The sequence below is a fragment of the Lutra lutra genome, chromosome 2 (assembly GCF_902655055.1).
Source record: "Lutra lutra chromosome 2, mLutLut1.2, whole genome shotgun sequence".
Lineage (NCBI taxonomy): Eukaryota > Metazoa > Chordata > Mammalia > Carnivora > Mustelidae > Lutra > Lutra lutra.
Window position 1 is genome coordinate 168,746,581 of NC_062279.1, and position 144,179 is coordinate 168,890,759.

The following is a 144,179-nucleotide window of genomic DNA, read 5'->3' on the forward strand; positions in this document are numbered from 1 at the left end:
CCCATTCTAACCCACTACGACCTCCTCTTCATTTGATTACTTCCATAAAGACAGTATTTCTACATAATGTCACACTCACACATTCTGAGTAGATATGAATGTTTGCAGGATACTGTTCAACCCACCATAATTACACAAAAATCTTTTGAGCTATTAGAAGTGAAAGTGACCCTCTTTAAATCACCATGACTTACTTTGGTACCTCCTGAACAGGTATGGGCCTGAAGGGTGGATATTTTTCCAATTAACACAATATGTTTGGACCAATATGGAACTAACACAGTGTGATTTTAAGAATCCATCATCAAAATTGTACAAGCAAGAGGATGCGCTTTTACAAGGCTTCACAGATAATGTTGTTGTTGGAGAGAAGACAAAGGAAGGTAAAATGCTTACGTCTGTGTGTAGCTAAGAATACCTATCTAAGAAATAGCCTCTAGAAGCTTACAGAAAGAGTTGAGAAAATTCTGGGAAGAAGTGAAGTATGACATGTAGTCTATCGGTAGAAGGTGGACAGAGTGAAGTGATGACAGACAGAAATAGCTATTGCAATAAGGATGGATGATCCACCTTCTTCTGAAGCACAAACAAAATCCTGGAAATGACACCACAAACAAGAACACTCTGAAAAGCGGAAAGAAGGCACACTGCCAGGGCACCTGGGTGGCTCAGTTGGTTGAGCTTCTGACTCTCAATTTTAGCTCAGGTCATGATCTCAGGGTCCTGAAATTGAGCCCCGCATCAGGCTCCAGGGCTGTGCATGGAGCCTGTTTGGAATTCTTTCTCTTTTTCTCCTCCCTTGCCCACCGCCCCCAACTCTCGCTCTCAAAATTAACAAATAAAATACTTTTTAAAAAAAAAGGCACACTGTCTGAGGTTTTCCATAGTTGCTGATGAATTCCCTTAATTTCTTATCCCTTCGTATATCCTGGAGAGAGTGCTCTAGAAGTCCCTAACCTGGAATTACCAATAAGCATTGGCAAATCAAAAGAAAGTAACAACAACAACAACAACAAACCTTTTAACTCTTTTCCCCTAGTCAAAATATCTGGAAAAATGTGCCTCACAACAGAAAACCTTTTTAGCAACACTTAACTTATTTCAGCTAAACATAATGGAAAAATCACCACACTCTGCTTCTGTAGTTTTAACTGAGCTGAATGCAGAGCTGATCTTCCACTCTCCCCACCCAGCTTGCACAGAAACAGGCAGAGGTATTTCTATCTTCCATCCTGTATTCATTGGAAGTAGATGATGCTTCTCTCTCTTTTTCAGGGTAGTGTCAGTCCCCTAAGTGAAACAAGCAGTCATGCCCTAGAGGCTAAGCTTCTGCCTCACCCTGCAGTAAAAAGGAGTGTGAGTCACTCCTATGCTTCTCTCTGCCCTGGTGTCAGCTCACAGGGAAGCTGAGTTTATGTACCGCCCTGCCTCGGGAGCAGCAGGTCAGTGTTGTTGGATCCTCACTTTCACCAGAAAATGCCCACCTGAACTTTTACCCCAGGGCAGTCTGAGTCAGCTCTCACCACTTTTCCTGAGGTAGCATTGGTAAGATCCAGGAGAAAGCTGAACACACACCCAAATCTGGCTTGCTACACCTCAGCACAAAGAATGCCTGCCAAAAGAGAAAACTGAGTAGCATCCAAAGTCTCATAATATAATACCCATTGCTGAATGGCCTGATAGTAGAGATAAGAGAGTATAGAATCAGTGAGCTTGAGGACTTGTTCAGATTTGAACAATCTGAACAACAGAGAGAAAATAGAGCCCTCGCCTGAAAAAAGCCCCACAAAACCATATCAAGGACAATGACAAATGAGATAAGTCTCTATCATTGAACGGCAAGAATGAGAGAAGAGAGTGAATAGGACTAAAAGAACATTCAAAGAAATAGTGGCCGAGAATTTACCCTACCTGCAGAAGAATAAAACCTACAGATTTAATAAGCCAAGTAAACTCCAAAAAGGATAAATACAAATAAATTCAAGCTAGAACCCATCATATTAAACTTCTAAAAATTGAAGACAATGAAAATATCTTGAAAACAGCTAGAGAATAGTTTTACATTACTTGTAAGAGAACACCAAATCAAATGACAGCAGATTTTTCACCTTCTTCCAGAAAGAAGTAGCAAAATGTTTTTCATGTACTAAAAGGAAAGAACTGTTAACAATAATATTGTAGAAATACTTCTTAATTCCTAAAAAAAAAAAAAAGAAATTAAGAATGAAGAGGACATAAAGGTGTTGTCAGACAAACTAATAAGATAATTTGTTGTTAGCAGATCTACCCTTAAAGAATGATTAAAAAAAATTCTCTCAACAGAAAGGAAATAATAACAGAAGTAACCCTGAAACTTCTAGTAAACTGGGTAAAAATGGGGGTAAATATTGTGAATTTATTGAGTAAGGAATTTACAAATGCCACATTCTTTGTTAATACCAAGGATATAATTTTCCACATTAATAATAATATCTATATTATATATGTGTGTATATATGTTTGTGTTTACTTCTTGTTGCAAGTTGTTGTATAGGCAAAGGAAAACTTAATCCAAATCACCCAGATTCCATGCAAAAATTCAACACAAATAACCTCATTTATCTGGATATAAGTTCTCTTAGTTTCCAAGCCTGTAGAACACAATCCCAAATAAGAACAGAATGTAAACGCCTCTGAATATAACAGATAGCTTTTCCTTCCCTTGTATATTTAAGTCTTGATCATTGCACATATACCTTTTTTAAAAAAAAGACTCTTATTTAAATTAGCTCTTACCAAACTCCAGCAATCTTATTTTCAATATCCTGTCATACTCTAAGAAAATTAATGGGGACTGGATGATAAAGGAGGGTTGGAAATTTCTAAGACTAGTCATTCCATTCCAGGCAAGAAGAAGAAAAACAGTTCAAATGAAGATGCAAAGTATTATTACACTTGTAAACTATTAAAAGAGACAGAAATGCTTAAATATTTTTTAAAATTTCTATTAACAATATCTTATATAGGTTTATTCAATTCTAGGTATATGTTCCCAAAAAGAAAAGATTTGGGGTATTATCTTTGAGAAAAATATTTAAGGATTTTTAGGCCAAGTCATGCTAGCTCAATTATTATGAAATATCTAAAAAACAGAATATGAATATTAAATGACATCAAAACACACACAGGTATAAAATTGCAATTCATAGATAACACACAATAGTGGGATGGACTAACACAGAATAAAAACCACTACAGCCCAAAGACAAATTTTATATCCTTTTGTCATAGTTAAAAGTCATGTTAATCAAGCCAAAAATAATACATACCATGTATTATTGTATGTGCTTCAAGAGGGTTTTGCATATCTCAATGTTTTTTTGTTTGTTTTGTTTTGTTTTGTTTTTATAAAAATATACAATCCCTCATTATTGATTCTCAGGCTTTTAATATAAAACATATGAAGGGATCATATGAAGAAGTAGAAGTTTATTTTCTATTGATTGTAAAAATACATATCATCAATAAAAACCTGTTATTTCAGCAACACTTTGAAATAATTTTCATTTTATTAAATATTATCTTATCCATAACTTCCATAACTTTAAAAAATAACTTTAAATATACCAAAAACATATAAAGCTTCATTGACAACATCCTTTTTCTTAAGAGACTCCAAAATATTAGGTAGAAATTTTTAGGTAAGTCAAACTCAGTAAAGTATTATATATACAATAATGCAAATATTAACTGAAAGAAAGAGAGGATGGAGAGATACATTTCACATGGAAAAGAGACAAAGTAGGTGACGTTTGGGTTGAGTCTTAAAAGATGATCATGTGAAAAAAGGAAGGCTGGGGAATCTAGATAGAAAAATTATGCAGTGCAGAGTGAACTGAGATTATCCATCTATCATCCAATCTATCTATCTATCTATCTATCTATCTATCTATCTGGTTTCTTGTTTTGTTTTGTTTTACTTCCACGTTAAAAGCTCTCTATATGGGGTTGTGAAGTTAGAAGTCTGAGCTCCTGGTAAATGTTTACAGTATACTTATACGTTGGTGGTGGTTGAAACCTTGGGTAAGAATGAACTTTCCAGGAGACACTAGGACTTCTTTCCTAAAATAGAAAATCCAAAGAATATGTAACATTTTAAGAACAAGCAAAAGAAGAAAAGAAACTTGCAGAAGAGATTATTTCCTATAGGTAAAAAGACATGATTTTGGAATCTAATGATACAAAATGCTGTCAGGGGAGTGTGGAAGCCTAAATAGTGAATTAAATGGTAGTTTACAAAATTCTAGCCATTTTCATTCAGCTTTAAATATTACACAACTGCTAGGTAAACCTTTTAAGGCAAGATAATAATTAGTAACCAATTTGAGGACCAGCATTCCAAGTTTTGTAGTGGAGGTGATTTTTCTCTTTCTTTTGAGGTGCACAGCCAAAGAACAATAAGGAAAATATAAAAGCATCAGACATGCTTTGAAGGAGAGTTGGAGAAGCCACTTGAGGGCTCATTCTTTATGAAGTGGGTGCATAATATATTGTTTGCACAAGAGCAATAAATGACTGATTTTAGCTCAGTTCAGCATCAACATTCGTGTCATAAAAACCAAACCAAAAACTTGTATGTACCATGCCTTATTCTAGACAGACTCACAATCTTTACTACAAAAAAGTAATATTAAAAGAAATTTGATGTATTTGCCTATGAAAGATATATGTAAATTCTGATTGTGACACAATAAAAGGGCATTTTAAAGTTTTATCAAGCCTAATAGTCTCAAAAATGTTATTTATAATATACTAAGATTTCATGTAAACTCCCTTTGAGCATAGTTAACAGAAACTGCTAAATCTGGGATATGAAAATTTTAAAACTATTTTTCACACTTTATTTGGTATCTTATTTCTTGCTCTGCTAGACTGCTAACAAATAGCTGTGATATTCATTTCATGAGGAACTTTAGAAACCAGTTGCTTTTTGATTTTTCTCTTTGAATATGGCCCAGAGCTTAGAAGATCTATTTTTCTGGTCAGAACAATCCCTTTGGGTAGGATTTGATTGGAGGGATAGTGAAAGATCTTTACACTGATTATGCAGCATGCATAAAATCCTTACTATGAGAGTCTGTTGCCTGGAAAGAGACACGATCTTGAGGAAATGGTCCTGAAATTCACAAATATGGGAGAAACATGAATGTATTAATTCTGAAGCAAGAATACTTTTATTTACATGGACAAATTATATCATTTTCTAGCTAAAAGCTTTGATCATCTAAAGAACCAAAAAGTAAGATTTTGAGGAAGAGTGGAGGCATGAATAGTCAAGAACCTGGGACACTGCAGAGCTGAGAGTGGAAGTCCAGAATTCCAAGAGAAGTCTATAGTATCCTTATGCAGGGTTTCACTTTCCTTGGTTTTAGTTACTCGGGTCAATCACAGTCCAAAAGCAGATGATCTTCCTTCTGACATATTGCCAGAAGGTCAATGTCAGTAATAGCTTAACACTATGTCACAATGCCTACGTCATTCATCTTGCTTCATCTCTCCATGCAGGCATTTTATCATTTCACAACATCATAAGAGAAGAGTGAGTATACTACAATAAGATATTTTGAGAGGGTGAGAGGAAAGATCACATTCATTTAACTTTTATTATAATATATTAATTATTCTATTCTTAGTTGTTATTGGTAATGTCCTACTGTGCCTAATTTATATATTAAATTTTATCATAGGTATATATGTATAGGAAAAAGAACCTAGTATATATGAATTTGGTACTATCTGTGGTTTCAGATATCCACTGGGGTCTTAAAACATATCCCCTGCAGATCAGCAGGGACTGCTATATTTTGGGGGCTGGAAAACAGGGAATTGAAATAGCATCCAAGTACTTGGAAAATGTGAGAGATCTTCCCCAATGTTGATGTTTCCTTCCATATAGAGTACTTCATCAAAAGTCTTTATATTTCTTAACTTCTCCCCACCACTCATTCAGTGCCTCCACCCACTAGGGGGAAGAAATGGTTTGCCAGACATGCTAGATGAAAGGAAGAACTAATCCTACATACCCAACCCCCACTTCTTTATCTTTTTGTTTTTCTCTTGGGGAGAAGCTGCCTGATGTGGCAGTTTTCAGAGGCAGGATGGACCTCCCATATAAAATTTGATTTGAATGTTAAGACTAGTGCTATCTCTCTCTCTCTCTCTCACACACACACACACACACACATACACACACACACATGAACATGCAGAGTATTAAAAAATCACACAATGAAGTTTTCTAGTACTAGAAGTTCCTAAGCAGTATCTTCAATGATTTGAGGGAGCCAGGATGTGTGACTACCTTCAGCTTTTACTGAGGTCAGGAGCGGAGTAGGAGTGAGATTCCCTCTGTGCATGCACAGGCCACGGCAGGTATGGTTCTGCCAGTGCCAAAGGGAGGGCAGCATCTGGGCTTCCACAATAACTTGCTCAGACATGATGCGAGAGTGGCAAAGGGATGGGTAGAGCATGAAAGCTTTCAGCAAACATAAAACCTGAAGTAAGATTTTTTTTTTATTTTTTTTCCACAGAAGTGTGTGCTTACATATTCTCCATTTATTCAATTTCACAGGGACTGGTCTTTCTGGTAAGAAGCCTACCTTGGCCGAACATCATTTGTAGGTGGATTGAAAAGGCTTCCTGATTCTGCATTCAGAACAGGTGCATATGGAAGTCAGAGAAATCATCCAACCTTCCTTTGTCAGAGATTGGGTGTTAATCCCTTTGTCTTATTTCTTAATTGTTTCATATTATGTGCATAAAGGAGAAGGCTACTCATTGCAGCCACCTCAAGGAAGAAAATAAAAGACTCAATCTTAAAAAAAAATTGTAAAGACATATGATCAAATAAAATTTAAAATCCTAAATTTTCTCAAATTTTATAATAAATATGATATTGCAAATATTTATACATCTTATATTAGATCAGTAATTGTGGAAATAAGTATCCCACAAATTTAATCTCAATAGACACTCATTAGCTATTTCTCACATCATTTTAGACTTGGAGATCTTTATTCCATATAATAAAATAACATAATCTCTAAGAAAAAGACAAATGCCATATTTGTCAATAGTTGGAGTCTGGAATATAGGGATAGCACACACTTAATAACTATTTTACCCCCATAAGATCCAGAGGACAGAATTTCTGTTTTACGCATTCAAAACTACATTTCTTATACTTAGCATAATTTTTGAAACATAGTAGGTATTTAATAAAACTTGGTTAAATTATCAGGATAGGTATCAGGTGGTGTCAGGATGTGGGTCATTGCCCACTATCATACCCACCATTGGAAGACAGTCTTTTTAAAAGATTGAAGGAAAAGGATCCCTAAAGATATCACTTGAACCCTGAATCCAGCCATATCTTGTACAAAAACATCCTGGATTTTTCAGTGACTTAAACTAACGAATTTATTTTTGTGTGTAAGATAACTTGAATTTTAATGCTATATTAACACCACTAAGAAACACAAACTTAATAGAGATGCAAGATGGTGGAGGAGTAACAGACTAAAATGACATCAGGTAGCAGGACTTCAGCAAGATAGTTATCAAAGCATTCCAACACCTATAAACTCTACTGGCGATCAAAGAGAAGAAGAGTAGCAATTCTAGGAACAGAAAATTGACCACTTTCTGAAAGGTAGGATATACAGAGAAGTGAATCTGAAATGATGGGAAGAAAGACCCCGGAGGAAGGGCCTGCTTCCGGCAAGTGGTAGAACAGCAGAGCACAAAAATCAGAACTTTTAGAAATCTGCTCTACTGAGGGACATCACTCCAGAGCTAAGGGGGGGTTGGAGCCCTCATGGGAACAGTGTGGTCTCAGGTCCCCTGGGGTCACAGAAATATTGGGGATGTATGAGTGTGGCAGAGCTCCCAGGTATCAGAGTGGAGAAACTGACTGCAGAGACGGAGCCGAGGAGTGAGCTTTCAGATTGGGGTTACCTTAAACCATGATCCAAGGCACAATTGGGCCACTGCTCTTTGAGCACGGACTCCACTAGTGACAGATCCAGAAAGACCCCTCCTTCCTCCTCCAGGAGGAGAGGTGCAGGAACACACAGCAGAAATCTGCTGGGTTTGGAGACTTCAAATGGGGGCTGTGCACCAGATATAGAAACAATTGGTCATAGGGCAGGTGAGCTCGAAGTGCGGCCGGAGACCAGGGAGACAGGAGTGGTTGACTGTTTTCTTCTGAGGCACACTGAGGAGTGGGGCCCCAAGCTCTTGGCTCCTCTGGGCTAGAGATTGGGAGGCTACCATTTTCATTCCCGGCCTCCAGAGCTCTATGGAAGGTGTTCAGGGAACAAAAGCTTCTGAGAGCAAACCAGAGCAGATTGCTTAGGCTGGCCCCTGGCAAGAGTGGTGCAATTCCATCTCAGGCAAAATCATTCGATACTTCCTCCAACAGACCCCTATGCCATAAGATCAGCAAGAACATCCAGCCAAGACCAAGCTCACCAATCAAGGAGAACAGTGGAACTGCAGAGCTAGGAGAAAGCAACACAAAGAATTCATGGCTTTTTCCCCATGATCCTCTAGTCTTGAAAAGGTTTTTTTTTTAATTTTATTTTTTCTTATTCTATTTTTTTAACTTTAACTCTTTCCTCTTTTAACGTTTTTTAACTAGTTTATCTTAACAATACCTTTCTAAAATATATATATATATGTATTTTTTAAACCTTCATTCTTATAGTCATATTTTATCCTTTCATTGTATTTAACCTTATTTTTTGTATAAATATAGTATTTTTTTCTTTAAAATTTTGGAATACAATTTCTTCCAATAGATCAAAATAAAACCTAAATCTAGCACATGACTTTGATCTAGTCTCCACCCTAAGCACATTGTCTCCTCTTTTTTTTTTCTTTTTCTAGCCAACTTATCTTATGAAATACATTTATGCATTTTTTTCTAAATTTTCATCTTTACAGTCATATTCCATCCTTTCATTGTGTTTACCCTTATTGTTGTATGTGTGTGTGTGTGTGTGTTTGTGTGTATACACTTTTTTTTTTTCTTTAAAATTTTGGGAGGTAGTTTCTTCTAAGAGGCCAGAATTCACCCAAAATCAAGTGGGTGGCTGTGTTCTATTCACCAGTCTAATATCTATATATAAATATGTAGATGTAGATAGATATAGATATAGACATATAGATAGTTTTTTTTAAATCTTCTTTTCCCCCTTTCTTCTCCCCATGATTTTGGGTCTCTTCTGATTTGGTTAGCATACATTTTCCTGGGGTCTTTGCCACCCTTTTACTATTTTATTTTCTTGTTCATATATTCTTATCTGGATAAAATGGCAAGTCTGGAAAAACTCACCACAAAAAAAAAAAAAAAGAACAAGAGATAGTCTGTACAGCTAGGGACATAATCAATAAAGACATTGGTAATATGTCAGAACTAGAGTTCAGAATGACGATTCTCAAAGTGCTAGCTGGGCTTGAAAAAAGGCATGGAAGATATTAAGGAAAGCCTTTCTAGAAAAAAAAATCCCTTTCTGGAGAAATAAAAGAACTAAAATCTAACCAAGTTGAAATCAAAAAAGTTATTAATGAGGTGCAATAAAAAATGGAGGCTCTCTTATGGACACTGGGGAGGATATGTGCTATGGTGAGTGCTATGTAGTGTGTAAGCCTGACGATTCACAGACCTGTACCCCTGAGGCTAATAATAAATATATGTTAATTTTTAAAAATTGGAGGCTCTTACTGCTAGGATAAATGAGGCAGAAGAGAGAGTTAGTGATATAGAAGACCAAGAGAATAAAGAAGTGGAGCAAAAGAGAGCAAACAACTATCAGAGCATGAGGGGATAATTTGAGAGAAAAGTGATACCATAAAACAAAACAATATTAAAATAATTGGGATTCCAGAAGAAGAGAGAGAGGGGCAGAAGGTGTATTGGAGCGAATTATGTTAGAGAATTCCCCTAATATGGCAAAGGCAACAAACATCAAAACCCAGGAGGCACAGAGAATCCCCCTCAAAATCAGTAAGAATAGGTCCACCCCCCATCATCTAATAGTAAAACTTACAAATCTTAGTGACAAAGAGAAACTCTTGAAAGCAGCTTGGACAAGAAGTCTGTGACATACAATGGTAAAAATATTAGATTGGCAGCAGACTTATCCACAGAGACCTGGCAGAACAGAAAGAACTGGCATGATATATTCAGAGCACCAAAGGAGAAAAACATGCAGCCAAGAATACTATATCCAGCTAGGCTGTTATTGAAAATAGAAGGAGAGATAATCCAGGAGAAACAAAAACTAAAAGAATTTGAAAACTCCAAACCAGCTCTCCAGGAAATATTGAAAGGGGTCCTCTAAGCAGAGAGAGAGCCTGAAAGTAGTAGACCAGAAAGCAACAGAGAAAATATACAGTAATAGTCATCTTTCAGGCAAAACCATGGCACTAAATTCATATCTCTCAATAGTTACCCTGGATGTAAATGGGCTAAATGCCCCAATCAGAAGACACAGGGTTTCAGAATGGATAAAAAAGCAAAAACCATCAACATGCTGCCTACAAGAAACTCATTTTAGACCACAGACACCTCCAGATTGAAAGTGAGGGGGTCAAAAATAATGTACCATGTTAATGGACATCAAAAGAAAGCTGGGGTGGCAATCCTTATATCAGATCAATTAGATTTTAAGCCAAAGCCTATAATAAGAGATGAGGAAGGACACCACATCATACTTAAAGGGTCTGTCCAACAAGAAGATTTAACAATTTAAAATATCTATTCCCCTAACATAGGAGCAGCCAACTATATAAACAAATTAATAACAAAATCAAAGAAACACATCAACAATAATACAATAATAGTAGGGGACTTTGACACTCCCCTCACTGAAATGGACAGATCATCCAAGCAAAAGATCAACAAGGAAATAAAGGTCTTAAATGACACACTGGACCAGACAGACATCACAGATATATTCAGAACATTCCATCCCAAAGCAACAGAATACACATTCTTCTCTAGTGCACATGGACCATTCGCCAGAATAGATTCTATCCTGGGACACAAATCAGGTCTCAATTGGTACCAAAAGATAGGAATCATCCCCTGCTTATTTTCAGACCACAATTCTCTGAAGCTAGAACTCAATCACAAGAGGAAAGTTGGAAAGAACTCAAATATTGGAGGCTAAAGAGCATCCTACTATAGAATGAGTGGATCAACCAGGAAATTAAAGAAGAATTGAAAAAATTCATGGAAACAAATGAAAATGAAAACACAACCATTCAAAATCTGTGAGGCACAGCAAAGGCAGTTCTGAGAGGAAAATGTATAGCTATACAAGCCTTTCTTAAGAAACAAGAAAGGTCTCAAGTACACAACTTAACCCTACACCTAAAGGAGCTGGATAAAGAACAGAAAAGAAAGCTTAAACCCAGAAGAAGAGAAATAATAAGGATCGGAGCAGAAATCAATGGAATAGAAACCAAAAATAAATAATATAATATAATATAATATAATATAATATAATATAATATAACAAATCAATGAAACTAGCAGCTGGTTCTTTGAAAGAATTGAAAATATTGATAAACCCCTGGCCAGACATATCAAAAAGAAAAGAGAAAAGATGCAAACGAATAAAATCAAGAATGAAAGTGGAGAGATCACAACCAACACCAAAGAAATACAAACAATTATAAGAACACATTATGAGTAATTATACGCCAGCAAATTTGGCAATATGGAAGAAATGGAAGCATTCCTAGAGACATAAAAACTACCACAACTGAACCAGGATGGAATAGAAAACCTGAACAGACCCATAACCAGTAAGGAGATTGAAGCAGTCATCAAAAATCTCCCAACAAACAAGAGTCCATGGCCAGATGGCTTCCCACGGGAATTCTATCAACATTTAAAGAATTAATACCTATTCTCCTGAAACTGTTCCAGAAAATAGAAATGGAAGGAAAACTTCCAAACCCATTTTATGAGGCCAGCATTACCTTGATCCCAAAACCAGACAAGGACCCCATCAAAAAGGAGAATTACAGACCAATATCCTTGATGAGCACAGATGTGAAAATTCTCACCAAAATACTAGCCAATAGGATCCAACAGTACATTAAAAGGATCATTCACCAAGACCAAGTGGGATTTATTCCAGGGCTGCAAGGTTGGTTCAGTATCCACAAATCAATCAATGTGATACAATACATTAATAAAAGAAAGAACAAGAAACATATGATACTCTCAGTAGATGCTGAAAAAGCATTTGACAAAGTACAGCATCCTTTCTTGATCAAAACTCTTCAAAGTGTAGGGGTAGAGTGTACATACCTCAATATCATCAAAGCCATCTATGAAAACCCCACAGTGAATATCATTCTCAATGGGGAAAAACTGAGAACTTTTCCCTAAGGTCAGGAACAGGGGAGGGATGTCCATTATTACCACTGCTATTCAACATAGTACTGGAAGTCCTGGCCTCAGCAATCAGACAACAAAAAGAAACAAAAGCATCTGAATCAGCAAAGAAGATGACAAACTCTCAGTCTTTGCAAATGATATGATACTTCATGCAGAAAACCCAAAAGACTTTACTCCAAATCTGCTAGAACTCATGCAGGATTTAAGAAAAGTGTCAGGATATACGATCAATGCACAGAAGTCAGTTGCATTTCTATACACCAACAGCAAGACAGAAGAAAGAGAAATTAAGGAATCAGTCCCATTTATAGTTGCACCCAGAACCAGATGATACCTAGGAATAAACCCCACCAAAGAGGCAAAGAATCTGTACTCAGAAAATTATGAAGTACTCATGAAAGAAATTGAAGAAGATACAAAGAAATGGAAAAACTATGGATTGGAATAACAATTATTGTAAAATGTCTATGCTACCTAAAGAAATATACATATTTAACAGAATCCCTATCAAAATACCATCATTTTTTTTTTCAATGAAATTGAACAAATAGTCCTAAAATTTGTATGGAACCAGAAAAGTCCCCAAATAGAGGAATGTTGAAAAAGAAAGCCAAATTTGGTGGCATCACAATTCCAGACTTCAAGTTGTACTACAAAGCAGTAATCATCAAGACAGTGTGTTACTGGCCACAAAAATAGACACATAGACCAATGGAAAAGAATAAAGAGCCTAGAAATAGACCCTCAATTCTATGGCCAACTAATCATCTACAAATCAGGAAAGAATATCCAGTGGAAAAAAGACAGTCTCTTCAACAAATGGTGTTGGGAAAATTGGACAGCCACATGCAGAAGAATTAAATTGGACCATTTCCTTCCACCACACATGGAAATAGACTCAAGATGGATGAAAGACCTCAATGTGAGACAGCAATCCATCAAAATCCCTGAGAGGAACACAGGCAGCAACCTCTTCAACATCAGCCATAGCAACTTCTTCCTAGAAACATCGCCAAAGGCAAGGGAATCAAGGGCAAAAATGAACTATTGGGACCTCATCAAGGTCAAAAGCTTTTGCACAGCAATGGAAACAGTCAACAAAACCAAAAGACAACCCACAGAATGGGAGAAGGTATTCTCAATTGACATATCAGGTTAAAGGGCAGTATCCAAAATATATAGAGAACTTATCAAACTCAATACCCAAAGAACAAATAATCCAATCAAGAAATGGGCAGAAGACATGGACAGACATTTCTCCAAAGAAGACATCCAGATGGCCAAGAGACACAAGAAAAAGTGCTCAACATCACTGGGGATCAGGGAAATACAAATCAAAACCACAATGAGATACCACCTCACACCAGTCAGAATGGCTAAAATTAACCAGTTAGGAAATGACAGGTGCTGGCGAGGATATGGAGAAAGGGGAACCCTCCTACACTGTTGGTGGGAATGCAAGCTGTTGCAGCCACTTTGGAGAACAGTATGGAGGTTACTCAAAAAGTTGAAAATAGAACTACCCTGTGACCCAGCAGTCACACTACTGGGTATTTACCCCAAAGATACAAATGCAGTGATCTGAAGAAGCACGTGCACCAGAATGTTTATAGCAGCAATGTCCACAATAGCCAAACTATATAAAGAAGTTAGATGTCCATCAATAGATGAATGGATAAAGAAGATGTGTGTATACATACACACACACACACACACACACACACACACACACAATGGAATACTACGCAGCCATCTAAAGAAATGAAATCTTGCCATTTCCAACAAAATGGATGGAACTAGAAGGTATTATGCTGAGCGAAATAAGTCAACCAGAGAAAGACAATTATCATATGATCTCCCTTATATGAGAAATTTGAGAGGCAGGGTAGGGGGTTTGGAGGGTAGGGAGGGAAAAAATGAAAGAAGATGGGTTTGGGAGGGAGACAAACCATAAGAGATTCTTTTTTTTTTTTTTTAATTTTTTTTTTAAGATTTTATTTATTTATTTGACAGAGAGAAATCACAAGTAGGCAGAGAGGCAGGCAGAGAGAGAGGAAGAAGCAGGCTCCCCGCTGAGCAGAAAGCCCGATGCAGGGCCTGAACCCAGGACCTGGGATCATGACCCGAGCCGAAGGCAGCAGCTTAACCCACTGAGCCACCCAGGCGCCCCCCATAAGAGATTCTTAATATCACAAAACAAACTGAGGGTTGCTGGGGGGGTATGGAGAGGGTAGCTGGTTTATGGACTTTGGGGAGGGTATGTGATCTGGTGATTGCTGTGAAATGAGTAAGCCTGATGATTCACAGACCTATACCTCTGGGGCAAATAATACAATATATGTTAATAAAAATAATTAATAAAAAAATACAACTTCACATCTTGTCACATTGACAAATGCTCATTTATTGCCTCATAAATAGAAAAACTAAAATATATATATATATATATGTGTGTGTGTGTGTATATATATATATATATATATATATATATATATATTAGTTTCCCCACGCTGAATACAGCTCTGAAAAAATTTCTAAAGTAGTGTTTAAAAAAAATAGTGTTTTAAAATGTTCAGAAGAATAAAGGATATAGTATAACCTTTTTATCCCTACGGATCCTCTTGATTTCTTCCAATGCTTGTCATGCCAAGGGTAAATGTGCTACTTTTACATGAAGGAAAGTAGTTTGTATGGAGCCGTGTCAGGCCTGGACCTTCCCTTGTCACATATTTCACTGTTTCTTGCTGAAAATTATTGAGTGAATAAGGTATATTCACAACCACAAAAAGAGTTCATCTGGCTGTGAATCATGTTTCTTCAGTGTTTTATGGTAGTGAAAACAATTTTCAGAGTCCTAGCATGTGTGAGATGGCTGGGAGTCTACATCAGAGAGGCTGTGAAAAGGAGTGTAAAAGGGAGAAATAAAAACTAAATATATCAGCCCCACACTTGTCTTTTTTTTTTTCCCCTTCTTTCTTTCATTTGATGGTGGTTTGCAGGGGGGTAATGTGCATGAGGACACAATGCACTTTTTAAGTGCTATATTTCTTGAAATACATCAAAGAGTCTGAGAGAAAGCAGAAAACTCCAAATAGACTTCAAGAGAATCTTTTTTTTTTTCCTATTAAAAACATCGGCATCTATAAAGGAAATAAAAGAACTGCATTAGACCTAAATGATCTCAGAAAAGTGTCAGAAGAACTGACAGGTAAATGAATGGTCTATTATTATTTTATTTTATTATTCCCCTCTTGGAAAACAAAACATAGAAATGGCTGACTTTAAGCTCATTGCCGAAGAGTTATAAAATTGCATTTTCCTCTGTTTATCGTGTGTAGAGAGCATCTTTTATGCAATCAGTTCTGTGAGTGTAAATCAATAACCCAGCAGATGAGTCCATCCAAATGGCATTCACTGAAGACTAGGCTATGCTCTGCATGGTACATAGGCACTGGGCTAGGCTTTGCATGAAACATAAACTATAGCATGGCCCCCAATCTCAGGAAGCTCAAGTTTAAATCTAGATAATCTGGGAAAAGTAAAACTAGATAATCTGGGAAAAGAAAATAATTATTCAAGCAACAAGCTCAGTTCCAGATGTGTATTTCTCTATTATTTATTTAGGTTATACCATGGAGGACTAGACTATACAACTAGAAGTTTATAAATATTTAGTATTCCAAATGTATTCATTATTTTTACCATTTTAACAGGACAGGAGATCTAGAAAGTAATTTGGCAATTTATATACATTTTAAAAGATTTTGCTTGATCCTATTCTTTATGCTAGGGAAACTACTAGAATAACACTGTCATGGACACCCAGAGAAAAAGAAGTTCCTAAAACCTGCTCCAGATCTCTAAATTTACTCTGCCCAGAAGGGAGAAGGAATGACTGTAAGTAGAAAAAGATTAAAAAAAAAAAATGGATTACTGACCTGCTTTCTTCCTACCTGAATGCACTGTGGTTCTAGTCATATAAAGAGGGGTCCCTACTGTCTACCTAGTATAAGCACTTGTTGTAGGAATTGAATGAAGATTGGCCTGTATCAATACCAGTTCCAGGAAGCTGAGCTGAATATAGCATTTTAATACAAAATGCTCTGGGGAAATTCTGTGGCCTCTGGTTCTTTCTTTGTGCCTACAAAATTCAGCAGGATTAGGGGCCACTTTTTCTATTTAAGAGTGATTTCAAAGTATGCAAGTGATAGGAGATTTTTCTTTTACCCCAAAGAAAATTGTAATTGTGTGACCAGTATCTTACCCTCTACAGCTTTCAATACCTTCTTCTGTATCAAGCACATGTTATAGTTATTTTCATTTTATTTTATATCCTGTATACAGAATGCAAGTTGAGGGCATATCTCTGCTCCTTGTTTGACACAACAAAGATAATCAAAATTAACAAATATTTTATCATAAATGAGAGAATTGTTGGGTTTGCTGTTCCTAAAATGTCACTTATCAGATGCAAAAGAAAAGAAAACAATCTTTTTTTTCTTTTACTGTTACTGTAGTGAGAAATATGCATCAAATTAGATTTGGCTGGTTTCTAGAAAATTTTCAGACCATACAAATTCCTTTTATATGCAATTTTGTAAAGATTTTAAACTTCAGTTTTTGTATTTATATTATGTACTTGCACCCATGCTAGAATTGCAAAAAGTCTCCTGTTTTTCTTCAGTGCTTCAATCTAATAGTAAAACACTAGTGTAGAATCTTATCTCATATATAAATTTATTTAATGATTTATATGGTTATATACATTTAAAATTGTGTGTGTGTGTGCATGTGTGTGTGAAGGCAAAGGGTATGTTAAATTGTCTACCATTCCTTCCATCCATTCTCAGAGAATAAACTGTAACAATACAGTTTATTTGATCAAGGGTGAGTCCCTAACTGAACAAACTGATCGGATTCTCTCACCTGGAAAATTGGAAAAGAGATAGAGTGATGTCAGTAAGTCTTCAGTTTGCAGTTGAAATGGGAAACACATAGGTCTTTTTCCTGTTTCTTCCCATTCAAAGGAAAGACAGGACTTCTGTTTGTAAAGTGCATGCAGTCCCACATCAGTCAACACAGAAGAAGTTTCCTTATTTCAGAAAGATTTTCTGGTTCTTGATCCTGGACCCTCATAAAGCCTGGTTTCCTCCCTCCCCTTGATTTTCTTGGACATTCTGTATCTTGCCAATACTCAAAATGTTTTATTAAATTCATCTCAGTTGTCTTCAATTGTTTTATAACTCTGATGACAATCTTTCAAGTTTAATTCAATAATTTGGGAAATATTGATTGAGGAGTTACTCTGTATTCTGTATTGTGGAATGGCATAGATATGTAGAAAATAAATTTCCCTCAAAGAATTTATTTTGTAGTGGAGAAAGTAGACATTCAAATAGGTAACTTAATTATATGTGTCATGTTACAATAAATGACAGAAAATCTCCTATAAGCAAATAGAGAAGAGCTTAAAAAGATTAAGTTGCAGGGAGAAAGTCATGGAATTTCAAGGAGAGTATGGTAGCTACATTAAGTGTAGAAATACAGCCTGACTTAATTAGACAAGGAAAGAAAGAAGAATATTATAGACAGAGGGAAGAACAGGGGGAGGGGAATGGAGATGTGAAGTCCTCCATTTACTCATTCATTTGGCAATATTTGTGAAACACATCCTGTAGGTCAGCAGGTTAGAAGCAGCAGTTAATAAAAATAAATTCTTCCCTCATGATACTTTCGTGATCTTTATCCTTTGGGGAAAGAGAAATATTATGTCTTACATATATAGTATTTAAAATAATATGTACAACACAATAAATGAAGAAAGCATATAAGATTGCTCTCAAATTAGCCTGCATCAGAACCACCTGAAAGGCTTGTCAAAACTTAAATTGCTGGTCTCCCTTCTTCACATTTCTGACTCAGTAGGCATGGACTGAGGACTGAGCACTTTCGCTTCTAAGAAGCTCTCAGGTGAGGATGTTACAGTTAGTCTGGCCATCACACTTTGAGAACCACTGATATGGTATATTAGATAGCAGTAAGTGTTGTAAAGATAAAAAAGTCAGGAGTCTTGGAGAGGGTTGTCATATTAAATTGATGCTCAGGCAAAGTTTCTCTGAGAAGCCTGAAGAGAGGAGGGACCCTGCTGTGTGAATATGTGGGGAAAGATCACTCTAGGCATTTACTTAGTGTGATATGGGAATTCATTGTTGAGTTTTAAGCAGACATGTGACATGATCTGGCATGATCTCTCCATTAAAACACTTACTCTAGCTTCCCCATTGAGAATAGAGGGAAATGGAAGGAGGCAGAGAAATGAGACCAGTAAGGAATCTACTGCAGTAATAAACATTATCAAGAGTGATGGAAATTTGACACAGATTGGCAGTTACATTACTAATGAAAACATGGCTAGAATAGAGGTGAAAAAATATATTTTGAAGATAGAGCCTTCAGATGAACTAGTGAATTGGATGTGGGATGTGAAAGAAAGAAAAATAGTCAAAAATGATTGCTAGAATTTTGGTCTTAAAAAGATGGACTTGCCATAAACTGTGACTGGAAAATCCATGAGAGGAGAGGGCTTAAGGAGAAAGATCACAAGCTCAGTTTCCGACATGCTCCTTTTGAGTCACCTACTAAAAACTCATGCAGGCATGGGGCGCCTGGTTGGCTCAGTGGGTTGGGCCTCTGCCTTCAACCCAGGTCATGGTCTCAGGGTTCTGGGATCAAGCCCTGCATAGGGCTCTCTGCTCGGTGGAGACCCCGCTTCCCCCTCTCTCTCTGCCTGCCTCTCTGCCTGCTTGTGATCTCTCTGTCAAATAAATAAATAAAATATTAAAAAAATGAAACAAAACAAAACAGAAAACTCATGCAGGCATATAGAGTAGCAATTTGTACTTAAGTATCTGGAGCTCAGGGTAGAAAACTGAGTTCATAAACTTGAGTGCCATGCATGTTTATGATTGTTTATAAAGGGATTGAGGGCAGATAGAAAAAAGATACTATCTAAGGCCTAAGCCCCAGGGAAATATGAGGGTAAATAGCTGAGAGGAATAAAGACAAAAGAGGGAGAGTCAGCGATAAAACAGAGCCTGAAAGTAGATGTTGCCTAGAAGCCAAAGAAAGGATTTCAAAGTAAAGAAGCTGAATAGCAAAAATAGGCAGAAATATGCAGAGTTTAAGGAAATTTTTAAAACAAAGATTACGATTGGCAGAATTTGGTTTGGAGTTGATAAGGGAAAAGAAGAAGAAAATGCTCTGGGTCATCTTATTTTTTTGGACATAAGCAGTACAAAGTGTTGCCCCCTGAAGAGAAGACAGTCATTGTTTTGGAGATGAAACTAAAGAGTTGCACTGTTTTTCCCCTAAAAACCATCATTTCTGATGAGGTTTAAACTCTTTAGCTCTATGAATATAATTTAATGTCTGGAAAGAATTCAATGCTTTGAATACAGGTGCTAAACACAACTAGAGGAAGCAGTTTATTTTTCAAGATAAGTAAAATAATTATGAGCATTTTTCCCCCACATCTAAAAAGCAGGTTCCATCAATGATTCTTGAGAACAACAATGTAGTTAGCTTTTAAAAAATGAAAGTAATGATGCACTTTGAAGCAGACCTCAAAATTATCTATCTTTAATAGAAAGTCATTATGCATTTGCACATAATACAAGAGCAAGTGCTGGCTGACATTTCCAGCTGGGAAAAGTTAAATAGTATTCTGTCAACTGGCAAATAGCTAGTGATTCTTGGTGATGAAAACAATTATGACATATTATCTATAATGTTTGTATCTTTGAGAGGATGGTGATTTACTTGGGATCCATAACAGGAGAATAACATTTGGGGATGCAAATAGTTCTCTTCAAGATGACTGCTTATGCTTGACTATTAAGTTTCCATTTGTGGTAAATGGGAAAGCAGATGGCTAAAGAAAAATATTTTGTCAAGTTTGTAACATAAACCACCTAGTTGTAGAAAAAACATCTTTCTCATCATTGAAAGGAATAGAAAGTGAAATGTAAACATAAATAGACTAATTTTTCAAGGATAGAGTTTCCCTTTGGGCTTTGAACACCCACTAATTTAAAGGTTTCTACACAGTTAACCATTTAGTCAACCATGTATATGGTCCACAGATATTTCTTGAGCTTCTACTACATTCAGCACTTTTTGTGTTCCTTTGGGCTTTAGAAAGCAATGAGACAGAAATTCTGACATCCAGGCTCTAATTATGATAGTAAAATTAAGGCATATACTCTCAACAACAAATATTTATTAATTGCTTACTCTGTCTGCTGGAAATACTAGTGTAAATAATATATGGGGATGTAAATATGAATTACATACTTCTAAATTAAAATGTAAATGATAGCTAATATTAATATTTTATGATAGTTTCTGCTACTGAATGAAATGGTGGAACAATTTAAAAGCCATTGCTTTTATTTAAACACTTCTGTGTTGTTTAATATTTAATAGTGTATGAATTATGTTATTTTTATTATTATCATTAATAATGGCAAAGGCCATTATATGTTCAGTACTTTCTGTGTCAGTCTTTTCATGCATTATCTCATTTAATTGTCAAATAAATTCTTGATGGACAGACTTATAGTACACCAAACTTATAAACAAGACAACTGAAACTTAAGGAAGCTAATTGATAACTTTGCCAAAGATCATATTAAGGGGCAGAATCACATTTTAACCCAGTCTATTTAACTTCAATATTCAATGTTTTGTATTCTACTTCAAACACACACACACACCACACACACAATCACACACACATAATAAATGTAGAGTAGAGAGAGAGAGAAGAGTTTAAGTAAAAAGAAAATGGAAGGTTTTGTGGAGGAGGTTGGACTTCTGTTTGTTTGCCTTAGGTGGTGCATACTATTTTAACAGGAAGATTCAGGACATGGATGGCACTAACTAGTGAATAGGATTTGGCTGGAATGTACAATTTTTGAATGAAATACTTAGGAAATTGTATTCTAAACTTATTTAGAGTTTTGATCATGAAAAGCTTTAAAAACCAGGAAGAGGAAACAATTTCAATTTTATTCTTTAGGAAATGTTCAGTTACTAGTGGATTAATCTGGCTGCAGTCTGTCAAATGGACTATAAATGTTGGAGATTGGATAGGGGAAAAGAACTTATAAGTCTATTAGCATGTTATAGATCATTGTATCTCAAACTTTAACATGCATATGAATTCTGTGGGGTATCTTGTTAAAATTCATATTCTGATACAGTGCATTGGAATAGAATCTTAGAGACTCCATTTGCATCAAGCATCTAGGTGATCCCTTTGCTAAGGGCCCATAATAGTGGTTCTCAAACCTGGGTATTTTGCCCCTTAAAGGATATTAAGCAATATCAGGAAATCCTTTTTCATTTTCACAAACTTGGCAGGTGGGAGGAGAGGAAAAAGGGAAGTGTAGTTACTAGTGGTATCCTGTAAATGGAAGCCAGGGTTGCTGCCAGAAGCCCAAAAATGGTATAAAATATGTTGTAATGCACAGGACAATCCCTACTACAAAGAATTATCCAACCAAAAGGTCAGTATTATGAAGGTTAAAAAACCTTGTACTAGAATCATAACATTTACAGAAAATCAATGGTATATTATTTTCAAGGAAATGATGGAAATCTTTGCAGAATTAAGAAATCATATGTTTTCTCACATGGGTGGAGAGGGTGTTGTAGAGCTGGAAGAGGCAAAAATTTGTCAACTCAATGGGGAGGAGTCAAGATGATGGAGAAGTAGCAGTCTGAGACTACTTCAGGTATCAGGAGATCAGCTAGATAGCTTATCTAAAGATTGCAAACACCCACAAATCCGACGAGATCGGGCGTGTTCAGGGTAGTATGGCCATAGACAAACACCCACAAATCCAATGGGAGATCGAAGAGAAGAAGAACAGCAATTCTAGAAACAGAAAATCAACCACTTTCTGAAAGGTAGGACTGGTGGAGAAGTGAATGCAAAACGATGGGTAGATAGACTACTGGGAAAGGGGCCGGCTCCCGGCAAGCGGTGGAGCAACAGAGCACAAAATCAGGACTTTTAAAAGTCTGTTCCGCTGAGGGACATCACTCCAGAGGCTAAACCGGGGTGAAGCCCACATGGGGTCAGAGTGGCCTCAGGTCCCGCAGGGTCACAGAAAGATCACGGGTGTCTGAGTATCACAGAGTTTGCAGGTATTAGAACAGGGAAGCTGGCTACAGAGACAGAGACGAGGAGTGAGCTCTCAGCTCAAGGTTAGCTTGTACCGGTCACAGGCTCTGTGAGCTCTGAGCGAAGCCAGAGGCCAGGGAGACGGGAGTAATTGGGCGTTATTCTCTGAGGGTACACTGAGGAGTAGGGTCCCGAGCTCTTGGCTCCTCTGGGCCGGAGACTGGGAGGCTGCCATTTTCATTCCCGTCCTCCGGAACGCTACGGAAAGCATTCAGGGAACAAAAGCTCGTAAAAGCAAACCTGAGCGGATTACTCAGCCTGGCCCCTGGTAAGGGTGGGCAATTCCGCCTGGGGCAAAGACACTTGAGAATCACTACAACAGGCCCCTCCCCCAGAAGATCAACAAGTAATCCAGCCAGGACCAAGTTCACCTACCAAGGAGTGCAGGTTCAATACCAGGGAAAGCAGCAGAATTCCAGGAGAAAGCAAAGCATGGAACTCATGGCTTTCTCCCCATGATTCTTTAGCCTTGCAGTTAATTTAATTTTTTTCTTCTTTTTCAATTTTTTTTCCTCTTCTGCTAAATTTTTTTTAACTTTTACCCTTTTCTTTTTTAAAGTATGTTAACTAGTTTATCTAATATATATATTTTTTCTTTTTTATTTTTTTTCTTTATTCGTTTTCTTTTTTTAATTGTTTTTGTATTCTTTTTATTCTGAAATTCTTTTTATCCCCTTTCTCCCCTCCACGATTTAGGATCTCTTCTGATTTGGTTAAAGCATATTTTCCTGGGGTTGTTGCCACCCTTTTAGTATTTTACTTGCTCCTTCATATACTCTTATCTGGACAAAATGACAAGGTGGAAAAATTCACCACAAAAAAAAGAACAAGAGGCAGTACTGAAGGCTAGGGACCTAATCAATACAGACATTAGTAATATGTCAGATCTAGATTTCAGAATGATGATTCTCAAGGTTCTAGTCGGGATCGAAAAAGACATGGAAGATATTAGAGAAACACTCTCAGGAGATATAAAAGCCCTTTCAGGAGAAATAAAAGAACTAAAATCTAACCAAGTTGAAATCAAAAAAGCTATTAATGAGGTGCAATCAAAAATGGAGGCTCTGAATGCTAGGATAAAGGAGGCAGAAGAAAGAATTAATGGTATAGAAGACCAAATGACAGAGAATAAAGAAGCTGAGCAAAAGAGGAACAAACAGCTACTGGACCAGGAGGGGAGAATTCGAGAGATAAGTGACACCATAAGATGAAACAACATTAGAATAATTGGAATTCCAGAAGAAGAAAGAGAGAGGGGAGCAGAAGGTATATTGGAGAGAATTATTGGAGAGAATTTCCCCAATATGGCAAAGGGAACAAGCATCAAAATCCAGGAGGTGCAGAGAACCCCACTCAAAATCAATAAGAATAGGTCCACACCCCGTCATCTAATAGTAAAATTTACAAGTCTTAGTGACAAAGAGAAAGTCCTGAAAGCAGCCCGAGAAAAGAAGTCTGTAACATACAATGGTAAAAATATTAGATTGGCAGCAGACTTATCCACAGAGACCTGGCAGGCCAGAAAGAGCTGGCATGATATATTCAGAGCACTAAACGAGAAAAAATGCAGCCAAGAATACTATATCAAGCTAGGCTGTTATTGAAAATAGAAGGAGAGATAAAAAGCTTCCAGGACAAACAAAAACTGAAAGAATTTGCAAACACCAAACAAGCTCTACAGGAAATATTGAAAGGGGTCCTCTAAGCAAAGAGAGAGCCTGAAAGTAGTAGATCAGAAAGGAACAGAGACAATATACAGTAACAGTCACCTTACAGGCAATACAACGGCACTAAATTCATATCTCTCAATAGTTACCCTGAATGTTAATGGGCTAAATGCCCCAATCAAAAGACACAGGGTTTCAGAATGGATAAAAAAACAAAACCCTTGGGCGTCTGGGTGGCTCAGTGGGTTTAGCTGCTGCCTTCGGCTCAGGTCATGATCTCAGGGTCCTGGGATCGAGGCCCGCATCGGGCTCTCTGTTCAGCAGGGATCCTGCTTCCCTCTCTCTCTCTCTCTCTGCCTGCCTCTCCATCTACTGTGATCTCTCTCTGTCAAATAAATAAAATAAAATCTTTAAAAAAAAAAATCTATATGTTGCCTACAAGAAACTCATTTTAGACCCGAAGACATCTTCAGATTTAAAGTGAGGGGGTGGAAAACAATTTACCATGCTAATGGACGTCAGAAGAAAGCAGGAGTGGCAATTCTTATATCAGATCAATTAGATTTTAAGCCAAAGACTATAATAAGAGATGAGGAAGGACACTATATCATACTCAAAGGATCTGTCCAACAAGAAGATCTAACAATTTTAAATATCTATGCCCCTAACGTGGGAGCAGCCAACTATATAAACCAATTAATAACAAAATCAAAGAAACACATCGACAATAATACAATAATAGTAGGGGACTTTAACACTCCCCTCACTAAAATGGACAGATCATCCAAGCAAAAGATCAACAAGGAAATAAAGGTCTTAAATGACACACTGGACCAGATGGACATCACAGATATATTCAGAACATTTCATACCAAAGCAACAGAATACACATTCTTCTATAGTGCACATGGAATATTTTCCAGAATAGATCACATCCTCAGTCCTAAGTCAGGTCTCAACCAGTATCAAAAGTTTGGGATCATTCCCTGCATATTTTCAGACCACAATGTTCTGAAGCTAGAACTCAACCACAAAAGGAAATTTGAAAAGAACCCAAATACATGGAGACTAAACAGCATCCTTCTAAAGAATGAATGGGTCAACCAGGAAATTAAAGAAGAATTAAAAAATTCATGGAAACAAATGATAATGAAAACAAAACGGTTCAGAATCTGTGGGACACAACAAAGGCAGTCCTGAGAGGAAAATATATAGTGCTACAAGCCTTTCTCAAGAAACAAAGAAAGGTCTTAAGTACACAACCTAACCCTACACCTAAAGGAGCTGGAGAAAGAACAAGAAAGAAACCCTAAACCCAGCAGGAGAAGAGAAATCATAAAGATCAGAGCAGAAATCAATGAAATAGAAACAAAACAAAAAAAAACAATAGAACAAATCAACCAAACTAGGAGCTGGTTCTTTGAAAGAATTAATAAGATTGATAAACCCCTGGCCAGACTTATCAAAAAGAAAAGAGAAAGGACCCAAATAAATAAAATCATGGATGAAAGAGGAGAGATCACAACGAACACCAAAGAAATACAGACAATTATAAGAACATACTATGAGGAACTCTATGCCAACCAATTTGACAATCTGGAAGAAATGGATGCATTCCTAGAGACATATAAACTGCCACAACTGAACCAGGAAGAAATAGAAAACCTAAACAGACCCATAACCCATAAGGAGATCGAAACAGTCATCAAAAATCTCCAAACAAGCAAAAGCCCAGGGCCAGACGGCTTCCTGCGGGAATTCTACCAAACATTTAAAGAAGAACTAATTCCTATTCTCCTGAAACTGTTCCAAAAAATAGAAATGGAAGGAAAACTTCCAAACCCATTTTATGGGCCAGCATCACCTTGATCCCAAAACCAGACAAGGATCCCATCAAAAAAGAGAACTACAGACCAATATCCTTGATGAACACAGATGCAAAAATTCTCACCAAAATACTAGCCAATAGGATTCAACAGTACATTAAAAGGATTATTCACCCCAACCAAGTGGGATTTATTCCAGGGCTGCGAGGTTGGTTCAACATCTGCAAATCAATCAAGGTTATACAACACATTAATAAAAGAAAGAACAAGAACCATATGATACTCTCCATAGATGCTGAAAAAGCATTTCACAAAGTACAGCATCCCTTCCTGATCAAAACTCTTCAAAGTGTAGGGATAGAGGGCACATACCTCAATATTATCAAAGCCATCTATGAAAAACCCACCGCAAATATCATTCTCAATGGAGAAAAACTGAAAGCTTTTCCACTAAGGTCAGGAACACGGCAGGGATGTCCGTTATCACCACTGCTATTCAACATATTACGAGAAGTCCTAGCTTCAGCAATCAGACAAAAAAAGGAAATTAAAGGCATCAGAATTGGCAAAGAAGAAGTCAAACTATCAGTCTTCACAGATGATATTATACTATATGTGGAAAACCCAAAAGACTCCACTCCAAAACTGCTAGAACTTGTACAGGAATTCAATAAAGTGTCAGGATATAAAATCAATGCATAGAAATCCATTGCATTTCTCTACACCAACAACAAGACAGAAGAAAGAGAAATTAAGGAGCCAATCCCATTTACAATTTCACCCAAAACCATAAGATACCTAGGAATAAACTTAACCAAAGAGGCTAAGAATCTATACTCAGAAAACTATAAAGTACTCATGAAAGAAATTGAGGAAGCCACAAGGAAATGGAAAAATGTTCCATGCTCCTGGATTGGAAGAATAAACATTTTGAAAATGTCTAAGCTACCTAAAGCAATCTACATATTTATTGCAATTCCTGTCAAAATAGCATCCATTTTCTTCAATGAAATGGAACAAAAAATCCTAAAATTTATATGGAACCAGAAAAGACCTCGAATAGCTAAAGGAATATTGAAAAAGAAAGCCAAATTGGTGGCATCACAATTCTGACTTCAAGCTCTATTACAAAGCTGTCATCATCAAGTCAGCATGGTATTGGCACAAAAACAGACACATAGATCAATGGAACAGAATAGAGAGCCCAGAAATAGACCCTCAACTCTATGGTCAACTAATCTTCGACAAAGCAGGAAGGAATGTCCAATGGAAAAAAGACAGCCTCTTCAACAAATGGTGCTGGGAAAATTGGACAGCCACATGCAGAAAATGTAATTGGACCATTTCCTTACACCACACATGAAAATAGACTCAAAATGGATGAAGGACCTCAATGTGAGAAAGGAATCCATCAAAATCCCTGAGAGGAACACACCAGCAACCTCTTTGACCTCAATCGCAGCAACATCTTCCTAGGAACATCGCCAAAGGCAAGGGAAGAAAGGGCAAAAATGAATATTGGGATTTCATCAAGATCAAAAGCTTTTACACAGCAAAGGAAACAGTTAACAAAACCAAAAGACAACTGACAGAATGGGAGAAGATATTTGCAAACGACATATCAGATAAAGGGCTAGTGTCCAAAATCTATAAAGAACTTAGCAAACTCAACACCCGAAGAACAAATAATCCAATCAAGAAATGGGCAGAGAACATGAACAGACATTTCTGCAAAGAAGTCATCCAGATGGCCAACAGACACATGACAAAGTGCTCCATATCACTCGGCATCAGGGAAATACAAATCAAAACCACAATGAAATATCACCTCACATCAGTCAGAATGGCTAAAATTAACAAGTCAGGAAATGACAGATGCTGGCGAGGATGCGGAGAAAGGGGAACCCTCCTAAACTGTTGGTAGGAATGCAAGCTGGTGCAACCACTCTGGAAAACAGCATGGAGGTTCCTCAAAATGTTGAAAATAGAACTACCCTATGACCCAGCAATTGCACTACTGGGTATTTACCCTAAAGATACAAACGTAGTGATCCAAAGGGGTACGCGCACCTGAATGTTTATAGCAGCAATGTCTACAATAGCCAAACTATGGAAAGAACCTAGATGTCCATCAACAGACGAATGGATAAAGAAGCTGTGGTATATATACACAATGGAATACTATGCAGCCATCAAAAGAAATGAAATCTTGCCATTTGCGATGACGTGGAAGGAACTAGAGGGTATCATGCTTAGCAAAGTAAGTCAGTTGGAGAAAGACAAGTATCATATGATCTCCCTGATATGAAGAAGTGGAGATGCAACCTGGGGGGTTAAGGGGGTAGGAGAAGAATAAATGAAACAAGATGGGATCGGAAGGGAGACAAACCGTAAGTGACTCTTAATCTCACAAAACAAACTGAGGGTTGCTATGGAGAGAGGGGTTGGGAGAGGGGGGTGTGGTTATGGACATTGGGAGGGTATGTGCTGGGGTGAGTGCTTTGAAGTGTGTAAACTTGGCAATTCACAGACCTGTACCCCTGGGGATAAAAATATATTATATGTTTATAAAAAATAAAAATAAAAAATAAATTTAAAAAAATTTGTCAACTCTGTTATATGTGCAATTACTGAAGAAAGTCCAATGTCTCCAACTAAATAATCTCAGGTTATCATTAAGAATTAAGTTGCATACACTTCTCCTAAACACAATGCATCTCCCTTTTCTCCAGATTGCTCTTTTTCATATTTTTTGAATCACTTTAATTCCTTTACATTTTTAAATAGAAGATAGGAAGATATGGATTATCTCAAGATCTATCCTTTTACCAAAAATAGATCAACATTTCTACTTACTTCTAATCTCAGTGGAAAACTTTCCCACTAATTGTTAAGGTCTACCATTTCCACAATTACTCCAACTTATTTCATCTAATTAGGGATTCAGTTTTCTACCCCAATTCTTTTCTTCTTTCATGCTAACATGACCTTGATTTTACATCAAGGCCAGGACAATGATCTTGCTTGTTCAAAACCAATCTCTACAATGTCATTTCCCACTTTTTTGTCACCCTCATAAATTATGTCCATATATGACCAGTTCTCATTGACATTACTTTGATTTTGGCTGGAGAAGTCTCTAGGAAAGTTATTTCAATTCCTGAATAAGAGAGCAGAATTCAGATGTGGCCATTTTCCTCATTCCTATTCAATGTCAACAGGATGCCTAAGGATCTAGCACCCACCTTCCTACCCTATGGGAAAAACTTTGGTCTTTCCACCCATGCACCACTAAATAATGACTGTAACTCCTAATTCTGGAATTCCTGTTTTATAAGAAAAAATAAACCCCTATTTGCTTAACCCACAATAAGCACGTTTTCTCTTTTGGGGGGCAGCCCAAAACAATTCTGATGGGTGTGTCTATCCTCTCCACCCCTGAAGAGGATATGGTTCACCAGTTTTCACTGAACTCAACACAGTTTTCAACAATTCTCTTTCTAGTGCCAGACCTGCAAACATGTTCCACTTCCTTCTACCCCCCCCAAAATGTAGAGCAAATCAAAACTTATTTTTGAACAGATATAACATATATGATTCCTTTTTTGTTCTCAGTATTACTTGAAGTTTAAGCAGTATTTTGCATTTGCTGCAGTTTGACAATGAATAGGAAGATAAGTGCTTAACTGCCTCTTTACATTTCTTTTTTTCTTCTTTTGAACTGAATATAGACATATCCAAATTTCTATGCCTGTAACCTGCAGTTTAAAACTCTGCAGAGTAACAGACTAATCATTTTATAAGAAAAAAGAGAACAAAAAAGTGTATTTCTCCTTTTCTTTATTATTAAAAAGTTTTTAATAAAAATAAAATACCTATTTAAATAAAAATACCTGTAACCTCTTATGTATTTTCAAATGCCATATATGAAGTTAACTATGCATCTCCTTTTAAGAACATTTATAAAAATGTGTACAGTGAAAAAAAAAAGGAGGTTTGAATTCCTCTAATTTGAATTCTATTGTCAAACCTACTTTTCAAAAATCTATCTTGTCGACATTCTTTCAGCACATTTCAGAATTACACAACAATGCTTAGGTGATTGGTAAGGCATTTTCAGAATGCCAGTGGTAAATTTGAAACATTTTCTCAGATCCAAAATAGAATAACAAGCTTAGTTCCCCCCTGTTGAGAAGCTTACTAATTCAAGAATTGTGCAAACTCTCACAGATGTGGATGCTCCCACAGGGAACTGAGCTAGTGCTTCTACCTTTTTACTTGTGGCACCTCACATAATTAAGAAAATTACAGTTATGCTCCTTTCTCCAAGACAGGGAATAAAAACTATCCTTGGACTCTTTCCAAGGATAGGTGGGCAATAAATCTCTCTTAGCTTTTTATCTTAGTTAAGAAGAATATTAAAAAAGAGAGAGAGAGAGAGAAGACAAGTGAAGAGAAAAAGAAGGAAGGAATTAACAAATGAATGAAAGAACAACAAAACCAAGCTTTACATTTTTCTGTAATGGTGAATACACTAGTGAGATTAACTTAAATTAATTTATGCCTGGTGCCCCTTATGCTCTCTCATTTAGAAAGATGTAATAATGATTATATTAACATATTCTGTCTAAAAATGAACTTTAAGATATACATTGATGCACTTAATGAAGGAAGGAGGTTGGAATAAAGGTGAAAATTTCCTAGAAGATGTAATGAATTATATCTACTCACAGTATTTTTCATCTCTAAAAAGGAGGAAAACTGGAGTTGGGGTACTAAGGCTATTGATCCACCTCAGTACAGCCCAGATATAATATGCCACCTCCATTTATTCTCTGTTTGGTTCACTGGTTTCTTCAATTTCTTGTGCTACTTTCATTCCATGTTGTTGTGTTCTATCAGAGCACTTAGACTAATTGCACAGTATTCTTAGTACCTATGCCTGCAATTACTCAATGCTATTTTAAAGGCTCATTTTAATCCATTATATTTCCATGATATGCTTATTTATGCCCTTAAATTCACATAGCTTAAAAAAAAATCCTTCTGACACCCTAAGCAGAACATATGGCACATGTTGTCCTCTAATGGCATTCCTCTGTGTTTTTCTGTTTTTTACCCATCTGAGAACTCTGAGTTGAGTAAGAAGGGCAATGTACAGAACTGATGAATATTCTTCTTTCTATTTTTTTAGAGAAAGAGACCAGTTTTTATGTTGAACAGATACAGATTACACGAAACTCCTTATTCATCACAATTACAAACCTCAAACTCCATCATTTTGACTGAATGTATCACATCTTTATTTCACCATGTAATCTTGACATGCATTTGTCTATTAACACAAATGGGTAGTACATAGTAGCACTCCAGGCATCATTGATCATTGTCTTTGTACAACTACTTTGTATTTAAATTCTCATTCAGGAGATGGAAGAATATTCTTCTTTATAAGTATCAGTGTTACTTCTTTTTTTTTTTAAGATTTTTATTTATTTATTTGTCAGAGAGAGACACAACGAGAGAGGGAACAGAAGCAGAGGGAGTGGGAGAGGGAGAAGCAGGCTTCCGGCTGAGCAGGAAACCCGATGCAGGGCTCAATCCCAGGACCCTGGGATCATGACCTGAGCCGAAGGCAGACATTTAATGACTGAGCCACCCAGGTGCCCTATTATCAGTGTTACTTCTAAAGCATTTTCTTTACAAGGTTGTTCCATTAAATAATACATCATGTAAAACCATACAAAGGAGATAGTCTAGGATGGCAGCATAGTAAGATCCTGAAGCAACCTCCTCCCATTGACATACCAAAACTATGTATGGAACAATATCCTTTAGAAAATATCTGACTCTTTTTTTTAAAATTTTATTTATTTATTTGACAGATAGAAATCACAAATAGGCAGAGAGGCAGGCAGAGAGAGGAGGAAGCAGACTCCCCACAGAGCAGAGAGCCTGATGTGGGGCTCAATCCTAGGACCCTGAGATCATGACCTGAGCTGAAGGCAGAAGCTTTAACCCGCTGAGCCACCCAGGCATCCCCATTTAGAAAAAATCTGAAGGAACCCTCTTACACTCTTGGTGGGAATGCAAGCTGGTAGAGCCATTTTGGAAAACAGTATGGAGGTTCCCCAAGAAGTTAAAAATAGAGCTACCCTATGATCCAGCAATGGTCTAATACCAAAGGATACAAGTGTTGTGATCCAAAGGGGCTCCTGTACCTCAACGTTTATAGCAGCAAAGTCCACAAGAACCAAACTATGAAAAGAACTCAGATGTCCATCAACAGAAGAATGAATAAAGAAGATGTGGTACATATATAAAATGAAATATTACTCAGCCATCAAAAGGATGAACTCTTACCATTTACAATGATATGGATGAAACTAGAGGGTATTATGCTAAGCAAAACAAGACATTCAAAGAAAAACAATTATCAAATCATTTCACTCATATATGGAATTTAAGAAACAAAATAGAGGATCATAGGGGTAGGGAGGGAAAAATAAAATAAGATGAAATCAGAGAGGGAGACAAACTATAAGAAACTCTTAACTATAGGAAAAAAACTGAAGGTTGCTAGAGGGGAAGTGGGTGGGGGTTTGGAGTAACTGGATGATGGACATTAAGGAGGGCACGTGATGCAATGGGCACTGGGGGTTATATGTAACAGATGAATATCCGAACTCTACATCTGAATCTAATGATACACAATATTTTACCTAATTGAATCTAAATAAAACAAGTTTAAAAAAAAAGAAAATACCTGAAAACTAGCTGAACAGATTCTTCACAATAAATAGTAAAAGGATCACCTTGAGATGTTTAAGAGAGGCAGAAGTGCAAACTGTCCAAACCCCATGCTAGGCACTGGGACCCACAATTGGAAGGCATCTTAGAGCTCACAAGTCCAGAGCTTCTTCCTAAGAAAGTCCCACATTAGGCACCCTAAAATCTGGGAGCTCCAGTAGAGACAAGTTTCCAAAATGTCTGGCTTTGAAAACCAACAGTCTCACATCCAGGAGACCCAAAGTGCTGGTAAGGTACTGAGATGCTTCTCTTAAAGTGTTTGCTTGTTGACTCATTCACACTGGGGTCTAGTGCAAAAGCAGCAGTTTAAAATGTGCCTAACCTATATGTGGAGATTTATTTGCTAACCTTAAAGCATCTGCTGAAGGGACAGGGAAATTTTGGGGCTCTCCTGGGGACAGAAGTGTTGGCAAACACCATTTTTGTTCTCTCGCTCTATCTTGATAGTGTTGGAAGGTATGCCACTTCCCTGAATCCTCCTGCAATGCAGAGAAAGTGAGCGTTGTGCCCTGGTCCTGAACTCTTAACCTGTCTTGCCAAAGCCAGACTACATGCATAGTCCACACAGGAGATGTTCATTGATCACCCAGCTCTGGTAGCCACAGGGCCTGTGTTTCTGCATCCCACAGAACTGTAAAAATTGGAAAGACAGTTATTGGCAGGCTACCAACCCTAGGTAGTAACATCAGCTAAAATCATACTGAGAGCTTTTCTTCTAAGATCAAGAAAACAAGGATACCCACTCTTATCACCTTTATTCAACATAGTTTGGGAAGTCCTAGCCAGAGTAATTAGGTAAGAAGAAATAAAATTCATTCTTTGAAGATGATATGATAATGTATATAGAAAACCTTGAAAAACTCCACAAAAAACAAATCTTAAAACTAATAAATTTGGTAAAGTCATAGGTACAAAAATCAATGTACAAAAATCTGTTACAATCTATACACTAACAACAAACTATCAGAAAGAGAAATCAAGAAAACAACTCCATTTAAAATTGCATCAGACATAATAATATACCTAAAAAATAAATTTAAACAAGAAGGTGAAAGACCTATACACTAAAAACTATGAAACAGTGATGAAAGAAATTGAAGAAGACACAAATAAATGGAAAGATATCCCATTCTCATGGATTGGAAGAATGTAATTCCTGTCAGGATAACAGTGACATTTTTCACACAAATAGAACATACCATCCTAGCATTTGTATGGAATCACAAAGGACCCTGAATAGCCAAAACAATCTTGAGAAATAAGAAGAAAGCTGAAGACATCCCATTACCTGATAACTATATTATAGATCTATAATAATCAAAATAATATGGTTTGACATAAAAATGGACAAATATATCAATAGAACAGAACAGAGAACTTAGAAGCAAACCCACACATTTGTGGTGAATTAATTTACAACAAAGCAAGTAAGAATATGAAATGGGGAAAGGATAGTCTCTTTAATAACCGGTGTTGGGAAAATTAAACAACCACATGCAAAAGAATGGACCTAGTCTACTATCTTATATACAAATATGAATCAAAATATGTTAAAAATTTGAGCTTAAGACTTGAAACCCTAAAAATCCTACAAGAAAAAATCAACAGTAATTTCCCTGACAGCAATTTTGATGATTTATTTTTATTTTTATTTTTGGATCTGACTCCAAAAGCAAAGGCAACAAAGTAAAAAGAAACAAGTAGGACTCCCTCAGATGAAAAAATTTTTGCATAGCAAAAAATACTATCAACAAAATGAAAAGGCAAACTACTGAAGGGAAAAAAAAATAATTTGCAAATAATATATTCAATAAGGGGTTAATATCTAAAGTATGTAGTGAACTCATAGAACTCCAAAAAAAAAAAAAAGGAAGAAAGAAAAATTCAATTAAAAAATAAGCAGAGGGTCTCAGTTTTTCCAAAGAAGACATACAGATGCCCAAGAGGCACATGAAAAGATGCTCAACATCACTAATTTAATCAGAGAAATGTAAATCAAAACCACAATGAGATATTACCTTACACCAGTCAGAATTTCTATTATCAAAAGTACAAACAACTGTTGCCAAGAATGCAGACAAAAGGGAACCCTGTGCATTGTTAGTGGAAATGTAATCTGTTGCAGGCACTATGGAAAACAATATGAAGTTTCCTCAAAAATTAAAAAAAAAAAAAAAAAGAAAATAGAGTTATCATATGACCCATTAATTTTATTTCTGGGCAATTATCCAGAGAAAATTAGAACACAGATTTGAAAAGCTATATGAACCCCTCCATTCATTGCAGCCATGTTTCCAGTAGCCAAAATATGGAAACAACCTAAGTGTCCATCAGTGAATGAATGAATGAATAAAGAAAATGTGATACACACACACACACACACACACACAGAAACACAATGAAATTTATTCAGCCATAAAAAAGAAGGATATCTTGACATTTGCAACAATATGAGTGGACTTTGAGAGCATTATGTTAAATAAAATAAGACAGAGAAAGATAAATACCATATAATCTCACTTATATATGAAATCTAAAACAAAACAAAACAAAAAAAAAATAAACCCAAAACACCAAAAAAACCTAAAAAACAAAAAGTACATAAACAAAACTTATGAATAGAGAGGACAGAGTAGTGGTTGCCTGGAGAAAGGAGGTTTGGCAGTGGGGTGAAATGGGTGAAAGTGGCCAGGTAGTACAGACCTCCAGTTGTGAAATGAATGGGTCAAGGGGATGTATAGTGTTGCATGATGACAACAGTCCATTTTCATGGACTACAATATTATTTATTTAGTACATATTTGTAGTACATACTGTAGTACATATTTGCAGGTTGCCAGGAGAGTGGGTCTTGAAAGTTTTCATCAAATAAAAATTTTTAAAATGTAACTTTTTTTTAATTTTTGTTTATTTATTTGACAGACAGAGATCACAAGTAGGCAGAGAGGCAGGCAGAGAGAGAGAGGAAGAAGCAGGCTCCCTGCTAAGCAGAGAGCCCAATGTGGGGCTCAGTTCCAGGACTCTGGGATCATGACCTGAGCTGAAGGCAGAGGCTTTAACCCACCGAGCCACCCAGGCTCCCCTAAATATAACTTTTTAAAAGAATTATTTGTTTATTTGAGAGAGAGAGAGAGAGAGTGAGTGTGTGGGGGGAAGATGGAAAGAGGGAGAGAGAAGAGAATCTCAAGCAGTTCCACACAGAGTGTGGAGTTCAGTTTGGAGCTTAATCCCAGGACCCTGAGATCACAACCTAAGCCAAAACCAACAGAACCAACAGAGTCACCCAGGCACCCCCCAAAATTTAACTTTTTGTGGGGAATGGTGATGACTAAACTTATGATCATTTCACAGTATATGCACATATGCACAGTGTATATACATATATACCTGAAACAAACATGCTGTATATCTATTACACCTTAATTAAAAAAAATACAAAATGCCAAACATAAATAAAATACTTAGAATCAATCAAAAAGTAAAATCTATAAGTAATTATAGTTCTACTTCAATTACACGCTAAGATGGAAATAAAATCTGATGAGACTATGAGCAGCTCATGAAGAACTTTGTAGTGTTTATATAAGCCATTACCATTTGGACAAGAACTAACTTTTATAGAAAGTTATTGCTAGCCAGATTGAATCTGCTACAGTAAATACTAAAATTACTCCCCAGGGGAGTAGAGACAAAACTGGAGCTATTCTTTCACTAACGAGTGAAAATATAGAAAAAGAACTCAAACATAACATTGACAAATGAAAGATGATTAATGTAATGGGACATATACAATAAGCATTCACAATAATGTTTAAAGTGGGATGGTGTATTTGGATTAATAACAGTAGACATTTGAATTAATAATAGCAATGGAAAGGTGGGAGCTTCCTTCAATAGTGTCGTTGCCTTTTTGTGAAGTGGGAACGGGCGCATTTACCTTGGGGGGATGCAAAGTTATTTTAGAAAATGATCTTACGTGAAACTGACAACACTGTCACGTACAAAAGGGTTTTAGCAAATGGGTTCTCACATTTCATTAAAGTAACATCACTTTTTGTCTTTCACATAATGGAACTGAGTAGATGATATAAAACCTAGAGCACATTTCTCTGGCTCATGGAGCTACCATCACTAGAAGAGTTAGCTTTTTTTTAAAGTAATTGAAGTTTTTGGACTTTGAGTTTCCATTTTGAATAATGACTTGATTACAATTTTTATCACAGTAGTTGCTGTTAATTTTGCCATTCTACATGTTTTTATATGAGAATATTCAATAAATTGCTTACTGTTTTATGTTTAATCTTCTTAGTTAAAGAAAGTTATAAATAATGCAATACATGTGATATTTATGTTTTCATAAAAATAGCAAATTAAATTCTATTAGAGAATTCCACTTAGTAAGATTGATGAGTTCATTTGAGTTGTTGCTCATTTCTGTTGTACCAGAGTCTTGGGCCTAACATAGTGAAGAACACTGAGAAAGGGCCCAGAGTTTGGCCACCACAATTTAGAAAGTCAATGAACTTCCTACAAAGTTTCATTCCATGTGGGCCTTTCAAATTTGGAGGCCAAACTCAGAAATAGGGACTTAAAAGTTTTTTCTAGAGTCAAAGGTTTTATAAGAGATAATTATATGAGACATTTTTGTGTCTCTTGAATACTATACTCAAGCATAGTTCATGCTACCATACCTCAAGTGATCCTATTTGTTTTCTTTTCCAAACTCTGACCTCCAGTCTTCAAATAATGTTCCATATTTCTTCCACTTTTGTTTTATCTCTCTAAGCACCTGAAATAAACTTTTAAATAGGGGCACCTGGGTGGCTCAGTGGGTTAAAACCTCTGCCTTCGGCTCAGGTCATGATCTCAGAGTCCTGTCAAATAAATAAATAAAATCTAAAAAAAACAACAACAACAACAACTTTTAAATAAAAAGCCTATATACAGTTTTTGCTCAGAGTAGGCCTATTCCACTCTGTTAGAATAACATAACATCTGTTCTTTGACCCTGTAATTAAGGAGAGTTCTTATCTTAAAAATTTACAATGACTCTGAGAAGGGACAAGAAACTTTTTTTCATCCATTTGCAAATGATGGATGTACTTATATGAAGAGGAAAAAAAATAAGATTGAACAACACACTAATTCTCTACAATAAAATGCTAATAAAGCATGTTGTTAAATATAAAGAGATATATATGTTGGCACACATAGCCACTAACCTACTTTCTTACGTACACAATGAATTTATACAACTGAGTAAGATTTTGTTTTTCACATACTTTGTTCTATTTTATAGATTTACTTTTTCTTAACAAAGTGAATTGATTAAATATGATAAAAATAATTTAAAATACCAGCTGCCTCAAAAGGAAAGTGCTTTTGGCAACTTTTTTCCTTGTATTTTTGCATCTGAACCTACATAATGTAGATGATAGCATGCAGTTCCAAGGATCATTATGAAGATTTTTGAATGATTATAAACCTTGGCTGTTGGAAATACTTAAGATCCTTACCACTCTCCTCAACCCCAACAACCAAAACGATATATTAATTTCATCCATTATTTTGTCTTTATGTATGTATATATTTTTTAAAATTATTCATGGAATTGTCTCAAATCTTCTTTCAGATTTCAGGTTTAGGTAAGGTTTTAAGTATTTGGGAGAAACAAAATGAGACCTGATAAAATGAAGAAAAAGTATAAATGATGACACTTCATCTGCCTTCAGGAAATAATAAAAACCAGTTTCTAGCAACAATAGAATTGAAGAGGTAGTTAGAACAAAAATTAAGAGTAAGGTACAGTAATAGATTAAGGACATGGTGTTAATTTTACCTACAGTACTGACAAGACAAATGAGCAATTGAAATCAATGCGATGGCAATTGTGGACTCCTATCTTTTCTTGATAATTTTACTGCCAATAATAATTGTGTGAAGCAAGGTTATATGCCAAATTATTCTTTCAAAATAAATAAAGATAATCATAGAAAATGGATAGTTAAGATGTTCCAAAATAATAGGAAAGATCATATCTGTGACACAATTAAAAATGACAGAAGAATTTACATTATTATAGAATTATTTTTAAGTTAAAACAACCTAACCAAAGACCTCATTTTTTATAATGATGCTTTAAAAAATGAAATGATGTTTTTATCCATTCTATTCAAAATACCTTGTGTAGTCAATGACCATCTGCCAGCCTCAAGCAGGATTAAAATTCTAATTTACAGAACACAATTTATTGGAAATCTTATTTGGGGTTAGGTGCAGTCTTGGCTTCCAAAGATTGACTGTGCTCTAAATAAGTATAATAGTCCCACAATAATAAGAATGTATTTAATATGACTGAATTGTATACTTAAAAACAGATAAAATGTAACTTTTATGTTATATATATTTTTCACAATGAAAAAATGAAAAGATAGGAAACTACATCTTATTGACAATGCAGGTTATTTTTTCAACACTTAGAAAATAATGATTAACTCTTTTTGAAAAAGAAATTATTCCTTAATTATGAGTCCTTTATTTTATTCCTTTCTCCTTGACAATATTTCTTGTATTTTCCTATGTTCTTTTAAAACATGGAAAACTAATTGATATGATACCAGAAAACAATGGAAGAAAAATGTAGCCTTTGAAGTACAGAATACAATTGTTGTAAGTAAACCTCAATATAAATGGAAACTATATAATTCAGAAAATAAAAGAAGGGGGAATACTTGTTAACTCCTTTCATGAGACTGGCATTATTCTGATACCAAAACTGGGGTTGGAGGGTGGGAGGAACAACAACCAAAAAAAAAAAAAAAAAAGACTAATTATCTTTCATGAACCTACATGTAAAACTACAAAATACTAGCAAATAGAATCTAGCAATGTATAAAGATAATGATACATGACTAAGGGGATTTATTTCAGATATACAAAGCTAGTTCAATATTCAAGGATCAATCAACATAACCTATCACATCAATAGGCTAAAAAAGCAAAGCCCTAAGTTCATAATAATTGATGCAGAAAGTGTTTCACATAAAATCTAAACAAACTAGAAATAGAAGACAATGTCCTAAACTTAATAAAGACCCATCTACACAAATCATATAGTGAATATAATATTTAATGATTGAAGACTGATTATGCTTACACTAAGGCTAACATAGAAAATGTATCTATCATATTTGGCAGAGTACAGGAAGTTGTAGATATTGCAATAAGGAAGAAAAATAAAAAGTAAACAGACTGAAAAGGCAGAGACAAAACTGTCCCTATTTTGCAGATGACATGATTCTCTACATGGAAAACCCCTTAAAAAAATCTATAAATTAAAACAAAACAAAATTCCTATGACTAATAAGTAAGTTCAGCAATGTTTTAGGATACAAGATCAACACAAACTGTATCACTCATATGTTGCTAGCAGGAACATAAATGGTACAACCACTCTAAATATATTTGGCAGTTTCTTATAAAACTAAATATGCATCAACCATACTGCATTCTTGAGACTTTACCTTAGAGAAATAAAATTTTTTACCTGCACAAAAACCTGTATATGAATGTTCATAACATTTATATCCCTTTAGCAATAACTGAAAGACTGGAAACAGCCCAGATATACTTCAAATGATGAATGGACAATCTGTGATACTTCCATACCATATACTACTAAACAACAATATAAAGGAAAATATTATTGATACTTCAAACAGCTTGAATAAATCTTCAGGGATTATGCTAAACTTAAAAAAGAAAAAGCCAGTCTCAATTCCATTTATACCACACTCTTAAAATAAGAAAATTAGAAAAATGAGGAACAAATTAGTGATTACCTGGGGTAAGGAAGAGAAAAGGAGAGAGAGAGAAGTATGACTATAAACAGGGAACACAAAGGATTTCTGTGGTGATGGAAATGATTTCCACCTTGAATATCTCAATGTCAATGTCGGTATCTTGCTTTTTTTTTCTTTCTTTTTTTTTTTTTTAGATTTTTATTTATTTGACAGAGAGGGTGAGAGAGCACAAGAAAGGAGAGCAACAGAGGGAGATGGAGAAGCTGTCTCCTCAGAGCAGGGAGACCAATTCAACACTTGATCCCAGAACCCTGGGATGGTGACCTGAGCTGAAGGTAGATGCTTAACTGACTGAGCCATCCAGGGGTTCCAACAGCTTGGTTTTGATATTGTGCTATGGTTCTGCAAAATGTTAACATTAAGATAACTGGCTATGTGGTACATAGGTTCTTTCTGTATTATTTCTGAAAACACATATGAATCTATATCTCAAAATTAAAAATTTAATTAAAACATAATATAAAATGTGTTCCTAGGTTTCTAATTTAAAACATAGTAATATTTTAAGCCAAGTAAAACAAAATTTAATTAGCTTAGACCCAAGTAACCAGAACATTCTCTCCTCTTCCTCTCCTGAAGCAAACAATATATCATAAGAATATTTGTTTATATTAAATAATTAAGTAAAAATAAGTAACTTTTACCACCAAAACTGAATATATACATAAAACTAGGTTATAGTAATTTCCAACCTTTAAATATATATCAAATAAAATGTCTACATAGTCTTACCAAATATCTACATTGTTTTACCAAGATTGTATGCAAACTGATAAAAACAGTATTAGGCATGATAGCCAAAATTAAATTAATCTAAACCAGCCCTGCAAGAAATATTAAAGGGGACTCTTTGAGCAGAGAGAACAAAAGTAACAAAGACCAGAAAGGAACAGAGACAATCTACAGGAAGAACAAATTTACAGGCAATACAATGGCACAAAATTCATACCTTTCAATAATTACTCTGAATGTAAAAGGATTAGATTCTTCGATCAAAAGACATAGGGTATCAGAATGGATTAAAAAAAAAAAAAAAGCCCTGCAGATACGCTACCTACAAGAGATTCATTTAGACCCAAAGACACATCCATATTGAAAGTGAGGGGGTGGAAAACAATTTATCATGCTAATGGACATCAAAAGAAGGCTGGAATCACCATCCTTATATTAGAAAAACTATATTTTAAAGTGAAGACTATACTAAAAGATGATGAAGGACACTATATCATAATAAAGGGGTCTAACCAATAAGAAGATCAAACAATTGTAAATATTTATGTGCCTAACTTGGGAGCAGCCAAATATATGACTCAATTTATGACAAACTTAAAGAAACTTATTGATAATGATACAATAAGAGTAGAGGACTTTAACACCTCACTCACAGCAATGGAAAGATCATTTAAGCAGAAGATCATCAAGGAAACAAAGGTTTGGAATGACACGCTGGACCAGATGAACTTGACAGATATATTCAGAGCATTTCATCCTAAAGAAATAGAAAACACATTCATTTCAAGTGCACATGGTACATTCTCCAGAATCGATCATATACTAGGTCACAATTCTGGATTCATCTGGTACAAAATGAGTGAGATTATGCCATGCATATTTTCAGACTACAATGCTATGCAACTTGAAGATAACTACAAGAAAAAAAAAAAATGGAAGGACCACAAATACCTGGAAGATAAAGAACATCCTACTAAAGAAAAAATGGGTCAACCAAGAAATTAAATAATTTAAAAAATACATGGAAGCAAATGAAAACACAACTGATCAAAATTTTTAGGATGCAGCAAAGGCAGTCCTAAGAGGAAATTACATAGTAATACATGCCTTCTTCAGGGAGCAAGAAAAGTCTCAAATATATAACCTAACCTTACACCTAAAGGAGTTGGAAAAAAGAACATCAAATAAAGCCTAAATAGCAGGAAAGAGAAATAATAAAAATTAGAGCAGAAATCAATAATACAGAAAAAATACAAAAACAAACAAACAAACAAACAAAACAAACAGTAGAACAGATCAATGAAAATAGGAGCTGGTTCTTTGAAAGAATTAATAAGATTAATAAATCCCTAGCCAGACTTATCAAAAAGAAAAGAGAAAGGACCCAGATAAATAAAGTCATGAATGAAAGAGGAAAGACCACAACCAACACCAAAGAAACAAACGATTATAAGAGAATATTGTAAGCAATTTATGCCAACAAATTAGGCAATCTTGAAAAAATGTTTTCTAGAAGCATAAAAATGACTAAAACTGAAATAGGAAGGAATAGAAAACCTGATCAGACCCATAGCCAGCAAAGAAATGGAAATAATAAAAAATCTCACAACAAACAAAAGTCTAGGGCTGGTTGGCTTCCCAGAGGGGTTCTACCAATCATTTAAAGAAGAACTAATACTTATTCTTCTGAAACTTTTCCAAAAAATATAAATGGAAGGAAAACCTCCAAACTTGTTCTCTAAGGCCAGTATTACCTTGATCCCCAAATCAGGCAAAGACCCTACTAAAAAGGAGAATTACAGCTAATATCCCTGATCAACATACATATAAAAATTATCAAAAATAGTTAATAGAATCCAGCAGTATATTAAAAGAATTATTCACCAAGACCAAATGGGATTTATTCCTGGGCTGCAGGAGTGGTTCAAACTCTACAAATCAATCAATGTGATATATCACATTAATAAAAGAAAGGATAAGAACCCTATGATCAGGGTGCCTGGGTGGCTCAGCTGGTTAAGTGTCTTCCTTTGGCTCAGATGATGATTCTAGGGTCCTGGGATTAAGCCCCCTGTCAGGGTCCCTTCTCAACAGGGACTCTGCTTCTCCCTCCTCTTCTACCCACCCCACTCATGCTCTCTTTCTCTCAAATAAATAAATAAATAAATAAATAAAATACTTAAAAGAAGGAATCATGTGATCCTCTCAATAGATTCAGAAAAAATCATTTAACAAAATACAGTATCCTTTCTTGGGAAAAAAAACCCTCCACCACATAGGGATAGAGAGAACATACATCAACATCATGACGGCCATATACAAAAGACCCACAGCTAATATCATCCTCAATGGGGAAAAACTGAGATCTTTTCCCCTAAGCTCAGGAATGTAACAGGGATGTCTACTCTCATCATTATTGTTTAACATAGCATTGGAAATCCTAGCCTCACAATCAGACAACAAAAAGAAATAAAAGTCATCTGAATTGGCAAAGAAGAAGTTAAACTTTCACTCTTCATGGACAAGATGATATTCTATGTAGAAAAAGAAAAGTCCTGAATGACGCTACCAAAAAATTGCTAGAGCTGATAAAGGAATTCAGCGAAGTCACAGATATAAAATCAATGCACCGAATTCTGTTCCATTTTTATACACTACCCATGAAGTAGCAGAAAGAGAAATCAAGGAAATCCTGTTTACAGTTGCACCAAAAACCATAAGATACCTAGGGATAGACCTAACCAAAGAGGTAAAAGATCTGTACTTGGAAAACTATAGAACACTTATGAAAGAAATTGAGGAAAACACAGAGAAATGTGAAAACATTCCATACTCATTGATTGGAAGAACAAATGTTAAAATCTACACATTCAAAGCAATCCTTATCAAAATACCACCAGCATTTTTTACAGAGCTGGAACAAACAATTCTACAATTTGTATGGAACCAGAAAAGACTACAAATAGCTTAAGTAATGCTGAAGAAAAAAAAAAGCAAACCTGGAGGCATCACAATTCCAGACTTCAAGCAGTATTACAAAGTTGTAATCATCAAGAGAATGTGGTACTGGCACAAAACCAGACACATAGATTAACAGAACAGAATAGAGAACCCAGAAATGGACCTTCAACTCTACGGTCAACTAATCTTTGACAAAGCAGGAAAGAATATAGAATGGAAGCAAACAAACAACAACAACAAAACAGTCTCTTCAATAAATGGTGCCGGGAAATTTGGACAGCCACATGTAGATGAATGAAGCTGGACCACTTTCTTACACCATACACAAAATAAACTAGATGAAAGATTCTAAATGTGAGACAGGAATCCATCAAAATCCTAGGGAACACAGGCAGCAGCCTTTTTGACCTGGGCTGCAGAAACTTCTTGCTAGACATGTCTCCAGATGCAAGGCAAAGAAAGGCAAACCTGAACTATTGGGACTTAACCAGGAAAAAAAGCGTTTGCATGGCAAAGGAAACAAGCAACAAGACTAAAAAGCAATTTTCAGAATGGGAGAAGATATTTGCAAATGACTTATCAGATAAAGGGCTAGTGTCCACAATCTATAAAGAACTCATCAAAGTCAATACCTAAAATACAATACAAACAAAGCAAAACAGTCAAGAAATGGGCAGAAGGCATGAACAGACATTTCTCCAAAGAAGACATACAAATGACTAACAGACACATGAAAAAAATGCTCCACATCACTCATCATCATGGAAATATAAATCAAACACACAGTGAGCTACCACCTCATACCTGTCAGCATGGCTAAAATTAACAACTCAGGAAACAACAGATGTTGGTGAGGATACAGAGAAAGGGAAATCCTCTTGCACTATTGTGGGAATATAAAACAGTACAGCCACTCTGGAGAACAGTATGGAGTTTCCTCAAAAAGTTAAAAACAGAAATACCCTATGACCCAGGAATTGCACTACTAAATAATTATCCAGAGGATACAAATGTAGTGATTCAAAGGGGCACACCCACCCCGATGTTTATAAGAGCAATATCCACAATAGCTAAAATATGGAAAAGCCTATAAGTCCATCAACAGATGAATGAATAAAGAATGGGATATGTATCCCATTCTTTTATATATATATATATATATATATATATATATATATATCTCCCATTCTTCATTCATTTAAAAGAATGAAACCTCTCTGTTTGCAACAACCTGGATGGAACTAGAATGTATTTTTTTTTTGAAACTAGGATGTATTATGCAAAGTGAAACAAGTCAGTCAAAGAAAGACAAATACCATGTGATTTCACTCATACATGGAACTTAAGAAACAAAACAGATGAATGTAGGAGAAGGGAAGTAATAATAAAATAGGACAAAAACAGAACGGGAGACAAACCATCAAAGACTTTTAACTATAGAGAACAAAATGGGGGTTCCTGGAAGGGAGGTGGGGTGAATGAAGTAATTGGGTGATGGGCATTAAGGAGCACACTTGGTAAAGTGAGTCTTGGGAGTTATATGCAACAATGAATCACTTAACTCTATACTAAAATTAACAATACATTATATATTAACTAACTTGAGTTTAAATAAAACAAAGAAAAAGAAAAAAGAATCTAAATGTTCATAGTAGTAAAACAAGTAAATTGTAGTATATTCAAATCATGGAGAACTACACAGCAATGAGAGTGAACAACTTATCTCTTTAATAGAATAGATTAATTTCACAAACATACTATTGAACTGACAAAGACAGTTACAGAAGGATGCATGCAGTATGATTCCATTTATATGAAATAGGAAGAAGAGAAACCTAAGTTCTTAGAGGAATGGACAGTGTCTGTATAGGGAGGAGCAGGGTCTAGGAGCAGGATGAAGAGCCCTCATGGGGAGTGGCAATGTTCTACTGCTTGGTCTCAGTGATTGTTAGTTACATACAGTCACATTGTGAAAATTTATTCAAATGTACACATTTATTTATGGATGTTATATGAAAATAAAGAGATGTACTTCAAAAAAATATTTCCAAACTCTGATCTATAGTTAGTATGTATGTAGCTCAAATTCTTTCAGTCTCTACAAATTTCTATACATGAAAAAATAAATGGACTGATAGTGGTAGAATAGCAAAAACCCAAATCAATGAAGACAATAACCGCAGAAAAAAATGAAATAGCTTTCAATAAAATACAAAATAAGAATTAAAACAAGATATTATCAGTTTGATTCAATTAAAGAAAATTTTTTAGTGTCTCACTTAATAAAATCTAATTACAGTACAGACTTATCCACTTTTTTAATCTACTGAAGGCGTCAAACTAGGTGTGTGTACCTAAATAGCATTTCAGCATTTTATATTTCTGCTTTTAAACTTTCCATTAGGGTATTGTTTTGCTCTTTTGCCCTTTTTTTATGAAAAATAAAAATACTGATATCAAGTTTACTCTTAACTAAATTTGATCTTGTGAAGTAATCCAAGCCTACGTTGTTTCATTTGTAGATGGCATGGGTTTAGCCTAAATTCTTTATCCAGGTCATAGGCAAAAAAATTCAGGTAATATTTGCCTCGGGGCACATTCCCTGTGGTGACTATAATTGGAAGTACAGCTGTGGACTCTAAGGCATTCCTTTTCGCTATAATCCTTTCCACATGGCATTCAGACAAAATCTCTTTAGTTTTCAGAGGCGGCAAGTCTTTGCCCAAACTAGTATGGTTTGTGGTTCTCTCTTCAGGTTCACTTCATCCTTGCTGTCTTTGATCAAAAAACCTCCTGCTTTCAGAATGCCTCAGGCAAGGTGGGTCTGACAGCCATAGTTGTTTTTCCTAGCACCTCTCAACTTCTCTCCTTCTTTTGAAGCTATAACTCATCGTGCCTGGGAAGTACAGGATTTGTGTCTGTCCTCTCTCTTTGGCCCTTTCCTATTTGCCTTAGCCACACAGCTGGTGGAATGTCACATTTGGCATCCTGAAGAGTGTTAGCATTATTTTGAGCTATTTTCATCCTTTAAAAGCAGGACTGGTGTATCAAGTGAGATGCATTGAGATATGCTGTGGGAACAGAGTGGAGTCCTAGGGAAGGATGAGAATAGATGATGCTACCTTCTTCATCGTATGGTAGGCATTTTGGAAGATGTAACTGCTACTGTAAAAGAGTAGTAAAGAAACCTAGGGAAAAAAAAAACAACAACAACATTTCATAGGAATCAAACTCAGTCAACCCTCATCTCCAACTTCACCTGCATGGGGTATTTAATCCTATGATAAAATGGTGTATTATAAAAATTTTAATATGTCCATTCTAGAGATTTGAAAACTGAGACAGAAAATTTTAGTCACATGCCCCAAAACATACAACATGTAATTTTGGAACTGAGATTCCCATGATGGCAGAGCTGACTCTACAGTCTGAGTACTTGGGCTAGAGTTGCCTCCAGGGGATGACAGCAAAATGAAATATATCAGTGCTTTGAGTCCAATAGTCCTGAAATGAGGATGCAAAAATCCTAATGAGAGGTAGGGAAAATCTCTCTCTCTGTAGTTTCCAAGGTCTGCCAGAACAAACCCCCACAAACTAGGTGAGGTTCAATAACTTGCCCAATAGTGGATAATCTGTGTGTGAAGCCAGGGTCATAACCTAGGTGGTCTGATGCCAAATCCTTGTGCATTAGTTTCCCATCACTGCGGTAACAAATGGCACAAACTGGGAGGCTTAGAATAATAGGCATTTTATTACCTCATAGTTTTGAAACCTAGAAGTCTCAAATTGAAATGTCAACAGAGCAATGTCCCTCTGAAACCTGTCAAGGGATTCTTATTTGCCTTTTCCTAGCTTCTGGTAGTTTTCCATCCATCTTTGACAATCCTTAGCTTGCAGCTGCACAGCTCCAATCTATGCCTTCATCATTATGCGGTATTCTCTCTGGGTACATCTGTTATCACATGGCTATCTCCTGTATAAGGATGCCAGTCATCTTGGATTAGGTGCCCGCCTCACTCCAGTATGACCTTATCTCAAGTTAACTACTTACATCTGTAATAGTCCAAGGTTCAAATAAAATCACATTTTGAAGTAATGAGGGTTAGGATTGCAGCATATCTTTTTGGACAATTCAACTCCTAAATTCTCTTCTTAATACTGCCAAAGCCCTGAATCTTAAAATCTTTTGAAACATATCACTGTCTACCTTATTACTCCATATCTGTTCACATGTTCAAATGGATAGCCTGCCTATTAGAGTATGAGATGTCAGAATGGTTAATAGCTATCACATCTTACATTTTGTTACCTGTTGCCTATTTTTTAATAGTCAGACACAGGAACTTATACAACTAACATATTTTTGTGTGACTAGATAAATAATTTTTCTATATGCCTATATTAGATATTTATTGCTGCATAACAAATTACTCCCAAATTTATCAGGTTAGAATAATATTCATGTATTGTTTTACAGTTTCTCTGGATAAAGAATCCTAGTGAATTTTAAATTAGGTCATATCTTTCAACATAATTTTATTTTGCACTTACTATAATAACTAAAATGTGAAACTCAATAAATTAATTAGGATTTTAAAGTGAGATAAAATAGCATCTGGTATATGGTAACAGTGTAAAGACACACCATGGATTCAATTATACATAGATTTCATTTAGTCAGCATTTGCCATAAGAAAAGCACTACACACAGCATTGTAGGGGATACCAAATAAGTACAACATTTTATCCCTTGAAAGATTTTTCATTTTCACAGCAAGAAAGCAGGATCTGAAAAGCAGAGAAAAAACTAACAAAGTGCCATACTAATTATACCAAATCTATATACTAACTATTCTAGTCTAGTCTAGTCTAGTTCAGTTAGACCAATAGGGTTTCCATTCAAGAAAATAGGTTTTAATTGTTGAAGATAAAATGTTTAAATTCCTGAGCAACAAAGACTCTTCAGTAGCTTTAACTATTAGACCATATCTAAATACTTGTATCATTTCAATTATTGCTTCAGATTAGTATTATATTATAAATGCTTTATAATGTTAAAGGAAACTGAAATAACCTATTTATTTACACAGGATATCATGTATCACTCTCTGCATCTGTATATAAAATTCATATTCTTTTTTAAAAAAAGATTTTATTTATTTATTTAACAGAGATAGAGAGAAAGAGATATCACAAGTAGGCAGAGGCAGGCAGAGAGAGAGGGGGAAGCAGGCTCCCTGCTGAGCAGAGAGCCTGATGTGGGGCTTAATCCCAGGACCCTGAGATTGTGACCTGAGCTGAAGGCAGAAGCTTAACCACTGAGCCACTCAGGCACCCCTAAAATTCATATCCTTGCTGAAAGCAGTTAAATTGGCACTTTTGTATAGATAAAAGAAAGGAAAATTTATGTTCCTGAACCTTTACTGCTCCCTAACCTTAACCCTTTACATTCCTCTTTATTTTTCTAATTTTGGGAATAAAATTATACAAACAAGTTCTAGATTTCCTGTGTATGGTTTATTCAGCATATTATTTTGAAGTATCCGAAAAGCATAAAGAACAAAAATAAAAATGGCTGCACTAATGTTTCAGCAAAACTTTATTTTAAAGATCATATTTTATTTTTTTTTATTATTTATTTGTCAGAGAGAGAATAAGTATGCACAAACAGGGAGACCTGCATGCAGAGGGAGAAGTAGGCTCCCTGCTGAGTAAGAAGCCCCAACATGGACTTGATCCTAGGACTCGGGGATCATGACCTGAGCCAAAGGCAGATGTTCAATGGACTGAACCACTCAGGTATGCCACCCAGGCATGCCACTGATGAGGGAGCAGGAGGCTGGCTGAGGACAAAGCAAAAGCTAGCACCTTGCACCCCCTCTCCATCTGCTCCCCTCGGTAATATGTGTGACATTCCTCAGGCACCCCTGACTGCCATAAATGAGAAAAAAATAGTTAACTTGCAGAGATCACAATCCTATAAAAAAGGAGTCTCCCCTGGTTTACAAATATCCTAGAGATCTACAAACAAAGAAGTTACCTTATCAATAGAGCAATTTCCAGAGGCAAATAACTCAGTTCCTCAAGCCCTAAAGTCACCCTCCCCTCCATAAACAAAACTGAAGGAGGCTGAGGTAGAAGGAAATGTAAATATAGTTAAATCTCTTCTGAACCTAAATCTCACTAACAAAGACTCTTGATAGCAGGATTGTGACATCCCACCAGGAATCTCCCAACTATCTTGATGTTAATGGCTGGCCAAAAGACAACATCGATCAAGCCACAAGGCCTCCTGTATCACCTTGTAGGCCCTCTTTAGCATATGAAAACTGCATTGAAACCTCCCTTCCCCTCAACTTCCCCCAACCACAAGGTACAGAACCTGCCATCTCTCACAACCCCGGGGGCAGCAGCTCTTTCTGCCCACGGGTCCTGTCCCCATGCTTTAATAAACCACCATTTTGCACCAAAGATATCTCAAGAATTCTTTCTTGGTCATCGGCTCCGGACCTCAGCCCACCGAATCTCACCTAGGTTCTAGAACTTCATCACCACCAAGCTTGATTTTAGAGTAACCTTTTTCCTCTCTTCCACAAACCTCCACTCATCCCTTCAGTCTTTTGTTTCAGGAACCTGGTACCACTAAGAAGACAGGACACCTGAGACTGAGAGCACGTACATAATTCCTGTCAAAACCAGCTGGATCCTGTATTTCCTTATAAAACTTCACCAGCCACTCCTTCCAGGTGGGCTTGCAGTTTTAAAAGCCATAGCCTGCTACAGCCTCCTTTTTTCTGCAAAGCAGTAAAGCTATTGTTCCTCTTTAAACCCAAACTCTGTCTTTGTGTTAAATATTCCAGCTCCAGAAGAGAGGTTGGTTTTTTGACAATTTGAGTACTTACTATGCCCTAAGCATTATCAGATATGGAAACAGCACAGATAAAATCTCATCCTTCATAAATCATACAGCCTATTGAAGGAATCAGCAAATCAAAACAAAAAAAAAAAAAAACAACAGCAAAACAATGGAAAAGAAGAGTAATGAAACAGCAAAAGCAAGCCAACATGTGATACTGGGTCCAGTAAAGAAAACTGCCTGGTGCCATAGAAGTAACAGAAAAAGATTGGCATGCAAGTGGATAATACTTCAGACAAAGCAATTACAGAGGAGAAGATCATTTAATCTGAAATGTTAAGGTTGAAAAAAAAAAGTCACATCAAGAGGGAGAAGTAAATGTTCAGAAAGAAGAAATGACATGTATAAAGATCTGATCTTTAGACTTTGAGTCTACAGAATCATAAGGTTAGTATGTTGAAGAACTCAGTAATGCCAGTTAAACATGTTTATAAAGAATAGGGATAAATGATTTTACCTCTTAGATAAGAATTCCAGCTGAAGGTTGCTAGATTCCACTAGGGACATACTGTTCAGTGGCCTCTAGTGTTCTCTTTAGGAAAGAAAACATGCTATGTCCCTATGAAACTCATCTAGTAAAAAAAGCGTAAGAGAGACAGAAGGTAAGCCTCTTAACTCTTTCCAAGTCCATTTTCTTTATTCAATGATTGTGAAAAGTCATTCATTTAACAAATTGTTGTTAGATATTTGTTATTGTTTATCATGCAGCTGCTCTATGCCACATGCTAATTTAAGCATGTTTTAAGACTGTTCCCTTTAAATCTCTAATATAGGGAAGCCTGGGTGGCTCAGTTGGTTAAGTGTCTGCCTTCTGTTCAGGTCATGATCCTAAGACTCTGGGATCCAGCCCCATATCTGGCTCGCTAACTGCTTCTCCCTCTCCTTCTGCCAATCCCCTGCTTATGTGCTTTCTCCCTCTATCTCTTTCTCTCTGCCAAATAAATAAAATCTTAAAAAAATAAAAATAAATCTCTGATCTATCTTATGCTGGTCCCTTGTTTATAGATGAGAAAACAGAAGTCTAGACTTCTTATCTAGTTTCACATGAATCATTATAAGCTATAGTGATAAGGTTGAAATCTTATACAGTTTGAAATTATTATCTGCATTGTTATGTAGTATACTTTGCAAAATCATAGGTGGGTACACAGAAAAACCAATAAGACAAGATTCCTGATATGCAAAGAATGTTACAAATAGTTGAACTAAAACATAAACCTGATTCCTAACTTCAAGCTCTATTACAAACTGTAATCATTAAGACAGTATGGTACTGGCACAAAAACAGACACATAGATCAATGTAGCAGAAAAGAGAGCCCAGAAATGGACCCTCACCTCTATGGTCAACTAATCTTTGACAAAGCAGGAAAGAATGTCCAATGGAAGAAAGACAGTCTCTTCAATGAATGGTGTTGGGAAAATTTCCTTACACCACACATGAAAATAGACTCAAGATGGATGAAAGATCTCAATGTGAGACAGGAATCCATCAAAATCCTTGAGGAGAACACAGGCAGCAACCTCTTCAACATCAGCCACAGCAACTTCTTCCTAGAAACATTGCCAAAGGCAAGGGAAGCAGGGGCAAAAATGAACTATTGGGACTTCACCAAGATCAAAAGCTTTTGCACAACAAAGGAAATAGTCAACAAAACCAAAAGACAACCCAAAGAATGGGAGAAGATTTTTGCGAGTGACATATCAAATAAAGGGCTAGTATTCCAAATCTATAAAGAGCTTATCAAACTCAACACCCAACGAACAAATAATCCAATCAAAAAATGGGCAGAAGACACCGACAGACATTTCTGTAGAGAAGACATCCAAATGGCCAAGAGACACATGTAAAAGTGCTCAACATCACTGGGCATCAGGGAAATACAAATCAAAACAACACCGAGGTACCACCTCATCCAGTCAGAATGGCTAAAATTAATCAGTCAAGAAATGACAGGTGTTGATGGGATGCAGAGAAAGGGGAACTCTCCTACATTGTTGGTGGGAATGCAAGCTGGTGCAGCCATTCTGGAAAACAGTATGGAGGTTCCTCAAAAAGTTGAAAATAGAGCTACCCTATGATCCAGCAATTGCACTATTGGATATTTACTGTAGAGATACAATGTAGTGATCTGAAGGGGCACATGCACCTGAATGTTTATAGCAGCAGTGTCCACAATAGCCAAACTATGGAAAGAGCCTAGATGTCATCAATAGATGAATGGATAAAACAGATGTGGTGTATATATATACAATGGAATAGTATGCAGCCATAAAAAACCACCTGGAATCTTGCCATTTGCAATGACATGGATGAGTTGAATTAGAGTATCTTAGGCTAAGCAAAACAAGTCAATCAGAGAAAGACCATTATCATATTATTTCTCTGATAAAAGGAGTTTGAGAGGCAGGGTGGGGGGTCATGGGGGAAAGGCAGGGAAAAATGAAACAAGATGGGACCGGGGAGGGAGACAAACCATAAGAGACTCTTAAGCTCAGGAAACAAACTCAGGGTTGCTGGAGGGGAGGAGGGTGGGAGAGATAGGGGACTGGGTGATGGACATTGGGGAGGGTATGTGCTGTGGTGAGTGCTGTGAATTGTGTAAGACTGATGAATCACAGACCTGTACCCCTGAACAAATAATACATTATATGTTAATAAAAAGTAAAAAAAAAAAAAAAAAAAGATAAACATGAGGTAGAGTAGAATGAGATACAAAAAGGCAAAAAAGTGCTGGGGAGGGGTGGGGAGAAGTAACCTGTACAACTTACTGACACATAGAATAGCAATCTACAACATTTGAGTTTGGATAGCTCTATATTGTCTTTACCTGCTCCTGATTTCATGGTTTTTTTTTGTTTAATTAATGCCATTTGATTATTCTAGGATAAGTTTATTGAAATTCTTTATAGTAGTCATGCATTAAAAAACAAAAACAAATCTATTTAGAATTTTTCTACAAGAAATAGCTCATCAAACAGTAATGTATGGGAAACTTTTTTTTTTTTAAGTTTTATTTATTTATTTGACAGACAGAGAGGGACCACAAGTAGGTAGAGAGGAAGACAGAGGGAGCAGAGAGCCTGATGCGGGGCTCGATACCAGGACCCTGAGATCATGACCTGAGCCAAAAGCAGAGGCTTAACCCACTGAGCCAGCCAGGTGCCCCAAATTTGACCTTTTTTAATCTCTTTAGAATATATGAAAAAAATGAAAGCGAGAACTAAAAATTTGCTAATATTCTAATAATTGAAAAAACACATAGTCAATTGTAAATTCTTAATGATTTATAAAGAAAAGTTAGTTAAATACACATTTTAGAAAGCATATGTTACCAGCTATTGGTTATATGTTTACTTAAATAATAAACTTAAAGAAGATGAAACTCCAGTGTTTAGTAATAAATACATATTGCATTCTGTTAAATTATATATATTTCAATACACCACTATGTCATATACATATATCTATATATGTATATGCATACACACACACACATATATATAACAGTGATAATTTTACCTTACAATTTTTTTTAATCATTTATTTGACAGAGAGAGAGAGATCACAAGTAGGCAGAGGGGCAGGCAGAGAGAAGGGAGAAGCAGGCCCTCTGTCGAGCAGAGAGCCCGATGTGGGGCTCAATCCCAGGACCCTGAGATCATGACCTGAGCTGAAGGCAGAGACTTAACCCACTGAACCACCAGGCACCCCTACCTTACAATTTCAATGAGAGACATTTAAAATTATGGATTCTATGTATAAAAATTCATGCAGAATCTGAACATGTAGAGATATTCAATTGATTACTTAACTTACACAAGTGCACCCAAAATGAGATAATTTCCACTAAGATATATTAGAAAAGAGTTAAAAAGATGAAGTATGGGGGCACCTGGGTGGCTCAGTGGGTTAAAGCCTCTGCCTTTGGCTCAGGTCATGATCCCAGGATCCTGGGATCGAGCCCCACATCGGGCTCTCTTCTCGGCAGGGAGCCTGCTTCCTCCTCTCTCTCTGCCTGCCTCTCTGTCTACTTGTGATCTCTCTCTGTCAAATAAATAAATAAAATCTTTAAAAAAAAAAAAAAAAGATGGAGTATGTTTAACCGAAAGAAGTGGACAGTTCAAACCATGAAGAAAACTAAAACATTTTAAAGATTCTGAAACAGAACTTTGGTGGTTGTTTTGACATTTTGCTCTGTGAAAACAAATAAAGACCAACCAAATGAGAAAAGGAAAGGCTATTTATTTAGAACTTGCTTTAGTGAGGAAATCAGCCACTGTCACTTGTGTTTTGGCAGAGATTCAAAGGTAGGCAGAAGAGTGGGAAAGTTTCCTAGTGGGGAAAAGGGAGGGCTTCAGAGATGCCCTGATTGGAAGTGGTAGGCCTGGGGAAGCGGTAGGTACACTAACTAGACGGGGCATTCTATGTGATTGGTTGGGGTGCACATTTGGTCTTCTCTGATTAGTACTAAGTTGGAAGTGGGAGCAAAGATTAAAAGAAGCTGTCAGTCATTAACTAAGTCCTGGTCATTTGGGGCCTCATTTGCTGATAGAATTCATGGAAGCTATTCTTTAGCTTCCTGGATTGTTATGAAAGATAGCAGTCTGATTTCCCACAAGTCTAGCTTGCAGCAGGTTTATTTCCTGTGTTGTTTATTGCATATAACAGGGTTAGCTTCCTGGGAAGGTTGCTATAGGTTCAAGGTCAGTGTTCTCTTTTTATGTTGTCCTAACATTGTCTTTTTCTATATTTAATGTCTCAGCTCTTATCTCAGTTGTTTTTCTTTTTCTCTGATTAGTTTCTCTCCAATTAAAAATAAGAAAAAAATATAAGTGGTGTCAAATGCTGATACTTGAAACTCAAAAGTAGTTTTTTTGTTTTGTGTGTATGTGATTGTGTAGCTGTATCTATAATGTCTCTTAGTAATGTTGACCACTTTACTCTTTGCAACCTAGATAATACAATCTTTTCACAAACACAGAGAGCTTTTTGCCAATGATAGAGTGTATAATAGGAGAATAATATTGATGTTGCGGCAGGTGTGACAAATCGACCAGGAAAACGTGAGTGTAAGAGGATGGTGAAAAGAAATTAAGAGACAAAAATATGGGGGCAGGAGGGACACTGAGGAGGATGTCCAACAGTGCCGATTTTATTCCACATCTTACAAGCATTTATAAGGCAGACCACAATAGGAGGAGTAATATATCAGTACCTAGTCAGATGACTGCAAGTTCCTATAATAAGTTTATATTAACTACAAGCAAACCTCGTGATGCCAGGTAGTTTTGGCTAAAGCCATTAGCAAGACAATCAACCAGGGAGTGGGTTATGGGAGGCACAGAACAACAAGGACCAATTAAGAATTCATAACCCTGACCACATTGTTCCCTTCTGTAGGGTGATTGTGTGGGAAGTCACGTAGGTGAGCACACGACACATAGCACAGACCCTTTCTCAGTGTTACTCAACTTTCCCGTCCTTAACCTTGTCAAGGTGTCCAGACTTTGAAGGAGACACAAGTCAGGGCCTGGTTTGATTCTCGACTCCAACCATGCCGTAGCCTCCAACATATTGAACTGTGCTTCTCCTGATAATAATACAGCTTTCTTAGATTTTTTCTTTTTTTTTCTTTTGCATTTTTCTAATTTTGCAGACTGTAAGAGTACAAAGGGGAGGCTGCCAAAAGAAGGAAGGAAGCATAATTAGATTTAACTTGCCCAGTGAATTGGAAGATATTCTATTCCCAGAGGCTCTCTGAAAAGCTGTAAAATTCCAGACTATATGAGTCTTGATTGCTATAATTAACATATGTGAAGTCTTTCAAGTGTCTTCAGAAGCAAATGTATCTATTGAAAACTAACTTCAAGCAGCTTTTAAGTAGAGGAGAGTTGACTCTATAGACTATAGCTCTCCATAAATGCCTACCTATTATCAAGGTCACAAGTTGATACATAATCACTAAACTGGACCTTTTTTTTCTTTTTTTAATGAAATGTGAGCATTTAACTGTGGGAGGAAGGGAACTACATAGTCTTTGGAAAGCCATTTCATTTCCACTCTCATGAAGACAGGGAATCTATATATGTGATTCAAAAATTGTCCTTAAAAAAAAACAGGGGAAAAAAAAAAACGCACCATTCAAAGAGAATTTGTTACCACCTCTTCAGTAAATTCAGCATTTTGTGTTTAGAGCCTTTTATCAAGGTTGACCGGTTTGGGTATAATTTATTCACCTTATGAGAGCAAGCAAGATGTACTTAAAACAGTATTGTATTAATTTAGAGCTCAGAAGGTGACAGTTTCAGAGTTTTTTCTAATACTATCTGAATAACCTCAGTTTCTCCATCTGTAAATAAAGTGACTATATTTGATAACTTTAAAAATTCTAAAAGGTTTCTAGATACTTACATTCTTAGAGAAATTTTAATCTTGACAATTTTTAATCTTGATTGTTTAAAGCTACTCTCTGCTATTAAATTTGTGATTCTACAGTCTCTATCTCCTTTTTATATTTAGCCATGCTAATAATATGAATTATACATAACATAAATAAGTTCTTTTTTAAAGAAATTACACTCAAGTTATGAATCATATGTATATGCTAACTTAGATATGCTAACATTTACAAACACTATCATACTCAGTACAAAATTACATATCAAATTCTATAAAAATATGTTCATAGAAGAAAACCCAAAGATTTGCTTTTTTCAGAGAGAAATATAGTAAAAGAAAGATGGATTAGGAGTAGTTTCTTGTTTTTAGTAGATATATGAAATTTAAAGACTTTTCAAATGGAGTGAATTTCGTGCTTAAAATATTTCTCAAAGTTTAATTTCTACAACAAATAGACATTCCTTTTCATTGCTAAGTAGCATTTCATGTAGCATTTCCTTATATGGATGTTCTTCTACATTTAGTTTATCCTTTCACTGGTTGAAAGACATCAGCTTTGTTTCTAATACTTGGCTACTGAGAATAAAGCTGCTATACATTCTCATCAACATATTTATGTATCTTTTAAAAAAATTATTATACTAAGGTTTACCATGTATATTTTAGCTTAGAGTCTATCTTCAAGTAACATTATATCACTTTCTATGTACTTAAGAACCTTGCCATAGTATGTTTCAATTCCATAACTGTTCTTGTGCTAATTTACTCTTAAACATGCTAAAACACACAGTGTATTGTAAATTCTCTGTGTTCGTTATCTTTTAGTATCTTACAATTTTTTTAATCCACAGAATTGAGCTTTATCTTCCTTTAGATCCTTCCCAGTGCTATTTATTTCTTTGTATCCCATGTTTTAGCCTATTCTTTCTCTCTGAAGAACATTCTCTAAAACTTTTAATTTTCTTAATTTTTGTTTTTATTGAAAAAGCCTCATTTTTAAGACATTTTTCCTGATTAGATTATTTGAGGATGTTTGTTTTTTATTTGTTTTCTTTCCCCTTATGTTCCTTTTCCCCTGCTTTCAGCACTTTGAAGATCTTATTCCATTGTATTTTGTATAGCATGATTTTTGAAGCTATAGTTTCTATCTTTGTTTTTCTAACGTGTAATATTTTCCCCATTCACTGTCTGCCTTCAGTACTTTTTGTTTTGTTTATAGCAGTTTAAATATATCTAGGTTTTGTTTGTATTTATAATTTTGGGAGAGTACTAATTCTACTGGATGACCTCTGAGCATCCCATTATCTCTCATTAATTTTGGAAGTCTTTCTCATTATATGCCCAAATACTTCTGTATTGTTCTCTTTCTCTCCTATTTTGGAGATTTCAGTTATACATATGTTAGAATATTTGAACTAGTTTGGCCTCAATAAGATATTCAGTTCCTTTTGTTCCTTTTTTTCCCCTCTTGTATATCAGGATGAGTAATTTCTATTGACCTATCTATAAGCTCACTGATTCTTTCCTGTATCAAGTGTAGTGTTGAGCATTCTTGTTTCTATTAATGTGATTTTTTTCCCCTAATATTTTCATCTGCTCCTTTCTTATAACCCCCATCATTCTGGAATTATGCATCTGGTCTTGCATATAGTCTACCCTTTCCATTAGAGCCTTTACCATATTAATTATGGTTATTTTAAATTTCTCTCTGATAATTACAACATATGTGCCATATCCAAGTCTAGATTTGAAGATTGTTTGCCTATTCAGACCATGTCTTTACTTTCCTTTAAAAATGTCCCACAATTATTACTGAAAATCAAACATATTGTGTATGAGAGTAGAGAAGGAAGTAAATAATTTCTATACTCAGAAATTATATGCCTTTCTTTTTCTTTCTTTCTTTTCTTTTTAATAAATGGGTTTAAGTAGGTTTATTATGAGGTTTAAGTTTTTCAGATACTTCCTTTGTTATGGGCTTCACAGAGTGCATCTTTGTGTGCTGGAGTTCTGTTCCTGTCCCTCTCTCAGCAATATTCTGAGGTTACTTTTTTTTTTTTTAAGATTTTATTTATTTATTTGACAGAGAGAGATCACAAGTAGGCAGAGAGGCAGGCAGAGAGAGAGGGGGAAGCAGGCTACTTGCTGAGCAGAGAGCCAGATGCAGGGCTTGATCCCAGGACCCTGATATCATGACTTGAGCTTAAGGCAGAGGCTTAAACCACTCAGCCACCCAGGCACCCCTATTCTGAGGTTACTTCTTATCCAAAACTTCATAGATTCCTGGTACTGGGCTGAAGATTTGTTCTTATGAGGCCTTGTTCTTGGGTATATGTCATGCATCTGTGTTAAAGAATGTGGTCTTCCAGTTCTGCTGCTCCATTTATGGTTGTGAGCTCGGTGTGTAATCCGGCCCCTCTCACAGAAGTAGGGTTTTTCTCTGCCAATTCCCTTCCCTAGCTGCATTACATTTTCAACTGAGGACATCAGTGATGGTTGCTCTCCCACCTCACACATTATTATTATTATTTAATCAATGGGAACAAATGGATCTAGATGGAGTTTCTTGCCCCTCTCACATGGCCACTTCTGTTCCCCTCCCTCAGGTCTGCACAACAATAAAATTTTCTCAGGTCTTTTTTTCAATTATTTTCTATGAATATTTGGTGGAGTTTGTGGAGAAAGACTGAAAGAATGTGTAGTTCCTCCCAATTTCTTTAGTCCTTGGAGTTTCAGACGCTCTCATCTGCCTGTACTTGGCATGCATCAGGTTGTCTGTTCTCCTAGTTGCACTCTTTTTATTGGTGTCTAGTCATATTGGTCAAAAGAGCGAGCATGCTCATGCTTTCTCTGTCCCTGTAGGAAATGATGGCTGAGACAGTTATTTGCTCTGCAACATCAACTCTCTTTTGGGTTTAGTACTAGTCATAAATTTGGTGTTCATTGTTTTAAACAGGGCATTGATGCTTTAGCTCTACATCCTGGACAGAAAGCTGGATACCATGAGCTTTTGAAGCTAAATTGAGATAATAAAAATAATAAATTGATACTTATAAATTGCATGTTATGTAAAGTCTTTTTTTTTTAAAGATTATTTATTTATTTATTTATTTGACAGAGAGAGATCACAAGCAGGCAGAGAGGCAGGCAGAGAGAGAGAGGAGGAAGCAGGCTCCCCGCTGAGCAGAGAGCCCGATGTGGGACTCGATCCCAGGACCCTGAGATCATGACCCCAGCCAAAGGCAGAGGCCCAACCCACTGAGCCACCCAGGCGCCCCATGTAAAGTCTTTTTTACATGCATCATCTCATTCACTAGCACAGTAATACTATAAAATTCTTATTTTCATTTTCCAGATAAAATAGGGGATATATACAGAAAACATTTTGCTTGCCCAAATTGTCACATGAAGAGTAGAAAATCAGTACCAGCACCACATTCCACCCATTAAGAATTAGAATTCTGGTTTCTATCATATGAGTGAGTATGTGAAAGCCATTTAAGAGAGTTCATGGCTATACTCCATAAATGCTCAGCCAACAGTTTCATCCTATCTCTGTTATTCTTTGTTTCAGGTTCTTAGTTGATATTTATTGCCATCTCAAGACAGTCAATGTCCATAAAAAACAATTCTTGTTCTTTTTGTAAGACTTTTCAATAAGTTTTTTTTTAACACTGTCATATCATGACACATTTTATTAAGCAGCTTGAGCATTTTAGTTCACAAATAGAATCTAAGTCATTATTTATTTCTTTTTCCCTTTCTTTGAGGGAAACAAGCTTTCCACATGCATTTTATTTTTAGAGGTTAATAATCAGATTGAGTGGTTAATGGGGATACTTGCTTCTTGTGGGCACTGTGCACAGAGCTGAAGCTTCCAGCCACTTATGAAGGCATCCGATGTAAGAGTATGCTATTTCCCTTTTAGAGGGTAAGAAATGAGTATACAAGCAATAGAGAAATAAATATTCTGAGGGCATTTATAGGAGTTGTGCTAAGCAGTTTTGACCTAAGATATTTCCCAGAACAATGGCTTAATCTAACACTGATGACTTATAAGGGCTTAGATTGGCCTCTTGAAACCACAAGTCTGTGACACTGATATCTTTAATTTCCTTTTGTTTTTTCCTAGGCTAACCTTATCATTTTCAAGTACCAAATGGTCACAAGGAGAGAAGTGCAGGTTGGAGCATTCAATTTACCCTGAGACTATTTTGGGAGGCCCCCTCTTGATCTAATCAGAATTCCGTACATTTTCCTTTCCTATGAGGCTTGTCTTCATGTCTTGTCATAGGACAGGACTCTTAAAATTCTTACTAGGACAAGCTCAATTTTAACCTTCTAAGACAAAATGGACCTTGATTAATAAGCTAATGGACTCAAATAATTTTTTAATTAATTCTGACAATCAATGTATGGACTTCCAACTTTAAGTGGTTTTTCTCATAAACATGCCAATCTCAGTGGTGGTTCTTCATTTCAAAGTAGTCTTTCATTTTATGCATTTTTCTTTTCCTTTTTTCTTTTTGTAAACCTTTTGTTATTTATTTTTAGAGAGAGAGAGCATTAGTGAGAGGAGGGGCAGAGGCAGAGAGAGCAGGAGAATCTCAAGCTGACTCTCCACCATGTGGAGCCCAATGCAGGGCTTGATCCCAGGACCCTAAGATTATGACCTGAGCCACCCCAGTGTCCTGCTTCTTTTCTTAATGCCTTGTTTTTTTCTTTAGACCTTAGTACTATTTACATGGTATTTTATTCTCAGGAATAAGATTTCCTGGTGGGGCTAGGTGGCTCAACTGGTTAAGCATCTGCCTTAGGCTCGGGTCATGATCCCCAGGTCCTGGGATCTAGAGTCTGAATTGGGCTTCTTGCTCAGCAGGAAGCCTGCTTCTCCCTCTGTCTGCTCTTCCTGTTGCTCTCTCTGCTTGTGCTCTCTTTCTCTGACAAATAAACAAATAAAATCTTAAAAAAAAAAGTCTTATCTAAAAGTTACTCAACCAAATCTAAATAATCATTTTATTTACATTCTATTTTTATTTTGTGTAGAATATAAGGATTGGTTAATATTTTTAATAACACCTATGTTGGGGGCACCTGGGGAGCTCAGTGGTTTAAGCCTCTGCCTTGGGCTCAGATCATGATCCCATGATCCCATGGTCCTGGGATCAAGCCCCGCATCAGGCTCTCTGTTCAGCTGGGAGCCTGTCTCCCCGCCGCCACTCTCTCTGCCTGTTCTCTGCTGTTTGTTCTCTCCCTCTCTCTCTCTGTCAAATAAATAAATAAATAAAACTTAAAAAAAAAAAAGAACACCTATGCTAGAGGCAGAATTCCAAGGTAATCCCAATGACACTCACCTTTGTTTAATCATTTCCCCCAGTGTAGATGGAATCTATGAATATGATATAATTTCTGTGATTATTACTGTCTATGGCAAAAGGGATTTTTCAAATGTAGTTAATGTCTCAATATAATTGACCTTAAAGTAGGGAGATTATCTGAATAAGCCTGACCTAATCACCTGAGCCCCTTAAATCTAGGTCTAGAGATCAGAAATGGAGAAGTCCAGGGATCTGAAGGAAAAGAAGGATTTGATGGATTTGATCACTGGCTTGAAGATTGAAGGTGCCACATGGCAAGGAATGCAGATGGCCTCCATGAGTTGAGAGTGGCCCCTGGGTGAAGACTGGCAAAGAAATGAGGACCATATAGTCCTCTAACTTCAAGGAACTAAATTCTGCTGACAAGAATGAGCTTGGATACAGAGACTCCAGACAAGAACTCAACTTGATCAGCCTTTGATACCATAAGCAGAGTTTCCAATAATGTTATGTAGGATTTCTGACCTATAGAACTATGAATTAATAAAAGGGTAGTGTTGTAAGCTGTTAAATTTGTGGTAATTTATTATAGAGTAATAAAATTTGTGTTAATAGATCTTGATTTTGTTTGTGTTATTCTGAATATTCATTTGCCTCATTCTCCTCCTACAACTAATGATGTCTACATCCTTATTATCTGGAAATTTAATTATTTTAAAAGAAAAATGTATCCATTAAGGTGTATAAGTCAAACAGCTATTACATAGGTAATTTAACTTATAAGAGGAGGATCCATCCAGAGTGAAGAGACTTCTATATTTATTGTCTATTTTAATATACATGTTTATCTCATATTTTTTAATTTATAAGAATCAAAAGGAGATTATAAAGGAGGGTCCAGTAAAAAGAAGAACAAAAATCTTTTTTTTTTTTTTAAGATTTTATTTATTTATTTGACAGAGAGAGATCACAAGTAGGCAGAGAGACAAACAGGTGGGGGGGAAGCAGGCTCCTTGATGAGCAAAGAGCCTGATGTGGGACTCCATCCCAGGACCCTGGGATCATGACCTGAGCCGAAGGCAGTGGCTTTAACCCACTGAGCCACCCAGGCACCCCAAGAACAAAAATCTAGTAGGGGAGAAAAAAAAAAAAAACTGCAAAACAGTCTAAAGAGTGGCAAAACAGGGGCACCTGGGTGGCTCAGTCAGTTAAGTGTCTGTCTTTAGCTCAGGTGTTGAACCCAGGGTCCTCAGATCAAGCCCCCTCATCAGGCACCCTGCTCACCCTCCCTCCTATTGTGCTCTCATTCGTGCTCTCTCGCTCATGAATAAATTTTTAAAAAAAATCTCCAAAAAAAAAAAAAAAAGACTAACAAAACAATGCAGTCTGAGGTCACTAACTCTTAATTATGCTTGTTTTAAGAAGTACAAGAGAGTATGTCTAGCAATGGGTGAGTTTACTTTTACTTGCCAGAGTGGGTGGGCTAGATTTAATAGTGAGATGAACAAATGCCTTGCTTGTTAAAAGGGATTTAAGATGCTGTCTAGCAAGTGTTCTAGAGTCAGATGGAGAGCCACCATTAAGTACAAACCTGTATTCCTTTTAGCCCTTGAAATTTTGAAGTTGTTTATTGCCACAACCTAACTTTGGTGTGACTGACTAAATATTCTTTTCCTAGTCTTCTTCATTGTAGTTCATTGCAACTTTATTCTTCTATTTTTATAATATTTTTTAAAAGATTTTATTTTTTGAGCAAGAGAGAGAGAGATCATCATCTGTGGGGAGGGCTAGAGGAGAAGCAAACTCCACACTGAGCAGAGAGCCTGATGTGGAACTCAATTCTAAACTCTGGGATCATGACCTGAGCCAAAGGCAGTTGCTTAAATGACTAAGACACCCAGGTGTTGTATTCTATATTTTTAGGTGTTAAATACAAACATCATCCTAGACCCTTTGCTTTCTTTCATCATCAAATATTCATCATTGAATCCATAACTAATCTTTGTTTCTATCTTCAACATGTATCTACTCCTCCTCATTTACTGCTTTTTACCTTGATCCAAGTACCATGTCTTAGTTATCCCTTGCTGAGATTACTACATTAAACTTTGAATTGGTTTTCATAAAGACTGACTCATTACCCTCCCAAGAAATATATATTTGGTCAGATAATTTATCATAAAATGTAGTATATGATCATTGCATGAAGTATTCTAAGCATGCAAGGCTCTTTAACATGAGGTATATTTCTACAAATAAGAGAGGTTACCTACGATATGAGAAATCACCTAAATTCTAGTAATTTTAAAACAAAAGTAACTTATGCTAGCTGGCCAGGTAAACTCAGCAGACATATAATCAATTTTATTAAAATAAGTTCTTTTAGAGAATATCTAAATATGAAAGGAGATAAGCAAAAAGAACCATGTTGTGTTGAATTAGATTTAGAAATGTTGGTGTTGATTTATGATTCAATAAAAGTATTTATTTTCTAAGGGCTAAGAGCTGAGAAAGGCTTCAGAAATCCATGATACCTCTAAAACAAGGAGCACATTAACACTCTGATTCATTTTAAAATGTCATCTCTCACTATATGGGACTAGGATCCTTGGTGAAATGGCCAGTTAATAATAGTAATTATTATAGTGCCAGAGAGAAAGCAAAGCTCAAAAACCAGAGAGGGGACACCAACAGGACACAGGAGCCAACTTGAATGGGCTCTCATTGGTCAAATTGGACCCACATAAGTATCAAAATCAGTAAAGACACTGATGGACACTGATGGTATATATGTCACGCATATGATCTGTTCTATAAAATATTTAAAGATATTGTACCGGAATTAACACTGACTCACACCCAGATAATTCAAATGTAAAAACTTCAATAAAGAAACTATTTAGGGAGTGTGTCAAGTCTAAGGAAACCAGAAAAAGACACTGAGTTCCTAGAAATTAGTAGTAGTAGGAAGAAATGAATGGGGGAGGAGAGAGGGCAGGGAACTAGTATAACGGGAACTAAGTGAGAACTGGAACTGTGGAGTAATAAGAGTTAAAAAAAAAAAAAAAAGGAGTTAAGAAGGTATCCAAAACAGGGAGTGGGGATCTCTTTGTTCTGTCCAGTTATATCCTGTTGGAACCTTCTCTTAGCCCCACTGGCAAGAGTGTCCAGTTGATCCATCCACATAGAGTTCTGCCCACATGTCAGGTAGAAAAAATAAATGACATTAGCAGAGTATCATCCCTTTCCAAAAATCCCACCTAGATGGACATTACAGTTTAGTCTATTTCTAGGATTTGATTAGAATTTTCTTTTCTAAGTCACCTTAATTCTATTTTATAGTCAGTCCACTTACTTCTGGTTCTGGAACATGACAAAGATATCTTGTTGATTGGTATGCCGAGTCCTTTTACTTGTTCAAATATATTTTATAATAGCTATTTTATTTTAAGGAATTTTCTGAGAGTCTACTTTTCAATCTGCTGTTGCAACAGTATCCAACAGATTTCAGATTCCTCTTGACCTAATGATACTTATTCTCTTCTTTCTACCCGACACAAAAAGAAATCAAGAGAAAACAGTGTGATAATGCCTAAGGTATTAAAACTTCAAAATTTATTCAGTCAAAAGCACACAGTTTCCACCTTACTCTTAAAGAAACTTGAAATGCTTTTCTGCCATCATCATTTTTCCCTCTCCGCTATATCATTTTCATCAGCATAAAAACATATTTTAATAGAACTCATCTTAAAAAAGGAGAGAAAAAATCCTTATTTGACCGCATCCTCTCTCCAGGTATTTTCTCATTTATATCAAAACTCTTAAAATCATTGTCACAACTCCATTTCTTCTTTTTTAATGTGCTGTAGTCAGGATTTTTTATTATCATTTTATAGAAAAATTGTCATTTCAGTTATCAATAATCTCCACATTACTAGTCCAGTGGTTGAGTTCAATGTCATCATTATTAGCATTAAGTATATATGATTGCTCAATCATTCCCAAATTATTTTATTCCTTTGGCTTTTGGGACACCATTTTCCTTCAGTTTTCCTCCTATCTTGCTCAGTGGGTACACTTTCTCTATTTGTTTTCCCTCACTTTCCTGACCACCCAATTTTTGTCTTCCACGGTGTATGTAGTCCTTGTGATTTTTCTCTTTGTATATTTTTGTACATAGACATTCATATATAGCTAATATTATGGCTTCAAACATTTAATTCTAAACCAGATTACTCTCCTGAGTTTTATAACCCTATAGGCAACTCTGTTTTGGGCATCACTATTTGGATGTCTAATCAGAATGATCAATTTAGCATGTTTAAAATAAATGTCTTCTGGAGAATACTAAGTGCTATTGACCAAACATGCCCAGCCTACACCTTTCAGGCACATGATAAAATTTTTCTCTACCTCCTCTTTGAATATAAATGTGGATATATGACCTCTTTTGGTAAATAAAATATTAAGTGTAAGTTGAATTTAATTTCTGGAAAGAAATTTTAAGATTTAGTGCATGAGTCAATACGTTTGCTAACCTGTGTCATAGTGATTGTTAAATTACATAACAACATGGAGCCTTAGTCAGCCTGGGCCCCTGAGGGGCTATGACAGACAGTCTTTTTTGAAAATTTTCTCTGGACATGTGTCATAGCCATAAATAAATTTTAGAAAGATTTACTTATTTATTTTAGACAGGCAGGGCAGGGAGCAGCAGAAGTAGAGAGAGAGAGCAATCCTCAGGCAGGTTCTGCACTAACCATGGAATGGGACCTGATCCCAGGACCCTGCATTCATGACTTGAGCCAAAATCAAGAGCTGGCTGCTTAACCAGCTGAGCCACCCAGGCACCCCTCCTTGGATTTTTATAATCACTCACTGGTCAAAAACCTCCAATAACTTCCCATCTCAATCAAGAGACAGTAAAATTTCAATAAAACAGACAATGCCTAGCCCTCCTATTTCACTGACCTTGTCCCTGGTATACTAGCCTTTTTGTTGTTCCTTTAACATGTGCCAAGTGTGCTCTCTCCTCAGATATTTTCATTTGCCAATCCCTCTACCTGATATATTTTCCCCATTATTTCTTAATTTGGCACCAATCAATAAATCTTTCAACAAATTTAAACAGCCTCTTCTTCCAATTTCAGAACTCCTTGTAGTCTTTCTTTAGCTTAATTTTCTTCTATATATACTGACATTATATTTATTTACTCTTTTTTATTTTCTCTTTCCCTCACTAGAATGTAAGTACTTTCAGAATCAGGCAATGACTGACTTGATTAATATATTTCATGAATAAAAAGTATAAATAATTCCATGAGATCGTTAACTACAGGGATGGAAAATAAGCCCAATCCCAAAGATCATCTATTATGTGTTGGCTGTGGTTATCTAAGTTTTATGCAATGGTTAGATAGGCCATATGCACTCAGTAGGAAAGAGTCATGATCACTTAGAGATAGTCTTTAGGACTTTAGGGGGGTTCACATTTGCTGGCTTCTAGAATTTCTCATGAAAACAACACACACACACACACACACACACACCAAAAATAAAAGCAAAACAAACCTGAAATCTCATTGTGACAGTAAAACCTATCCTGATTTATAGTCAGAGATTTAAAGAGTTGTATTACTCATAGCCATGGCAGTGATAGTAGTGGTTATAGAAGTAGAAGGGAAGTTAATTTCTGACCTGGTGCCCTTAAGAATTTCCAAAATCAGAGTGGTGATCTTAAATCCCCTTTTCTCACATATTCAGCCTCTCTCTCTTTCTCTTTCCATGCCTTCCTACCCTTTTTCTCTGTTGTCTTAGCTTCTTTACTTCCTTGCCTATTTTTTGTCTTCTCTGTGAAGTCATTTGGCCGCATTCTCAGATACTAGTTAGTCCTCCTGACAGTAATAACAACTAATGCAATTTTTTCCCTTCTCTTCTCATTAGGTTGTGTGATCCAATTGTCACTGTTCTTCGGTAAATTAATTTCTAAGTAATAATGTGTTTTTTTTTTAAGATTTTATTTATTTATTTGACACAGAGAGAGAGATCACAAGTAGGCAAAGAGGCAGGCGGGGGTGGGGGTTGGTGGGTGGAGAAGTAGGCTCTCTGCTGAGCAGAGAGCCCAATGTGGGCTTTGATCCCAAGACATGGGATCATGACCTGAGCCTTGGGCAGAGGCTTAACCCACTGAGCCACACAAGCACCCCACAATAACGTCTTTTTAAACTAATACTGTATACCAATATTTTTCTATCCTAAAATAGGTCATCAAAGTCATCTAATGAAATTCTAAGATTGCATTTTAGTATGCATGCTAGCCCAGTTCTGCACGTATAAAGAAATCAACACTTGTTGAGTAAATATTGAAACAAATTCTCGTCTGCCTACTCTATCTCAATACTTTTCTAAGGAGTTACAACAAATGCAAAAAATTTAAAAATACAAAATAAATAAAACAATAACAGTGTGATTTTGCTCATTTTGTGTCAGAAACTTAGCTTTTATGACATTGTGATTTTGAAGGCTGTCCATATTGAATTACAGCACACTGCCTCTTCCTTAGCATCATATAGAGTGTGATCTTAAATTAGAAGGCCAAATTGCAAAATTTTATAATTATACAAATCAATCTTCCTGCATTAACATGAAAGATATCAAATGAAGGTTATCAAAAGAGACATACTTCCTAAGACTATAGAAGTGATATGCTGTTTTTATAATAAACTCTAATTTTCTAAGATGAATAATTTGGGAAATACAGGATAATGACTTTAGTCTGTGTATCTAATGGGATAAAAAGCAGAAAAAAATCCCTACAAATGTAAAATAATCAATAATTTCACCATTTTGTATTGACATTCCTATCATCAATTATTAAGTTTCAACTAGATCTAGTCTACATTGATTCATTTTTTTCTTCAAACTCATTCAAATCCTCCCAGGTGTAAGGTATGTAGAAATGCAATGTATACAAATATTAGTAAGACAGGATCTTGGCCTTTAAGAAATCTATAGTCTGGCAGGAGAGGAAAAAATATAAATCTGTATGTCTAACAAACTATGAAGTTCCAAGAATTGACAGGAATCAATTTTAGGAAAATAGGAACTTTAGTAAGCCAAAACTGATGTAATTTAAATTCCATTCTACTCAGGAATGAAATTTCATTATTTAATTTCATTATTTAATTCAACCCCAGTACTTTATATATGATATTGTCGTTGTATATATCTAAGCCAGTAAGAGGTATACATTTTCTCTTGGTATTCTTTTTTTTTTTTTTTTTGGCATATATAAAGTGTAGTATATTTCTAGAATATTTCAAGGGAAGAATAAACTCATTCTTTTGTCTTCCATAACAAAGCTGTAGCTAATTAATTAAATTTATCTGTTCCTGCAATTCCTTTTTCTAAAGTTTGGCCAAGCTTTCTTTTATTTGCGAAATGGTCTTATAATTTAAAGAGTTGAATATGATTATGACTGACCATTACTTTAACCAAGTGCCTGCAAATGTTTGCACATTGACTTGGTACACAAGCAAAGCATAATTTACATATGACAGCATATCAAACACATAGGAAGTAAAAAAGAAAACCAAAAAACAAAAAACAAAGATAAACAAAAAACTAAAACCAAAGAAAATCCAAAAAACTTTGAATTCAAGGAAAGAGATATTTTTGTCCTTCAGAGAAAATACAAAATAAACACACATAAAAAAGAAAGTGTAATATGAACATATCTTAAACTTATTTTACTGAGATAGGAAGAATTTTCCAGAGGAGCTATAGGTTGAATTTTGCATACCCTTTCTGTGATAAGCTATACTGTTGGATTGGCACTGACATCCAAAGACCTGAGGTCAATTTCTCAAATTTTATATTAACCATTGTGTCCTGGAAAGTTGGTTTACATTTTAAAACATAAGTATAGTATTTTCTTGTAAGCGTCAAACTAAAATAGAAGATTTCTCTGCCACCTGTGGGCAAAGCAAGCAATTCTTCAGACATGAATAAAATAATTACAAAACTTAATTTCTATAACTTTTGGGTAATAATAGACAGAAACAGAACTTGGAGTTGGGCTTTACTTGCTAATGGAATTCAACTTCATGGAGAAGGTAGATAGAAGGCATTTGGTGATAGCCTGATGTAAACTGGTGTAAAACCATGGATTTCAGAACCAGATAGTCTGGCTTCCAGTCTTTGCTCTATTTCTTAGTCATTGTATAATCTGGAAAATTTACTTCAGTTTCCTCATCTGTAAAGTGGGTATGTTGTGAGAATTATATAAGGTCGTATATGTCAAATATTCAGAAGAGTGTTTGGGCATCATGTTGGTAATATGCACTTGCTGGTCTTATTAGCTTTCCATGTGATTCAATATGCTTCTAAACACTTGTACATTTTATATGCTAAGAGTAATAAATTTTTAAAAAATGGCATAAATTGGATCACTCACAGTAGCAAGCAAAAGATAAATTAGAATAAGCTTCAAGAGAAATGCACATGAATTATATTTTGAAAGCCAAAAATGTCTCAAGTATTTTTTTTTCAATTCTGTTAAAAATTGAATGCAGCAATAAACAAAACATAAAAATTCTTGCTCTTGAGACTCTTGCATTTCAATAGAGGGAGACATAAAATATAAATATAAATACAAAAAATATATAGATGATAGATATTCATAAGGAATCTCCAGTGAAACATAGCCAATATAACAGAGAGAGAGAGAGAGGGATAGAGAGACTATAAAGAATTGGCTCACAATTATGGATGCTGACAAATCCTGAGATCTACAGAGTGAGTCAGCAAGTTGGAGATGAAGGAGAACCAACGATATAGTTCCAGTCTGAATCTGAAAGCCTGAGAAACATGAAAATAGTGTAGTTTCAATCCCAAGGCTGGCAATTTCAAGACCTGAAAAAAGCCAATATGTTAGTTTGAGTCTAAAGGCAGGAAAAAACAAACCTCTCAGATTAAAGGCAGTTAGGCAAGAGGAATTTCCCCTTATTTGGAGAATGGTTGGCCTTTCTGATGTATTCAAGCTTCCAGTGGATTGAATGAGGCCCACCATCACTAGAAAGAGCAATATGTTTTATTCATGGAACCAATTCAAATGTTAATGTCATCCAGAATCTCCCTCACAGAAACATCCGGAATGATGTTATGTTTGACCAAATATCTGGGTACCCTGTGGCCCAACCAAGTCGACACATAACATCAAGGACTACAAGTTCACACATATGTAGGTAGATAGATGCATTTATAAAATGCTGGAATGTGATAAATTCCTTGGGGAAAATAAATAGCAAAGTAAGGGAAGTTGGAAATAAGGTGTATTTTTACATGAGTTTCACTGAGAATGTGATATTTAGAAAGAATTGAAGGATTTAAAAGCACATGATATTAAGATGTCTGAGAAAAAACTAACATTCCAGGCAGAGGATATAGTGTAGAAGTCCAGAGATGGGAGTGCATTTGCATTTTGGGGGAAAGAAGGCCAGTGTGGCTATAATAGAATGAGTGACGTGAAGGGAAAGATGACGTGAACATGGCAATTCAGGCAGGGGTGCATGTGGGGGCATATTACCTAGTGCCTTATAGGACATTTTAAGGACTTTGGTTTGACTGAGTGAAGGACTGTTGTAGGGTTTTGAATAGAATGGTGTCTTGATCTGATTTATGCTGTAAAAGAATCATTCCATCTGCTCACTAGGTCATATAGACTCTAGGAGGGTTAGTCAGTCATGTGTAGAAGGAAGAACACTAGAGTTGTAATCTAAAAAGATGATGGGCCAAGGTGACAACAGTGTAGTTGGTAAGAAGATGTCTGAGGCAGAAAACATTCTGAAGAAAAAATGGAGGTATTTCATGAGAGAATATATTTGATGTGAAAAAACGTTGGTCGAAGATTTCTTCTGAGCAGCTAAAATAATAGATTTGCCATTAAGTAACTTCGGGACACTGTATGGGAGGCAGGTTTTGGGACTATGAATATGAACTTAGTGTTGGACATTTTAATTTTGAGATGTCTATTAAGCATCCATGCAAAGATGTCTAAGAAGCAATGGATAATTGGAGAAGAGATGAACTCCGTTCAAGCTAGAGATAAACATTTAAACTTAAAATCCATGAAAACTGAGATTCCAGTGGAACTGTAGAAAGTAATAAGAGACCATGGCACCACTGTAACACAGAGAAAATTAGGCCTGGAAACAAGCTAGAAAATAATGCATTTTTAGAAAATACATTTGAGATGTGGAATGCAAATAGATCAAATAAACTAAATTCTAGAAAGGAACAAACTCCGACTAGGAAAAAAGTAGTTCACAGCCACTTTCCTCCGTGAGTGCACAGTGGGAAAAGAAATAAGCCTGCCTAGACAGAAGCCGTATCCAGTTAAAATTTTAGCATCCTTTCACACACCCACATGGATTGGTGAGAGGGATTAGAATCCTAAAGTGCCCAGATGCAAGGTAGAAACATATCTACCCACCAGTTCTTTCCCACAGGAATTTGCCAAGGGTATTGTACCAGAAACTGGGGGTAGAGCAGGACATGAGAAAGATTCCCCTAAGTCACATGGGTCTTTTGTGAGGCTATGCCAGAATATGAAGAAGGGTGAACCCAGGACAGTAGAATGAGATCTCTTCAATACAGAAAATTGGGGGTGGGGTTGGAAACTACAGAGACATCTTTAGTGGTATTTGGAGCTGGCAACTGGGCTAGAAAGCAGAGAGAGGGAGAGTGAGAGAGAGAGAGAGAGAGAGAAGGGATAAAGAGACAGAGAGAAAAAATGAGACTGATTTGGAGTCTTAGCTATGCTCAGATTTCAAGCTCTCCTGAAGAGAGTCTACACTCACAATTTAGGAAGACAGTGGTGATCTTAATCTGCCTAAGCTTCAACAGTCCTAAACCCAGCTCAACAACACATTAGATTGATTTAGGTCCCACTTGAGAGGGCTGACAAAGGAAAGGGTATGTCTTTGCTGATAATAAATAGTATTTACTTCAGTGTCTTATTATTTTTTAATACTAAATATCTGGCATGCAATCAACAATTGTAAAACAGGTAAAGTAGGAAAAATGACCCTCAAGTCATAAAGGACCTATGATTAGGTAATCAACTATAAAATAACTGTGACAGCTATTATTCATCACCTGAAAACAATAAGGATTTATTATGTCACTGCTTGTGTGGTTCAGGAATACAACCATAGTTTAACCTCAAGCTCCCAAGGTTGCAATTAAGGTATCAGGTGGGGCTGTGGTCATACCTGAATGCTCCACTGAAGGAGAATCAGCTTGCAATTTCACTCCAGTCGTTGTTGGCAGGATTCGGTTTCTTGTGGGCTATTGGACTGAAGGCCTCAGTTCCTCAAGGGCTGTGGATGAGATGAGAGGCCCCCTTCATTTGTTGGCCATGTGGACCTCTCCACAGGGCAGCTCACAGCATTTGGCTGGAAGAAAGGAGGAAAAGGAAGAGGAGAATGAGTGAGAGAAGGCAGAAGCTATATTATTTATTGTAATATAACCTTGCAAATGACACATCTTGCCCTGATCTGTTCATTAGGAGTGAGTCACTAGTCCCAGCTCACACTCAAGGAGAGGTGATCACACAAGAGTGAATATGAGGAGGTGGAACAACTTGGGAGACGTGGTAGGTTCATATTATCTTGTAAAATCATAAAAGAACAATCATAGTAATTTACATTAAGGTGTTCTTTTCAGTTCTTAGGAAGAGAGCTAAGCTCATAAACGCATAAATACTTAAAATGGCACAGAAAAGTGCAAATATAAGTCCCAGAATACCTGGGTGGCCAGTCCCTGTTAAGTGTCTGCCTTTGGCTCAGGTCATGATCCAGGGTCCAGGGACTGACTCTGACATTGGCTCCTTGCCTGCTTCTCCCTCTGCCTGACACTCCCCCAGCTTGTGTGTGCTTGCTCTTTCCGATAAATAAATAAAATCTTAAAAAAAGAGAGAGAGAATATAAATCCTGAAATCCATGTGCTATGCCATGCTTTAAAATCTGGGAATTCCTTCTAGTTACTCATTTAAAATCAACTGTGTCTTTTATTAGGCAACATTGTTTTATTTTTTTTTTAATTAATTCCTTGAGGAGAAGAAATTAGAAATTAGCAGGTGATATTCTATTCAGAAAAAGAAGAAAAACAGGAAACATTTATAAGGGTATATCCAATCAGGCTGTTTAGGGATTTTTAATGTAAGAGCCATTTATTGAAATGTATATTTCAATTGCTACTAAGGAGTCTATTAAATTTTCATCTAAAATAAAGTATTTTTTTCATAAATGATCATTAAGTGAGGTAAAGTTTTGTTTGAAAAAAAAAGAAACTTTTATTAAAGCTCGTATCCAATCTTCAATTAACTAGAACAGCAAAATTTTCCTAAAGCAGGGTCAATACAATTTCATGAATATGTCTTCATTTGGTGCTAGATTTGGTCATCTAAACACACAGTTTCATTAGTGTATTTTTTTTTTTTACTCCTACTTGTCCAACATGAGAAGTCCTCAAAATAGTTCCTCAACTCCTATTATTTCATCACTTTCTCATTAAAGTAAGTAGCTGATTATAATAGGAATTAGTAATAGTTTATCTCTATTATTGTCAGTAAACAGCTCAAACACTAAAGCAAAGAAGAATAATCACCTACCATGCAAATTTAATAAATGGCAATATATATCTGGTTTTTAACTAGTAAAGAAACTGTTTTTCAAGTGATTTTTTTAAATTTTTCTTTTAGTAGGAAGTCAGAATCTGAGATTTGTGCATTTTAATCTGTGCTATTAAATTTGATAACTAAAACAAGATAATTTAAAGTGATAGACACATTTTTGTGAACTTGAACAGATAGTATCAATTCCTAGAAATCTTTAACAAATCTGATTCTAAAGCTATTATTACAGGAATATTATAATTTATATATACTGGAAAACATCTGTAAAAGAACAGTAAATTGAAAATTTTAAATTACCCTTTTCTTATAATGTGAATGAAACTTCATAGGTTAAGGAGAAGATTTTTTTTCCCTCTAGCCTTAAAAAAAGATTTATTATTTTATTTGAGAGAGAGGGAGCATGCATGAGTGAGAACACATGAGGGGAAGGGGAAGGGGCAGAGGGGGAGAGAGAGAGAGAGAGAGAGAATCTCAAGCAGACTCCACATTGAACTTGGAACCTAACACTGCCTCTATCCCACAACCCATGGGGTCATGAACTGAGCCAAAACCTAGAATCCGACACTCAGCCAAGTGAGCCACCCAGGCACCCCTCCAGTGTCTTTGGGGAATAATTGAAAATAAAATTGTGTATATTTAAAATATACAACATGATGATTAGATATATGTATACATTGTGAAATGATTACCATAATCGAGGTAATTAATACTTTGTTTTTTCCTCACATAGTTAACGTCTTTTTTGTGTATAATGAGAATTCTTAAACTCTATTCTCAGGTGATTTCAAGTATGTTAATACATTATTATTATAGTTACCACACTGTGCCTTAGATCCTTGGAATTTATTTATCCAAATCCAAATTCAGTGAAGCTCCAATATACAAAAATTAACATACAAAAATACTGTAGCAACAATCTCACTGGCAATAGCATTAAAAAAGAATAAAATACATAGGAATAAATTTAACCAAAAATTGAACAAAGTGTAAGACATTGATGAAAAAATTGAAGGCACAACTAATAGGAAAGATCTCCCATATTTTTGGATTGGAAAAATCAATATTGTAAAAATGTCCATACTACTCAATTGATCCACTGTTAGTGTAATCCTTATGAAAATTCCAAATTCACAAAAATAGAAAAAAAATTTTATGGAAGATGCTATTTTGATATACAATGAAGTTGCTCAATTTATTCACGTTGGTCACTGAAATCACTGGACAGCCCATATCTTAAATAAAGAAATCTGTTATAAGTAAACTGAATTTAATTTACTTTGTCAAGGAATGAAGATGTCAATAGAGGCAATTCTGAAAAAAGATTATGTTAGTGAAAGTAAGTTCACAGGGCTTATTGCTATGCTTAATGTCAGAAATCTTAGCATGTGTCAGAAATTCTTAGCATGGAGTATCAGAAGGATAGACAGTTTCAGGATTGGTTGATATCCTAAGGATTGCTGGAAAATTTTCAGTGTGAAATCTAATTTTCTTGGGACAATGAATACACACTTAGTGGAGGCAATTCACGCAAACCAGAACAATGATTGGATTTGCTTGAACACTACAAAGCTATGATACTAAATTGGTGAAGCCAGACAAAGTAAACATTTTCCAGAGTCCATATGCTCTCCCTTGGAAAGCCAATTTAGAGATGGATTTTTCTACTCGCTCAGTGAGTTAACTGAGTACAATACAAAATGTTAGTGATAGCAAAGATAACATTCTGGCTAGCAAATAGTGTCAAAACTATACGGCCAATTTGTGTCTTGTTTTGTTTTTTCTTTTTGTGATCACAGGAAATGCCCAGACTGCCCCTGTTGGGTTGAAAGTCAGTTTCCCAGAAAGGTGAATGTGAAGTAAGAGAGCTCCTAGCAGGCACTATGTGAGCTAGGGTGTGTGGAGGAGTAGGTGCACAGTCCATAAAAAGGGGAAATGAATGGGATAAGCTGGCTGGCTCTGTCGGCGGAGCTATAGGACTCTTAATCTTGGAACTCGACTTTGGGCATGGAGCCTACTTAAAATAGAAATAAATAAGTTAAAAAAAAAAAAAAAAGAAGGCGAGAATGGATTGGGACACTCACTCAGAACATCAGAAGCAGCTCAAGGGACTACTTGAATCAAACGTCAGGTGCTGAAGCTAGAACCACTTTCCCCAGAGGAAAGCTTGATCTTGGGGGATCTCCCGAGTTTTACCTCCCTTGGCTAGTGTGCCCCAGAAGTTGTTGCGATGAACACCAGGATGCCCCAGGTGTTGGAGGCTGCTAGCTTCACACTTGTCTGTAAGTAGTGTGGCTTTTGGCACCTATCAGACATGTCAGAATCATTGTCCACGCCTCCTGTACCTCCACCCTCATCTGCTCAGAGTTACAGTAAGTCAGCTCCTTGCCTAGAGGGCATGGCCAGGTGGGATAACCAAATCTGGTCCCAAGGCTGTGGTTGTGTAGGGTTGATCAGCTTTGAACTTTAGGATATGTAATAATTTATTGTACCAGCTTAGTTACTGATAAATTTGTGACCCCTTTTTACAAAATTGAATAATTCTGACTGTAAGAATTACTTTGTTAAGTGATTTAAGAATTTAGAGTTAATCATTTAGTATTCTGAGTAATTAGCAAGAGCCAGTGTGTGTATGTGTGTGTGGTTCTAGGGCGCAGTCTAACAACATCCAATTGGGAGTTGGGGGGGAGAAGGTTGCTGGCAAGGATTCTTTATTGTCTGAGAAACTTAATTTACTCTCTAGGCACAAGTCAGGTTTGTGTGTGGTAAATAAGTGTAGTCTTGATGTGTGCATAAGACATAATAGTCTAATGGGATAAAACTGTTAAATATAGAAGTCATTTAATGTGACAGGAATATTCATTCCATCAATTTATTCTTTGGGAAAGAAAAATTTCCCGAGTACAGATGGAGACTGTCTAAGAAAAATAAATACACTAATACAAAAAGGAGAACCCAATGTGTATTCCCAACACTGCTCTCTCTTCAGCACCTGTGAATATCTCTCTAATTATTTCTTGTAGATACATTTTGCTATTTCTTGTCCAATTTTAAAAATGACTGAATGTTGGCATTAATAATGTGGGTCTGTTTCATTTACCAGAAGTGTCCAGTAGAAGGTAAATGATTCTCTAAAGTGTTTAGAGGAATGGAGATTAGATTTTTATCCAGAGAAACCAAGTACTAGATATTAAAAATAACAGTCACAAGATATAAAGCTATAGCTAAAATGTGTGATAATCTCTTGGTGTACATTTTGGGAAGAATAAAGAATAATATTAGAATATTTAAAGGATCTCTCCTCAATAAGTTTAAGGAATGAGAATTAAGTTATCAGAAATCTAATACTGTAAAATCTATTCTAATCTAAATCAGCAATGTAATACTGTAATTCCATTTTCACCTAAATGGAAAGAAATAGGTTAAAAGGTTAAAGTGCCAGAAGAAAGAGAATATGCTAATCTGTAGCTCTTGGCATATAGATAGTCTTGCTGCAAAGATCTAAAGTGGAAGCTGTTTAATTTGTGCTCTGCTCGGCTTTATACAAAGGTCTTGGTTTCTGACAGTGTTCTGATTCCAAATGTATGTATTTAGTATCTTCAGCTGGAGGTATTTAGTTCAGATACTCTTCTAGTCATTTTTATTTGATTTATGTCTCTGTAATTTAGAAAAATGAATCTTAGGATCCACCTCTTAGAATTTTACTGCTGAGATAGTTCCTTACAGTACCTTATAAGTTTATTTCTATTGGGATTCAATGGCTGGCTTTCTATAATTTCTCTTCCAGAAGTCCAAGCCTTTAGATTTGAGGTCATGAAATGTCTCTTGAAAGAATGTTGATGATAGACTGCTCATATATTTTCTTTTTAATGTCAAGATTTAATGTCATGATTCCCTTGGCCATACTCATTTGCAACCTCGCAGGTTCTAAGACCAGAAATGACATTCTGAAATGTGTAGGTTGGCCAGTTACTAACTGATACAGCAAAAAGTGACAGATTTCTTTGTTTTACTGTTTATTTACTTTTCCTACAATATAAGCACTAAGAAGCTTTTTCTGTGTAATCTGTCTAAATAGAAAAGATTTGGTATCTTTATGACTTTAAAATTATGGTCTTAATTATTTAAAAAAGCAAAGATTCCTTACAAAAGAATTAATTTCTTTATAATCATGTTTACTTCAGTGTTTATTTTTAAATATTCTGTATACATTACATTGAAATGTAACCCAGAATTATTTCTCAGGCTGTATTAATAAATATTCCACTCTTCTGACAACTTGTTGTTTCCTACTTCTCCAACTTGAATTCTAATTATTTAACATACAATAAATCCATTAAAATTTAAGGATGTCTTTTGCACTTAATACTCTCTTTGAGATATTTCAGATGACCTCTGCAAATTTGCAAAGATTTATTCTTTAATATTTTTATTTTTTAAGATTTTATTTATTTATTTGAGAGACAGAGATCACAAGTAGGCAAAAAGGCAGGCAGAGAGAGAGAGGAGAAAGCAGGCTCCCCACGGAGCAGAGAGCCTGATGTGGGGCTCGATCCCAGGCCCCTGGGATCATGACCTGAGCTGAAGGCAGAGGCTTTAACCCATTGAGCCACCCAGGCACCCCTTATTCTTTAATCTTAAGAAAGAAAGGTGCTAAATAAAATTAGGCTTATTTGATATGTTTATACTGATGAGTTCCATGAAAAGAGTTGACAACTCAGAAGAAGTGCTAGCCCATTTTTAGGTTTAATTAATTAATTAATTAATTTGGGTTAAATTTATACAGATAATATATAATTAAAATAAATATTTCAGAAATTATATGGTTTTGTGAAATTTGTAGTGATTTGTCAATTCCCTCGGTTTTTATAATATGTATTAAACTCATGAAAAATGCTGAAATAGTGTTTTATAGAGTTTTTCTATATTTATCAGATTCCTGGTGATGTTTGGTCTGATGATTTTGGACAACAGTCTAGTGTTATCCATCATGGATATTATAGGAATTGAAAAAGTTTTCCTCAACCCTCTTAGGATCCCTGGCTGGTCTGAAAAGTAAACTGATGAAGACAGATTAACAGGAGAAAAGCATACAAATTTTGTAGTTTTACCTGTACATGGGAGACTTCACAAGAGAATGAAGACTGAAGGAAGTGACCAGGTCAGGAAGCTTTTATACCTTTTAGACAAAGAAAATATAAATTTGTCAAGAATTGACAAGAAAGAAGAATTTGGGCTAGCAGTGGTAAATGGTGAAGAAGTAATTAGAAAGATTCAGGTCAGATTAACAAGGTTTATTTATACAGGTTTTTCAGCCCCAGATTTCTGATTTCTGTGATAGTAATGTCCTCCTTTCTCCTGGTATAGGGTGGGTACATTTTACAAGGGAGATTTATCTCCTGCTTTCAGGAAAGAAGTTCATGTTGTGGGGAGGTCAGAGTGAGCATCCTTCTTCTTCAGTTTTTCTCAAACTCCTGCAGTTCGAGATATTTAGTAGGCCAAAGTGCCATAATTTGAGGTTGCATGTCTTGAATCTCTTCAATATGTTAATAAATGTTATGTTAAATATTAAAGTTGTTAAAGATGTTAAAGTTGGCTGCAACTTTACTTACAAATTGAAACCAGTATCTTCTTGTCAAGTGGTTTTCAACTCATACTTGCCTAAAGGGTTTTATACAATAAAGATAGGTTAATTTTGTTAGACAATATTCTTGATATATTTAAAAAATGCATGATTGCTATATTCATGGTATAGTACATTTTATATCTAATTCCATTATTGTCTTATCTAAAAATTATGTTTGTCCAGTTTAGAAATCTGATGTAGCACTCACTGTTTTATTTGGCAATAGTCTTAATCTTATGCTTATACTCATTTTGTCTAAAACTTATTTTTTTTACATTGATCTTACCATCTTGTTAGCATGACACAGAAACTACCAACTATTTTTGCTAGTGATCTTACATCATTCTTGTTATGATTTTGAAGAGTACCAGAATATTCCACCCCAAAATAAGCCACTTTGGAATGTGGATTATTTTTAGCTAAAGGCCATTGAACCAGCTGACAGAGGAAAAGCTCTGAAAACAAGGCATAAATTGTCTGTTTGTTAAGGAAATTTCCATTTGTAAGAGATATTTCCAGATTCCACACCAGGGAGAAGAGGACTCTACTCACATCAGTGGAGAAGTCACTAACTTAAGTCTGCTTTATAAACCTAACTAACAAACTTAACTAAATGATCTTTACAATATTTTTCCTGGTCATCATCTTAAAACTTGCCTCCTCCTGCCCAGAAACTTCAAATTCCTTTTCCTTTGTTTTAGCCTCAGATGTTACATAAACCCAGGTCTAAGTTATTAATCTCTGGTACTCTAGTATGTAAGCATGATACTTATGTCAATAAACTTGTTTTTTTGTTTTGTTTTGTTTTGTTTTGTTTTTTCTTTGTTTTTCTGTTTTTCATCATACTAGTTGAGGGCACCAGTCAGAATTATAGGAGAGTAGTAGCAAAATAATTTTTCCCTGTATAATCTTTTGTCAGATTTTTCAAATTTGAAAATTACTCTTAGTAAATTCACCAGTCATTTTAAGTCTTTGTCATTTACAGGTAGTTTATTCTTATTTCTGCCTGATGGTTCTCATATCACCTACCTGCCAGAATTGTGTAATGCACAAAGAAGTATTGTCTCAGAGCCCCAAGGAAAGGGAGTGTACCAGGTAATTAAAAATATTTATACTTAAAAGAATAGACTCTTAGCTTTAGGCTTTTGATGGGATTTTGATACTAATAGACTAAGCTAGGATTTACTCTTAGTTTTAGGCTTTTGATGACATTTTGCTACCAGTAGAATAGTAGACTGAGTTAGGATTCCTACAGTTGTTCTTTTATTGTTTGTTTGTTTGTTTGTTTTTTCCTGGCCATTTCCAGATAGTTTTATTAGACTATTAACCCATGATCTAGCAGCTTAAGAATGAATTATATATACTGGGGATGTAATGCAAAAATGATTACTATATTTAAACTGCTATATAGTACATTTCTAAGTTGCTAAGAGAGTAAATGCTAAGAGGTTTCATCACGAGGAAAAACATTTTATAACTATATAAGGAGATGGATGTTAACTAAAAAATAAATAATTAAAAAGTTAAGAAAATAATGAAATATATAGGACTGAATGAACTGACAATGCAAATGTTACTTATTTGAAATATCATTGATGTTTTAATATTATACTTTCTGTGTATTAGGAAACCTTTCTTCTTCACCACCCCCCTGCCAAAGATTTATTTATTTATTTATTTGACAGACCGAGATCACAAGTAGGCAGAGAGGCAGGCAGAGAGAAAGGAAGGCAAGCAGGCTCCCCACTGAGCAGAGAGCCCGATGCAGGGCTAGATCCCAGGACCCTGGGATCATGACCTCAGCTGAAGGCAGAGGCTTTGACCCACTGAGCCACCCAGGTACTCCAGGAAACCTTTCTTCTTAATTTAACTGTTGTTCATAAGAGACAGCAGAATATGCCACTGTAGGGGAGAATAAATTTTACTCTACTCTTTTAGGTTCTTTTGACTGGTATATTAATAAAATTGATCTAAGATGGATAACTGGGGGAAAAAATTACTTCTGCTCAGAAACCCCTTTAAAAAATATGAAACCCAAGGAAAACCAAATTTTCAGTTGAGGTTTATATGCCATCCTGAGCTATGGGATGGGATAGGACCTAGGGCTTCAGAGAGGAAGAAAATAATTCACAGGAGAATAGGAAGAGCAGATGTTTGGTAATTAGATATTTGCCCTGCCATACAGATAGGTCTTTCAGATAAAATTTATTTCTGGTAATACCCTTTTTTTTTTTTTTTTTTTTTTTTTTTTTTTTTTTTTTGTGCCAGGCTCCTTATCTGAATTCTTTTAAGTAGTTCAGGAAGAGGTAAGAGTTTCTTGAGTCTGTTGGGTCTTAATTACCGTTAGCTTAAAATAATCCACATATCTAGTTGGCATATTTTGGAGTCAAGTGTTTTGTTTCCCCACACCATCCCAAAATATGCTTCTTTGGTATATTATTTTTGATCTATATTATGCACTTGAAAAACAAATGCATAGAGAGGCTTTCTTTGAATACCTCTTATCTTCCTAAAGACAGATCCTTTAAAAGGAGCTCAGTTATCATAAATCCCTTGGACTTTCATCACCAGGGAGGATTGATGCTCATTCCTGGAGAAGAGACTAGAAGTGATACCACATGCAGAGAAGTCTTGTCACAAATTACTGTTAAAAGATAAACTAAGGCACAATAATTTTTTTTAAAGATTTATTTAGAGAAATAGAGAGAGACAGAGAACACATGAGTGGCATGGGGGATGGGACAGAGAGAGAGAGAGAGTCTTTAGCAGACTCTGTGAGCAAGGAGCCTGATGTGGGGCTCTATCTGATAATTCTGAGATTGTGACATGAGCTAAAATGAAGAGTTCGTAGCTTAACTGACTCTGCCACCCAGGTGTCCCCACATTAAAATTTTTAAGAGTTTATGTGAGCAAATATCAGTTTGAATCAGGCACCCACAAACTGAAAGTGGTTAGGAATACTCCACCAAGAAGAACTAGAGGAAAGATATTTATAAATCAGATTTAGAGCAAAGCAAGGAAAATATGTGTTGAACTAGAGCTTAAACAGTTGCCTTATTTGGAAAAGCCTAGTTGGCTATTTGTGATTGGTCATTCTTAGATTTCAATTTTTTAATCTTGAAACATTTATGGTAATATACTCTATCTTAAGTTTTGGTTTGCTTATGTAGCCTGCCAAGGCAATCAAGCCACCAAGGTCTAATTGTCTCCTTGTTTAATTACTTTACTATCACAACTCTCATCTATTTGTTTAAGCCTCATTCATCTTTCCCAAAATCATTTATTCTTCTCCAAGTGGCCCACATTTCTGCTCTCCACTTTCTGTATAAGATGGTATATAAGTCTGAATTTTAAGCAGCCTCAGGGAGTTAATCATTTTTCCCTGTTATCACCCATGTATACATGAGAGATACATGTTAACAAACTTCTGTTTGTTTTTCTTTTGTTGATCTATTTTTTTTTTTATTAAAGAAATCTCAGCTAAGAACTCAGAAAGGTACAGGGAAAATTATTTTCTTTCCCTATACCCATAACAGTTTAGTAGACTCTACTTTGTAAACCAGTGAAACATATGTGAATAACATCTGATCCCCTGACATCCCCTATTTTCTCCCAAGAAGTCAGAGAACTGTATTGAGTTTTCTTCCTTTATATGGCTGTTAAGTTATTTGCATAAGTCCATTTAGAATCTGTCCTTCGGTTTACCAACATATGATTATTTACCATGGAATAGCTGGGAACATTTTTTTTGTAACCAAGCCTTACCCTGAATGTGGTATTTGAAAATAATGCACATTTAATCATTTTTGATCAGCTACTTTAAAGAAACTAAGTGTGATTTTATGGAGTCAATACTTTAAAAAAAATTCTACCCAGGAAAATTGACCTGGTACATGGGTCATAGTAAGGGAGGTTATCTGTGGCAGGTCAAGCACCCTAGAATATTTGGGGAAACTTAGAGAGAGAAAATCATTCAAAGTTATAGGTCCTGTAGGTCGAATTTCATGAAGAAAGTTTTTAGAATTTGCTTTCTGGGCTCAGGATAGCAAATAATTGAGACTTTTAAAAATCTAATCTGAGATTCCTCTGAAAACATCTAACAAGCAGATTTAAGAAGACCTAAGTGATAAATTAAGACTGTTGTTGCACTTACATAAATAAGAAGGGCAAATCTAATGAGATTTTATAGACCAGTTTTGTCTTCCATAATCTTACTTTGAGATTATTTTTGAACTAAGGGGGAGGATCTATAGGAATAGTTTGTGCTTCAATAAAGCTATGCATTATCTAGAACACTCCACTCATGCTTCTTTGATTCTAGTCTTTCATTAATCCTGAGCAGTTTTACAACCCTTATATGGCAGATAAAATATAGAAATGCAAATTTCTAGAGTTTATAGACATACAAATAATTCTGTCTGATAGAAGTTCAGTTGATTTCCCTTAGTGCTGTGGGAAAAGCCAGTTTTGCTTCTATTTGCACACTCATTTAAATATTCTTGATCTATAAACTTGTGATATTTAGATTCTCCTTTGAACTGGATATAACATCTTACCGGTTTCCTTACTAATGAGTTAAAAAAATCTTTAACTTCTGTTCATTTTATATCTGTATGAATGTTATGATCTTGCTTTATTTTAAATTTAATGCTTAACATACCATAAGTATTTCTTCTGATTTCATACCTCTACAATTTGAAATGTATCCTCTTTCATCCCCTTCTCAGTTTTTTATTATTTTGGTGGTTTATCAACTCTACTTGCTCATCTTCCTGATGAGCACAGCTTTAGCAGTGTCTTAAGGGGAAGAAATTAAGGTCAGAATTCATTGGGAATTGGGGGTTTGGTTTATGGCAAGCTTTTCAGTGCAAGAACTTGAATAGGATTGTGTAAGAATTACAATACATTAGTTTAGGATTTGTGGAAACAACAAGGCAAAGATTTTGAGTTGAGGGATTTAAAGAATCTTAGGACACAGACTATTGACATTTCTATTAAAAAAATGATGGATCTTTTGGGTAGTTCCTGCAATGAGAAATTGAATAATTTTCCAAGACATCAAAACCCAGAAAAATGAAGTCATAATATTGATGGCAGAGGAATAGTCAATTCATGTTAATGTAGAAAGAAAGGTGTGGTTTCAGTTCTCAATGTCCAGACTGAGTATGAGAGAAACTGCTTTTGGTTCAGAAAGCTAACATTCTAATGTAAAAGAAAAAAAGAAAAGAAAAGAAAAGAAAAGAAGAGAAAAATCAAGTCATTCTCTAACTTTTATATATATATATATATATATATATATATATATATATATATTAACTTTTAAGTACTCTTGCCATTCAATCTTTGTGCAAGATTACCATATGAAGCAGAGTACATATCACCTGTCATAGATTATAGTAGTTAGGGATGGAACAGGCAATGAAAACAAAGATGAGAAATCACTTCCTTAGTCAAATGAAAAGCTCATCAGAATATTAGAAAAACAGTTGAGATAAGAAGCACAGAGTACTTGACAACAAAACAAAAAACCCCAGAAATTTCAGCACCAAGGGCCTCCTGAAAACACTTGTATTTTATGCAAATAGATCTCTTGAAAATGTACTGTCATTGACACAACTTGTACCATATTATCAACACAGCTGCCACTCTGCCACATTTCTACCTCTTCAGTTTTCTCTAGAGCTCTCATAAAAGAAGTATTTCATAAAAGTTATCATGTTAAAACAACAAAAGAGTAAGATTCTGAAGAATAGGGAAAAACCAGATTATCTTTCTTTGTTAAATATGTTAAATGTTAAAGAGATTATGTATTAGACCTCTGTGTGTCTGTGTTTCTGTATGAAGTGTTGAATTTAGCTAAGCATCCTATGTTCTAGGAAGAAGTTTTTTGTTCCTCAATATATCCCCATTGTTTTTCAAGGAAAAAGCTAACAGGAAAGGACAACCCTGCTCTCATCATTATTCCTCTCCATTACTCCTCTTAACTCCCTTAAGAATTGCCAATGAATTCATTGTTTACCTGCCTGTAAAGAATACAAGGCCCTCTTCCTTTTCTTTGAGACATGCTTCATTAATAAATGTTCTCTATATTGCTATAAAAATTATTGAAAAAAATAATGTCTGTAATTGTCTGGCATTGTATATGTGTATCTATAAATATATTTGTAGTTATAAATAGTTGCACCATACTGGACTTTTCTCTCTGATATCCACAGTGCCTGTTTTGGTCTTTGTGTTGTCACTCCATTATTCACAAATAATCTGTGAATCAATATGAAAAGAAGAAAATGAAGATTCTATTCTATATAGACTTTGTGCTCATTTTAATTCATATCTATGGATCAACTATATAAAAGTATGGGTCTTGGCATTTGAGGCCTTAAATCTTGTTCCTCGGGGCACCTGGGTGGCTCAGTGGGTTAAGCCTCTGCCTTCAGTTCGGGTCATGATCCCAGGGTCCTGGGATCAAGCCCCGCATCGGGCTCTCTGCTGTGGGGAGCCTGCTTCCTTCTCTCTCTCTCTCTGCCTGCCTCCCTGCCTGCTTGTGATCTCTGTCAAATAAATTAAAAAAAAAATCTTTAAAAAAAAAATCTTTTTTCTCAACTCTTTATTATGACTTTGAACAAATCACTAAGTCTTACTCAACTGTAAAAATGGGAATAAAACAGAGTTCACAGAAATATTTTTTTATTGTATAAAGTTCCTAGTAGAAAGTAGGTGTTAGATTTCTTCCCTTCTCATTACCAACTATGTTTTACCCCATCAATTTATGAAGAAACGTACCTAATAAGTCCATTTATAATAAGATATAAATAAATGCTCAGCCTAAAATTTTGTCTCTGTTATAGTTATTTGATTGTAGACATTATGAGAACTATAATCTATGGAAAACACATATAGGGATTATCAGACACAGATAATATACTTCTCAATGGAGATTCTCAAAATTATAAGTTAAAATTCTTAAATTTGTTCCTGAAATCAAACTCTCAGACTGGCATTTTCTGTGCCTTTGTATAGGATCAACCTAGAATGCAATTTGAATATGTAGATCTAGTTATCCAAACTTATATATTTCTGTTTTTATTCTAACTGTGTTAATTTGGGTTTTGGATTCAGTAGGTCAAATTTATGATTTGTGTTTGTTTAGAAATGATAATATGTAAACATCACATATGTGAACACATATATGGAAAAATTAGCAAATAGGTATTAAGTCTTTGGAAGTCCTATATCCAAATATCCATATCTCACCCTCAGATTTTACTACTCGCTATTGCTGGGATTATTATTAAACAACACAGGCTTATTTTTTTTAAATTTCAAATATTTTATTTATTTATTTGAGAGAGAGAGAGAATGAGAGAGAGTAAGTTTGAGAGGGGGTAGGTCAGAGGGAGAAGCACATTGCCTGCTGAGCAGATAGCCTGATACTGGACTGAATTCCAGAACTCCAGGATCATGACTTGAGCTGAAGGCAGTTGCTCAACCAACTGAACCACCTAGGCACCCAGAACACAGGCTTTTGATAATCATTGTCATAATTGTAGTGTTTTTTTTTTTTTTAATGTATGCCTAACATGCTTTGTTTTCATAATAAATTAACAGGCATTTTCAATTAACCTATCATATGCTATATAAAGTACTTTGAGATTACTTGAGAAATAATGTTTAAATCTCTGGAGAAATTGAGAATGTTGAGTAATTGAAATGCATGCCTTTAAAAAAAAATAAAGGAAAACATTAGAACATCCAGTACTATGTTAAGGTGAACATACTAAAAGCATTTCAGAAATTCAAAGGGGAAAAAAACAAACAAAACAAAGCAATGTAAGTTAATGTAATTTCATTACTGGCTTTCAAGGCTAGACTATTTGGCACAATATACAATTCACAATAGGCAATTAGTAAATATCTGTTTTAATGAATAAATGAGTGAATGAATGTGTGAATGAGTGGCTCCACATATACATACACTCGCATACACACACTTGGTAAAACATTCATGATGAGATATGAGTTTAATTTTGACAAATATGTAGTTTAGGTTAATGCAGAGAAAACAGGAAGTAATTATATGTAGAAGGGAACTGATGAGCAAAACCACAGAAACCACAGTTCCAGTGTACTGTAGGGTTAAGGGAAAAACATCCATGATGAAAGATAAAATGAAAGATCTTTTAATAATCATCCTGGCATTTGTGTTGTCGCTAACTTTTAGAATTCCTCTTCGATGTTGCAGTGTCTGGACTTTGACAATAGTTTCTTCTGTTATTTCCTGTCATTTTTGTTTTGTGTTTAATTTTTAAATTTTTTAAGATTTTATTTGTCAGAGAGACAGAGTGAGCACACAAACAGGGGGAGCGGCAACCAGAAGGAGAGGGAGAAACAGGCTCCCTCCTGAGCAAGAAACCTGATGTGGGGATAGATTCCAGGACCCTGGGATCACGACCTGAGCCTAAGGCAGATGGTTAACTGACGGAGCCACCCAGGCGTCCCCCTCTATCTGTTATTTTTAATGTTTGCCTTTAGATGGCTACCTCAACTTTAACTTCCATTTCTTCTTTTGAGTTATTAATTTATTAAGAGTTGTAAGTTGTATGAATGTTTTTATGGTATTTTTCTCTTCTGTCATGATTGTAGTATCTTTTTCTAGGTCTTACGTACATTAATTAGGGCTGTTGTTTGGGGTCTTTTGTCACTCTCTCTTTACACTGTTTCATTTAAGTCCTTCTTTTCTCTTTGTATTGATCTTCATCTAGTATGTTAGTGGCTTTTTCTGGTGACCTGTGTATACTTGTGAATCTTTGTATTAAATTTTGTTTTTACTCCTGTAGGTACTTTCTCCATAAATAAATCTTCTAATCTGATGTCTAAGGTCATAGCCTTCCTGCTGTCTTTACGGAAGTTATTGTTTTCAACTTATGCTTAATTTTGTGTTTTCTCTACGGTCTCTGACCTCGGCTGTGCTTGAAAACCCCAGTCCAGATTTTAGTTGAAATTATAATTGAAACTTTCTAGGGAATAAAACCTGAGTCATAGATCTGGGTAAAATGAGGGAGTGTGAAATTTCCTCACTTAGGTTTTCAATCTTAATTCTTGTTTTTAGCCACACATGTATCCACCCTTATTGTCATCAGCTTTTTAGCTTTATTATACTTTTCAGTGTCAGTTGCAAACAGTTTCCTCTTATCACCAGCTTGGTTTTTATTTTTTGTCTTGGTTTTCTGTGGTCTACTAAGCCAGTTTAAATTTACTTGTTTTCCATCTTTTTAAATAGTTGCAAGTGTCCTTTCCTATTTTCTGTGTTCATAAAGGATGACTTTAGTACAATTGTGGTTGGATTTCTGGTGGACATCAAAGTAAATTGATGTGTTTGATTAACCATAGTTAATTGGCACTGAGGCAGTACTTAGAAAAATTTTATATTACCATCAATCAAATTATACTGAGTCTTTCCTTTTGTGTTACCATGAGTAGATTTCATGTAATAAGCTAAATAATGGCCACTCCAAGATATTAGGTCCTTATCCATGGAACTAGTATGTATTACCTTATAGGAAAAAATTATTTTTCCAGATGTAATTAAGTATCTTGAAATGAGGAAGATTATCCTGGATAATTAGGTATTTCCTAAATGTAATATAGTATCATAAGAGAGGCAAAGGGAGGTTTTATATAGACAAAAAAGGAGAAGATACACACAGAGCAGGAATTGTAGTGATGTGACCAAGGAATGCCAGCAGCTACTAGGCCACAAAAGGCAAAGAATGGAATCTCCCAACACCTCGATTTTATTTATTTCTTTATTTCTTTTCTATTTTTAAAGATCATTTATCTGAAAGAGAGAGAAAGAGTGAGATAGTGAGAGAGTGAGCACTGAGCACAGAGAGGAGCAGAGGGAAAGAGAGAAACCAAATCCCTGCTGAGCAGGGAGGCCAATGTGTGGCTCAACCCCTGGAATCATGAACTGAGCCAAATGCTAATGCTTAATTGACCAAGCCACTCTTGATTTTAGCCTGGTGAAACTGATTTTGGACTTCTGGTCTCAGGAACTGTGGAGAGAATAAATTTCTATTCTTTACCAACAAATTTGTGGTTATTTGTAAAAACAGTACAGAAGAAAATACTCCATATATTTAGACTTCGGATTTGTCCCTCTTCAAAGTTATGCTTAAACAGGTATAGAAAAAAAAAAAAATGGGAACAGCTTTACAATAGTAAAACAACTGTATTTCTGTGTGACAAGACTGCAAACCATAAACTTTATCAAAGTGACTAGGTATGATTGAAATGAAAATCAAAATTTCGTGAAGAACTTAAAAAGGACATTAAGATTAATTTGGGAGGCAAAATGGAAAAAGAAACTCAAAATATCTTAGATAAGATTATACTATAAAATTGCTGTAAGGTTAGGGATTGTGTTGTACCACAATATCTTCCACATAATATCTATAAATACACCTTTTGGAGTGAGTAATAAAGTAAGAAATGGGATAGGCAGAATTCCAAGATGACACCCAGGACTTCTAGCCCCTGCTATACACACCCTATAAAATTCCTTCTTGAGAGTATGTGGATGGTGAATATGATATGATTTCACTCTTATGATAAAGTCAACTGAAAACTAACTCTAAGTTATTGAAGGGAGATTATCTTGGATGGTCCTGAACTAATTAGGTGTGTCCTTACAAAAGGGACTTCTGGGCCCTTCCTCGAAGAAATTCTGAAGCCAGAGATTCTCCTGCTAACTTGTGAAAAAATAAATAAATAAACTGTCACATTGTAAAGTGGGCCATGTGGACTATGTGGTTAGGACCTGCCTGAGAGTACCCTCTAAGACCTGTGAGCCACCTGACCTACAGCCACCCAAAAAATAGGGATGTTGGTCCCATAAGCACATGGAACTGAATTCTTGCCAATAATATAAACATGGTTGGAAGTTAATTTTTCCCTAGTCCTGCTTCCAGATGGGAATGAAACCTAGGAAAAAACTTGATTTCAGCATTGTGGAACCCTCAGCAGAGGACCAAGGTTAGCCATGCCCAGACTTATGTCCCACAGAATCCTGAGATATAAATTAAGCTGCTATGTTTGTGGTAACTGGGACATAGGAATAGAAAACTAATATAAGAAGGAACTTGCCCAAATGGGTATTAAACGTACCATAAATGTTCAATAATTTTTCTATTGCACAAGACTCAATTGATGGATTGATGGCTATTATTAGATAACTCAGAAACAGGCAAAATTTTATATATCCAGATTTTATTTATAAGCAATGTACATTATTAGCTAGATCAGAAAGAACATTTATTGAAAAAATGGCATTAGAATTTCTATGTACTTTCTGATACATAAAAAAGTAGCTAATTACATGGTATATTCAAAAATACATTATAGATTGATTAATAATTTAAGTGAAAGAGACAAACTGACAAAATTAGTAGAAAATGTAGTTAAATATTTTTTCTGTTTTCAGAAAAGGGAAATGTGGAACTCTCAAGGGAAATATATGTAGTGGTGATACTATACCAGTTTTGGATCAAAGCAATAAATAAATTGATTTGACAAACTGACATGCTTGAATTAGTTTAATTCAAGATTTATAGAATTAAAGACAAAGGGGAAATTCTGAAAATATATTTAAGATATATATTGCCAATAGTACATTTTACATGGCTAATGCAAACATGTACCAATAGCCCTATGTATACCTGCATGGTTGTCGGCCTCAACTTTAGCCTTATCTAAGTAGGCTCCTGCACTCCTTGCTTATATCATCATTGTATATTCATAATGGTGCTCCATGCCCAGGCCATTGAATAATGGGCCATAGATTGTTATTTAACTCAGTGGTTTGATAATCATTTTATGACATGGTCAGACAGAAATGTTGTGACAGTTAAATTATTATTGTTTTTTTTTTTTTTTTTAAACTGCCCTTGGGGCCACAGAGACCATGGTCTCTTATATGGGCATTCAGTTGAGGGGTCTAGGTCTTCCTTTGCTAGGTCTTGTGCCTAATAAGTAAGGAAATAGGGAAGAAAGGAGAAAGAAGGTAATGAAGAAAAGAGAAAATAAAGACAGAACAGAAAAAAGAAAGGAGAGAATAGTTTCCTGAATAAAGAGAAGGGAAGAAGAGAGCATGGAGATGAAATGGACCACATAGGGTCTGAATGCTACAAACCATTGGAGCTATGAGGAGAGGAGAGAAGACAAGAAGGTACCCCAGGATATGGAGATGAAAATGTCCACCCCATATTTGGGGAATGAAAAAAGGAGCATGTGAAGAACACAGGGGAACCATAGATTGTGAGAGAAAAAAAGAGCTAGGAATGGCCCTCCCAATAGGGCTCTGGTACTGGGAAGTTCTAGTCAATAGCTATTTTTCTGGACAACAAAATAAGAAAGAATGTAAAATAGAAAGAATATTGCTTACCTCTACTTGATAACCTAAGTGGATAGGTCTGTTACAGAGAATGTCCACAAAGGCAATATGAAAGTTTCTTTTTTTTTTCTTCTTTTCTTTTTTTTTTTTTAACCTTTAGTGCTTTCCTGTGCCTAAAGGAGAGATAAAGAAACTATGATTACCAATTTGTCTCACCAGAGTTTTCCATCAAATCCCTGGAATCCTTTAGGTCATTTCTGAACAATTTTTATATTAATTTATTTATTTAACTTCTGCTTTGGTAGGTCTATTTTAACTGTTAGGGTCCGTGATCAAAGGAGTGAGACTGATACAAAGTGAAGGTCAAACAAGTCTTTATTTCACGCAAAGCATGGAGAATCAAACCCACCGGTTGGGGATGCCTCTTACAGAGAGAGCGACCCCTCCCAGCCTCACAGACTAACTTTTATAGGACAAAGGTCATGTGGTTGAGCCTGGCCACAAAGAGGTGGCCAATGAGATTGTAACACACAGAGAAGGTTGCATAGTCATGCTAGGTCACACACGGGTGGCCAATTGAATTATAATTCACCCTATAGTAGCTATTTGAACTAGCCTATCACCTTGGTCAGAATTGGTGCCCAAAAGGCGCCCCAAGGGCGGGGCCCACATTCTTTGGTAGTTAGGGAGATAGTATGTGCGCTTTACTGATTGGATGTCTTCACCTGGCCTAACTCGTCCTTGTACTCTGGGCTTTGTTATCTCCACCCGACCTGACCCGTCCTTGTATTTGGGCTCTATTATCAGGGAGGGTTGGCCATATTTTACTGGTTTCCTGGACTTGCTTTTAAGCAAGTTCTCTGGAGGCGGGGAGGGGGTCAGTTTAAGTTTTACTGCATAAAACCGAGATGTTTAACCGAGATGGAATCGCTCTAGCTAAATAGGCCCTTACATAACATTTATTCACAGAACTTAATTTGATGCATTTTTCACAGTTTTTATTTTATAGCCCCATGCTCTTGGAATAAGACTCCAGAAGTAGGTATGTCAGGGATATTGATTATAATTTTAAACATACTTTTTAAATGTACACATATAATGTACTCATCATTGTCTAAGGAGCCCATTGTCGAAGAAGTCTGAAAGACTTTAAAGGATTCCATTCTGGTTACTCATTGAGAGAGAAATAGATGAATGAATAAGTGGATAGGAAGCCATTACTTTTTTTTTTTTTCTCTCAAAACCAAGGTTTCTGAACTCCAGAATATTATTCACACAGAACAATTCCATTCCTGAATTACCTCTTCCTAGCTAAACACTTACCAGACAGTATAGCAGTGCAAAAGACTAGAGAATAAAGAGATTATGTGAGACTGGTTCCAAGAATCAGTTTTTTTCTGTCTCAGATTCTGTTTCCTATTATAAAGATCCTTGTATTTGTCTCATTCCCTGCTTTATGGTACCTATATTATCCAGATGTACCCGAAAGAAAGATTATTTTCTTATCCTCGGTCCTCCTCACCCTGCCCTGAGAAATGCTCTACTATCTTTTTGAGGATAAGCCACTCACTCTCATGGCCATTGGCAATCAGTGTAAAAGTAGTAAAATTCTATCAAATATCAACACTCAATTAACAATGAAGTTTCAGCAAACTCTATTTGCACCCACATTCTATTTTATATAGAGGCTTCAAATTGTGATTCATTCCTTAACAACACACACACAATTGAAAACCAGTAAAAGGCAAGGATAGAAGACAGAAATGATCAGTTTGAATGTAAAAATAAATATTTTTACCTATAGGAAGCCATTCTATTTCTTGCTTCAGGGAATTGAACACACTGTGACATAATGTAATCTTTAAAAGCATAATGGCACAGAGACAACTGTGAATACAGTGCACAAATTCTGACATTGACAAATTGTCCAGGAGTCGATGAAATATAAATGGGACTGACAAACTTTCCAATTTCATTGATGTTTAAGTACTTAAAAAATCAAACTGCTCAAATCATTTTAATGCTAGTACTTCTATAAGACTTTTAAATCCTGTTTAAAAAAAGTCTGAAAACACAATATTGTATTGTATTGTTATATAAAGTTAGAGTCTAATATAAATCAAGCCTTACAAAAATCACTATTCTAAGAGAGTACAGAAATGTTGATTTAGTAAGAAAAATAACAGCTACATCTTCTCTTGCATGAAGAAAAAAAGCAGCTACCAGTCAAAAACTTTTTTCGTATTTCTTCAACAACACCCATGAATTTATCTGTTTAAACTTTGGTTTCTTTTTTTTTCCTTCTGTTCCTTTTCTCATTCTTTCTGAAAGGCTATAACCTCTCCCTCTGCCTGATCCTGTCTGCTTCCCTTTGCACCTTGCCTCATTATCTATTGTTGAATTAATTATCATATCATGCTCTTCTTCCCCATACAATGGCACTTTTTATAAAATATTAAACTTTTTTTATTATTCTTTCCAATACCACCTCTTCAAAAATATTTTTTTTTCATTACTCTGGGTTTGTTTGTTTGTTTTTCTTCTAAATTTTGCTCATTCTATTATTTCTTCCATGCTTTTTCCCACACTTCATTTCTAACATCACAGCAAGTATCAAGGTTCTTTTTTATTTTTACTTGTGAAATATGCTTTTAGAGTATGGCATAGGTAAAGGCTGTGAGTATTCTTGAGGCTACGAAGCACCTAAAAAGAAAAATATATATATTTAAAATTATTAATAATTCTCTATCACATCTTAATAAGATATATAATTTTTCAAGTCCTCCCCTAGGAAAAAAATTGTGTGTGTGTGTGTGTGTGTGTGTGTGTGTGTGTGTGCAGCAATAAAATTAATGGTATCTGCCACATAAAAAATGTATTTCCGGGACGCCTGGGTGGCTCAGTTGGTTAAGCCGCTGCCTTCGGCTCAGGTCATGATCCCAGCGTCCTGGGATCGAGTCCCACATCGGGCTCCTTGTTCTGTGGGGAGCCTGCTTCTCCCTCTGCCTGTGCCTGCCACTCTGTCTGCCTGTGCTCGCTCTCTCTCTCTCTCTCTGACAAATAAATAAATAAAATCTTTAAAAAAAATGTATTTCCAATGAGAGGAAACTTTAAGTTTGGATAAATAGGAAAGATATATTTCTGGAAAAGAAAACTAAATGTTCACTGTAATTAAATTTATAGATCTAATACATACAAAATCAATATTCTAAAGGATCTGTTCTTTAACTTGTCAAAACTTTAAAAAATATCTTTCAAGAAAGAAACAGAGTATAAAAGGAAGTTCAGGAATGTATTTAGAGGAAAAGAGCCCTAACTCATATTACAAATTTTAAATAATATTTTAGAGTTAAAAGAATATAAGCAATGTGATAATTAGAAAAAGATAAATGGTTCAATAGACTGGGATTGCAAAACCAGAAATATATTTTATTTAAGAAAAAATGAGGTTAAAAAAATAAAAAGAAAAAAAGAAAAAATGAGGCTTATATTAAATAAAAATTGTATTTCCTGAAAAAAATAATTAATTAATTCCTAAAGATTCCATTACTTCTTTTGGGGGAAGAGTTAATATTTAAATGTGTACATGTACACAGCAAAGTTCTCAATAAACTTCTAGACATCTATTCTGATACCTATATGGGATTTCAGAATCAACATGTCAGAATTCATCATCTCTCTTCATAAGGTAGGTTTTTCTCTGATATTCTCTATAACAAGTATTATCACCATAATCATTCAAGTTACCCAACCCAGAAATTTTTTTTATGATTGACCACTAGTTTTTCTGTTAGATGTAGTTTACTGTTAAAATTATTATCTGTTTAACTACCAGTGAAAATTCTGCACATATAATGCAATTCAAAGGATGAGATGATCAGTTTTGTTGATTGACAGCAGAAGTAATCTTTACTGATTATACTTATAGATGCTTATGACTCTCCCTGCCAGCTGTACACTACTTAGTAGATTTAAAACTGTCCACAGAAATTCATAAAGATGCTAAGATGTTTTCCATGGTAATTCCACTGACAATATTAGAGTTAATGGTATCATACTACTTCATTCCCTATTGAAGGATTTTCTCTATTCTGCTTACATTCAATGTATTTTATAAAGCATTGTTTCAGAAACTTTAGTCCATACAAAAAGAGACATTAACATCATTTGTGAACAGTTTTTGTATATGTATATCTTACTTCTTTTAACAAGATTGGAGCATAAGATATTTCAGTATTACCACTACATCTCACATAGGTCACAGACCCAGATTTGTAGAAATTCTTTGTTTTAAAAGTTAAAATATATATATATTAAAAGTATTGAATGCCTAATTATACATTAGACTGACATATTTCATGTCATTTAAATTTCTAAACAATTCTACAAAGTAGAAGTTATTTTTTCATATTTATTTATTTTTAAAGATTTATTTCTTTATTTGACAGAGAGCAGAGAGCCCGCAAATGGGGGGCAGCCACAGGTAGAAGGAGAGGAAGAAGCCTCTCTGCTGAGCAAGGAACACAATGCAGTATGGGGCTCAATCCCAGGACCCTGGGATCATGAGCTGAGTTGAAAGCAGATGCTTAAGTAACTGAGCCACCCAGGTACCCCCATATTAATATTTTAAAAAGCAATTTATTCAGAGTAATTTGGCTGGAATTTGAATGAGACTTTAAATTTAAAGGTGGTTTTGTTTTATTATAATTCTCTATTTTATAAAATTATAAAGGAAAATAAAAGAGATCACTTTGCTATGCCATTTATAATGAACATAGTATCAAGATTGTTATAGGATAGTAACTATTTGACTAAATAATCATGGCTATAATTTTGGGAAGAGAGATAATTAATATCTCACAAGACATTGATATCATTTTTCCCAGACAAAATTAACTGGGAAGAGAAGAAATTATTAAATAATTATTAGACAAATAATTATTAAATAAATAAATAATTGATAATTGATACATAATTGTTAAAATTACTAAATGAATAATAAAACACAAAGTTGGGAGTAGAGAAGGAAATTTAGTAAGCACTTACTTTGTCTTAAACAGTACTTGCCTTTTTATATATTTTCATTTCATTCACTGAACAATGTTAGATTGAAATTTATACACATAAAATATAAAGAGAATCCAAATCATAAACTTCACTGGGTGTTATTTACTTTTCTATTGATCTTCCCATCTTCTTGCTCTAAATACAACCAGGGTCTTAGGCAGCTTTAGCAAATGGAGCCATTCTCTTTTCCACACCTCATATATCTCTAGCATGTGTAAATGAATTAAGTGATCTTTTTGGTTCCTTACTGCCCTTTCCATCAAATGTCTTCTTTCCTCTCTCTCAAAATCTCCAGCATTTTGAACTATATAAAGTCAGGTTTCATACTCTTTTACCTTCCTCTTAATGTCATCTAAAGTTCCAATTGTGCTCCTTCATTCTTTGATCATTTAGAGAATTGGATCACTGTCATCTTCACTCTTCTTATTATCATTCTTGTCAAAGTCAGGATATAGTAGATGATCCCTTCAACGCTGTCTTCTTACATCCTTGACCATGCCACATTTGGAGACGATTTCTTCCTCTCCACTCCATCCACTTGTAGACTTATAATTGCTATTCTGTTATCACCAATGCATGCTCTAGCTCATAGGTAATGCTTCCACTCTCTGATTTTGATCTTCTATAAATTGAGTTCTTACCTTATTCAGCAGCACCCATCCATGCAGTATATGTCTCTCCTGATTTTGGTCTTTAATTTTTCTTAGCACTACTTTTTAGTTTTCAGTGTATGGTTCTTTCACATATTTTATCAGTTTTATCTCTAGCATTAATATGTTTGATGATATTTTAGGTGACATTGCTATATTAATTTCTGTTGTTTATTGTTAATATATAGAAATGCAATTGATTTTAGTATATTGATTTTGCATTCTTTACATTCTACTGTTTTGTTATCTTATTTTTAGTTCTAGTAACTTTTTCATTTTTTATTTTTATTTTTTTCCAAGTTTTTATTTAAATTCTAGTTAGTTAACATACAGCATAATATTAGTTTCAGGTGTAGAATTTACTGATTCAACACATCCATACAGCACCCAGTGCTCATCACAAGTGTACTCTTTAATCTCCAACACCTATTTAACCCATCCCCCACCCACATCTCCTCTGGTAACCATCTATTTGTTCTGTGTAGTTAAGAGTTTGTTTCTTGATTTCACTTTCTTTCTCCCCCAACCCATGATCATTTGCTTTGTTTCATAAATTCCACTTATGAATGAAATCATATGATAATTGTCTTTCTCTGACTGACTTATTTTGCTTAACATAACACTCTTTAGCTCATCCATATTATTGCAAATGTCAAAATTTCATTCTTTTCGATGACTGAGTAATATCTATATCTATCTATCTATTGATCTATCGATTGATCTATAGATCGATAGATAGATACCATTTCTTTATCCATTCCTCAGTCAATGAACATTTGGGCTCTTTCCATAATTTGGCTTCTGTTGATAATGCTGTTACAAAAAGGGGTGCATGTGTCCCTTAGAATTAGTATTTTTGTATCTATTGCTAAAAAACCTTGTAGTGCCATTGTTGGATCATAGGATAGTACTATTTTTAACTTTTTGAAGCACCTCCATAAAGTTTTCCCACAGTGGCTGCACCACTTCGCATTCCAACAATGCAAGAGGGTTCCCCTTTCTCTGCATCTTAGGCAATTCCTGTTGTTTCCTGAATCGTTAATTTTAGTCATTGTGACAGGTGTCAGGTGATATCTCATTGTAGTTTTGATTTGTATTTTCCTGATGATGAGTGATGTTGAGTATCTTTTCATGTGTCTGTTAGCCATTTGTATAGCTTCTTTGCAGAAAAGTCTGCTCATGTCTTCTGTCCATTTTTTAACTGGATTTTTTTTTAAGTGTTGAGTTTTATAAGTTCTTTATATATTTTGGATACTAACTCTTTATCAGATGTCATTTGCAGTTGTCTTCTCCCATTCCATAGGTTCCTTTAGTTTCATTGATAATTTCCTTTACTGTGCAGAAGCTTTTTATTTTGATCTAACCCCAGTAGTATCTTTTTGCTTTTGTTTCCCTTGCCTCAGGAGACACATCTAGTAAAAAGTTGCTCTGGCCGATATCAAAGAGGTTATTGTCTGTGTTCTTCTCTAGGATTTTAATGATTTCCTATCTCACACTTAGGTTTTTCATCCATTTTGAATTCATTTTTTTGCAAATGACTTGAGAAAGTGGTCATGTTTCATTCTGCATGTTGCCATCCAGTTCTCCAAGCACCATTTATTTATCTATTTTAAGGATTTTATTTATTTGCTTGGGTGAGAGAGACACACAGAGAGATAGCAAGAGAGAGCATGAGTGGGGAGAAAAAGAAGCAGGTTCCCCACTGAGCAAGGAGCCCAAGGCGGGACTTGATCCTAGGACACTGGGATCATGACCTGAGCCAAAGGCAGAGTCTTAACTGACTGAGCCATCCGGGTTCCCCTTCCAGTACCAGTTATTGAAGAGACTTTTTTTTTTTCCATTGAATATTCTAGCCTGCTTTGTCGAAGATTAGTTGACCATATTGTTGTGAGTTTATTTCTCAGGTTTCTATTCTGTTCCATTGATCTATGTGTCTGTTTCTGTGCTAGTACCATACTGTCTTGATCACTATAGCTTTGTAATATAACTTGTATACTGTAATATAACTTGCTATGCTATAACTTGGAATTATGGTACCTCCAGCTTTGCTTTACTTTTTCAAGATTGCTAAGGCTATTTGGGGTCTTTTGTGGCTTCATACAAGTTATAGGATTGTTTTACCTCTGAAAATTTCTAGTGGCATTTTAATAGGGATTGCTTTGAATGTATAAATTGTTTTGGGTAGTATAGACATTTTAACAATATTTCTTTTTCCATTTCATGAGCATGGAATGTCTTTCCATTTTTTATGTGTGTGTCATCTTCAATTTATTTCACCAATGTTTTATAGTTTTCAGAGTATAGTTCTAGTAACTTTTAAGATAGATTGGATCAAATTGTCTAAGTAGAAATTCTTGTTGTCTTTAAATAATGACATATTTACTTCTTTCCCTCCAATTTCGTAAAACATTATTTCATCATTCTGCCAAACACTGTAGTGTTTGTAGACTTAGACATCTAGGATGATGTTAAATAGAAGTAGAGAGAATAAACAGATTTGTTTCTTTCTAATATAAGTTAAACATTTACTCTTTCAAAATGGACTATGATGATAACTAGATTTTTCACAGAAGCATTGTATTATGTCTAGGATGTTTTCTTTGAATCCAGGCTGATAATTTTTATTTTTTAATCAGTAATGGATATTGATTTTATCAATTTTTTTTCTCTATCTACTGGGATTATCTCACATTTTTTTCCTGTTTATTCTGTTAGTATAATAATATTGAATTATTTTCAAATGTTAAGACAGCTGGGAAAGTATTTCATAACTGTTTCTTCACTGCTTTTTGTTTTGTTTTGTTTGTTTGTTTGTTTGTTTTTCCTCTCTTTCTTCTACCCTTTGAGTACTCTAAGTATACAGGTTAGGCTCCTTGAAGTTGCTCCACGGTACACAAATGCTCTGTATTGTTTACAATTGTCTTTTGTCTGTGTCTTCTCCAGTGATTTTGTTTTGGATGGTAATTTCATGTTCATCAGTTAATCCTATCTAGTGGATGTTTTTTGTTCTCTTTCTTTAATCTCAGACATTGCAATTTTCATCTCTAAAAAACTAATTTGAATAAATTTTTGTCTTTCTCTATGGAATACAGTTATAAGTGTTTTCATTTGTTTCTGTGTCCCTGTGTGCTAATTCTAACATCTATATCCATTCTCAGTTGATTTTGATTGATTTATCTCTTCATTATGTATGCTATTATCTTACTGCTTTTCTGGTTTGATAATTTGTTATTGAATGCTAGACATTGTAAATTTTACTTTGTTGAGTGATGGATACTTTTATATTCTTATAAATGGTTTTGAACTTTGTTTTAGAATATAGTTAAGTTACTTAGCAACAGTTTCACCCTTTCAGGTCTTGATTTTAAGATATGTTATACATAACAAATTTTAGTCTAGTTTTTTTGGTCTAGTCTTGCCCCACTACTGATGCAGGATCTTCATGAACTTTCTACACACTGCTTTATGAATCAGGAGGTTTTTCAGTCTGGCTGGTAGGAACAGCTACAATTACCACTTCTGTGTGAGTACTGAGGGTACTCAGTACTCAGGGTACCAGTATCCCTTTTGATGACTTTTGTCTGTCTTGAGTGGTTTGTTAACATGTACAGATTGGTCATTGTTCACCTGAATACTTGAAAGATAGTTATTAAAAGTCTCCCAAGGGCACCTGGGTGGCTCAGTGGGTTAAGCCTCTGCCTTCAGCTCAGGTCATGATCTCAAGGTCCTGGAATCAAGCCCCACATTGGGCTCTCTGCTCAGCGGGGAGCCTGCTTTCCCCTCTCTTTCTGCCTGCCTCTCTGTCTACTTGTGATCTCTTTCAAATAAATAAGTGAAATCTTTAAAAAAAAATTAAAAATAAAGGTCTCCTGAGTTGTATCTCTTTTCTTTGCAGTACTCTGTCCTGTGAACTCCTGGTCTTCCCAGACTCTTGGGTTCATATCCTCTTTGCTCTACCAGGATTTCCCCTTCTTAAGTCATGCCCTGGAAATTTTCTCAAAGAAGAGAGTTGTAGCAATCTCAAAGCTCACTTGATTTGTTTTTCATCTCACAAGGATCACAGTCCTTTGTTGTCTGATATCTTCTAGCTCACTGTCTTAAATGTTATTTATTTATTTATTTATTTGAGAGAGTGAGAGAGAGCATGAGAGGAGAGAAGGTCAGAGGGAGAAGCAGACTCTGCCTTGGAGCTGGAAGCCTGATGCTGGACTCCATCAGAGTACTCCAAGATCATGACCTGAGTGGAAGGCAGTTCTTTAACCAACTGAGCCACCCAGGTGCCCTCTAGCTCACTATCTTGAAAACATTTTTCTTCTGTTTGCATGGTTTTTGGTTGTTTCAGGCTGAGGAGTCAATCTAATTCTTGCCATTTCATCTTGGCCAGAAATAAAAGTCTCCAGATTGTCCTCTTTCATCTTTCTACCACCAAATACACCGTACTTTCTTAATCTACCTACACACTTGTTTCTTTACATGCAGTGGAGTCAAATATATATGAATAGAAAATATATGAAGTCAATCCTTTCATTTAATCCAATTCTTTTTAACCCACGTCCAGTAACTATCTTCTCTTTTATATTGTAAATTTTGTCCTGTACTGAAAAGATGAGTAAAATTTTGTTGTTGTTGTTTTCCTCTAAAAGACTGAATAATAAATATTTTGGACTTTGCAGTCCCTGTGGTCTCTATTGTGACTATTCAATTTTGCTACTGCAGCAGAAAAGCAGCTATATATAATACATAAATTAAAGGACATGACTATGCTCTAATACGTTTTATTTGCAAAATACTTGTAGTGGTCTTAATTTGGCCCATGGACCACACTTTTCCAAATCTGATCTGTTGAATCATTACCTTGCCATAATCATCTTCATTTTAAACACAGTGGCAGAATCCGTCTATTCTCCTTGTTTTCTTTTCATCTTCTAGTTTTCCTATAATACATTCAAAATGATATTTATTTAAAACTACTTAAAACTTGCACATAGTAGCTTTGATCAAAATCACCAATGACATACAATTAATTTTATTTTACACTATGTGTATAGCACAGCCTTCTTCTTGAACTATTTTATGTTCCTGGTTTCAACCACGTTACCCTTGTTTCTTCCTATCCAGTTGACTTTTTGTGACCCTTTCTCACACATCTATAAATTTCGAGACATTTCCATGATAACTTTTTTTTTTTTTAATTTATTTGACAGAGGGAGAGAGATCACAAGTAGGCAGAGAGGCAGGCAGAGAGGGAGGAAGAAGCAGGCTCCCTGCCGAGCGGAGAGCCCAATGTGGGGCTCGATCCCAGGACCCTGGGACCATGACCTGAGCCGAAGGCAGAGGCTTAACCCACTGAGCCATCCAGGCGCCCCCCATGATAACTTTTTAACTATTATTTCTGTCTTATCAGATTTTACTGGTTATGTAACTTTAAAACTATGTGATAAGTCCTCCTAAATGTAAAGTTCTAATTGTTGGCATATCTCAGAGCTCAAGACTCTTACATTCAATTTCCTATTTGACCTTTTGTATTTAATAGGCATTTCATAACTAAACTTGTCATAAACAAAACATAATATTTGATATATCCTCCTGAATCTATTAATTCCAAATATTTCCTTTATCTGTAAATGGCACCAATGTTAGCATAATTGTCTAAACTTACTGTTGGAGTCATTAAAGATGATATTTTCCTTCACATTCAGCAACAAGTTTACCTGTAAATCTTAATCATTGTACTCTTCACATACATTCTATATCTGACTTGCACCTTTACTACCAAAATTCTGTCCAGGCAACTAACATATCCCATCCTCTCTCTCAATTACCCATTGCCCATTTGCCATAGCAATCAACAAGTTAAAAACAAAAACAAAAACAAAACCACAAATTATATTATATGGCCCCCATATTCTAAACACTCCAGTGTCTTTTGATCACACTTAAATAAACACCTAAACTTCTTCCTAAGGCCTGAAGAACTGTATGATACGGTTTCTAACAATGTCTTCAACCTCATGTGTTACCACTATCCACTTGTTCACTGTTGTCCAAATAGTTGGCTTCCTTACTAGCCTTTAAATGCCAAGCACACTATAGTTTTTTTGAAGTTTATGCTTGCTGGTTCCAGTGGCTCTAACTTCCACTAGGTTCAAGACCTCACTTCATTCAGGCAGAAGGATTAAAATATGTTTGCATTTTCTATAAACTTACCATACTCTCATGACACTTACCTGGGGATTTTTTTTTTTTTTTACCAATTCACCTCAAAATTTGAATAACTTTATATAACATTGCTGCTGCTTCTTCTTCTTCTTCTTCATAATTTCCTCCACAGTCAGTCTCTATGCTGTTGCAGTCCTCTGTTTTCTTCCTAAAGTAACTGGAAATATTTAACCTATGCATTTGATTTTGTGCTTCTTTATCATATCCACCACTGATGCCCACCCCTAGAATCTAAAGGCAAGCATTTACTCCATCTTGTTCACTCTGTATCACAAGAATCTGCAAATTGTTTGTCTAATATATTAGACATCCAATAAAGATTTACTGAATAATTGTCAAATGCCAATCAGAGTTTTCATTGCTAATATAAACATTTTAGTGAGGTATTAAAAATAAAATTGTACATAATATCACTAATAGGGAAAATTATAGTCAAATGTAACAGAATATACAAAGGAGCCTTTAAAATGGAGGTATAATTTTGTGAAAAGATATGAGAAAATAAGACAATAGGTGGTTTCTAACTATGTGTTTGAAAGAAAATCTAGGGAAAATGAGGCATGAACAATGATGGTGTCATTTTAAAGACATTTTCATAAGTCAGCTAATAAGCACTTAAGATGCTATATATGAATGAAGAGACAGAGTTTTAAAAGGCTTAAAGATAATGAGGCAAAGAAGAGCACAAAGGACACATTATGGCAAGAGAAAAATAGAGTGTCAGGGAAACAGATACCAAAGTTGTATTAGAAGGCACTCTTAAAAAAATACCAAGCACAAGTCACTATAAAATAGTTTACACACATTCTTACAACATTGATGAATGTTAGTGTTTGTACTAATGTTACAGTGTCTATGGGATTTTAAATGGTTATATTTGTTCTTCTCCTGAAATATGGTTCATATTGTGGAAATTAATATTAATCTAAACGTTCTTCTTCTTCTATATCAATGAATAAAGAAGAAAAACACCTGTCACACAATCTTCAAAAAATATTCCAAAACAAATGATAGATAAGGTATCTCTCCAGTAGGACTCTGTCAATAATTCATTTTCCACACACCTCTGGGTGCTACGGTAGCATTTAATAGACCCTCTAGTGCATACTCTGTAGTGTGTTTTGCACTAGAACACTGACACAGAGGAATAATGCTGAGGGCAAAAATAGGACAACTGAGCTCTTGGTGAATAATTCGAAGAATGACTGAATCATTTTTCTTTCTAGGATGGAAACGAGTTTTGTTTGCACTGTTCCACATTTTTGTTATAAGTAAGGCTGTATTTTCTGTGGAAGAGTTTGTCTTATTCTGACAAATACCCATTAAAGTATAGAGGGAAATAGAGAAGAAGATGTGGTTATATTATAGAGGAAAAATTCTATGAAAATGACTTATGTTCAGTCAGTAGGTATCTGATCCCTGAGAGTGTCATTCAAACCATTTGGTCCTGCTGAAAACTCATGGTCTTCATAAATCTTTGCTGATATAAAGTACTATTTAACTTATTTTATTATGCTTAACAGAGTTGTTAAATTACTTCTTGTCACTTCTTAGTCCTTAAAGATGAGAATTATATGGTGGTAGTGGGTTTTATACAAGTGCTTTTGTTGTTTTCTATGTCAGGTCGAGATAATTTTTGTTTCTGCTCTCTATTCCTGCTTTTTCTCCATTGCCCTTTTCTTGGGTTCTGCATTGTCCTTCTCTCATCCATTGGTATTTGACGTTTTATAATTTCATGTTCTGAACAACTGCCAAAATACCATAAAGTATCATTAACTTTAAAAATTTTAAAGTTTAAGGGAAGCAAGGGCAAAAATGAACTTTTGGGATTTTATCAAGATCAAAAGCTTTTGCACAGCAAAGGAAACAGTTAACAAAACCAAAAGACAACTGACAGAATGGGAGAAGATATTTGCAAATGACATATCAGATAAAGGGCTAGTGTCCAAAATCTATAAAGAACTTAGCAAACTCAACACCCAAAGAACAAATAATCCAATCAAGAAATGGGCAGAGGACATGAACAGACATTTCTGCAAAGAAGACATCCAGATGGCCAACAGACACATGAAAAAGTGCTCCATATCACTCGGCATCAGGGAAATACAAATCAAAACCACCATGAGATATCACCTCACACCAGTCAGAATGGCTAAAATGAACAAGTCAGGAAATGACAGATGCTGGCGAGGATGCAGAGAAAGGGGAACCCTCCTACACTGTTGGTGGGAATGCAAGCTGGTGCAACCACTCTGGAAAACAGCATGGAGGTTCCTCAAAATGTTGAAAATAGAACTACCCTATGACCCTGCAATTGCACTGCTGGGTATTTACCCTAAAGATACAAACGTAGTGATCTGAAGGGACACGTGCACCCGAATGTTTATAGCAGCAATGTCTACAATAGCCAAACTATGGAAAGAACCTAGATGTCCATCTACAGACGAATGGATAAAGAAGATGTGGTATATATACACAATGGAATACTATGCAGCCATCAAAAGAAATGAAATCTTGCCATTTGCGACGACGTGGATGGAACTATAGGGTATCATGCTTAGCGAAATAAGTCAATCAGAGAAAGACAACTATCATATGATCTCCCTGATATGAGGGAGAGGAGATGCAACATGGGGGGTTGAGGGAGTAGGAGAAGAGTAAATGAAACAAGATGGGATTGGGAGGGAGACAAACCATAAGTGACTCTTAATCTCACAAAACAAACTGAGGGTTGATGGGGGGAGGGGGTTGGGAGAGGGGGGTGGGGTTATGGATATTGGGGAGGGTATGTGCTATGGTGAGTGCTGTGAAGTGTGTAAACCTGGCGATTCGCAGACCTGTACCCCTGGGGATAAAAATATATGTTTATAAAGCTGTAAAAAAAAAAAAAAAAAAAAAAAGAAAAGAAAAAAGAAAGGATGAATACCCAAGTTTTGTAGCAACATGGACGGGACTGGAAGATATTATGCTGAGTGAAATAAGTCAAGCAGAGAGAGTCAATTATCATATGGTTTCACTTATTTGTGGAGCATAACAAATAGCATGGAGGTCAAGGGGAGATGGAGAGGAGAAGGGAGTTGAGGGCAATTGGAAGGGGAGGTGAACCATGAGAGACTATGGACTCTGAAAAACGATCTGAGAATTTTGAAGGGGTGGGGGGTGGGAGGTTGGGGGCACCAGGTGGTGGGTATTGTAGAGGGCATGGATTGCATGGAGCACTGGGTGTGGTGCAAAAATAATGAATACTGTTATGCTGAAAAAATAAAAAAAATTTAATAAAAAAAATGGTAAAATTTTAAAGTTTATCTCAATTCTGGGGTGAGGAAAATGACAATGTGATGTTACAAAAGGGAGGAAAGTAAATATAGAAAAGAGAGGTAAATAATACATGGCAGGATTACATGATGAAATTTTACATGGGCAGTAGAGAATAGAACATTCAGAGGTATTAACTGGAAAAAAGAGAGAGAGAGAAAGAGAGAGAGAGAGAGACAAAATAATGAAAAACTTAATAAGGAGGGGACAGGACCAGGAAAAATAAGACATATAATGTAAAGTAATTCGAGTTTTAAAATGATTTAGGAATTTAAAAAATTCTCAGGTAAGTTGTCTAAGGTTTTGAAAAGTTTATGGGAAGTCCAGAATTTATTTTCCTTTACACTAGAAGTATGCAAATGCTTCCCTTTGGTTTATTTGAGGGGGAAGAAAAAAAAAGGCAAGAAGAAAATGATGACAAGAAAATAGTTGTCAGTTTTCTGGAGAAAGTTGAATATGTTAGGTTTAAAAATTGTCAGAGGATCTTCCTGTCAAACAATAAAATGTTAGGAGTTGTTTTAGTCAAATGGGAAGAAATAACTATATACTCACATTTCTATTCATTGTTTATTCATTCAGTGAACATGTACTATTTATATTAGGCACTGTACAAAACATGAAGATAAAAAAGATGTATATATCCATAGGCAAGTAAGTGATGATGGTACAAAGCATGAAGATAAAAAGATGTATATATCCATAGGCAAGTAAGTGATGATGGTACCTCAGACCAGGGAGGAAGTCATGTCAGTGCTGAAAAGAGGAATGAGTATAAATATGTATTGAAGATAGAACAGATATGCTTTCCTGATGCATTGGATATGGGATAAAAATGAATGGACTCATGGATGCAAGGGTTTTGACCTACACAAGAAAGATAGTCTTCAACTGAAGTCAGAAATTTAGTTTTTGAAATGTTAAGTTTGAGATATACTTTCATATCTTGTACACTATTTTGAGTAGGCAGTGAACTCTAATCTAAAAGGTTTGATTTGGGAAGAAGTAAGTAGTCTATACAGAGAAACTTATGAAAGTTTGATCTATACATCATATTTAATCATTAAAAATAGTTGATATCAACAAGGAAGTGAAACTTAGAGAAGAGAACCAAGGACTAATCCCTGTGGCATTCCAAAATTCAGAAGAGGATATACACATAAAGTTAGCTAAGGAGAAGAAGAACCAAAATAATAGAAAGGAAAAAGAAATATCATAAGTTTGTATTGTCTTGGAAGCCTATAGAAGGGAGTTCATAAAGCAAGAGTGGGAATAATCAAATGACAATGTCAAATGCTGACTAGGCAAATGACATAAGGACCAATAATTGACACATTAAATAGATATATGTTATGAGGTAGAGAGCAGTGAAATAATGGTGACCCAAATATATTGAAGACCCTAAGAAATTGTTGGGTTTGGAGAAGTAAAAGGAGTGAGGTAGAGAGTTAGGAGGAGTGATTAGGAAATAGGATAGATGAATTTAACATTAAAGGTGGCTACAGGTGTGTGTTATGTAATATAAGACTTGCTGGTAATAGCCAATTCTTAAATTTTCAGGGATTCTGTAAGCTGAATACAAAATTACCAGTCCTTAAAATCAGCCATGGTTGGATAATTTATATGGAAATATAAAAGTTCGTACAAACCAAACCTTTTTATCCCTCAGAGTTGGTTTATTGATATTTCACATATATTCATATATTTATCACTGTAATGTCTAGGGTATAACTTTTAGAATGCGTGTTTTGTTTTAAAGATTTTATTTATTTACTTGACAGAGAGAGAGAGAGAGAGCAAGAGAGGGAATACAAGCAGGAAGAGTAGGAGAGGGAGAAGCAGGTTTCCCCTTAAGCATGGAGTCTGATGTGGGGCTCAATCTTGGAACCCTGGGATCATGACCTGAGGTGAAGGCACATGCTTAATGACTGAGCCACCCAGGCTCCCCATAAATCTTGAACTAAGTTGAAGATAAGCAAATAAGAGAAAATAAGTATAAATAATCAAGAATCCAAAGTATTAGAAATATCCTCTAAGTATTCTGTATGTGTAAATTGAAATAATGAAAAATTGAGACAGACTAGAGAAAGTAACCATGAGCCACAAGCTAAAAACAGCTAGAAATGATAGGGTGTGACAAGTCAGTTGTCAGATAATAACATTGAGGAATAGTATGTCATATACTTAGGTGAAATTTGGTACAAACCCAGGAGTGTTGGGGATAAGAAAAGGAGAATGGTCTAAAAGTGGCAACAGGAGCAAGGCATCCATGTATCCTGTCTCCAGGTTCTGTGGTAGAACTATGGGGAAAAAAAAAATACCCTCATTGAGAAGACTACATGGGAAGTGGGACTTTGTGGAAGTAAATCAAATTTTTATCACAGCATTAATGTGAGTGGAAGTTGAGAGGAAAAGAGCAGGATATTAGAGATTGTTCTGATAATGTCTCTTAAATTTCAAGGGTCTCAAGCAAGATTTTGAGGAATTACAATAGAAGAATTATAGAGACATGTTTCTAAGAGTGGGGATTTGGCAATTGATCTGGAGTGTTCTTCTGTGGACCAGTATCAGCCTGCTGGTGGTGAGTATTGTGGAGGGCATGTATTGCATGGAGCACTGGCTGTGGTGCATAAACAATGAATTCTGGAGCACTGAAAAGAAATTTTAAAAAATAAATAAATAAATAAATTTTAAAAGGAGGAATAAAGGACTTAATGAGATTAGTTGTATGAATTCAAGGTAAGTAGTGATGGTAAGGGTGTACTGAATGACAAGGAGCAGCAGGTTTTTTTTAATTCAATCTCTTCATCCTTGATAATCAGATTAAAAGGTTTAGAAGGCCTATATTTTAGGTCAAGTGTACTATTAGACTCTGACTTTTGGAAGAGTTGAGACTTCTGGGGCCAGTGTGATATACTGCAAGTTCCCTACTTCATCACTGATGATGAGGGAAGAAGCCCTAAGGGGGAGGTATGACCTTTAGTCCCAGAGCCCAAACTCACATCCTGACTAAGGCTTAGGCTCTTTGAAATTAAATATTTCTTGAAATATGGCAGTCAGATTTTTTTTTTTTTAGTTTGTGAAGATTTCATTTTACTTCTAAGTGTAAAAATGTAGCTCTCCAAGGAGACATCACAGATAGCCATTGATCATGGGGTTAGTATTAGTGCATAATTTAAACTATCTCCTTCTCCTCCTGTGTATGGAATTCTTTTTTTTTTTTTCCAAAGAGTCAGTGCATTGCTTCCCTTCCCTTTCTCTCCACTCTTCCCTTCCCTCCCCTCTCTCTCCTTTTCTTTCTTCCCCTTCTCCTATCCCTTCCCTCCCCTTTCCTTCTTCTATGCAAGGGTAAAGAAGCATATACTGACCTGGAATTAGGATTTCATTGAATTCTTCAGTCAAAATCTCCTATGTCCTAAGGATACAGAGCCAGTAGGCAATGAGAACCTTTGTGTAAGGAGCCTAAGATTCTTCTGGAAAGAAAGGGACATGATAACCCTAAGTGCTACCTGAGTTTCAAGTCAAGGAGATAGGATGGAATGGTTAGATGTTGCTCTATCCTAAAAATCATGGCAGGAAGAGAAAATAAAATGACTCTAAGAGGAGGAGAGTTCTGTGGTGATGACATGGCTTCAGGTAAGTAAGGCATGAAGGTTCTTGGTAAGGGTTGATACCATCAGAATTTACTGCTAACCTGTGGAATGCCCTTAGGACCCAGACATCATTTTACAGTGTAATATGATAGGGTCTACTGGTCTAATAACTTTGGAGCCTGAGTGTGTCATACTTCTCAGGGTGGCAATACACAGAACTGGATTTGGCATGGCTGCTGAGGACCCCTAACACTGTGTAAGAGCAGAACAGATGCACAGTCTATGGAAGAGGATTCCTCCCTGCTGGGAAATAGCTCTCCTCTAGATGACAGACTTTCCTTGCCTCCATACATTTGGTGTAAACATGAATCTGGGTTTCTTGGATAATTCAAAATGATTTTTAGAACAAGACAATAGTAACAAAGTCTTTTTTAAATCCCTGTGACCAATTGAAAACAAGTGATTAAAGAGATGTAACTAACTGCTATGCTGATTACATGGCACAGTTCAAATTTAAGTATAGTACTTAAAAATTCATCAATTTATTATTTTAAAATCTCTCTTGAGTTGCTTATGTGTTTTATCTTTCTACCTGGAGAGTCTCCATTGTTTATTCAATGTTGGGTCCTTTGTATATAACACAATAGCAAATACCTACAAGGTCATTAATTATCATTTGTTGAATGGGTTCAAAGATTATAGCTGTCTTGATTCTCACACTCAGCCTCCCACCCAGAATATGGCTCTATTACTGAGTTACAGAAGCAGATACATGTTGAGTCAGAATAAGATTTCCCAAGCAATTAATTCATAACTGAATTCACAAAATAATAAATAGGTAGATTTCTGGGTGCATAAAAAAGAAACATTTTAATTTTGTTACAACCTGTGACTTGGTACTCTAACTTGAAAGGTAGGAAGATTTATGCCCAGCAGATTAGCCATTTTTTTTTAAGAAATTACATGAATATATTGCTTCTGAAGTTCTCCTAGTATTATTTTATTTTTTTATTATAATTGTTAAATGGATTATTGAAGCTTTCAATAAAGTAATAGGATTTATGACTATCCAAGTTAATGAAATATTCTTAAAACTCAACAAAAAGAAAACAGCCTACTTAAATAATGAGCAAAAACCAACTTCACCAAAGAAGATATAAAGATGGCAAATAAGCATATGAAAAGATGTTCCACATCATAGGTCATTAAGGAACTGCACATTAAAAAAAGGAGATACCTATGTACCTATTAGAGTAGCTAAAATTCCGAACATTGGCAACACTAAATTTTAGCAAGAATGTGGAACAGTAGAAACTCTCATTCATTGCTGGTGTGAACAGGAAAATCTGCGCACAAATGTTTATTGAAGTATTATTTATAATTGCTAAAAGTTGGAAGCAAAAGATGTCCTTAAAAAGTGAATGCTTAAATTGTGGTGTGTACATATCTGGAGGCTAGTCAGGGAAAAAAAAAAAAAGAGAGAGAGAGAGAGAGAGAAAGAGAGGGAGAGGAAGGTAAGAAGGGAGGGAGGGAGGGCAGAAGGGAGAGAGAGGGAGGAATGAAGGAAGGGAGAAGAAAAAGAAAGAAGAGAAAAGAAAAGAAAAGAAAGGAAAGGAAAAGAAAAGAAAAGAAAAGAAAAAGAAAAAAGAAAAAGAAGTAAGGAAGGAAGGAGGGAAAGGGAAAGAGAGAGAGAGAAAAAGAAAGAAAGAAAAAGAAGAAAGAAAGAAAGAAAGAAAGAAAAGAAGGAAGGAAGGAAAAAAGACGAAAGAAAGAAAGAAAGAAAGAAAGAAAGAAAGAAAGAAAGAAAGAAAGAAAGAAAGAAAGAAAGAAACTATCAAGCAAGGACAAAAAAATTTACATTAATGTTGCTAACTGAAAGAAGTCAATCTGAAAAGATAACATACTGTATAATTCCAACTCTGCAATATTTTACAAAAGGAAAATCTGTGAAAATAGGGGAAAAGGACCTGTGCTTTCTTGGGGCTCAGTGACAGGTGGGGGGTGGGGGGAGGAAGGATAGGTAGAGCTCAGGAGATTTTTTTTTTTTTTAAGATTTTATTTATCTATTTGACAGACAGAGATCACAAGTAGGCAGAGAGGCAGGCAGAGAGAGAGAGAGAGAGGAGGAAGCAGGCTCCCTGCCGAGGAGAGAGCCCAATGTAGGGCTCGATCCCAGGACCCTAGGATCATGACCTGAGCCAAAGGCAGAGGCTTTAACCCACTGAGCCACCCAGGTGCCCCGAGCTCAGGAGATTTTTAGGGTGGTAAAACTATTCTGTATGGCATTGTAATGGTAGATCCAAGCCATTGTACATTTATAAAAAATCTAATGATTGTATAACACAAAGACTGAGGTCTAAAGTTAACTATAGAGTTTAGTTAATAATAATGTACTAACATTGCCTCTTTAATTGTAATACTTTTCTTACACTACTGTAAGATGTTAACAGTAGAGGTAACTGTATATGTGGGAAGTCTCAGACAATTAAAAAATGAAATGAAGTCACTTTCTGCCCTTTAGAAATTAGTGTTTTAATTATTGCAGAGAATTAGTATTATTAACACACACACACACACACACACAAACACACACAGATCTATGTTGATTTCATTAATTTGGTGTATAAGTACTACAACTGATGAACTGAAAACTATTTTAAAGAAAAGGAGGAAGAACAAGTTCTGGGTAAACTCAAGATTTCACTGGTATGTAAGAACTGTGGAAAGCTTAGTTTCCTGTCTGGTTTGCTGTATCCCATAGAACATAAGAATGGATCTCTCACTTAGTTTGTTTTATAGCTATTGAGTATGGTTTTCTGGGCCTACATGGTAAAAATGAACTGATTATTTTTTTCTTTTCTTTCTTTCTTTCTTTTTTTTTTTTTTTTTTTTTTAGATTAACATATAATGTATTATTAGCCCCAGGGGTACAGGTCTGTGAATCACCAGGTTTACACACTTCACAGCACTCACATACCCTCCCCAATGTCTGTAACCCCATCTCCCTCTCCCTATTCCCCTCCCCCCAGCAACCCTCAGTTTGTTTTTTAAGATTAAGAGTCTCTTATGGTTTGTCTCCCTCCTGATCCCATCTTGTTTCAGTTATTCTTTTCCTACCCTCAAACCCCCCACATTGCCTCTCAACTTCCTCAAATCAAGGAGATCATATGATAATTGTCTTTCTCTGATTGACTTATTTCACTAAACATAATACCCTCTAGTTCCATTCATGTCATCACAAATGCCAAGAATTCATTTCTTTTGATGGCTGCATAGTATTCCATTGTATGTAAGTGTGTGTGTGTGTGTATATATATATATACCACTTCTTTATCCATTCATCTGTTGATGGACACCTAGGTTCTTTCCATAGTTTGGCTATTGTAGACATTGCTGCTATAAACATTCGGGTGCACATGCCCCTTCAGATCACTACATTTGTATCTTTAGGGTAAATACACGGTAGTGCAATTGCTGGGTCATAGGGTAGCTCTACTTTCAACTTTTTGAAGAACCTCCATGCTGTTTTCCAGAGTGGTTGCACCAGCTTGCATTCCCACCAACAATGTAGGAGGGTTCACCTTTCTCCTCATCCTCGCCAGCATCTGTCATTTCCTGACTTGTTAATTTCAGCCATTCTGACTGGTGTGAGGTGATATCTCATTGTGGTTTTGATTTGTATTTCCCTGATGCTGAGTGAAGGGGAGCACTTTTTTATGTGTCTGTTGGCCATCTGGATGTCTTCTTTGCAGAAATGTCTGTTCATGTCCTCTGCCCATTTCTTGATTGGATTATTTGTTCTTTGGGTGCTGAGTTTGAAAAGTTCTTCATAGATTTTGGATATTAGTCTGATATCTGATACGTCATTTGCAAATATCTTCTCCCATTCTGTCAATTGTCTTTTGGTTTTCTTAATTGTTTCCTTTGCTGTGTAAAAGCTTTTGATTTTGATGAAGTCCCAATAGTTCATTTTCACCCTTGCTTCCCTTGCCTTCGGCGATTTTCCTAGGAAGAAATTACTGCAGCTGAGGTCGAAGAGGTTGCTGCCTGTGTTCTCCTCAAGGATTTTGATGGATTCCTTTCTCACATTGAGGTCCTTCATCCATTTTGAGCCTATTTTCATGTGTGGTGTAAGGAAATGGTCCAATATCATTTTTATGCATGTGGCTGTCCAATTTTCCCAAGAGGCTGTCTTTTTTCCATTGGACATTCTTTCCTACTTGGTTGAAGATTAGTTGACCATAGAGTTGAGGGTCTGTTTCTGGGCTCTCTATTCTGTTTCATTTATCTATATGTCTGTTTTTGTGCCAGTACCATAATGTCTTGATGATGACAGCTTTGTAATAGAGCTTGAAGTCTGGAATTGTGATGCCACCAACTTTCACTTTCTTTTTCAATATTCCTCTGGCTATTTGAGGCCTCTTCTGAATCCATATGAATTTTAGGATTATTTGTTCCATTTCTTTGAAAAAAAAAAAGGATGGGATTTTGATAGGGATTGCATTAAATGTATAGATTGCTTTAGGTAGCATAGACATTTTCACAATATTTGTTCTTCCAATCCATGAGCATAGAACATTCTTCCATTTCTTTGTGTCTACCTCAATTACTTTCATGAGTATTCCATAGTCTTCTGAGTACAGATTCTTTGCCTCTTTAGTTAGGTTTATTCCTAGGTATCTTATGATTTTGGGTGCAACTGTAAATGGGATGGACTCCTTAATTTCTCATTCTTCTGTCTTGTTGGTGTAGAGAAATGCAACTGACTTCTGTGCATTGATTTTATATCCTGACACTATACTGAATTCCTGTACAAGTTCTAGCAGATTTGGAGTGGAGTCTTTTGGGTTTTCCACATAAAGTATCATATCATCTGCAAAGAGTGAGAGTTTGACTTCTTCTTTGCCAGTTCGGATTCTATTTATTTCTTTTTGTTGTCTGATTGTTGAGGCTAGGACTTCTAGTACTATGTTAAATAGCAGTGGTGATAGTGGACATCCCTGCCATGTTCCTGACATTAGCAGAAAAGCTCTGTTTTTCCCCATTGAGAATTATATTTGCTGTGGGTTTTTCATAGATGGCTTTGATGATATGGAGGTATATACCCTCTATCCCTACACTTTGAAGACGTTTGATCAAGAAATGATGCTGTACTTTGTCCAATGCTTTTTCAGCATCTATTGAGAGTATCATATGGTTCTTGTTCTTTAATTAATGTATTGTATCACATTGATTGATTTGCGGATGTTGAAACAACCTTGCAGCCTTGGAATAAATCCTACTTGGTCATGGTGAATAATCCTTTTAATGTACTGTTGGATCCTATTGGCTAGTATTTTGGTGAGGATTTTCACATCTGTGTTCATCAAGGATATTGGTCTGTAGTTCTCTTTTTTGATGGGATCCTTGTCTGGTTTTGGGATCAAGGTGATGCTGGCCTCATAAAATGAGTTTGGAAGTTTTCCTTCCATTTCTATTTTATGGAACAGTTTCAGGAGAATAGGAATTAATTTTTCTTTAAATGGTAGAATTCCATTGGTAGAATTCCATTGGAAGCCACCTGGCCCTGGGCTCTTGTTCTTTGGGAGATTTTTGATGACTGCTTCAATCTCTTTACTGGTTATGGGTCTGTTCAGGTTTTCTATTTCATCCTGGTTCAGTTGTAGTAGTTTTTATGTCTCTAGGAATGCTTCCATTTCTTCCAAATTGCCAAATTTTGGCATATAATTACTCATAATGTGTTATTATAATCGGTTGTATTTCTTTGGTGATGGTTGTGATCTCTCCTCTTTCACTCATGATTTTATTTATTTGGGGCCTTTCTCTTTTCTTTTTGATAAGTCTGACCAGGGGTTTATCAATCTTATTAATTCTTTCAAAGAACAAGCTGCTAGTTTCATTGATTTGTTCTATTGTTTTTTTGGTTTTTCTTTCATTGATTTTTGCTCTGACCTTTATTATTTCTCTTCTCCTGTTGGGTTTAGACTTTCTTTCTTGTTCTTTCTCCAGCTCCTTTAGGTGTAGGGTTAGGTTGTGTACTTGAGACCTTTCTTCTTTCTTGAGAAAGGCTTGCATTGCTATGGTTTCCTCTCAAGATTGCCTTTGTTGTGTGCCACAGATTTTGAACTGTTGTGTTTTCATTATCATTTGTTTCCATGATTTTTTTTTCAATTCTTCTTTAATTTCCTGGTTGACCCATTCATTCTTTAGAAGGATTCTCTTTAGTCTCCATGCATTTAGGTTCTTTCCAAATTTCCTGTTTTGATTGAGTTCTAGCTTCAGAGCATTGTGGTCTGAAAATATACAGGGAAATCCTAATCTTTTGGTACTAGTTGAGACCTGATTTATTACCTAGGATGTAATCTATTCTGGAGAATGTTCCATGTGCACTAGAGAAGAATGTGTATTCTCTTGCCTTGGGATGGAATGTTCTGAATATATCTGTGATGTCCATCTGGTCCTTTAAGACCTTAATTTCCTTGTTGATCATTTACTTGGATGATCTGTCCATTTCAGTGAGGGGAGTGTTAAAGTCCCCTACTATTATTGTGTTATTGTCAATGTGTTTCTTTGATTTTGTTATTAATTGGTTTATATAGTTGACTGCTCCCATGTTAGGGGCATAGATATTTACAATCGTTAGATCTTCTTGTTGGACAGACACTTTGAGTATGATATAGTGTCCTTCCTCATCTCTTATTATAGTCTTTGGCTTAAAATCTAATTGATATGATATAAGGATTGCCACCCCTGCTTTCTTTTGATGTCCATTTACACGGTAAATTGTTTTCCACCCCCTCACTTTAAATCTGGAGGTGTCTTTGGGTCTAAAATGAGTTTCTTGTAGACAGCATATCGATGTTTTTTGTTTGTTTGTTTTGTTTTGTTTTGTTTTAATCCATTCTGATACCCTATGTCTTTTGATTGGGGCATTTAGCCCATTTACATGCAGGGTAACTATTGAGAGATATGAATTTAGTTCCATTGTATTGCCTGTAAGGTGACTGTTACTGCATATTGTCTCTGTTCCTTTCTGATCTACTACTTTTAGGCTCTCTCTTTGCTTAGAGGACTTCTTTCAATATTTCCTGGAGAAGCTTTTTGTCTCTCCTTCTATTTTCAATGATAGCCTAGCTGGATATAGTATTCTTGGCTGCATGTTTTTTCTTGTTTGGTGCTCTGAATATATCATGCCAGTTTTTTCTGGCCTGCCAGGTCTCTGTGGATAAGTCTGCACCGAATCGAATATTTTTACCATTATATGTTATAAACTTCTTGTCCTGGGCTGCTTTCAGGATTTTCTCTTTGTCACTAAGACTTGTAAATTTTACTATTAGATGATGGGGTGTGGACCTATTATTATTGACTTTGAGGGGGGTTCTCTGTGTCTCCTGGATTTTGATGCTTGTTCCCTTTGCCATATTAGGGAAATTCTCCACAATAATTCACTCCAACATAACTTCTGTTATATTGGGATTCTTCTGGAATCCCGATTATTCTAATGTTGTTTTGTCTTATGCTATCACTTATCTCTCAAATTCTCCCCTCATGGTCCAGTAGTTGTTTGTTTCTCTTTTGCTCACCTTCTTTATTCTCTGTCATTTGGTCTTCTATATCACTAATTCTCTCTTCTGCTTTATTTATCCTAGCAGTAAGAGCCTCCATTTTTTATAGCAACTTATTAATATCTTTTTTTTTTTCAACTAGGTTCGATTTTAGTTCTTTTATTTCTCCAGAAAGGGCTTTTATTTCTCTAGGTAGGGTTTCTCTAATATAGTCCATGACTTTTTTGAGCCCAGCTAGCACCTTGAGAATCGTCATTCTGAATTCTATATCTGACATATTACCAATGTACATATTGATTAGGTCCTTGGAGAGAATTTGCTCAGGCTTGAGACTAGAACAAAGACCTGTGCTAGATTTAGAGAATATTTTGATCTATTAGAAGACATTGTATCTCAAATTTTTCTAGAGGAAAAAACCCTATGTGTATACAAAAAATAAAGTTGGATACAATGAAGGATAAAATATGACTATAATAATGAATGCTCAAAAAAGATTTTTTAATGAAAGGTATTGTTAACATAAACTAGTTTAAAAAAGGTTAAAAGAGGAAAGAGTGAAAGTTAAAAAGAAAAACTTAGCTTAAGAAAAAATAAAATTAAAAATAAAATAATTAACTTTGCAAGACTAAAGAGTCATGGGGAGAAATCATGAATTCCATACTTTGATTTCTGCTCCTCTGGAATTCCACTGTTCTCCTTAGTAAGTGAACTTGGTCATGGCTTGATTTCTTGCTGATCTTCTGGGGTAGGGGCCTGTTGTAGTGATTCTCAAGTGTTTTGCCCGAAGTGGAATTGCACCGCCCTTACCAGGGGCAGGCTAAGTAATCTGCTCTGTTCGCTTTCCAGAGCTTTTGTTCCCTGAATGCTTTCTGTAGAGTTCTGGAGTATGGAATGAAAATGGAGGCCTCCCAATCTCCGGCCCAGAGGAGCTGAGAGCTGAGGACCCCACTCCTCAGTGCACCCTTGGAGAAAAGTGCTCAATCACTCCCATTTCCCTGGCCTCCAGGCTGCACTCCAAGCTCACCCAGCCTGTGACCAAGCATCTCTGGCACACAGCCCTGCCTGGAGTCTCCAAACCAAGCAGATCCCTGTGCTCTTCCAGGGGGTCTATCCCAAATCTTGTGGGATCCCTGCTCAGAGAGCAGTGATCTGATGGTTCCATGGATCACAATTTAAGTTAACCCCAAGTTGAGAGCTCACTCCTCAGCTCTGTCTCTAGCCAGCTTCCCTGCTCTAAGGCCTGTGAGCAATGCAACACTCAGACACCCCCGATACTTCCGTGACGCCGCAGGACCTGAGACCACGCTGTCCCCATGTGGGCTTTACCCTGGCTTAGCCTCTGGAGTGATGTCCCCCTTTGGAGCAGACTTTTAAAAGTTCTGATTTTGTGCTCCATTGCTCCTCCACTTGCTGGGAGCTGTCCCCTCCCCCCATGGTCTATCTTCCCGTCACTTTGGATTCACTTCTCTGCAGGCCCTACCTTTCAGAAAGTGCTTGATTTTCTGTTTCTAGAATTACTGCTCTTCTTCTCTTCAATCTCCTGTTGAATTTGTAGGTGTTAGAAATGGTTTCATAAGCTGTCTAGTTGATCTCCTGCTACCTGATGTAATCTCAGCCTGCTACTTCTCTGCCATCTTCTGATTATTATTTTTATATATTTGTTATATATTATTATTTATTAATTATAATATGTTATATTAATTATAATTATAATATATATTATATTGGTTATAATTTTATATAGTTATGATATATTGTTATTTATTAATATAAATTAATATAATCTGTTATATATATTATGTAGAATTTGTATAATAGGTAACATAATATGCAATATATAATATTCTATGTATTATAGGTATACATACCCTGTACTATGAATTATATGTAGTGATATATTTTATATTATATAATATATAAATCTGTATATATAATATGGCATATATTATATGCTTCATGTTCCATAATCACTTTCTGCCATCTCAGGGATATTTGCTAAGGCAAATCTAGATTTGAAATAATTGCTATTGACCTCAACCATCCTCCAGTCAAAGCTATGAACAGTTAATATACAAATATCATACCATACACACTTCACAACTATTAGGCTTTTTCTTTTTATTTATTTATTTATTTATTTATTTATTTTAAAGATTTTATTTATTTATTTGACAGACAGAGATCACAAGTAGACAGAGAGGCAGACAAAGAGAGAGGAAGAAGCAGAATCCCTGAGCAGATAGCCCGAGGCGGGGCTCAATCCCAGGACGCTGGGATCATGTCCTGAGCTGAAGGCAGAGGCTTTAACCCACTGAGCCACCCAGGTGCCCCTAGGCTTTCTTTTTAACATTCTACAATTTGATATTCTATTGAGAGGTTCTGCCTTCTTTTTTTAATATTTACAGATTTCACCGTTCAATTGGTTTCAAAGAATCCATTCTCTGTGACCAGAGAAAGACATCTTACAGAGATCCCAACAATTTTAAGTCATTGATTTGAATATTACTAAATTTCCCAGACCTTTTTGCATGAACTATAAACTAGCTCTTCACCGTATTTCACTTTTGCAATTAGCTACCTCAGATGGTTTTTTGGGGTAGGTGAGGTCAATATTACAATTTCATGAAACCATAAGTAAATTTTAATCCAACATTTTATTGACCTTAATTTCCAGAATATAAAAATGTCTATTATTGTTTTCTGGTAAGTGATAAAAATTCCTTTCAATTTCTACCCTTGTTGTGAACTTAAATAAGAACCTTTCTTAATAGACTAAACCCTGAAATCCTTGAGTATGATGATCACACAGCATTATATGCTGTACTGTCTGGATTCCCATACTATTTTATACATTGTAGCACTCCATGAAAATTTTGTTACTTTGTTAGGAGTTTGGTAAAATTAAAGTATATACATTTTACTTTAAAAATATGTTGACATTCAAGTTAGAATTTTAAACAGTAGAGAAAACTCTAGATGTAGTTATATAAATTCATAAATGCAATTATATATGCAAAGAGAATAATCTATTTACCTAGTCAGAACCCTTGTTGTAAAAATGTTGCTAATGTTTAACAAATATTTTTACTACTTAAAGCCTAACTACTAGAGAAATTCTATTAATCATATTAACACTATTTATGGTAAAACATTACTCATCTTGTTTGATGAAAGTGTGGAGTTTTTGAGTCTCCAGAGTGTCATCTGATTGTGATCATCATCATTCAAATCTGACAGATATTGACATCGGTGTTTCAAGAACATACAGTTCCTACTTACTGACACATTCTTTATAACTCTAACAAAAATATATGAGAGAAGACAGTATCTTAGTTGTCTATGACAAAGAGGCAATCATTTTGGAGACAGATCAGCAACAATTTCTTCCAAAACAATGCATTCTTGTCTAAGTTAAGAAAAAAAAGTCATTTGGGCTTCTCCTACTTTATAAATTGTTCCCTTATGAATAATAATAGCAAAAATGTTCCTTGAGTTCACTGGAGCAAAAATCTTAGAGAAATTAAAAGGAGCACATGAATTCCTTTCTAAAGGAAATTGTCCAGAGAGATAACAATGTTAATTTAAGGGAAAATGTGAAATTTTAAAAGTAAGTTTATAAATCAGTTCAACCTATAATGTTGCTTTTGTTGACAAGCCAAGATAAACATGTATTTTTTCTAAAATAGTCCAATATGGAGAAAGGATTTTTTTTTCAGTTTTATTAAGGTAAGTGACAAAATTATAGGATTTTTAAGGTATACATAGTGATGATTTGGTATATGTATACCTTGTGAAGGGATTCCTTCCATTGTTCCATCTAATCAACATACCCATCACCTCACATATTTACCTCTTATTTTTTTGGTAAGAACATTTAAGTTCTATTCTCTGAGTAAATTTTTAAAAAAATTTATTTTTTTTCAGTGTTCCAAATGAGCAAGTTTTAATTATACAATGCATTGTTATCAACTATGGTCACTATGTTGTATATTAGATCCTCGGACCTTATTAATCTTAAAGCTGAAAATGTGTACAGTAACATTTAATATGCATGTTTTTCTCCAGCTTTGAAATAGGGATTTGCTAACCCTAGAATAATTTCTGTAGGTCAGCTTTAAAATTCACCTTCCCAGATTGCCTTGATTTGCTTTAGTTTGGTGCATATTCTGTTAGGACTAGTATGTCCCTGACAATGTTTTATATACTGTGCGTTTGAATATAAAAATAAGAAGGCATAAACTCTACTAGTAGATGGAGACACAAATAACTGGTTGCTAATACTATAGACCAGAAGTTGGAAAACTTTTTTTTAAAAAATGAGATAAAAAATAACATTTGTGAGCCATATTTTCCTTGTCACAATGATTCAACTTCATTGTTGTAGCTTAAAAGCAATCATGTCTATTCTTAGTTTATGCTGAGTGATAAAATGCTCATTTTAATAATTTAAAATTAAATACAAATAAAATACTTCAAATATATAAGTACACTCATTCCAAAAATATATGACTTTAATATTCATATTAAATATGGATATTTCATTCGAGGTATAGAAATCTTTGCAGAAGGTTCTTTATCTTCTTCTCCATGATTGGATCTCATCAATCCTTTTTTCTGGTTTTTGCCTCTAAAATAAAAAAAAATCTATTTAAAGCAAACATGTAAATAAACAGTATGAAAATAGTACCACTTCTGAGGTATAATTTTAGGATGAATAACCCCCACTTGGCAGTAGGTTCAAAGACACTGCATTTCTATTATAACTTCTAAAATGAGAACATGACAACCTAGTGAACAGAAATTCCTCCATGGATATCATACATCCTGCATAAAAGCTGTGTTTTTCAATCTCTAAGCAATTGTTCTGAAAGAAAAACTTAACAGTGTGGCACTGATAAAATGAATCAGGCAATTAAGAGAAGTTTCAGCTCCTTTCACAAACCAACTATAGCATCATGTGAACAAATCAAATTATGAGACCCTCAAGATGCTAGTATTCAAGTTTTTATATTCTGATTAGTCATGATGAAAGATTTTAATCCTCAAGTAGGTCAAATTTCTTAGTGCAGGATATGGAGATTATTTTTTTCAAAACCTAATAAGAACACTAGCTTTAATACTATAAAAAATGGTTTGGTAGTATCATTCTTGAACAAATGTTTCTAGGCCAATATATTTATTGAAAGTAAAAGGATAACATTATTCATATTTTGAACAGCATCACTAAAGAGTAATAATAGAATTCCTGGTTTCATAAAACATTTAGCTTAAGTCAAATCTGTGCACAAGCTATAAAATTGTTGTACGAGGTTTCAAACCCATCCAGCCTGATCCACACTCTTCATCACCATGTACAATACTCATTACTCCAGAAGTAAGTTATACCAAGTAGTTCATACATTGTAAATTTTCCTTCTGAAATACTCACATAGCAGGCATTCTTGGAATTTGAGACAAACAGTACTGAATCAGAGAATTCTTCCTTTGTTTACATTTTGAATTCTATACTCTTTGAGAGAGAAATATTTTGAAGTAGAAATAATAAGAGTGTAAAAGTTGAAGAAATAAATGGCTTCAGCAAAAAGAGCAGATAAGGTATGCTGAGAAATGAAGGACATAATCTTGTCAGAACATTTTCCAATCACTCAATAATTTCACTAGAGGGTAAGAAACATTAAAAATCCCATGATGATATAGTTGTCTTGGTGATAGCAGGAAGTACACTCTGTAATACTGGGATTCTGAATCAGGGTTATACTGAAATGTGCTCCATCGGTATCAAAGTACTTATGAAACTATTACCAGCTGGTGGTCAGGCAGGTCAACTGTCAACTGCCTTACTGACTTACAAAAATAACTCCAGCTTAAGGCAAAGATTAAAATTTTTCGATTTTGGTTTTTACTACGAGTATAGCTGTCAATGTACTGTCCTGAACCAGTTTTCTTTTTTACCTTCTTATAACAATAATTGCTTTCTTGAGAAAGCAATTTTATTGTTTTATTGTTATGACCAACAATCCCAAACCATTTTGGGGTTATTTTTCAAGTATTCTAGATTTCTGGATAGGACTTTAGGGAGGTTCCTGCATTGTGGTAAGCCCTATATTCTTCCATATTCAATGCTGCATACTTTCTCATAAAATTTATTTTTACTGAGATTATATTGACATACAGCATTATGTAATTATAAAGTATAAAAAGTATTGATTTGATATGTCTATATGCAACAATAGGATTATCACCATAGCATTACCAAATAAATCTATCAACCTTACATAACTATTTCTTTTTTTATGGTAGGAACAATTAAGATGTAGTCTCTCAGCAGCTTTGAATTTTATAATACCATATTGTTGTCTATAATCACCATGTGTTTGTTTGTTTTTGTTTTTGTTTTTTCTCTCTCTACTGGGTGCATTAAAGACCTAGTCTCACAGTCCAAATTGCTTGGATTTTGGCTCTTTGTTTTCATGTTTTGGCATTGTTCTTTCACTATATTTATTGGTAGGTTGGTATTTCTTTCACTCAGAAAAATATGGGAATTGGCTTGTCTCTATGTCATCCTTACCCTCTGAAAAATAATCTCACAGCCAAGCTCTCTGAAAGTTCTTAATTTCTGCTATTTTGATCAAGAAATAGCTTGAAGTAAAGAAAAAAAAAAAGAAAAAGAAAAAAGTTTTCCTTCTCTCAAAGGAGAAAAAAATGTCACCAAATGAAACCTGGAGGTTTTATTTGGCTCCATTGTCTTGAGATGTTATTCAATTTCTATGGCTAGTGTTATAAGTCATAGAGACATTTATCTTTCTATTCCAACAGATCAGCAGAAAGCTGAAGGGAAGTTTTTACATTATTGCAAATTCCCGATAGTTTCACCATAATAAACCTTTGTCTGCTGAAAATCTCTATTGCTTTCTTCCACACTTTAACATGGTTGCATTATCTCATCCATGCAGTGGCTCTTGAGATGGGGCATTGGCACTGATTATTTTATTTTATTACTTAAGGGCAATATAATAGCTAGTATTCCTAGAAAGCACATTCTCATTTCAAAATTTATTTTTTATTTTAGATAGTATAAATATATCTTCTAATAAACATAATAAAATTTTAGCATATATATCATAAGTAATACATGTATACACTCCCAGTGCTCTAGTATTAAGCTAAAAGACTTTTAATACTTACATACTGGTATCATGCAATCCAGGCTTCTAATAATATTGGAACAAAAACTTAGACTCCAGTAACTCAACTTGCAGATCTGTCACAAAGCCTGTATATGTGGGTTAAGAAAAATGAGGCTGTATTTCATTCTGTGTAGATGGTCGAGTAATGTATACCATACCACTAAAAGCATTGGTGGAGTTGTTGACATTTAGATCGTTCCCAGGACTCACAAACACAACTCTTATTCTCATTCAGTCTCCTGACATCTCTTTAAATAGTGGGAGAAATTAATATGTAAATAATCCACTTAATGAAATGAGACTGTTATTGTTAGCATGTACTTGAACTCCAAACTCCATTGTAATCCTCTGGTAACAGAATGTGAAGAAGGTGGAAAATTAATTCAATTAATTGTAAGGAGAATAATATTTATTGAGGGTTGTATTCTAGACACTGTGCTTAGGCCTTTTGCATCTCATTTAATCTTTACAGCAACTTTGTGAAGTGTTACTGTCACCATTCTACAGATACAGAAACTGAGCATAGAATTGTTGACTTGGACAAGATCATTTTGCTAATAGGTAATAAATGCAAGTGTCTAATTCAGGTAGTCATACTCAGTGGCCCATGCAGAGAATGCACAGAAATAGTTTAAGTGATTTCCAAAACCCAAAAATCTTCAGTGTTTCCTTTGATTTTTGTTCAATGAGTCCATACCAGTATTGGAGTCCCTCTGTATTTTACCTCTCTGATGTCAAAATAAGTTCCAGGTAATCCCCTCAGGGTTGTAACAGGCCAAAAGGCATTTACTCTGTTGAAGGATAATTAATTTTCATTCTGCTATATTACAGGCATACCTTGTCTTATTGCATTTCACAGACATTGCAATTTTTATAAATTGATGGTTGGTGGCAACCCTGTGTCGAGCATGTCTGTCAGTGCCATTTTTTCAATAGCAGCTGCTCACTTTGTGTCTCTGTGCCATGTTTTGGTAAATTGTCACAATATTTCAAGCTTTTTCATTATTATATTTGTTATGGTAATCTGTGATCAGTGATTATGACTTGCTAAGAGTTCAGATGATGGTTAGAATTTTTTAGCAACAAAGGCATGTATATTTTTTAGACATAATTCTATTGTACATTTAACAGACTACAGTATAGTATAAACATAACTTTTATACTCACTGGGAAACTAAAAATTTCATTTGACTTGCTTTATTGTGATATTCGCTTTATTGCTGTGGTCTGGAACCAAATTTGCAATATCTCTGACGTATGCCTGTATAGAAAAATAATTAGATTGTTTCTTTTTGTTATTATTGCAATTAAAAACATCAGTGTTGAGATAAGACTACATAGCAAATTATCTATATATGTCCAAGAGTATTTTGCTAATGTAGAATTTCAGAAACAGGATGGCAGTTAAAAAAAAAGTGAAAAAAAATTGCTAAATAGTTCCAAATTTCTCTGCATAAAGTTTATAACTATTTTTGCTTTCTTTAATGGCCCTTGAGCATGCCTGATACCCTCATTCATCATTAACATTTCTTTAAGATATTCCTATTTGCAAGGCAAAAAATTGCATATTTTAAATTGTCATTGCCTTTAGTTATTGGTTAAATTGAACACTTTCTCATTCATTTGCATTCATTTTTTCCTCTAATTAGTAATCATTTAGTAGGCTCTAGGTTGTACTAATACCCACCCATCCCTTCAATTTCATGTAAACTTCAGAGAATTTTTACCAATCTTTCAGATTTACTTCTGCCTCTATCTTCATTGTAACAGCTTTCTCTGAATGCTTTTGTTTCTTGTTGTATCATCCAAAGTGACACAACCACATAATTACATACCCATTTTTTTGGTACTTAACATGCTATTCAAACAGATTACTTTTCCTGTATTACTTCTTTTTTTTCTTTTCATGATGTCTGATGGACACCAATAAGCACTTTTTAAATGAATTAAATGTATCTGATATGTATATTTAAATTGATGTGTGCTTTTGGCTCAGATATTGAAAGAAATATTACCCTCTTGAGAAAGAACTAAAATTTTCTTGTTGTCATTGTGGCTGTGGTTGTAGTTTTAGTGTCAGTTCACCTCATCATATCTTCCTAAAAGGTAGTTATCTATCAAACATCTACTATACATTCTTATTTAGTTTATTCTATGATTTAGAATCCAAGTAGTCAGGTTTCAGAGTCCTCAGTCTCCATAAGTGAGTTTTCTGCCTTCTCAAATTGTATTGAGAATATATCATTGCTATGATTTCACAGAGAAGGAGATCTGGTCACAAGAGGTTGAAGCAACCAACTTACCAAATACATGTAAGTTATAGAACAGAAATTCAAAGCTAGGTCTAACTAACTCCATGTTGTGCTAAACTGTCTTGCTTACATGTCTATGTATTTTGTCAATTTAAATTGAGGGCCATTCCATTGAAAACTGAGGTTAACTAAAATTAGACCTTAATGGGTTCGGCTGCCACAAATTATATACAAATTATAAATTAGGGGGTAATAATTTAATTTGTTTTTATAGACACACCCACCTTTATAATAATTATCAACTTCATAAATCAAGGTGTTCATTGGCCAGTGGAGCACAAGAGACACTTGTCTGAAATGTGTGCAGAGAACTTCAAGTTCTTGAGAAATTGGTACTGAATCTAGTTTCTTTTCATTGTTTTTAACAGTTACACAACAAATGAATAATGATGATTCTTTGTAAAACTTACAAAAAAAGTGAATTACATTGAATAAGAAATCATAATCATTGGTATATTAGTCACATTCTGAGGTACATACAGATTTTGGGGGGACACAGTTCAACTCCTATCTTCTATCTTCTATCTTCCATCGGATAACCACTCCCAACATTTTGACTTCAAATTTAGACAGTCCTGTTCCAGAGCCAGAGTACATGGACATTTAAAACCTATCTTCTAAATCAGATACACACATACACATACAACATACATATACATGTATATGTATATACACACATGTAAATATAGGTTGTATAGTATATAATTGCATTAATGTTTCAGTGAGCATTGAGAAAGTTGGTCATATGTGTTAAACTATTCAAATTGTTTTTTTATTTTTTTTAAAGATTTTATTTATTTATTTGACAGAGATCACAAGTAGGCAGAAGGGGAGGCAGAGAGAGAGAGAAGCAGGCTCCCTGCTGAGCATAGAGCCTGAGTGGGGTTCGATCCAAGGACCCCAAGATCATGACCTGAGCCAAAGGCAGAGGCCCAACCCACTGAGCCACCCAGGCGCCCCTGGGTTATTATATTTAAAAATATATGGACAGCTTTGTTAATCACTGACCATGCAGTTTCTATTCTTAATTATATTTTGTAAGTTTTTATAAGAGTTTGAAAAAAAATGTGTAAATGTCTTCTACTACTTTGAATTTTTAAATTTATTTTATATTCCTATGATTTTCTTTCGTACTAAGATACCATATTAAGGATGAAGAGTCTTGCTAACTATAAATTATTGGCAATAATTATATAAACCAATAAAAATATAAGATACTTGTTTAATTGAATATCATGTTACATTTTGTTTGATTAGGTTACATATATATTTAATATCTTTTTGGCCAGTCACCTTTTATATTTTGTCCAGCCCTTACTTTGAGATAATAATCTTTTAGGTGGGCTTCTTATAAACACTATGTAGTTTGAAACCCTGGACCTACTCTCCCTCAAAATACCTAGGCATATATATCTTAACATTAGGACATTTAGCCCACTTATCTTACAGTGACAACTTAAATATTCCTCATATTTTTGTTTTGTCTTTAATATTTGTTAAGGTTTTCCCATTTTTCATTTGTCTTGAGGAGGATTAATTTTGGTTTCTTTATAAGACATCCTCCTTGCTCCCCCAGATGATCAGAAGTTACATCATATTCTTTTTTCCATAATTTCTCTTAATTTGCTAATGATGTATATTTATTTATTTATTTATTTATTTATTTATTTATTTATTTACTTGTTGCAGGAAGAGGCAGAGAGAGAACCTTAAGCAGGCTCCATGCCAAACATGGAGTCCAATTCAGGGCTTGATCTCACAGCCCTGAAATCATGACTTGAGCCAAAATCAAGAGTCAGTTGCTTAACCAGCTGAGCCACCCAGGTGCTCCATAAATATATTTTTAAAAAATTTAAAAATGTATTTTTTATATTAGCTTGTAGAATTTATCAAAATCTAAACTCATCATTTCCTCCAGAAATGAGATTTTTTTAACACATTTCTACTCCTCCGACTCCATGCCATTGTTTTAAACTATTGTTTTACATATTGTTAGGATTTTTTCTATATAATTTCTAAACAATTTAACTTAAGCTTCACAAAAATTAAGACATTTTTATGCATAGATACTATTTCCTGGTTATCCTTAAAGTTTACAGGTTTTTCTAATATTTCACCTTTTCTTTTATTTGCATTAATTTTGGGGGCACCTGGATGGCTCAATTGGTTAAGGAACTGACTTCGGCTCAGGTCATGATCCCAGAGTCCTGGGATCTAGTGCCGTATTGGGCTCCCTGCTCCTCAGGGAGCTTGCTTCTCCCTCTTCCTCTGCCTGCCACTCCTCCTGCTTGTGCTCTTTCTCTCTGTGTCAAATCAATAAATAAAACCTTGGGGCACCTGGGTGGCTCAGTGGGTTAAAGCCTCTGCCTTCAGCTCAGCTCATGATCTCAGGGTCCTGGGATCAAGTCCCATTGGGCTCTCAGCTCAGCAGGGAGCCTGCTTCCCCCTCTATCTCTCCACCTTCCTCTCTGCCTACTTGTGATCTCTCTCTCTGTCAAATAAATAAATGAAATATTTTAAAAAATCAATAAATAAAATTTTTAAAAAATGATTTTACTTATTTCTGTTATATAACTGTTCTTTTATTTTGTTATCTTATTGCACTGGCCAGAAACTCCAGCACAGTGTTTAATAAAATGGATAGAAGGGACATTTTAGGTTATTTCCTAATCTTATGGGTAAACATTCATTTATTTATTTTTAACAATAATATTTGCTTTAGATTTTTGCAGATATCCTTTATTTATTAAAGAAGTTACTTTCTGTTCCCATTTTCAGAGTTTATATTATTCACAAATATTGATTTCATAACATCTTTTCTATTTCTAATGAGATTTTTTTTTCCTCCCTTTATCTTTGTGAATTATAGTGATTGATTTTCTCATATTAGGTAATCCTTGAATTACTGGGATAAACCCCCTTGGTCATGATGCGATATTCTCTTTATATATTTCTAGATATAATTTGCTATAACTGCACATATGTTTTTATGAGGTATGGTGGTACTAATACTCATTTCATGTTTTCACCTCATCAACTTTTGTTGTCAGAATTATGTGAACCTCATAAAACAAGTTGAGAAAAAGCTCTCTTCCTCTCTCCTCAAAAAGAATTTTCATAAGTATGTATAGAAGTTTGTATTATTTCTCTCTTAAATGTTTGATATAATTCCCCACTGAAGTAATCTGGTTCTGGATCAATTTGGTAGATAAATTTTTAATTACAAATTTATTGTACTGGGTATAGTATTTTTCATATTTTCTATTTCTTCCTAAGTGTTTGTTTTGGAAAATTATATTCATCCAATAATTTGTCAATATCTTCTAAATTACCAAGGTGTATTATGTAATCAATCATAGTACCTTCCCATTTTTCCTCTAATATTTTTAGGATCTGTAGTGATATCCATTTAAAAATCCTGATATTGACTGGGGCACCTGGGTGTCTCAGTTGCTTAAGCAACTGCCTTTGGCTCAGGTCCTGATCCTGGGGTCCTGGGATCTAGTCCCGTATCAGGCTCCCAGCTTGGCAGGGAGTTTGTTCCTCCCTCTGACTTCTACTCTCTCATGCTCTCTCATTTTCATTCTCTCTCTCAAATAAACAATTAAATAAATAATCTAAAAAAAAAAAATCCCGTTTGGCATTTTGTTTTTCTCTCTACTTTTTTAACTATCAGCTTCTAAGTTTTATTAATCCTTGCAAAGACCCAGCTTTTTTCATATTTTTATTTTCTGTTTCATTGATTTTTGCTTATACATGAATCATTTCCTTTCACCTACTTTCTTTGAATTAATTTGTTCTTCCTTTACAATCTTCTTGAACTTAAAACTTGCATCTTAAATTTTCTACCCTGTTTCTAATATATTCCTTGCTCCAAGGACTGCTTTAGCAAACAAATTTGTACAGTGCTTTTTTTTTTTTCCATTATCAATCATTGAAATTTAAAAAAAAAATCTTTTTTTTTTTTTTTTTGGTTTCTTATTTGACCCATAGATTTCTTCCTGTTTTCACATACTTCCAAATATATTTTTCTGGTTTTATATTTGTTACTTACTTCTAATTTAATTGAAGTGGTAAAAACATACTTTGTGATTTCAATTCATTAAAATTTATTAAGATTTGCTTTATGACTCCATAAAACCTGTTATGGTAAATATTCTATTAACATCTGAAAAATATGCATTCTATCATTTTGATTTTAATGTTATATATTTATCCCAGTTTGAAAAAGTTAATAGTCCTGTTCAGACTTCTATATTCTTACTGCTTTTAGTCTATAGTTTCTATTGATTATTGAGAGAACTGTGTTTTCATCTTCAACTATAATTGGGATTTATATACTTTACCAATTTATGTATTCTATAACTATATTAACTGCACAGAGATTTAGAAGTATATCTCTTTAACTAAACAATTCTTCTATTATTTGAAATATGTTTCTCTTTATTATCTATATCTTTATTCTTCTTCATTTCTTCACTTTAAAATCAACCCTGATAATAAGTACATTTTTTATTAGTAGTATTGCTTGCATAGTATATCCTTTTTTCTCAAATATTTATTTTAACTTCGTTTTCTTATATCTAAATTAAGTCTCTTTTATGAGACTGACGCGCTACCTACTGCACTAACGAGGCACCTTAAATTAAGTCTCTTTTAAAGAATGTATAGTAGGATCTCTGCCTTATTTAGGTAATCTGACCATCTCTATTTTTTAATTTTTGCATTTAATTTATTTAGATGAGATGCAATTAATATTTGTTTTTAGCTTAGGCAATTTTTTTTTAGTTCTTCCATTAAATTCTTCGATAATTTGTTTTTTCTTTTATTCATTCTATTGCATTATTAAATATAACTGTGTTCTATTTTATCACTTCTGTTGAGTTTTTAGCCATACTTGTCAAATTGTTTTTTTAGTGGATATTTTAGATTAAAATATACACCTTAACATATCACATCTCACCTTAATATATGAGCTGCTTATGAACAATATAAGAATCTTGCAATAGTGTAATTGTACTTACATACCTTATATTCTTTGTGCTATTGTGGTTATATATTTTACTTTTATAATTTTTTAAGTTCTGTAGTACATTTTAATTATATTTGTTTTAAGTAGTCAATAGTCTTTAAATAAATGTGATCTCATACATTTGTTCATAGTTTTCTCACAAGTTTTTTTTTCCTTTTTTTTTTTTTTTAATTTTTTGGTGGTAACTTTCCTTCCTGAATGCACATGCAATATTGTTTTAGTTTAGTAAGAACTTTCTTTTATTTCTTGTGGTATGAGTTTCTTGATAGTGAGTCATTTCAACTCTTGTTAGAAAATGCTTTTTTTGTTAGTATTTGGTACCATGTAGTGTTCTCTCTTCCCCCAGAAGGAAGTGTATGTTAAGTGTTGTAAAACTTTAAAAAGAAATGTTAAGTGTTGTAAATAGGATGGCTCATGAAGAAACTGCAAGGTGCACCCCCTTCTGTACTCAGGACCAGGCTGAGTACATGGTGAAGAGACACCCTATTTTTCTACTGCACCACCATGTAGGAGTGGGGCCCTGGAGCCAGCTGGCGTTCTTACTGAGATCCAATTTTTTTTTAAATGATAAATCTGTGGCTTGACACATCTCCTGATTGAAATGGATGTCTTACACTATGTTACTATTTTTGTTATATGGAAATGAATATAATGTAGGATGTAATATGAAAAAAAAAAAGAAAATATTTTCATGTTACTTTGTATTTGAAGGTATTGTCATTGGGTACAGAATTTAAGGTTGACCTTTGGTTGTCTATTTTTAATCCCCCACCTCCAAATTTATTGATACCAATCCATTACCTCTGGGTTTTGTTTTGTTTTTGTTTTTGTTTTACTGAAGGAAAGTCTATTATTTCCCTGAATACCATTTTTCTGTATCTGATTATAAATGTATCTCTTTATCTTGAGTTTTCTGAGTCTGACTCTAATATGCCTAGAAGGGGTGTGTGTGTCTGTGTGTGTGTGTGTATGTGCATTTCTTTTTATATTAAGCATTCTTAGGATTTATTGTGATTTTTGAGTCTGTGCTTAGAAAACTTACATCAGTTGTGTACACTTTTTATCCATTATCTACATATGTATAAATGTTTCTTTTTTGACCCTCCTCTCCTTCTTTCATTCGAATTATGCAAATTCCATAGTTTAGTGTGTCCTACATGCCTATATTGCTTTACTCATTTGTTTCTTTGTTTCTGTGCTTTGATTTGTATTATTTCGATTGGTCTGTAAACACATTTACTAATATTTCCGTAGTTTCACTTTGTTGTTAAACTCAAAAAGAAAACTTTTTTTTTCTCTTAAGAAAGACAATTTTAGGGACGCCTGGGTAGCTCAGTGGGTTGAGCCGCTGCCTTCGGCTCAGGTCATGATCTCGGGGTCCTGGGATCGAGTCGCACATCGGGCTCTCTGCTCAGCAGGGAGCCTGCTTCCCTCTCTCTCTCTCTCTCTGCCTGCCTCTCCGTCTACTTGTGATCTCTCTCTGTCAAATAAATAAATAAATAAATCTTTAAAAAAAAAAAAAAAGAAAAATAAGAAAGACAATTTTAGGGACGCCTGGGTGGCTCAGTTGGTTGGACGACTGCCTTCAGCTCAGGTCATGATCCTGGAGTCCCAGGATCGAGTCCCGAGTCAGGCTCCCAGCTCTGCGGGGAGTCTGCTTCTCTCTCTGACCTTCTCCTCACTCATGCTCTCTCTCACTGTCTCTCTCTCAAATAAATAAATAAAATCTTAAAAAAAAAAAGGGGGCGCCTGGGTGGCTCAGTGGGTTAAGCCGCTGCTTTCAGCTCAGGTCATGATCTCAGGGTCCTGGGATCGAGTCCCGCATCGGGCTCTCTGCTCAGCAGGGAGCCTGCTTCCCTCCCTCTCTCTCTGCCTGCCTCTCTGCCTACTTGTGATCTCTCTCTGTCAAATAAATAAAATCTTTAAAAAAAAAAAAAAAGAAAGACAATTTTAGAATTCTAGAAACTAAAATTCTAGCACTTTGTTTTTATAGCTATTACTATGCTAAAATCCTCCATCTTTTTGACAGATTTTCCTCTAAACTCTTTAACATTTACATAATAATTATATTTATTAAAACCTAGGACTGGTAACTGTAACATCTGTGTTACTTATGCATTTGCTTCTAGTGGATACTTTTATTCTTTTTTTTTTTTTTTTAAGATCTTACTTATTTGACAGAGAGAGAGGGACAGTGAGAGAGGGAACACAAGTATAGAGAGTTGGAGAGAGGGAAGCAGGCTTTCCACTGAGCAGGAAGCTGGGTTTGGAGCTCCATCCCAGGACCCCAATATCAAGACCTGAGCCAAAGGCAAACACTTAATGACTGAGCCACCCAGGTGCCCCTACTTTTATTCTCTTGATTATAGATCACATTTGCCAGCTTCTTCGTATGTGTAATAAATTATAATGTCTGACGAGCATCATGAAAGATACTTTGGGTAACACTACATCATGTTAACCAGATTATATTGTTTTTCTCTATAAAGTGTTGTCTTGTTCTGGAATGAAATTAAAGTATTTTGTTCTTATCAAGTCTTGAATTTGGCTTCACTGAGCTGGATCAATTTCAGTTTTTGCCATTATTCCTACAATAAACCTCAATCCTACACATAGTTCATACCACAAGTACAAGACTTTTTTGAATTGTCAAATTAAAGCAAAAAAAGGCACTTTCCTGAGAGCCTCCTTTCTTTCTGGCTAGGATTCAGTATCTCAGCATTGTGTGAACTCTGAAATTTCTGTTCATCTGACAGGCCTCAAGCAGCTGTTCTCTGCTATATTTCCTGGATTCTTGCCCTGCTTGTTCCAAGCTTAGGAATTTGCCAATCTCTGAGGAAAACCTTGTGTAACATAAAAACTCAAGTTTTCCAAGAACTTGAAGAAATATATATATATATATATATATATATATATATATATATATACACACACACATATATATATAAAATCTTATCTTACTGTTTATATATATATTTTATATATATATATATGGTATGTGTGTGTGTATACACACATATATATACATATTGTGTGTGTGTGTATTTGTGTGTGTGTGTACACATATATGTACATATTGCTATTATGCTGGGGGGATAAACTTAAGCTTATAGTTAATGCTATATGCATTTCATATAAAATTTAATTCCATTTATAAAAGATATCAAAAGAGGAGTAACATAATGTTTGCAATAATAAAAATAATTTGAATTTCAGGCAATAAAAGAGGAAGAAAGAGGAAGTTTTTGAGAACATCCTAGAGATAGAAAGGTGCCTGAAATTGAAAAAAAAATAATGGAGTATGTATTCACTGATGTTCAAAGTGAAAAATTACTAATGGGGAGCATCATTATGATTTTATTTCAAGAATGCATTTTAATCCAAAACTATAGTTTTAACATTGGAATAAATATAATCTTTGATTTTGTCTTCAACACATTTATTATAACATTACATCAATTTGATCTAAAAATTATATCTCTTCATACTAATTACTAACTCTAAGCTAAGACTTTTCTCAGAAAAATACCTATAATAAAAACTGGGTCATTGGTTTTGAAGAACTTTTAAAGTTGCTATTGTGACAAGGCAAGAGGAAAAATTGGTGAATGTCATAAAACATCAGATAGGAAGCTTAGGCTTACATCTCACTCTCAGAAGGACATATATCAATTCCTTCTCTAGTTTATAATATACAAAGTGAAATTTGCCTGCACAAACTTATCTTCCTCCTGTGGGAGAGGGAATGCTCACTAAGAAGAGTGAAAAGAGAATAAGGTGTGGAAATGTATCCTGAAGCAAACAGTATATTGAAATTTGTCTTTTGTATTTTTGAATTTTCTTCTATTTTTTATGCAGCAAGAAAGTGCATTCTATTAAAGAGAAACTGTCAGGAACTGAAAACCATTACATAAAAATATAAATATATTTACTTTGGTTCATTTTTCTGCCATTATCTGCCATTATCCGTATTTTCTGTTATCTGGCTAGGTTTAAAAAAAAAATCTTACTTAAAAAAAAATCTTGCTTTATTAATTTAGGGACAATTTCTACTTTCCAAAGTGGATTAACTTCAAAGAGTTTGCATACAGGTGTGTATAAAACTTACAGCATGATGTAAACCCAAAACATTTTAACTTCAATATCATATAATTGAGTATAATTTTTGGTGCCCCAAAGCACTGCATAAACCTTAATAAAGAATAAGTCTTTATGACTCGTTTCATTTGAATGCTTCTAAGCAGGCGAAAATGAGGAATCATTATATGCACTGGTGGGAAGCATACTTTTAAGCTGCAGTTTTGTCTAATTCTTGTCACCTTACTCATGACAGCTATAACAAATAAAGAAACTGAGGATGAATTCATAGGGATAATTAAGCAGTGTTGATCTTAGGACAGTTGTCTTTTCAATGAAACACTGATTGCATTGTTCGTGACAAAACTATCTCTGCATGACAGAACTAATTAGTGACCATCTGAACTTACTTAGCCAAATGAAAAAAGCAATTAAAAACACCGTCATCACTGGATCTACCATTGAACAGCTGGTTATATTGATAAGCAATCCAGCAAGTTAAAGCTACTTTAGAACACAATGGAACATAATCTGCTTTCTGAGAGGTAATTAGAGAGCAGTAAGAGAATATGAGATTACTGTTGAGAAACTGTAATTGTGATGCAAACAACTTTTAAAATACATTTTCTTCTTGAATTGGCATAAGAATAATAGGTAAAATTTTTCATATTTTCAAACCATTTTATTTTATTATTTCTTTATTTATTTAAAGATTTCATTTATTTATTTAACAGACAGAGATCACAAGTAGGCAGAGAGGCAGGCAGAGAGAGAGGAAGGGAAGCAGGCTCCCTGCTGAGCAGAGAGCCCTATGTGGGGCTTGATTCCAGGACTCTGGGATCATGACCTGAGCCAAAGGCAGAGGCTTTAACCCACTGAGCCACCCCGGTGCCCCTCAAACCATTTTATATTCCTGTGGGATTTACATATCATATTATAGGATTTATCAACAATTAACCATCTCCCTTAAGGGAAGTTAAATTTGTATGACATTGCAACTTGAATTACCAAAGCAGGTGAAGATGGCCTTTCCATAGGAATCACTGTGACTCCTAAAGAATTGAAGGAACAGTTACATGCCATTGAGTTACAAATATCTAGAGGGCAGGGTTAGGTGTATCTATCATAATATGTAAGATACAAAATCTCTGAAGTGTGTGTTTGTGTGTGTGTGTGTGTGCGCGCGCATGCATAAATGCATGTGTGGTTTGATGTTGCTGTTCCTCATTATATTTGTTTTAAAATGTCCACAGGCATGAGAAATCTTTTTTCAATTTTTAGGAAAGTGAGAAATAAAATCACATTCTTTTCAATCATATTTGGTGCACATTGTGCATAAAAATTTAATTATATTGAATTAAAAATGTAATATTTCAAACTCAGCTAACCTGTGGGCATTTAACTCTACTTGTTTGAAAGAGTAAAAGCAACTCATATGTTGCTTGAGTACTTTACTGGCTTTATAGTCATGTCACTAAAACAAAATTTTGTTCTAGAAGAGATGATACTACAATGTTTGAGCATAAGATTTTTGGGAATAGATAAAACAAACATGTATCTCAATCCTGTATGTACTATTAATCACCTGTATTACCTTAAGCAAGTTATTTCTTTTTTTAACTCTTAGGTTACACACATGACAAATGGATAGGAGGGAACATTAACAACTTGGGAAGATTGTTATATATATATATACATATATATATATATATATATATATATATATACATACATATATACATATGTATATACATACAATATATAAAACAAGTATAATCAAGTATAATATATATATTATATAATATATATATTATACTTGATATCTTTGTATCTTTGGATGGCCATTATTCAGCCTAATAGGTTGAATAATGGTGATACAAAGATATCAAGTTCTAATACTTAGAAACTGTAAATGTTATTTTAAAAGTTTCTTTTAAGACATGATAAAGTTAAAGATAAATTTCATCTTGAGAAGAAATAATTTTGGATGAGTCAGGTATGTTCTAAATGCATTTGCAAGTGTCCTTATAAGACAGAGGCAGAGGGAGGTTAATATACAAAAAAGGAAAGGCAGAGATCAGAGTGATGTAGCCAAAAGCCAAGGAATGCTGACAGCTACCAGAAGTTGAAAGGTGCCAGGAATAGATTCTTTAGCTCCTCCAGGACCTCCAGAAGGCATGTGACCCTGCCAAAAATTTGATTTCATTTCAGTGTGCTGAGTTGGGACTTCTAAACTCCAGAACTCTAAAATAATAATTTCTATCCTCTTAAATCATCCACTTTGTGTTAATTTGTTATAGCAGCCACAGGAAAACTTATATATAAATACTTATATATGTATATATATTTGTATATATATGTATATACCATGTGTATATATATACGTGTGTGTGTGTGTGTGTGTGTGTATTTCTAATACTAGTATCTGAGTATTCTGACTAGCCCAATCAATGTAAGTTATAATTATTTCTAAAAAGTTCCTTTAACCACTTATTTAGATTCTAATTCCATTTACTCTTCTGGCTTTTTTCATTATTCTTTTTCCTCCTGTTCTATGTTATTGTTTTATTTACACCGTGGTAAATACATTAAAAACAAAGAAGGACTTATTTGGTTGTCAGCAGCAAGGGGAAAAAAAAGGGGTAAATGGAGGTCTTAATTTTCAAAATAGTACTTTTTTGAATCAGTAATACAAGTACATTGTATTACTTCTTCTCTACTGCCTTAATATGTGCAATAAAGTTCCCTACCAATGCAGATACACTTAATCTAAGCACTTTGTGTGTATAGACTTATTTAACTTATTGGTTAAATATGGCAGGTTATTTTGTCATTCCATTTCACAGATGAAGGTAAAAACATGGAAGTAGTTAGTTCAACGTCAAAAGGCTAGCAAGTGGAGCAGTTGACATTCTAAAGCTACTACTCTTGAAGGTGAAGGTAGAAGAACTAGTTGTTGATTTAGTTAACAAATCCATATTGATATCAATTACTATGTGCTAGAGTTTAATAGGCAATGGGAATATAGTAGTCAAAACTACAGACAGAATTCCTTCTCTTATGGAATTGTTTTCTTTATTTACACCAGGGATTCGTAAGGTTTTCTGTAAAAAATGCATTGTTTCTGTAGAAATAATTTTGATTTTGCAGGCTATGTGGCCACTGTCACAATTATTCATTTCTGCCATTAGAATCCAAAGGCATCCAGAGATCATACATGCATGAGTGTATGTCTTGTTCCAATAAAATTATATTTATGAAAACACATGGAGAGCCAGATTGCATCTGTGAGCCATAGTTTTTTTCACTCCTAATATGGATAGACAATAAACTAGACAAATAAATGCTAGTAACCTCTACATTGTGCTAGAGCATGTTATGGGGAAAACAAACAACAAACACAGACAAACAAACAAACACAAACAAAAACAGAGAAAGAAGATAGGGAGTTAGGGGATTGTGTAAGACCTCTCTATGAAAGTGGCAATTGAGTGAAGACCTGAAAAAAGAGGGGATATAAGTTATATGTATAACTGGGATAAGTAGAAAGAAGAGCTCTTGCAAAGTGCCTGAGATAGGATCATGGTGGGTCTAACAGGAATAGGGAGAAGGTGAGTATCTGTCATAAATACTGAGAAGACCAGAATTGTGAGGCCACTAGATTTGGTTTTCTTTTTTACCATTTCTCTAGCTATTCAGGGTCTTTTCGGGTTCCATACAAATTTTAAGATTACTTGTTCCATTTCTTTGAAAAAAATTGATGGCATTTTGATAGGGATTGTATTAAACATGTAGATAGCATAAAATACAAATTATGATTTAAAAACAAACAGTGAGATACCACCTCACACCAGTCAGAATGGCTAAAATTAACCAGTCAGGAAATCACAGGTGTTTGGTGAGGATGCAGAGAAAGGGGAACCCTCCTACACTATTGGTTGGGAATGCAAGCTGGTGCAGCCACTCTGGAAAACAGAGTGGAGATTCCTCAAAAAGTCAAAAATAAAGTCACCCTACGACTCAGCAATTGGGCTACTGGGTATTTACCCTAAAGATACAAATGTATTGATCTGAAGGGGCACTTGCACCCCAGTGTATATAGCAACAGTGTCCACAATAGCCAAACTATGGAAAGAACCTAAATGTCCATCAACAGATGAATGGATATAGAAGACGTGCTATGTATATGCAATGGAATATTATGTAGCCAGCAAAAATGCAGCAGCAAAAATGCATCAAAATGCAAAAATGCATTTGCAACAACATGGATGGAACTAGAGGGGATTATGCTAAGCAAAATAAGTCAATCAGAGAAAGACAAGTATAATGTATCACTGATATGAGGAATCTGAGAAACAAGACAGAGAGTCATAGGGGAAGGGAGGGAAAAATTAAACAAGATGAAACCAGAGAGGGAGACAAACCATATGAGACTCTTAATCTCAGGAAACAAACTGAGGGTTGCTGGAGTGGGGGGGGTGGGTGGGAGGGTTGGGTGTCTGGGGGATGGATATTGGGGAGGGTGTATATTATGGTGAGCACTGTGAATTGTGTAAGACTGATGAATCATAGACCTGTACCCCTGGGAAAAAAATACATTATATGTTAATTTAAAAAAAGATATATAGAGAGAAATAGTGAGAAGATGAGTGTATCAGTGGGGTGGCAGGGCTAGGAGAGTTCAAAGAGATAATAAGAAGCCACATCACATGTAGCCACGTGCTTCATAGGGGAGATCTGGCTCTTAGTCTTGTGGAAATGGTGGAGTAAGACAATGGTAACAAGATCTGGTTTAGATTTTAATAGAATGACTCTAGCTATTGGGTCAGGAAATGATTTGGGGATGGCTTTTTTTTTTTTAAGATTTTATTTATTTATTTGACTGACAGAGATCACAAGTAGGCAGAGAGGCAAGCAGAGAGAGAGGGGGGAAAGCAGGCTCCCTGCCAAGCAGAGAGCCCTATGTGGGGCTCAATCCCAGGACCCTGAGATCATGACCTGAGCTGAAGGCTGAGGCTTAACCCACTGAGCCACTCAGGCGCCCTGGGGATGGCTTTTTTAGAGGTAGCAAGACCAGTGATATCTCTTTAGACTTATTAAATAAATATTTTTAACATAAGTCTTTTGGATAAAATTTTTATGTTCATCACCCAGTGAAATGAATTCAACAAAATATATACAGTAGTTCTGTATGACAGAAAGTTTGCTAAGTCTACTGCTATCGTCAAATAGGACACCATTTTTCTCTGTATCT